General features: G+C 41.4%; 1 protein-coding gene, 1 long non-coding RNA gene and 2 pseudogenes across 3 annotated transcripts in view; 1 reads left to right on the forward strand and 3 right to left on the reverse strand.

Annotated features, from left to right (window-relative positions):
- Nucleotides 1–19514: 19514 nt before the first annotated feature.
- LOC114682465 lies at nt 19515–103172 on the reverse strand (annotated as a pseudogene).
- Nucleotides 103173–108136: 4964 nt separating this feature from the next.
- Nucleotides 108137–108251, reverse strand: LOC114682482 (annotated as a pseudogene).
- On the forward strand, nt 108240–109967 carry LOC119088118 (translation initiation factor IF-2-like). Its single transcript, XM_037206480.1, has 3 exons — nt 108240–108288; nt 108341–109036; nt 109125–109967. Exons 1-3 carry the CDS (start codon nt 108240–108242, stop codon nt 109451–109453), a joined length of 1074 nt encoding a protein of 357 aa, XP_037062375.1. The 3' UTR covers nt 109454–109967.
- Nucleotides 109968–141771: 31804 nt separating this feature from the next.
- The window catches only part of LOC119088094, a 4956-nt gene continuing 2548 nt past the window's right edge, over nt 141772–144179 (reverse strand). For both annotated transcript variants that reach the window (XR_005091681.1, XR_005091680.1), the window contains 3 exons: nt 144063–144179; nt 143241–143506; nt 141772–143144 (listed from right to left, as the gene is read on the reverse strand). The exon at nt 144063–144179 is cut by the window's right edge and continues 42 nt beyond it. This is a non-coding gene — a long non-coding RNA (uncharacterized LOC119088094). The remainder of the gene's footprint in view (nt 143145–143240; nt 143507–144062) is intronic.

Consider the following 144179-nt stretch of genomic DNA (forward strand, 5'->3'; position numbering starts at 1 on the left):
GGGATTGAACCTCTTCTCTTGCAAGAGATTCCAGATTTTTCATGGAATCATGCAACCTTTTATGTTCTTCTGAAACACATGATTCCATAGACCTTATTTTATCAGTTAATGATAATCTTTCTTCCTTATAAAGTGTCTGAGTATTGACAACTTCACCCCAAAGAGTTATTGTTCTACCCATTAAGTTTTCATATTTATTATTAATAGAATCAAATCTGGATATACATTTATTATTAATGGACTGAATTTCTTGTAATAAGTTAGCAGATACCAAACTAAGAAGAGGGTTATGTAAATCTTTATTACTACCTTGTATATCCTGGTTAGAAGATTCCAGAGAAAGAATCCTTTTATGTAAGCCTTCATTGTTACCTTGTAAAGCCTATATCAGTCCCAATAATGACTCATCTTTGTTATTACTAATAAAGCAGTATTTGAATGCTGTGTAAATTATTATGGTAAATGCCAAAATGGTGCATGCCAGATACACCCTTGGAAGATAGTATATTTCCAGTAAAATGTCATTTATCATACAGGCAAAAAAAGTCTTTAAATTCTTGTGAAGTAATATTTTCAGCCATATTATAAGAAATAGTCAAAAATTGTTAATCAGTTTCAAGGCGTAAAATTATCAAGTACTTTTACCTGAAATGAAACACTGGCTTGCTTGTCTTACCATCCTTCTGATGGTTTTCTGGGTATAGTAGTGCTTTTTGGCGAGCAGGTGTCGCTGGTGTAGTGCTAACGCAGGTCCCACTGAAAACTTTGGCTGGCAGCAGCTGCAGGTGGGAGCAAAGTGTCCTGCTGCACATGTGGAGGAGCAGCAGCAACAGTGAGGTGGTGGCAGAGTTTGGCTTTTGTGGCCTCCTTGGCCCCCCCAGCGCTCTTCCCTCATGCAAAAGGCTGGTGTGTGGTTTTGAGTGGCCAGAACTCAGAGTGGGGAGAGCTCCAGGTGGCAAGGATCACAGTTGGGAGCCACGGCCCAGAATTCTGCTCAGCATCCATGAGCAGCCATGGGGGCAGCACCGTCAGGGAGCCAGCTGGGGGGTGATGGTGGTGTCTGTTTTAACCAGGCAGCCTCTGAGTGGCTTCAGAGAGAGATGGTGAGATGGTGGAAGCCATGGGCTCGGGTGGTAGCCAGCACAGGGGGGCATTATTCATGGTGAATCTCACCCGTCTGGGGGCTAAGCTTGCTGGGGGACCCTGGAACAGACTCAGCTATTCCTTTGCATCAGGAATGGAACTAGACTCACTGCAGAGGTGCTTCCTGTGGCCTGCACAGTGAGTGGTCAGCTATACAGAACTTGGTGGGTGGGTACATGTGCCTGTGAGCCAGGGAGGAAGAAGGAAGAGGAGGAGCAGTACCAGGTGGTTTTGGGCTGAACGGGTAAGTGCTTGGTCCCCAGGAGGGGTGGGAATTTTAAAAGAGACAGGGAAGCATGGGAAGTGTGGAGAGTGTGCCACAGCAGCCACAGAGGAGGCCACCCAGGCGCTTGGAGTTTGCCCCACATTGAGTGCCAGATAATGTGGGCATTTAACAAGCCAACTCCAGTGGGGTTCTCTGGAGAAGTCTGACTCTGTCTGCCATCCAGCATCCAGGATGACCAGGAGCCAAGAGGCCTGGCACAAACAGATTGTGAGCCTTAAGGGTTCCCATCTTGGCCACGACCCAAGGGCAAGTCATAGGTAGGTATAGCAGTTACGAGCTGCCTCATTGAGGCAGTGCTTCAAGATCAAAGCTGGAAGAGCTACCCACTACATCTAGCAGTTGTCTTTTCTCATCAACATTCAAAAAATTCAAAATAAACACAATACTACATAGGACCCAGACTCTCTGTGTATTTCCCATTTTACATGGCTTTTTTCATTTGTATTACTTTTCCTCTCTCTTTACTTTATTATTTTTTTAAACTATTTGTTTCTTTCTATGACTATCTATCCACCCATTTTGTTTTCTTTCTTAAGCCCATGCACAGTGTAAAACACACTGGAACCTGTTTAGAGGTTGCTTCCATCTGAATATCTTTTACTGGGTAACAGTTAGGCTTTGTTTTCTTCATGATCAAAAAAACTGCTAAGCAGAGCAGCTTGGAACCTCTGCCTATGGCTTCGGACCCAGGCTCCACCTAACTCTCAGGTTGTGAAAGCCAAGCCTAAAGCTCACAGCACAGTCAGCGGTTCATGACCAAGGGCTGCTTTCAACCCCCAGCTCTGCAATGCCTGTGCTCTGGACTGTAGCAGGCATTTTATACTGAGTTTTTTTTGTTGTTGTTTTGTTTTGTTTTGTTCTATTTAACTTGAAAGGGGCTGTTTAAGTGCTCTGCTGTTAGCAGAGTTTCTTAAAGGAGTATATCTTTTTCTTTTCATTTTTTAAAGTTTTCTCAGGCCCTACATGGGAATATGAGCTCCAGGATGGTACACCAAAATGTTTTGTTGTTTTTTACTCTGTGCTCTTTTGGTGGCCTGCCACCCAGGTTCCAAACAAATCACACATGAGGCTTATTCTTTTTTAATATTTATTTATTTATTATGTTTACAGTGTTCTGCTTGCATGTATTCCTGCAAGCCAGGAGAGGGCACCAGATCTCATTACAGATGGTTGTGAGCCACCATGTGGTTGCTGGGAATTGAACTCAGAACCTCTGGAAGAACAGTCAGTGCCCTAACCTCTGAGCCATCTCTCCAGCCCAAGGCTTATTCTTAATTATTTAACGTCCAGCCTTAGCTTAGCTTTTTTCTAGCCAGATTTTTCTAATTTCAAATTATCCCTTCTATCTTTTGCCTCTGAGCTTTTTTCTTTTCTTACTTATGAAATCTTACTTTCATTCTTACTTTGTGGCTGACTGACTGACCCCTAGCATCCTCCTCCACTTATTCTCTTGCTCTTTCATCTTCTCCTCCCAGGTTTCTCCTTCTGTACATTCACTCTGCCTCCCAGCCCCACCTGCCTTGCTATTGGCTGTTCAGTTCTTTATTAGACCATCAGATGTTTTACACAGGCAAAGTAACACAGCTTCACAGAGTTAAACAAATGCAACATAAACAAAACTAACACACCTTAAAATAATATTCTATAAGATTTATTTATATAAATTCGATGAATACATTTATTTAGATAAACTTATATAAATTACATCAATATATTTATATAAAATATATAATTTATATTTGTTTACAAAATATTTGAAACAGTTTGTATCTATCTTAAACAAAGTATAATGTACGTAGATATATGGAAAATTTGAGAATGAATCAAAACTCAAAAACTGAATGTGAAAATCACTGAAATGGAGCATATCTTTGATGAGCCACCTCCTCAAAGTGACTATAGCTCAAAGAAGAATTTCTTACCTGGCCAGATACTGAGTCTAAAACAAATCTGAGGAAAAAAACATTTAATTGCAGAGTGCATGTAAAATGATCAAGGAACAACATTTTAAGTATAAAAAATGAAACAGTAGTGTTCACTATGCATTCTGCTTACACTAAATGTTTTGAAGTACTCTTTAAGAAGAAAGTGCAAGAGAAAATATCATTATGTGAAGAAAAAAATTTTCTGCTTTTCATAGAGAAGGTCTCATTTATCTCAAGGTGATAACATATCACTTGAAATAGTTATATCACTATGGGTGACCTGGAATCCTCAACCTTCTCACTCCACCTCCCAAGTCTTGAAACTTCAAGCACAAGTTATCATGACTGATTGTAGGGAAAAAAGCGACAACATTCAATACCTATAGATGATTAAAGCTGTCACTTTGCAGGAGATTTTCATTTAGAGAGAAAGTGAGTAAAACTATCAGGACAGTAATCAGGTCAGTGCAGATATGGTCTCTAAGAATTCAGAGGGAGAAATGAAGGTGAAACTGCCTTGTAATACAGCAGTGGTGTAGAGAGAGCATCCTGTACTGCCCAAACACAAGTCTGCAAGGCACTAAGACTAAACCCCCACTTATATAGTGGGATTGTGTTAATAATCTGTAAACACTGTCAATACAGGTTTATTGTTAGTTAAGACAGCATAACAGTAGATCAAAACATTACCTTGGGGACAAGTCTGTAAGAGGCAGGAGTATTTCAGTACTTTCAATACTGTGGGTTCAATTTCTCTGTAATTCAGGAACTGGTCTAGAAAACATTTTTTATTTAAAAATAACATTAACAGCCATTCAGTTGTCATTTGATATTGAAGTAATAAACTCATTTTTATAGAGGCTGGCATTGATCTACATACCACGAGTCATTGCTAAATTTATATTATCAACTATACAGATTAGAACTGCCCAAACTTTACATATTACATGTATTTATAGTCTCTTGCACCTTGTTTCCCTATCATTCATATATATATATTTATATATTTATATATATGTGTGTGTGTATCACAAACTTGTGAACAGATGACATAAATGTCAATTGTCTCTAAGTTATGAGTATATATATATATACATATATATGATAGACATATATAGATAGACAGACAGATAGACAGACAGACAGACAGACAGAGAGAGAGAGAGAGAGAGAGAGAGAGAGAGAGAGAGATAGATAGATAGATAGATAGATAGATAGATATTCTAAACAATATTGCTTGTGACTATTTTACATGACTTCTCTGGATGAAAGATCCTATTATTTGTGCTGCTTTTGATGCTAGCAAAAATATTCTAAGGGTCATTCTATGTTGAGTGTTCATTGGGAAACATAAACAAATATAAGTATTCACCTAAGATAGGGCACTGAAGACAGAACAGGGAAGCCTTCATCAGAACAAGCCCACCTAAGCCTCATTTAGTGAGCCACTGACTATATTGACATTACTTACAATAACTTAAGTGAGCAGTGACTCACAGGGTCCCCTACAGAAAGGTCCATAGACTCTTCATGATTACTCATGTAGCTGGTATCCTTGGAATTCCCTGCCCCATTTGGAGGCAGCTAGTCCAGGTAGCTTCATCTCCCAGCAATGTTACTACTTATTTAACCTTGTAGGGATGCCTGTGACTCTTGCAACTTTCAGAGACTAGTAAGATTTTTAAGCTTTCTGACAGAAAAACCTCCCTCTTCTCTCCAGGAGAGGATGCTTCATCTTAGAGGAAACATCTATATAGCAGGCCATCTGAATGGATGCTCAGTCACACAGCATAACTTTAAGGTTTAACTGGCTTGCTAAAAAGGTACTGCAAACAGCATAGGATCTTCATAATGTGTAAACATTACTATTTAGAAAAGCAAAATTATAAAATATTCTGAGAAGGCCCTCTTCCAAATAATCAGGCTTGTAATAAAATGATACAAAAACCAGTGTTCCTGTTCTTAACAAATATGCCCAGACTCTTGAATTAATTATAACTAATAAGGGCTGGGTATGCTGTTTAGGAAATACATGTATTCTAATAGAATTTAAGGTGAAGTTATATACTTAGGATTATATTTGCAAAAGTCTTTAATTGTTTTTTTTTTATTATTAAGAAACTTTCTATTCATTTTACATACCAACCACAGATCCTCCTCTATTCTCTCCTACCACTGCATAGCCTCCCCCAATCCACCCACAATTCCCACCTCCTTCAAGGCAAGGCCTCCCATGAGAAGTCAGCAGAGCCTGTTACATTCATTTGAGGCAGGTCCAAGCTCCTCTCCCTGCACCAAGACTGTGTAAGGTGTCCCTCCATAGGCACTGGGCTCCAAAAAGCCTGCTCATGCACCAGGGATAGATCCTGATCCCACTGCCAGGGGAACCCTTGAGCAGATCAAGCTACACAATGGCCTATGCAGATGGCCTAGTCCAGTCCCATGGAAGCTCCATAGCTGTTGGTCTAAAGTTCATGAGTTTCCATCAGCTTGGTTTGGTTGTCTCTGTACATTTTCCCATGATGATCTTTATCCCCTTTGATCATAGAAACCCTCTTCTCTTTGCCTGGACTCCTGGAACTCAGCCTGGTGCTTGGCTGTGGATTTCTGCATCTGCTTCCTTCAGTTACTGGATGAAGGCTCTATGGTGACAGGATTTACCGATTTGATAACTGGGATAGGCCAGTTCAGGCGCCCTCTCAACTATTGCTAGTATTCTAAGGTGGTGTCATCTTTGTGGATTCCTGGGAACTTCTCTAGCACCTGGTTTTTCAATATCCCCATAATGTCTCACTCTATCACAGTATCTCTTTCATTGCTCTCCCATTCTTTCGCTGTTCCAGCTTGAACATCCCTTTCCCTTATATTCTCATCCCCCATTCCCTACCCTCCATTACTCCCCCCACCCCAATTTACTCATGGAGATCTCATTTATTTCTGCTTCCCAGGGCAATCCATGCATCCCTCTTAGGGTTCTCTTGTCATCTAGCTTCTCTGGAGCTGTGGGTTGTAGTCTGGTTATCTACTTATGAGTGAGTACATACCATGTTTGCTTTCTGAGTGTGGGTTACCTCACTGAGGATAATATTTTCTAATCTCATCCATTTGCCTGCCAATTTCATGATGTCATTGTTTTCTACTGCTGAGTAGTACTCCATTGTGTATATGTACCACATTTTCATTATACATTCTTTGGTTGAGGGGCATTTCCAGGTTCTGGTTATTATGAATAATCCTGCTATGAAATAGTTGAACATGTGATCTTGGGGTATGATTGAGCATTCCTTGGGTATATGCCCAGGAGAGTTATAGCTGGGTGTTGAGGTAGATTGATTCCCAATTTTCTGAGAAACCACCATACTGATTTCCAAAGTGGCTGTACAAGTTTGCATTCCCACCAACAGTGGAGGAGTGTTCCACTTGCTCCTCCTCCTCTCCAACATAAGCTGTCATCAGTGTTTTAAATCATAGCCATTCTGACAGGTATAAGATGGTATCTCAGAGTCATTTTGATTTGCATTTCCTGATGACTAAGAATGTTGAGCAATTCCATAAATGTCTTTTGGCCATTTGAGATTTTTCTGATGAGAATTCTGTTTTGCTCTGTAGCCCATTTTTTAATGAGATTATTAGGGAGTTTGAATGTAGGCTGTCATTTGTGTCTTATTGACCGTGTCCTTTGCCTTACAAAAGCTTCTCAGTTTCAGGAGGTCCCATTTATTAATTGTTGCCCTCAATGTTTGTGCTACTGGTATTATATTTAGAAAGTGCTCTCCTGTGCCAATGTATTCAAGACTGCTTCCTACTTTCTCTTCTATTCAGTGTAACTGGATTTATGTTGAGGTCTTTGATCCACTTGGACTTGAGTTTTGGGCATGGCAATAGATGTGTATCTATTTGCAATCTTCTACATGTTGACATCCATTTATGCCAGCACCATTTGTTGACAATGCTTTCTTTTTTTCACTCTACAGTTTTGGCTTCTTTGTCAAAAATCAGGTGTGTGGATTAATGTCAGCATCTTCAATTTGATTCCACTGGTCGACATGTCAGTTTTTATGCCAATACCAAGCTGTTTTTATTACTACAGCTTTATAGTAGAGGTTGAGAACAGGGATGGTGATGCCTTCAGAGGTTGCTTTATTGTAAAGGATTGTTTTAGAGATCCTAGGTTTTCTATTTTTCCATATGAAGTTGAGCATTGTTCTATTGAGGTCTGTGAAGAATTGGTTGGGCTTTTAATGGGTATTGCACTGAATCTGTAGATTTTTTTGATAAGATTGCCATTTTTAGCTTGTTAATCCTACGTATCCATGAGCATGGGAGATCTTTGCATTTTCTGATATCTTCTTCAATATCTTTCTTCAAGGACTTAAAGTTCTTGTCATACAGATCTTTGACTTGTTTGGTTAGAATTATCCCAAGGTATTTTATATTATTTGTGGCTATTGTAAAGGGTGATGTTTCCCTGATTTCTTTCTCAGCCCTTTTATTATTTGTATATAGGAGGGCTACTGATTTTTTTGAGTTAATCTTGTATCTTGCCACATTACTAAAGTTGTTTATCAGCTGTAGGAGTTCCCCGGTAGAATTTTTGGGGTCACTTATGTAGACTATCATATTATCAACAAATAGTGACAGTTTGAGTGCTTCCTTTCCAATTTGTAATCCCTTGATCTCCTGTTGTTGTCTTATTGCTCTAAGTAGAACTTCAAGTACTGTATTGAATAAATATGGGGAGAATGGACAACCTTGTCTTGTTCCTGATTTAAGTGGAATCACTTTCTATTTCTATTAAATGGAGTTTCTCTCTATTTAATTTAATATTGGCTGTCAGCTTGCTGTAAATTGCCTTTATTAAGTTTAGGTATGTTCCTTATAATCTGGATTGCTCCAAGACCTTTATCATGAAGGTGTGGTGGGTTTTGTCAAGCACTTTTTCAACAGAGTGAGTTCCAGGACAAGCACAAAAACTAAACACAAAAACCCTGTGTTGAAAAAAAACCCCAGCAAACAAACAAACAAACAAATAAAGGCTTTTTCAACATCTAATGAGATGATCATGTGTTTTTTTTCTTTCAGTTTGTTTATATGGTATATTACATTTAGAGATTTTCATATGTTGAACCATTCTTGCATCTCTGGGATGAAGTCTACTTGGTCATGGTGGATAATTTTTTTGATGTGTTCTTAGATTCGGTTTGCCAGTATTTTATTGAGTATTTTTGCATCAATGTTCATGAGGGAGATTGGTCTGTAATTCTCTTTCCTTTTTGGATATTTGTGTGGTTTATGTATCAGGGTGACTGAAGCCTCATAAAAAGAGTTTGGTAATGCTTCTTCTGTTTCTATCATGTGGAACAATTTGAAGAGTATTGGTATTAACTCTTTTTGAAATTCTGGTAGAATTCTGTGCTGAAATTATCTGCTCTTGGGCTTTTGAGTCATAACATCTGTTATTTTTCTTATTTCTCTGTTAATTTTCTGTCTGGCGGACCTGTCCATTGGTAAGAGTGGGGTATTATAATCTCCAACTACTAGTATGTGAGGCTGGATGTGCAATTTAAGCTTCAGCAATATTTCTTTTAAAAATGTGGGTGCATTTTATTTGTGGCATAGTTGTTCAGAATTGAGACTTCATCTTGTTGGATTTTATTTGATGAATATGTAATGTCCTTCTCAATCTCTTTTAATTGATTTTAGTTTGAAGTCTATTTTGTTAGATATTAGGATTGCTACACCAGCTTGTCTCTTGAGTCCATTTGATTGAAAATCAATGGACCCAGCCTTTTACTCTGAGGTTGTGTCTGTCTTTGAAGTTGAGGTGTGTTTCTTGTGTGGAGCAAAAGGATGGATCCTATTTTCGTAACCATTCTGTTAGCCTGTGTCTTTTTATAGATGAATCAAGTCCATTGATATTAAGGGATATTAATGACCAGTCTTTGTTAATTCCTGTTATTTTTTGGTGGTAGTGTTGTGTGCTTCCTTTCTTTGTTATTTGTTAGTGTGGGATTATCTATTACGTGTGTTTTCATGGGTGCATCTAGCTTCCTTAGGTAAGATTTTTTTCTGCTAGTGGTTTCTGTAGGGCTGAATTTGTGGATAGGTATAGTTTAAATTTGGTTTTATCATGAAATATTTTGTTTATTCCATCTACGTTGATTGGGAGTTTTGCTGGGTATAATAGTCTGGGTTGGCATCCATGGTCTCTTAGTGTCTGCATAACATCTGTCCAAGGCTTTTAGAGTCTCCATTGTAAAGTCAGATGTTATTCTGGATGGGTCTGTCTTTATATGGTACTTGGCCTTTTCTTTTGTAGCTCTTAATATTTTTTCTTTATTCTGTATGTGTAGTGGTTTGATTATTATGTGGCAAGGGGAATTTTTTTTGGGGGGGCAGTCTATTTGGTATTCTGTAAGCTTCTTGTATATTCATAGGCATTTCCTTCTTTAGGTTGGGAAAGTTTTCTTCTATGATTTTGTTGAATATATTCTCTGTGCCTTTGAGCTGGTACTCTTCTCCTACTCCTACTCCTATCCCTATTATTCTTAGGTCTGGTCTTATCATGGTGTCCCAGATTTCCTGGAAATTTTGTGTTATGACTTTGCTGGCTTTAATGTTTTCTTTGACTATTGAATCTATTTCCTCTACTGTATCTTCAATGCCAGAGATTCTCTCTTCCATCTCTTGCATTCTGTTGGTTATACTTGCATCTGTTGCACCTGTTCATTTATTCAGATTCTCCATTTCCATCTTTACATCAGTTTGTATCTTCTTTATTGCCTCTATTTCAGTTTTCAAGTCTTGAACTATTTCCTCCACCTGTTTAATGACTTTTTCTTGGTTTTCTTGGCTTTTTAAAAAAGGGATTTATTGATTTATTCCAATTTTTTGTTTGTCTTTTCCTTGATTTCGTTAAGGGAAAATTTCATTTCCTCTTTAAAGTCATTTTTAAGGTTGATTTTTTTGTTTCTTCTGCATTGCAATTTTTAGGTCTTGCTGATGTGGAACCACTAGGCTCTGGTGGTATCATATTGCTCTTTATGTTGTTGGATGTTGTTGGTGTCTACCCATTTCTCCCTCCAATTGGTGCAAATGGTGTCCATGTCTGAGGGAGCCTCTTTTGATCCATTGGCACTCTTGGTCCAATGGGAGCTCTTGTTCCAATCAGAATTTTTGGTCGTATCAGAGCTGGCAGTCTGTATCTCAGGGAGCAGCTACAGTGTCAGAAGATGTGTGGGTCTGGGGGGTGGAGTGGGGCTTGTAGTTTACAAAGTATGGCAGTAGATGGTTGTTGTCAGACCTACCTGTAGGAGTCCTGCCTGCTGGCCTGCAACTGGGGCTGCAATGGGTAGGAGTATGAGGGCATGGTTTGTGCCCTGGGTCAAAATTCTAGAGGCTGGTGTGATAGTCTAGGAGAACAAAGACTCACATCTTGGTCCACTAGGAGCTGGTAAGCTGGCAGAGTATGAGTCTCAGGGAGTAGTTGTGGTCTCAGAGGATTGGTGGGTTTGGGGGGTAGGGTGGGGCTTGTAAGTTATAGGATTCAGTGGGGTGGTGGTAGTCAGGCCTGCCTTCAGGAGTCCTGCCTTCTGGCCTGCAATTGGGTCTGCAGGGTTGTACTCCTGGGCCTAAAGTCTAGAGGTCCGAGTGATTGGATAGGAGAACAAAGAATCACCTCTTGATCCAATCAGAGCTGGTGGAGTCTGTGTGCTTTAATCAATTTTAAGTTTTACAAAAGAAAATCTAGTTTAATATTTTAAAATAATTTCTTATCTACCAGATAAATCTGAGTTCATGTAAAAATAGCCAAAAGATACATAAGTAAATAAATATTTTAAATAAAAATTAAGCTTCCCAATGTTTCTACTCAGATAATATCATTATTAAATCTTTCTGTTGCATCCATGCTAATAATTATTTACACTTGGGAATTTTTGTTGGAATATTTTATTATAATACTATATATACAAGATAAATATTTTTGATGTTCTGGAACTTATTGTCTAGTACTCTTGTCATTTATGAGCTACATCTCACATACTGATAACCTATCTATAGATATTATACTGAGGCCACAATGCAGTCAAAAACATGTAAGGAGCAAAAGTCAATACATGAAAAGAATGCACTGAGTGATTTTCTTTCAAAATAGAACTTGCCCCTCACCCTCAACAGGTACAGTTAGCTGACAACATTCAACAGTGACCCGATCTACATCTGATTCACATAAGGAATGAGAGCATACTCTGCTCAGTCATCTGTTGTGTTAATGAGATTATTTGGAATGATGAAATCTTGTCAAAAGTGCATTACAGCTAGGTGTGGTGTCTTGTTCTTGTGCTCTCAGCACTGGGAGGCAAAAGCAGGAGGGTCAGCTATTTAAGACCATTCTGTGCTACATAGAGAGGTCAAAGCCAGACTGGATCACATGAAATCATGTGTCAAAAAAGAAAACAACAACAAACAAAACCTGCCTGGTGTATGTGTTGGAGCTGGGCTGCACGTGAGATTCCTTCATTAATTCCAGTCGTGATGTCTCTTATGGTTTCCATTTGCTGTAAAAGAGGCTTCTTTAAGGAGAGGGGGTATCTGTACTTACCTGTGGATATAAGGATAAGATTTAGAATGTAGTTAGGGATTATCCTGGTCAAGTGAAGAGGCCGTGTGGTTATGTATATGGTTAAGTACTAAGGTCCATGACACCACTACATCCAGGAAACTGGCTTGATTTCCAATATCAGGTATACGTTCCCACTTTTGGACTAGATTTTACATCTGCTTACACAGAACCTGCATCTATGGTTCAAGGAACATTGCAGAAGAGGGGAGCCAAATCGTGGTAAGAGCTAGAAAACCAGAAAGTCTAGTGGGAAACAGTCTCTCCAAGAATTGACTGCATACACAAGACCAGTCAATGGCAAGAATAATGGATGTGTTAACATGGAAAAAGAAAATTTCATGGGGTCCACCCCTAGACAAAGAACTGGAGGCAACAAATGATTGCTGGGAGAATTTACCTCTGCCAGGGAAGAGCCCCCTTACTGGTTGTCCAGTGCAGAGTGATCAGCATTGAAACTACACAAAAATTGACCCAGCAAGCTGAGTCATGTACATACATACAAACATGTATAAATATATGTGTGTATATGCATAAATATGTGTATATGTATATGTACATGCAGATGAGGCACCAAGAGTATCAGAAAAATATGTCTCTATTTTTAGAACATTTACTCATTGATTTGGAAGAATTTTTCAAAGGCTAGGCAGTTCTGTACTTTTCACTAAATAAGGCTTTCTCAAACAAGAACAGTGCACTCAAGGTGATTGAACTGGCTGGTTACTATCAAGCTGCATCAGTGCCCTCAGTGGAATAATGAAAACCTGAAGGAAATGAAAGAAACAATGGAAATTAAGTATGAAGCTCAGAAGAATGTTTTGATTGATAAAAGTGCTTGAACAAGATAATTGGATATTAAATTCAAGAATTAATGGAGTTATAAAGTTTCCAATAAAGCATCAGTTGGGAAGATCTGCTATGCCACTTGGATAAAAATATAAGTAGACATTATTACAAAGGTTTTGAGCACTTGAGCTCAATTGAGGCCAAGGGCCTGATCTAGAGGGAAAGGAGCCTGTTCTAGAGAGAAAGGATCTTGGCCTAGACTGTAGCAGTTCACAACCTGTGGGTCACAACCCCTTTGGGATCAAGTGACCCTATCACAGGATTCGTATATCAGATATTTACATTATGATTCATAACAGTATCAAAATTACAGATACAAAGGAGCAACAGAAATAATTTTACGGTTGGGGGTCACCACAACATGAACTGTACTAAAGAGTGACAACATTAGAAATGTTGAGAACCACTCACTGCTCTTGAGGGATAGATAGAGACTCCTAATTAAGAGGGACATCAAATTAAGCTTTTCTGTGTTCCATATGTAGTGTTTTCCCATAAGGGGACTTAGCAAATTTCATTTCAGCTTGTACTTAATTTATGTTTTCTCACATTCCTTGAAAATATTATTTGTGGCAGAAGTGAATTATTTAATCATTACCATTCAGCAGTGACTTCTCAAACAGACTCAAGTGGGTAGTGCTGGTGACAGCTGTCAACTCATCAGGAGCGAAGGAAAATTATGTGGAGTACTCCTTGTTCTTCAGTTGGCTTTATATGTTCATCCTCTTGTTTCCAAGGTCTACAACCACTGTTTTAACTGAAAGCTCATAGCTTTTAAAAATCATTTCTTTTTCTCCAGTTCTGCAAACATGATTGAATTCAGGAAACAGCCATCCTGACACGGCTAACCAATGTATCACTTGAAACCTGACTTTTATCACATCCTCAGTTCATTGAAAAAATGTGAAGAAATTGTACTGTAATCACATTTGGTTTTAAACCTTAGTTTTTAATTTTTTTGAATTTCAAATGTTGTGACTAGTATTTATCAACAAATCCATATTGTCTGGTTGTAAAATTACTAAAAGCTTTATCACATGTGGTTGTACTATAGTTACAACTACATCTCAGTATTTATAAACCCTCAGCAATGTGGAGCACAGAGATCTCAGAAACAAGTATTTAGTCAGTCTAACATATATAGTCAGTCAACAGCAAATGCAGAAAAATATGTGAGTAAATATGGATGGCAGGTTATCTTAGGCTCTAGAGACAATGAATCCATTGCTTCTGTAAGCAATAATCCTTTGGCACTGCAAACCTACCACAAAAGGAGTCTTTCTGCCCAAACTAGGCGACATCAAAGAGATGGTCAGCCATCTTCTCAAAGGAGGACAGCATCAACACACCTTCCATTTTGGTCAGCAAAACTTGATAATAACCAGGATTTTACCCTGCATCAGAGGAAATGGTCAGAAGGGTCTCAATCTCCTCCCAGAAATTCCAAACCAAAGCAGCAGGTATCTTTACACCAGAATCAACAAAACCAGCCGAGCAGCTATTCATGGTATCACTACAGACAGATGGTTATCAGTGTGGCCTCACAGTGAGCCCAAGAAAGACATGGAGCCTTTCAATTGTACCCATATGCTGTGCCACAATGAATTAGGAATCTCAGTTTTAAAAATAGGAAGAGCTTCTCCTTAACTATTCTCAAAGAGCTAAAACTAGAACCAGGAGGTACTTCTAGCCAAGAAAACCATGTGCTAAACATGCACAAGACCAGTTTTGTCAACACCTTAGTGTGAAGAAGCCCAATGCCTCCCTGAATATTTATAGCCAGTAGTGGTTGATGGGGGTGGGAACATACATTTTCTTCAATGGTGTAAGCACTGGTAAGGTGCCTATGTTCCTGTAAATAACTCTTCCTCGATCCTCATATGGTAAGCAGCCCCAATGACATTCATTGGTTGTAAAGAAAAAAAAATCAAGAAAAGGAAATAGAAAGAATAGTTGGGAAGAGGAGGAGTATGAGTAGAAGTGAAAGATGCTATGATGAAAAACCCTGCCCTGCTTGTGCTCAGGGCTCTCTGCTCTCACTGCTGTGTGGGACAGACAGACCAAGCTCTGGAGCTTAAAAAGAAAGGCTCTTTACTTTTACATGTGGGATAGGTCTCCAAGGTGGTCTTTTGGGGGTCCCCATAATCTGAGCATAACAGGCCACTGCCCAGAGCAACACATGGGTCAAGAGAACCCATCTGTCTCATGGTCCATTAAACTCCCAACAGATCCGACAGCTCAGGCAACCTGCATGGAAGGCAATACCCACTCACCATGCTGTGCTTTATAGTCTCCCTTATGACTCCCTATAGCTGCATTAGAGGAGAACTTTCGGGGAAAAACCCCCACAATCTACCCCCCACTGGTGCTCCTGATAGCTAGATTTGCCCACAATCCCTCAATAGCTAGTATTACCTGACTGGGTCTCAGGACAGTATCAGTTCCCCTGCCTGAAGAGCAGAGATCAAATGACTAAGGCAGCACAGGCCTTCCCAGCTCTGCCCTTCCATCCTAGGGGCAGATAAGGCTCTAGTCTGGGAAATTTGTATTTTATTAGAAACTCTTCCAATCTCTCAGAGTACTTCCTGTTCCTCTTCCAAGACACAGTGTCCTGTGTGTGTGTATTCCATTACAAAGTAACTTATCGGTACAGCCAACCCTTTCCTTCATAGCTGGGAAATCCTACAGCCAAACATAGGTCAGATGCAAACACTCACAGTTGTTAAAGCAAAAAGAGGCCATAAATTAGAAGACAACAAAGTGTCTATGGAAGGGCTTACAGGCAGGAAAAAGATAATGGAAATGATGAATATAATCTTCAAAATTATTTTTAAAAATTTGCAACAGGCTTTATGGCCATGTGCTCCAGAGACTGGGAATTTGTATTAGAGCACACCAAGAATTAGCCACACGTTTTCTCTCAGGCTATACATCTTAAACCTGTAAAATAACAGTTCTTTTAGGGGATGGTCAGAGCATTTTATCCAGTTCTATTTTGGTCAAACTAGTGTAACTACTGCAAATTTGGTTTCATGATAAGTTCAGTTCTTTATCCAGATTCTTGATTACCTAATCTGTGGATATAAGGAAAGGCCAGTCAGAACATTTATCAATCATCTAAAATTGATTACCTCAATATTTATTTCTAATGTTAGCCAACCACATTCTCACTAGATTCCACGGTCCTCTGACCATACCACATTGACGATTTTCATCTTGGATGACCTTTAAATCCTGAAATCCTCCCCGCCACTTTCTAAGTGCCATGATTAAAGGTCTATGCAACCATGTCAGGATTAGGTAGCTTCCACTTCATTTAGTGAGCCATTACAAAGATGGAATGAGTAAGATGAGCAGCTACACTTAAGTATATTCAAAGACCACTTATCTCTGTGTGCCTGGGTTTCACCATCTGTAGAATAAGGACAGTATTCTGCCCTTGGTGAATTATAGCTGACTCAAAGATAAAGAAAAAGAATACTGCTCATAGTTGGAAGATAGTGGATTTTAAGGGAGGAGGGCTGCATTTGATGTGAGCTGCCTTTCGTTACTGCAATTAGAACCAGAACCTGTGTCCTGGCTATTCTAATCAGCCAGGCTCAGGAACTCACCCTTATTAAGCCAATTAAAAGAACCAAATTATACTAGGGGGTGGTGGTACAGGACTTTAATCCTGACACTTGGGATGTAGACACAACTGGATCTTTGTAGATTTAAAGCCAGCCTGGTCCACCTATAAATCGGGTACACAGGAGAAAAGGTAGGTAAATCCCTCTGATGGTCTAGAAGAGCCTAGTCTATATAGTGAGTTGCAGGCCTGCCAGATATTCATACTGAGACTATTATTTAACATAAAAAAGAAACAATAGAAAATCATTAATAAAAATTATAAATGTGACACTTTTTCAGTGTGACTTATTTGGAACAGTAATGAAGATAAAGGTAATTAATCCATCCTTGGGGATCCTAACATGTTTAGATGATGGCAAGAGATGACAACTAAGTAATATAACTAAGCCATACAATGAAAATTTTCTCATCTACAAAACACTTCTGCAACCTCAAATCTAATCTCTCCCACAAGGTGGTCAGATAAGAAGTAAATCTTTTTTCAGTAGAGACATTATTATCAGAAGTCAGATGTTTCCCACAATGAAATTATCAGGGAAATTAGAATTTAATGGTTCCTACTGTTTCACTATTTTTTAGACAAAGTGAGAGATATAAATGTCTCCTCAACTATCCTTATTTCTGCCAGGCAGGCAGGTACCTGGGATTAATGGGGTGGACACTGAGGTGTGTTAAGGTCTCAGTGGGGACTGCAAAGTGGGGGTTTCAGGGCACTGTCACTAACAGCTAAATGAGTTGCCATAAATGCCACGAGTGGAAGGTGTAGATGGGGGCTGATTCATGACAGCTCAGTGGATAGAGTACATTCATGCCAGCTTGTCCTCAGCTACACCCCATGCACTGCTCAGGGACATCTGATTCTAGGGCTTTTACACCCAAGGCTCCCTCACTAACAGTTCTTTCAATTCTACAGATCATTGTAAATGCCTGATTGCCTTAGCCTTAGAGTGACTTCAGTTCAAGTCTCAGGATGTCCTGACAACCTGGATGTCATCTAGAGTCACCACTATTCAGAGCTCTTAACTGAAGGTTTTGCAGGCATCAGGAGAGTAGAATATGATCCCATTCAGACAAGTCAGACTTCATGTCTGAAAGTTCCTTTTCTCTCTTATAGGAGGTATTAACTCAGGAAGGCATACACCTGACATGTGAGCTTCTGGAATCCCATTGCTGCCAATTTACCAAATTGGAGATAAACCCACTCTTGTGGCTTTGGTTAAATGGTCAACCACCATTCAAAAACTTTTATTGTGAGTTTCTGTCCTGATCATATTTTGTACTTTTCCCTCATTTTGTGGAGATTTGGGCTTAGAAAATTCTTTAAGTACCAAGTCTAATTTACTTTCTGATGCTATCAATCTTATATTTCTTCTGGATCATCAGGGCTGAGGTAAAGATGAACTTAGATGAGCCATTCACAACTTAGTGTTATTAATGACATGTTCATGGAGCTGAATAGAAGCCTCAGCACTTAGAACACTGGCTGCTCATCCACAGGGCCTGACTTTGATTCCCAGTTCCCCAAGACAGCTCACACCTGTCTGTACCTCCAGCCACAGGGATCAGACACTGTCTTCTTGTCACCACAGGTACACTGGCAATACTTATACACCTAAATTATAGTTCATTCTTTAAGACTCACGAAGAAAACCCTTTTTACAATATGGAATCACATCCATATCTGTCTTTTCACTATTTGCATATCTGGTGCCCTAGGAGGCCAGAAGAATGCACCAGATATCCAGGACCTGCTAATACAGGGAGTTCTGACCAATCTGATGTGGGTACTAGGAACCAAACTTGGGTACCCAAGAAAAGCAGTACTAGTGAGTCAACTTTCCATGTCCCAAAAACGTCATGATAAAACCAAAGATGAAGATGTCCCACTGCTCCTATCAATTAAAGGTGATGAAAGTCCACTCTAGATAGTTGTCAAAGCATTCAATGGATTTCTATACCTCTGTGAATGGAGTCTTCAAATTCTATAATTTAAATGGTTAATAATTTTAGGTGTCTATGATCTACTTCCCCTATGTGAGTTCTAGTGATGAAACCTAGGGAGCCATTTGGCTTCAAGTGACCTCAATGGCACTTATATGGCTTTAAAAAGTATTTATGTATGTGCTGATGTAGGAATATGCACATGCTACTCCCCAAGTGTAGAAATAGGAAAAAAAAATTGTAGGAGCAATATGTGTCATCCAGAGATAGAACTCAGGTCATCAGGATTAGCAGCAAGAAACTTTACTAAATGAGGCAATTATTTGGCATTCAATTGTGGTTCTCAGAAAGTATTATGAACAAATGCATAGTCTTCAGAATAAACAAATTAAAAATGAATGGTAGTATATGTATTTTCATATGGAAAGTGGATTTATTATTCAAATTGTCCTGTGTTCTTCTATCCTTGTATGAAATTATGTTTATAATCTGAAAAGAAGGCAATAGTTTACTCATGTAATATTTCCACTAATCTTATTTGAGCATCAGTGAGACAGCTCAGTTGGAAAGGTCTGTGGTGTGCAAGGCTAGAAACCTGACCTTGATCACCATATAAAAAGGATGAAAAGTAGGCAGCACAAAGCTCTATTCTGGTCTCCACATATCTGCCATGGCCTACAATCCCACAATTACATTATACATGCACCATAAATGTTTGTTACAAAATAAATCTTAGTGCCATTATATTATCAGGCATCTCTGGAAAATTTCCTTAAAAGGCAGTACTTCAAGATAAAATGACAAATGGTTAACTACTGGGGATAGAGAGAAGCATGGAATGTCAAATTATATATATAAAGCTATGGTATGAACAACACAGTTGATTGCTGGTTATCCTACTTCATTTGTTATTTTTGGTTTTTGAAGACAGGGTTTCTCTATGCAGTTTTGGTGGTTGTCCTGGATCTCACTCTGTAGACCAGGCTGGCCTCGAACTCACAGAGATCCACCTGCCTCTTCCTCCCGAGTGCTGGGACTAAAGGCATGCACCACCACCACCCAGCTATCCTACTTCATTACATCACTATCAGAAAAATGAAATTACTGCTTTGAATACACACATGAGGTGTTTAATGTTTATTATATTCTCTTCTATTAAGCACTTTAACATTAACATTATTCAATAGTGTTGACAGAACAGCAATATTGGGAGTACATCATCTACTCTTGGACTTGTACTTAGGAGGTGGACACATGAGGATCATGAGTTCAAATTTATCCTTGAATCATTATTGATATCCAAGCCAGGCTAAATAAGAAACAACAAAATCTCAAGGGAATTTGTGAAAATATGAAAAGCAAAACAAGGAACAACAACCCACCATCCTTTCACAGATACTGTTACTTAAAAAATATGATCACACACTGTGTGATATTTAAATAAACAATGGAACATTTAGATGATGGGGATCCTACATACATCATAGCAGAAAAATACCCATCACTAAATAAAAGCACAATAGAGGATCAACAAAAGCCACAGAAGAAATATAAGGACCACAAAATAAACTTCACTAGATGGATTTGCCACACATATAGCACACTTTAGTATCTACCTCAAAATTTTCAAACTAAAAACTACAATGCAAGGATCATCCACCATTTGAGTGGACAAGGTAAGTAATTTACTACTTTTAAGGATACAATGAAAAAGAAATAAAACAAATTTTCCCTAATCTTAAGACAAATTTGATTTCTAAAGTTTTTACCAAATGGTTTACATAAATAGGGTTTTTCTATTGCATGAGTTTGTCCCTATTTCCTGATTTCAAAATTATATAAATAGGATTTAAAATATTTACAGGGCTAGAGACATGGCTGAACAGTTAAGAAAGTTCATTCACGGGACCAAGTACTAATTTTTGACAACTTCCTGTAATTCATCCTAAAAGAGATCCAAGGATCTAAACATTCTCAGGAACCAGTATGCACATTCACATACATACACAAACACACATCACATCACATAATTAAAATTAAAACAACTCTTTAAACAAATTTTCACTGATAATTTTTTCTCTTCTAAGCATTTATTCCTATAACACAGGTGTTGAGGTATCTAACAGTTTATTACAGAGTTTTTTCTTAATCATGAATTGGATCATGTAACAGAAAACAAACATGTAGACTTGAAGTCAGAGAAATCAACCCTTGTAAGTTGGTGGTATCATTTGGGAAGATTTAGGAAATGCTGCCCTGCTGGGGGAAATATGTTAGTAGGGGTAGACTTTGAGAATTTGCATCATACACCATTTCCAGTTTCCACTCTCTACTTCATGCTGCAGGTTAGGGATGTAAATTCTTAGCCTCCTGCTGTAGCTGCTATGTCTGGCATTTGTTGCCATGCCAATTGGTATCCCTCTGGAACCAAGAGTCAAATTTAACTCTTTTATAAGTTGACATAGATATTATATCACAATAACAGAAAAGGAACTTGCACCAATCCATAGTTTTAGTCCTGCATTAATTATTTCATGTAATTAAAGGAAATATAAAATCTAAAAGAGTTACATTAACATTTAAATTTATAGTACAAGAGTTCCAGCTCTGGAGAGAAAGGTACCATGGCTGTTGGAAGTCTGGCTGTACCTACAGCTGTGAAAGAAAAGTACCCTGGATATCTATAGCTGTGAGGAAAAATATCCTGACTGTTAAGAAGTCAGGCTATACCTACAGCTGTGAACAAAAGAAATCCTGGATATCTACAACTGTGTGGAGAAAGTATACTGGCTATTGGGAAGTCAGACTATACCTGAAGCTCTAGAGGGAAGATATCCTGGATACCTACAGCTCTGAAGACAAAGGTACCCTGAATGTCACAAATCAGGCTATACCTACAGCTGTGAAGGGAAGGTATTATGGATACCTACAGCTGTGAGGAGAAAGGAATACTGATTGGTGGGAAGTCAGGCTATACCAGAAGCTTTGTTCTGGTGGGGGAATGGTCTCCCTCCAGGACATGCTAATACTGCCTTCTCTGAGAGAGATCCATTACACTTGGGCTCTGCTTCACTCTGCTAAGAGAGATGCCGAGGGGAGATACCAATTGCTGCTCTGATCCACTCTCCTAAGGGAGTTTACCATCATAGTTTCTACTGCTTCACTAGGGACTTTCCTAGCAGTTTTCCATTTCTTCTCAGCCCTGGACCAATTGTTACTTCTCTGCCTCACTCAACTAATGGGGAACTCTTGCAGAAATGTGGCAGTGTGCTCTAGCTCTGGTGAAAAGTTGCCACATCTTCTCTGCTCCCCTAATCTAGTTTCCCAGAAGTGTCCCTTGTTTCACTGTTCCACTACACTAGGGAGTTTCTCATCAGAGATGTTCATTGCTTCTCCGCTCTGTTCCATTAGGGAGATTCCCAGCAGAGATACTGCTCTGCTCTGGTGAAAGGTCTTCACCCAAAACTATTTAGGAGGGAGGAATCCAGGAGAGTGGCTGCCTCTGGCAGAGTGGAAAAGGGCAGCTGCCAACTGAACAGGAACAGGGCATTTATGAGCCTTCTTAGGGGCTGAATTTTTACAGAGAGAAGATTCTAAGGGTGGGAATTGATCAGATTTCAATCCCAGAGATCAACCAAGCTCAGAGATTGGCTGAAATTACTGTTTAGTGATTGACTAGTTTTGTCATCAGGGATTGGTTGATTTTCCTGCTCAGGGATTTACTTGTTTTGTGCTCATTTGGTCAGGCATACAGTGTGTTTCTTTGGCTCTGGGTTCAGGCCAAAGTGTATGTTTTTCACTGGCTCTGCTTTCAGGCTCCCATGTGTTCCTTTGGCTGGCCCCTTTACCCAACACATAGGGCTTCATAAATTCCTAAATTGATTCCTTCAATGAGTTTTCAGGGGAAAACAATATAAAAAAGGACATCATAAAGCTCTATAGATGGCTAACATTGTCAAATTTTTTTCTATAGAATAAATACTCTTATGTAACTGAAAGCAAGTGTGTTAGATAAAGATCTTACCAAATACTTTATAATAATAATCCCTGTGTATTTTAAAAGGTACTCAAAGACTATTGTAATATGCAAAGCCTTTAGCATATTGATTGCACACAAAGTTTTACTACTGCATAAAGTGCAAAACATTACCACATTGTCTATATTTTTAGTTTCTCTGCAGCATGACTTTTTTTCATGATTTTGAAGATTACTGATGTATGCAAAGGGTTCACCACAATGATTACATTTTTTTAGGGTTTCTCTCCGGTATGTGTTCTTTTATGAGTCTGAAGATTACCCTGTTGTGTAAAGGCTTTACCACACTGATGGCATTCATAGGGTTTCTCTCCAGTATGTGTTCTTTTATGAATTTGAAGATTACCCTGTTGTGTAAAGGCTTTACCACACTGATTACATTTATAGGGTTTCTCTCCAGTATGTGTTCTTTTATGCTTTCGAAGAACACTATGACTTGCAAAGGCTTTACCACATTCAATACATTCATAGGGTTTCTCTCCCGTATGTGTTCTTGTATGACGTTGAAGATATCTTTGTTGTGCAAAGGCTTTACCACATTGAATACATTCATAAGGTTTCTCTCCAGTATGTGTTCTTGTATGGCTTTGAAGATTACTGTGATGTGCAAAGGCTTTACCACACTGATTACATTCATAGTGTTTCTCTCTAGTATGTGTTCTTTCATACCTTTGAATATGACTGTCATATACAAAGGCTTTAACACACTGAGTATATACAGAAGAATTCTCTTCATTATCACTTCTTTCATGCCTGCAAGGAGAATTGGCACATGTAAAAGCTTTACCAAATTCAGCACACTGTTGAATCTTTTCATATGTATGGATTCATATTTCACTTTGGTCCATTTGTAAAGAGGAATCAGATCTTAAGGTTTTATCACCATGTTTACACTCATGTTATTCCCCTTCATTAAGGGTTGTTTTGAATCTTTGAAGATGTCCCTGTCATGGTAATATCCTTTATTACGTGGTCCATATTCACAGAATTTTTTTATATGAAATTTCTCATAATTTGAAGAGAAATGGAAAAACTCAGAGCTTACTGCATTTATAAATTATCCTATACTTTGAGCCATACTATAGTCGTAGTACTCACAGGGCTTTTCTGCAGTGTGAGTTTGTTAATATGTTAACAATGAAGCTGCAAAATGAATTACTTGTATACTTGAATCAAATTCAACAAGTATACTCAACATGGGGACTGCTACATATTTTCTAATTATTCTGAGAGGTATATTACGTGTGTCCATATCCCTATGCTCATATGGCTTGTATCTGGAGTGACATATGATATACCTAGTAAAGGAAGAATAACAAATAAAAGATTTCCCCATCAAATGAACAGTTTGACTTTCTGTTTCTAATAGACTTGTGGTGTAGGGATTAAGATTTCTCCACAAAAAAATGCCCCTGTACACTTCACTCTAACTTCTACTCTCACTGAACTTAGCACAGTCACAACAAATATATGAGTAACACTAGCTTTACTATGGACTACTTGCTTATTAAAATTTTTTGGAAATATACTTATCACCTCTTCAATGTGTATACCTTTTGTAATATGAGTGGTATGAAATAAAAAGATTGAGAGTTCTACAGCATAGCTCTCATGGAGCAATGATTCAATAATGATATCTGTTAAGGCATTGCTTCCTTGTCTTCTTTCTTAAAAGAATGCCTTGCAAATGCAATTCACCTACCTGAAATAGAGGTATATTGTTTAGAGAGAATTTAATTAGCATCAATGCACATGAAGTTGTGTTTATTTACACTGCTGCTTTTGTTTAAAACTTCAAGGACACATTTAAATTTCTTCAGGAACACATTTGTAGCAGCTGGCACATGATAATTACCTTTCATGTCTTCTAGAACTCTGAAAATGTTCTTCAATATTATGGTCTTCCCAACTGTATCCTAAAATATAGTACCAGAAAATGTGGGTTATACTATTGAAAATTGTGCAAAACTGAAGTTCCTATCTTCAGTGAACCTTAGAACTATGCCTGATTTATTCATCTCATTCTTCTTTCTCAATCAAATTACAGAAGAGCATCAAAAACCAAGGAACAGTTGTCTCCTTATTTGAAAACTTGAAGAAAATTCCCTCTTACCTATGGTAATAAGGTTCCTGTAGGTTTCTAGCATCACATCTTTGTAGAGATTCTTCTGGGAAGGATCCAGCAAAGCCCACTCTTCCCAAGTGAAGTCGACATGTACATCATTATAGGTCACTGCATTCTAAAATATCCAATACATGTGTATAACAAAAAGAATGATTCTGACAACATTGTAAATGTATACCTCTTTGACAGTAAAGTCATATATTCTGGTGCTCCCCACAGTGATCCCATGACATAGACATTATAATGTAATCACCAAGTTACTTTAGAAGGAAACTGAATAGCAGGTTCACCTCTATCAATTTTGTACCCTGTGAATGGGATATCACCTTGTAATAGAAATACCTATTAAAAACCACAGATAGACAAGTAAACAGATCCACAGTACAGAGTACACATGAGAGAACGTGTATGAGCAGTTACTAACTACAACAAAGATAAATAAGTTGGACAAGCTGGGTGTATTGGTTCACACATTTAACCCCTACACTCAGAAGACAGACATAGATAAATCTGCCTTGGAGTAAAATGCCAGTCTAGTCCATGCAGTCAGTTTCAGGAGAGCCTGAAGTACATACTAAGACCTTGTCTCCTATGCAAAAATGAGTCACACAAACAAAAAAGGTAGGACTCAGAGGTTTTTACTGATGTTTCTACAAAGAGTTTTGTATTCATCTTGAAGAAACCCAATTTAAACTATAACATCAATAAGATTTCACTAAAAGGCACTGTATTTTTAAACAGTTACAAATAGACTGATGAACACATTAGCAACATAAATGTTGATCATAAATATTCAACACAGCGCAGAAGAAATAACTCAGTAGTAAGAGTTCTTGCTGGTCTTGATTATAAGTGGGATAATTACCAGTACTTACTTGGGGGATCCAACTCTCCATTATTCCAAGTTCAGTGTTTTGGAGACCACTTTTGATCACTGTAAGAACACAATATCCATGTGGTGCATATCCATGCATACAGGTAAAATATACATTTTCAATAACATTTTCAAAACATAATAGGCAGGAAGAAGGTGATGTACTTGCAATTCAATGACTGATAAGGCTCAGGCAATATTAATGTCATGAATACATGCCATCCTGGGAAAGAGAATGATACCTGCTGCCAATTTTAAATTTTTAAAATTACAGATATGACTGAAGCTCAGTACAACAGCATATGCTTGCCATGGACAAAAACCTACAGTCCAGAAACACCACACAATAATATAGCAAGACAGGAAAAAGGATAGGCAGGGATGGCAGGCAGAGAAAATAAATAGCATGAGAGTAAAGGAGCAAGATTAAAGAGCAAAAAAAGAGGGGCCAGTCACCTAACCACACAGGCAACCACAGAATAAGAGTAAAAAGTAAGATTATAGAAGTAAGAAAGGGAAAAATCTCAGAGGCAAAAGGTAGATGGGAAAATTTAAGTTAAGAAAAACTGGCTAGAAACAAGCAAAGCCTAGGCTGGGCTTTTATGTAAAAATAAGCCTCCATGTGTGATTTGGGAGCTGGGTGGTAAGTCTCCAAAAGAGCCAAAAGTGAAAAGAACAGAAACAGCCAACAGGCCCCATGCTCTAGAGTTCTCTTGGCAAATGGAGGTAATCTCCTGCTATGGCTCTGCAAGCTCTCATGTCCCCCTGTAGTTCAGGCAAACCCAGCCCCATGATGCTCAATCATAAAACAGTGTGGAAGAATAATTCAATGCCTATATACTGCCACATGGGTTATGGCACATGATGTGAAATCTGCCTTATATACCTGTCCAACAACATGCAAACCTGAAATATCTCTACAGCTCAGAAACTACTTTTCTCCCTTGAAATGGAACTTCCCTGAATCAGGTCAAGCCTGGTGTCAGAATTTAAAAATATTCTAATCATGTATTGCTGAAGGATGATCCCTATCATTTGTTTCTTTCAGATTCTAAATTATCTGAAACATTCATAAGACAAATCTGAAAGTTCTGAACTTCTAAAAACCAGACCTTCAGTTTTCTAATCTGTCTCTCCACATCACACTAAAAGCAATGCCTGTGTGTGCACATGGGACACATATATTAAAAGCATCACATCCTCGCATAGCCATGGCAACAGTCTCCAACTTTTCACGGAATCCACTTAGGGAGTTTCAGTGGAGATGGGCTGCAGCACAGGTCACAACATGGACCAACAAAACCACACTCTGGCACATGGTGCATCTCAGTCACAGCAGCTCTAATACCTCAGCAGAACTGCTTCTCTTCTTCTAGGGTCAGATGTCCTCACACTCACCACGGCATGGTTTGTCATCTACCTCACAGCTGCCTACAGCACAGCCAGAGGAGAATTTTGGAAAGAATCTGCAAGCTATCTCCCACTGGTACTCCTAATTGCTATGCCTTCCCAGGGTCCCACATTAGTTAAGGCCACCCAGCTGGGATTCAGGACTATAGCAGCACCCCTCCTGGGTGATCAGAAATCAAAGGACACAGACAGCAGTGGTCCTCCCAATGTTGCCCATCCATCCTAGGGACAGACAGGGCCCTAGTCTTTGAAATTTGTATTTTACTAGAAATGCTTCCAGTCTCCAAGAGCGCTTCCTGTCCCTTTCCCAAGGCACACGGTCGTTTGTGTACAAATTCCATTACACACTGATTTCCAGTGCAGCCGACCCTTTGCCTCATAGCTGGGAAGTCCTGCAACCAAACACAGGTCACATTCAAACAGTAACTGTTGTTACTGTGCAACTGTTGTGAAATAAAAATAGGCCATGAAATAGAAAACTGTAGGTGGCCAATAATAGGGCTTGGAGTGAGGAAAGAGATTATGGACATGATGTAGTTATAATCTTGAAGAATTATTTTGATATGTTGAAACATAATTTTTGGCCATATGTTCCAGAGACTAGGGATTTGTATGAGAGCAAACCAAGGATTACTCATGTCTTCTTTCTTGGAGGCCATACATCTTAAACCAGGGAAATAACAGATGTGTTAGGATGACTGTTAAGTCAGGACCACACCATTTTACCCAGATCTTCTATTTGGGTTGCATTAGTATAACTACAGTAATTGGATTTCATGATAAGTTCAGTCCTTTGTCCAGATTCTTGATTGTTCTGTTCCATGGGCACTAAGAAGTGGCCAGTCAGGACATTTGTGGATGATCTAAACTTGATGACCAGACTCCACATTGCTAATCTCCATTACTGTTGAAGCAGGAAAGCTCTCACCCTCCCCCCTGGCCTCCCTTTCTGTACTGTCAATACACCAGCTTCACAGTCGGTCAGTGAACTGAATTCTTGCACAGGCCTCTCTTCAGTTTTAAGTCCCCCCAAAAGGCCAGAGAGACTGGTCGACACTCATTAACTGGTCCACATTTCCTTCTCACTGACCATTCAAGGCACAGCCTAGAAGTTGCTGGACTGTCTTCTCAACACTAGGCTGCAGAAGCAGGATTAGGTCTTTAATGCAAATCTTGATTACTTAGCATGAATCAAGCCATAGCCCCATGTGGTAGGAAATATTGGGTTCTCAGGATTTGAAGCAACCACTACCCCATAAAGCCCTGGGCCCACACCCATTACCAGTTCTCCCAAACATATTCCTGGGTTTAGAGAAAGAGCTCTTTTTCACTCCTAAAACACCAGGCCCTTAGGGATAGCTCCCAAGGCCTAGGTCTCAGGCCGTTTTTGGCTCTGCCAAGCACGTTTCTTCCCACTGTGTGAGGACCTAAAGGGAAAGTCTGGATGATCAAGTAAACACTCAATATCACACCACTTTCTTTTTCACATAGTTGTCGCCTTTCCCATATGTCAGAACTATGTTATTCTTAAGAAGAAAACTGGACCTTAATGGCACACCTGGCCTGAATGTTGGTTGTGGCCCTGTCATCCTCCCTTGAGCAGGTTGTTCAAACCTGTTCTTTGATAGGGGGATGGGCCTAATGGTTGGTTGTGAATCAGGGTAGTCTCCTGTGTCACAGTTTGGAGGTAAATGTCCGGCCAGTCCTGGTGAACAAATGTATATCCTAGCATCCTAGTAATTAACAGGCCTGGATGGTATATACTTATACTTGGAATGTTATAGAGGCAACCCTCCCTTAGCTAAATTCTACATTCTGATTTACTATCTCCTAAGCATTGGTAAACCCTTGATATCAACAATTCTACTCTTCTAATCAGAGCTAAGTAGTGGAGTGCTACTCAACATAAGAGATGCCATTTACAACATCCACAGAATCAAATACAAATGCACCTCTCACCCAAATGTTAAATGTAAAGTGTAGAACTTCTAGAAGATACTAGAGAAACTAGACATCTCTGAATTTAGTGACTTGCTTCCATGGATATACCAAAGCTTGTTGACCTAGACTAAAAAGATGTTTCTACACACAGATCCTTGCTCCAAATGCTCTGCACAGAGACAGCTCAAGAAGTGAGGTTTTTCAGAGGAAGACATCTGGGGCCTGGGAGTTTCAAGGACCGCATGGGACTTCACAGGACACTGAATCTGGCAGCAGGTTCCCAACAAATGCCAGGGAGAACCACCACACTGGCTCCCTAGGCTCACATCCATTCCTCTCCATCTGGGGACAACTTCTTGCTCACCATGTCAAAGCTTTGCAGATTGTCTATGCTCCCCACTCAGCTCCCTGCAGCAGTAGTCAGAACAGTACACAAAACCACAGGAGCCCACTCTGATACATGGCCAAGCCTACATCCTGGCCCCAAGAAGAGCCCTGCAACACATTTGACTGGTAGGTCAGAACAGAGGTCCTAATTGGCTAGTGAGGACTGAGTAACAAAAGCACCTCCCTTAAGGTTACAGTGTGCTTAAAGACACAGCACAATGGTTCCTGTCCATGCTTTCCACCCCAGACCCAGGCTTTTCTACATCTACAGAGATAAGCATTTCAATAGCACTAGCCCCTGACTCCAGAAGCTGACCTGCTATCTTCCTCCTGTACACAATGTGGCTAGCTAGCACAGCCCATTACATGTAGCTGGAGTTTTCCTGGTCCTGCCCAGCTCCCGCAGCCACTTGGACCCACGTAAACACACAGAGGCTTACATTAATTAAAACTGCTCATCCATTAGCTCAGGCTAACTATTAACTAGCTCTTACACTTAACCCATAATTCTTATTTATGTTTAGCCATACAGCTTAGTACCTTTTCTCAGTTCTGCCTCCACATCTTGCTTCCTCTGTCTCTGGCTGGCAACTACTGACTCTTCCCAGAATTCTCTTCTCTGCTTTTCCCACCTATATTTCCTGCCTGGCTACTGGCCAATCAACATTTTATTTATTAACCAGTCAGAGCAACACATTCACAACGTACAGAGAAATATCCACAGCAATGACACAATATGGAGTAGAGTTCCACAGGTCAAAGGATGCCCAAAATTTGACAATTAAAGAGAAATTTAGGACAGGAAAGGAGATGTTTGTTCTGTGACTTCAAGCTAAGCTCAGGTGAACTGGAGGTATCTTTTATCTTGTTGTCACAGGGACTTCAGACAACCAGGAAAAAAAGGACAGGAACCAGATCACAAGATGAATGACTGGTCTTTCTGCCAACAGAAGACTGGATGATGGCTCCATTGCTTTAGGAGTTTTCTTCTGAAATTCATTTCAACCTCTTGCCCATTTAACAATGATAAAAAGTATAGTCTTCACAATTGGTCGAATACTGAGAGAGCAAGGAAATGGAGCAAGGAAGGATGCCTTTATTTATGAACATTAGTGGTAGGTAACACAACTTCCTCAGTGAGCAGGTGGAAAAAAACCACAGCAGTATTAGTCCAGGTTGTCCGTTTGAACGGAACTGGTAGAATAAATCTCTCCATGGTAGAAAGTGGGTTTATTAGAATGTCTCACAGGCTGGAGTCCCGCTAGTCCAACATTGGCTGTCTACCAATGGAAAGTTGAAGAATTCTATAGTGCTTCAATCAATGAGCCCAGATGTCTGAGATGGCCTTCAGTATATTCTAGAATTTCTAAGAACTGGGCCCTAGAGAATAAAGGAATGACCTTCCTAGCCACAGCAAGGTTAAGCTGTCAAAGAGAAAGAACTTCCTTCTTCAATATCCCTTATGTATGTAGGCTGCCATCAGAAGGTAGCATTTTATTACCTCAAAAGATCCAGATTTAATTAAGTAAAATCCCTCAAAGACATATCCAATTCTTTGTGTATTAGTTAATTCCACAGGTAGTCAGTTTGGGTATCAAGAATAGCCATTACAACAACCAAGACAGAAGAAATGAGAAAGATTTTTTTGCCTGCAGGAGTCAAGGAAAGCATGGTCGTTATTTCTACGCTATGTTGTTCTTAAACAAAGGAAGCATGGGGATTTTATTTAGGAAGTCTGGACATGATCATGGAGCGTTCTCCCTCTTCCTAAGCATGTTCAGTTAGGAAATCCATCAGAACATGATCTGAACATGATCACCACATAAAAGCAGAAAAATTGGAGGGCATTCTCACCTAAAAGTCATGCAGAAGCATATATAAATTATAAAATGATGTGAAGCAAGGCCTCTGGCATGTTCACAAGGTCTTAGCTGAAAATCAAGGAAATGGCATTGTAAAATTAAATTGCTTTGGAGCCTATGATACCTGTCATCCATGATGTTTCACCTAAAAGACAGATGTATCAGTGCCACAGTTCTCACAAAAACAAAACACAGGGGACACAAACAGAGAAAACATCAAGGAAAAGTCACCTATTAGCACTGTGGTCACTACTCTTAGTTGGATGGCTCTGATGAGCTATTTTGAGCTCAGAAGGAGGCTGCCTTTGGCTCTGTGCAGCCTGGCTCAGAAGAAGGCCACAGCTGCTTCCATTTGGGACAAGCAGGGGTTCATTTTAATTATCCCAGGCTGCTGTCTGTCTCAGGCCCGTGACATCACTATAGAGAATTCCATTCTTTCCTTTTCCTTTTTTTTTTTTTTTTTAACCTGTTTTGGGTTTTATTTATGTGGGTGTTTTGCCTGCATGTGATTGTGCACAGTACCTACAGAGGCCAGAAGGCATGAGATGTCTGGTACTGGAGTTATAGCAAAGCGTTACCTACCATATGCATTCTGGAAATGGAACCAGTGACATCTGGAAGAACATCCAGTGCTCTTAACTGCTGAGCCATCCCTCTAGCTCCTCCTTTTATTTAAAATGTATTTCTATACATTTTAACTAAAAGATATTGTTATTTTCTCCTTTTTTCTCTTCCTTCCAACCCTTCTCAAATACTTCCCTTCCAACAAATTCCTTTTTTAAGTATGTATGAATAAGTATGCCAAAATAAATGAAGATAACCTACTGAGTCTGTTTTCGTTGGATACACACACACACACACACACACACACACACACACACACACACATACATATATAAACTAGTGGCACAGAAGAGGACTCAAACATCTATGTCAAAGATCACTATGAAAAGTGTCTTCCAATAGGATGCCTTTCAGATATCCATGACTTGATATCCAGGTTCTTTTCATTTTGAGCAGCAAACAGGACAGTGGAGTAGTCTCATTTGTAACTGATAAAATAACCTGAGTCAAAGTAACTTTGGGGGGAAAACATTCATTTGACTCATTTCTTTATGGCACATCCCTATCAAACAAGACCTTTCCATTCATGTTCCCCAAAGTCTCATGTTAATCACAATATAAAAAACACTTTCAACTTCTTAAATCCCATAGTCTTTAAAATTTTCAACATTTCAAAAACTGTATACAATAAGTATAATAACTATATATAATATATAGGCAATAATTATATCAATAATGTCTAGTCTATTAACATTTGACAAACTCAGAGTGAATACTCCATTATTTATTATATATTGGTGAATCCAAGTGTACCTAATTCAGTTTCTATCCTAACTTGTATTACCAACCAAAAACTAGCTTTTGATGTCTCTTGAATTTAAACACTTTACACCTCCTTAGAGAGTTTCTTTTCTGAATTTTTAAACAAGGAAAGCTATAACTATCTAGTCTTCAACTCCATCAGTGATCAGAGAAGGAAGTAATATTAACTAAATAAGCAGGAAGCACAAGCAAGTGACCTCAAAAATGTGAGAAACGACAAAAACAGCTGACTGCCTGAACAGTCATCCAAGGTTCATCTGCAGCATTGGGGCATCCATCTTCAGCGTAAAGGCCTAGCATATCTGACAGACTTATCTGTGAAGCAGGATTGTCTGGAGGGCTGTCCTAATTTGTCTTGGCAAAGTTTAGCAGTCTTTTATTTTGTGTCCTGCTTGTCCTATTTGGACAGCATACTGTCAGCAGTTGAGTCAAGGGCATTTTCTTGCCCAGTGGCTAACATTTGCCACAAAGAAAGTAAACTCTATATAGAGTTTTCTTTGATGCCTATCATCTTCTCTTAAGTAGACTTGTGTTGCCAGGAGCAGACACGACTCATTGTCATAAAAGAACCTGTTATTAAAACATCTTAAATGCCATATTCTGTAGATCTCTGAAGTGTTTGAGGATGACCTGTCTATCTAAATATATCTCTGACTTTGATATGACTACAAGTTTGATTATAATGACTAACTACTAACTTGCATTTCTTTATATCCTAGTTAGTTGGTAATAACAACTTTCAAGGACTAGCAATTTGCATTACATTGTTAAGTGTGATGTATAGGCACATTAACTTTAACAAGATTAGAAATGTATGTACAGTATGTTCTAACAAAAATAATCTTAACTTTGTATCAGTATACAAAGATTCATATCAATGTGAAATATTTAAAACTAGTAGTTGCATTTTAAAAGTAGACTCAGTAATCTACCTTTTTATCCTATTATTTCTATATCTTTTTTCAGAGTAGATTCAATAACTTACCCTTTTATCCTATCATATCTATCTTTTTTGTCAGAGTAGATTCAATAATCTACTCTTTTATCCTATCATATCTGTGTCCCTTTTTTCTTTTTTTTTTTCCAACAAGAACCCCGAATCTAATCTCCTTTGTTCAGCTTTTTTTCCTGACATTACCAATACAACTTGTAACCAACAACTCTAAACAAGAACAAACATCCATAACCCATTGAATGGCCAAAAACCACCCACCCCACCTCTTGGGAATGTGGATGTCATGTTCTTAAATTTACTTCCTGCTGTCTGGGGGCAATGACATCTTTAGAGGATCGTGAAAAGAAAAGTTTGAGTTAATTGTCAAGTCCCGGAAGAGGTAGCTGTATCATTTGTTGTCCAGTCTCTGCCTAATGGGAAAGTGTAGGGCTTGTGTCAAGTCCTGGCTAGAGTAGTCTGTTAGGCTGGATCATCTCAGCTAGCCACCTCAAAACTGTCCTGAGCAGTTTGTAGTCTGAAGGCAATCTTTGGGTGGTGGTTGTCAGCTTAGTGGAATTATATTCTATGTGGAATTATCATTGTTGGGTCCCATCACCTTTTTGGAGACTTCAGAGATCACATTAGGTTTTTTAATTGTTCTGGGAAGGAGTTTCTTCCATGACAACAGGAAATAACTGAATTGAATTTGACATGGTGGCCTGTGAGAGGCATCCCAAGGCATTTCCCAATGGCAAAGGGCTACCTTGTCTGTTTCTTGTTGCTATGGGATGGTTTTTCTGTATGCTGTGAATATGTGTTGCTATAATTGGTTAATAAAGAAGCTGCTCTGGTCTATGGCAAGTCAGGTTATAGCTAGGCAGGAAATCCAAGAGAGAGACAGGAAGAAGAAAGGCAGAGGCAGGCGAGATACCAGCCTGCCACCCAAGGAGCAACATGCCAGCATTCTGGTAATACCGCTGTCATGAGGCAAAACATAGATTAATAGAAATGAATTAATTTAAGATGATAGAGCTAGCTAGCAAGAAACTTAAGCCATTGGCCAGTTTATAATTACAGTTTATAATTAATATAAGCCTCTGAGTGATTATTTTGTAAGCTGCTGTGGGTCCACAGGCCTGGGTGGGACTGGAGAAACTTCTGGCTACATTTGGCTGCCCAATGTGTTGGCTCAAGTTTCCACATAAAACATGAGAGTATGTAATAAGAGATTCTAAAACAGAGCCAAAAGCAGCTTCCTATTTCATGTCTCGGATGGACTGCAAGATGCCACAGCATTCGGGCTAGACTGCAGCATGGTGGATTCCCCATTCGGCACACAGGAGTGTCTCCAAATGCACAGTACGCTGCATGGTGGATTTAGCCGTTACTCATACAGACAAAAAGGGTTTATGGATCACCTGCATGCCACCTGAAGGCAGCATGGGCCCCAGAGTTGGTGGGGTAAGCATGACCCTCCTAGGTACCTCCACGATGTTGAAAAGTTGAAGTAGCCTGAATCAGAAGTCAGAGCTGCTACTTTAATCTTAGCCATGCTGTAATCTGCAATGGCCAGAAAAGGATTATAGATACACCAAAGACAGATTCAGATGGAATAAAACCTCTAAGTGGTTTATATTATGTGCAAAAATGTACATAGGCTTGGAAGAGAGAGGAAAAGGAAGGCAGTTATATAAAGAAATAGATAATTAAAAAAATAAAATCTTTAAAGAGACAGTAAAGCAATATAAAAAATAAGTGATATAAAGATGGAAATCACACACAGAGTCTGGATTATATTGTCTTTGGGATTTCTAATTACAGAAAGACATTTGTTTGTAAAGGCTACTCAGTTAAACCAATATGTATATTTTAAAGATTTCTTGACTTCAAAATTTGTGTCTAAGGATATGTTGCTTTGGGAAAGAAGTTCTGCTTTTGTTTCCACAGAAGATGAGAACCTGTGGCTTCCTTCCAGATTAATATGGTTCCATCAAGGAAGATCCCATGAGAGGTCTTCAGTGGATCCAATATCCAGGACAGTTTCAAGACAACTGGCTTAGAGAATACAGCCTCACAGACTACTCTAGTCAGGACTTGACCATAATCCTAAAATTTTCCTTATGTCTCTGTAAAACTACCAGCACCTACTGTCAGCAGGAAGTAGCCTAGAAAACTATGCCCACATTTTTAAAAATGGATTTTGGATGTTTGTCTTTTTTAGGCGTTAGTTACAAATTGTTATTGATCATGTCATTTTTTTTTCTAAAAGAGGGGATATGACATAGACATAATAGGATAAAAGGGTAAATTATTGAATCTACTTAAAAAGAGCAACAACTTGTTTAAAATGTTTACATTGCGTTGGATTCTGGGTTATTGATACAAATTTAAAGTTAATTTCATTATACTATATATATATTTCTACTCTTGTTTAATGTATGTTTATGCAACTCAGTTAAAATTGTAATGTATAATTAAGAAATATAGATTACTAATTAGTCATCTATGATAATCACACTTATAATCATGTTAGTTAAGTTTCTTAGATATACATAGATATATTTAAATTAGGTAGGTAATCTTCAAACACTTCAAAGACTTACAGAATATGGCATTTAAAATATTTTAAAAACTTAAGACTTTCTGGATAATGAGACATGTCTGCTCCTGGCAACACCAATTTGCTTAAAAGAACATGATGGGCATGAAAGTAACTCCATATGGAGTTTGCTTTCCTTATGGCATAAGTTAGCATTTTGAAAAGAAACTGTTCTTGCCTAGACTGCTTAACAAACTGTTGTATCAACTGCACATGCAGGACCCATGAAAAAATGACCAGTACATTTTGTCAAAACAAGGAAAGATGGCCTTCAGGTTCATGCTTCATGGAGGAGACTGACAGACATTCTGTAGGACACAAGAAGAAGTGACTGAGAGACTCTAGTCCTATAGGCTGAAGATGGATGCCCCAGAATTGCAGTGGAAATTTAGGTGACTATCTAGGCAGGCAACTGTCTCTCTCATTTCCAGAATTTTGGAAGATGCTTATAATGCACTTCTTATTTACATAGGTAATATTGTATCCTTCTGGGGTCTATAATGTAGTTGAAGACTAAATAGTTATAATTTTCCTTGGTTATCATAAAAGATAAATTAGATATAAAAATTTAGACTCACAAATAAGATAGATGGTAGAGTATTTTCTTTAATTTTGCCAAATACAAATATACTAGATATTGTAAATGTAATTCTTGTTTGATAACTGGTTAATAAAGAAGCTGCTCTGGTCTATGGCAAGTCAGGTTTTAGCTAGGCAGGAAATCCAAGAGACAGACAGGAGGAAGAAAGGTAGAGACAGGAAAGACACCAGCAACCAATTAAGGGCAACATGCCAGTAGACTGGTAACACCACACCCATGTGGCAAAACATAGACTAACAGAAATGGGTTAATTTAAGATGACAGAGCTAGCTAGCAAGAAACTTGAGCCAATGGCCATACAGTTTATAATTAATATTAGCCTCTGAGTGATTATTTTATAAGCAGCTTCAAGACCGTGGGGCTGAGTGGGACCGGAGAAACTTCTGGCTACAACTTGTTGATCTATTTTCATTAGTCCATTGCCTGCTTTTACCATACCTTCTGTATAATCCAGAAAGGAGGGGCATTCTTTTGAGATTATTCTCAGAATAAAAAATTGTTTCTAGTAATGTCCTGTTTACAAACCCCTTTTAGGTGATCTTGTTTACCAAAATCGAAACATTTGACATTTTGATTTTTCTTCAAGCCTCTGGAAATCACCTCTCCTATCCAAGCATGATTGTGAGATTCAATATTGATTGTATCTCGGATCCATTCCTTCAAGGATGCTGATCTTGCTTTTAATGTCATAATTGCCCTTTTTCATTGTGAATTAGCATTTTCAAAAGCCAGAAATTCAATTATCATTTGTCGAGTTTCTGAATTTGGTGTCATTCTATTTGCTGCTGAAGTCAATCTTTGTAAGAAATCAGTGAAGTTTTCTTTTGGGCCCTGTATGACTTTAGTATATGAATCAATTTTCTTTCCTACTTCTTCAATTCTGTCCCAAGCATTTGAGGCAGCTTTGAGGCATAAAGCCAGGGTGTGGTTATTATATATAGATTGCCTTTCTACATTAGTATAATCTTCCTCTCCAAGAAGTTGATCTTGGGAGATTTCCATACCTTTATCCCAACTTTATTGTTCAATGGTCTTAGCCTCATCTTTCCATCAGGTCCTCCATTATAATTGAGGACCAGCTTCCAAAACTGATGTAACCAAATGTCTCTAGTCTTGAGGGATAATTCAAGTTGACTATGCATTTAACATCTTCTGCACAAATGGTGAAGGCATGCCATATGAGACTATCACTTCCTTGAATCTCCCTAAATCTAACATTTGCACATGAGTTCATTCAGCTCTTACACAGTCAGGGGGATATGTATCATTTGGCAGTTCCTGTAAGGTTACTATATAAATTAAGGTTAGCTGTTTGAAAGCTTTAGATTGTTTCTCTCTAACTTTATAATGCAATGCAGAGATTGGTTCTCTTTAAATTACTCTGTCTGGGTATGAATAACTCTATGATCTGTTTGAACAAAGTTTTCTAAAACTTTTATCTTGGCACTAATATTAACCAAATTTTTTAATGATAAAACAGAAAGAATCAAACAAATAATATTAATAATTGACATTATATAAATCGCATTTAAGTTAATTATTCTCTCATTTAATTGCTCCACTTTCAAACCGTCCCATGTATTATCAAACAGAGTCCTAACTCCCTTCATTGTTACAATGTTCCCCATTTTTTAATGGGAAAAACTCTCTCTTAACTAATTTTTCCCTTTAAGGATTACCAATTGTCTCACCAAATCTGCTGAGGATGACTACTTTGATGATGGTGTGGTAGCAGCCCAAGGAGGGGGTCCAGGGAAAGCCCACCATCTACTGGGAGAGAAAATCCAAAGAGCCTGCTGTCTGCACAGGGGCGCATGTGAAAGCAGCTAACTCCTGCGATTTTTTGAGCCCCAACCCCTGTGGAGTCTGCTGCAGAAAAGCTAAAACAGGGAAAATTTCAGACTCCCCCAGAGGGCTTGGGAAAGAAAAAGAAAATCTAGCTAGCATGGTAGTGACTACAGCAGCCAGTAGTTCCAGCCTGAGCTGGTAGCTGCAAAGCCACAGGCAAGTTGCTTTTACACGAATTTGTGCCCCAAAAGTTGGATGCCAAATGTTACACAAATCCTAATTGGTCTTAATAAAAGCAAGAGCCACATACTGGGGTGAATTTTGAAAGATCACAGAGCCAAAGGAACAGGCCACAGCCACCTCTAACCTCTCCAACTCCTCAGCTGAAAGGACCACTCCTGCCTTACATTCCTTACTCCACCAAGCCATATCACTTCCTGTCACAACAACCTCCCTAGTGATGGTGTTAGAGGTGTGTGTGTCTCCCAAGTACTCAGAGCAAAGGCATGAGATCCCAAGTGCTAAGATTAAACCTGTGTGCCACCACTGCCTGGCCTCTGTGGCTAACTAGTGACTGGCTTTGCCCTCTGATCTTCAGGCAAGATTTATTTGTTAGAGCATACATAAAATAAAACCACACGAACCACACAGAGCTTTCCTACTATCCCAGCTCTACTCCACACCTGGAGTTGTCTTTATTGTCCTATGGCTCTAGAATCTACCACGTCTTCAGGTGCCCACTGAAAGCAGTGGCCTCTCACGGCCTCTCTGCAGGTGTTTCAAATCTGTTACATGGCCAACACCTCTCCATGAGCCCTTCAATCTTGGATAGGCAGTCCAGACAGCAAGGCAAAAGAATCCCAGCAAATTCCCAGTCTGGGTTCTAGCCAGATAGCAAGCACAGTTTCTATTCCTTCAGCCTACTGTATATTGATTCTAGTATTACCCTGACAAATTACTAAATTTGAGGAGATGCACAGGAGGAAAGAGGAGACCCAGCAGACAGGAGAAGATCTGAAGGAGATGGGAAAGACAGGAGGAGAAAGGAGAAGATGAGTGACCCCAGAGCACCGGAGCTGCTGGCAGGTCTCTGAACCCCAGTATCTGCTTTCTGGTGACTCTACTGTCTGGGCCACCTCGTCATGACCTGTTGGAAGGCAACCGGGACTCACATCTCCCACAGCTCAGACCTTGGGATTTACATGCCTCATGGAAGAAGACACCTTAAGCCTAGGGCCACAGGCTTGCTCTGCTCTGGGGAAGAAAGCAAGAGACAATTCCCCGAACCCACCATAGCCATGTCTGTTTCTGGGGGGCTGCTTCCATACCTCATTTTACATTCAATCCTTGGTGATGTTCCTCTCTCTGCTTCCTAAGTTTTGTGGTCACAGGTTGGGGAAATGTGTTTGGCTTTGGTGACTTCTTATTCAGCTTTACTGAGTGAGGGTCATTGCTTGAACATGTGGACACTCAAAAAGTCAAATTTTAAAAGTGAGTGAAAATAATATTTATAGAAAGTAGCCATGGTGGCTGGTTACACTTGTGGATCACATTGTATCCATAATCAGGAGACAGAGGTGATACATATTGGTCATTGTTACATAACCCTCTACCAAATCCATGGAATGGAATGTTGCTATCTCTTCTAGAAGTGAGAATAGTTTTCTCATCTCAATGAATTTAAGAAACTAGCTAATCTCTCATAAGCACACCCCAGAGAATAACATGTTCTAGATAAGCCCTCAAGGTATGCCTGAAGGAGTATCCCTTCTCTGATTCTACATCTTATCAAGTTGAGTATCAGTATTAACCATCATGAAAAATTAATAAAATTTGATGTGTAAACAGAGAAAACATTTCTTTCTTTCTTTTTTTTTTTTTTTTTTTTAGCGATATCTCAATTCCAGTGATCCATGTTTGAGGACAAAGTATATAAAATCTTTTGAGTATGGACGTATTCCTTTTCCAGATCTAAGCAGCAATTTTCTGGGGATTATGAACCTCATGTAGAGTAAGACACAGTGCCGAACTCTTCTGACACATGATTTTGCCGTATTATATATGAATCCTATCCAAGCCTCCTCAGTAACTAATCTATAATCTTATTACCAAAGAGGAGAAAGAGAAACAGAAAAATAGAGAGAAGGGGGAAGGAGAAGGAGAGGGAGAGGGAGAGAGGGGGAGAGAGAGAGAGACCCTAGAACTGTAATATGGCTTTGTATTAATTCTTAATCGTGGCTCTCCCTCATAAGACCACACATTCCCAAAGTCCTTTCTTTCTACTAATATCTGCACTAAGTCTATGATAAACATCTCTTTTTAGTCAGGTGTGACCAGTGAGCCAGAGACAGATGGATCTTGGCAAGTTCCAGGTCTAGCCTATCTACTACATAATGAGTTCAAGACCAAACAGAGTTAGAAAGAGAGACTGTCTCAAAACAAACTCACTCCAAAAATCTCTACTTAATAAACTTTAGGGCTTAGAAAATGGTTTAACAGATAATGTACTCATCTTGCAACTATCCCTTTACTTCTGCATTATAAAGCCAGTTGCGACAGTGAATGCCTATAATCCAACGCTTTTAAGGCAAGATAAAAGGCAGAGAGTAGAAATCCTGAAAGCCTATGCACATGTAATAGCAAACTGGAGACCCTGTCTCAAAAATGCTGAAGGGAAAGGACCAACACCTAAAGCTGCACTCTGAGTTCTACACCCACACCATGACACACATGCACACCTTTCCACACATAAATGAACATACATATACAAACAGCCTCAAATAAATAAGTATTAAAATTGCAAGTTGGATAATGTGGCACACACCTTTTATTCCAATAATTGGGAGGCAGAGGCAGGCAGAATTCTGGGTACTCAGGGCCAACCTAGTCTACATTCTGAGTCAAAGGACAGCCAGATATACACAGAGAGACCCTGTCTCAAAATAAAATTCTGACTTTGACTTATATTGACTCATCCTGAAATCCTTTTCCAAAGTGCATTGAAGAATCCCAGCTTAACAACACTATAAACAAGTTTCCTACAACACGGGATAAGGCTGTGTCTCTGACTCTTTCACCTTTCCACAGAACTGCTATCTTTGTCTAACCATTTAAAGCCTCACTAAATAGTCCAGAAGAGCCCACTGGACTCAGAAATGAGTGTGCAAGCCTGTAGCAGTAACATAATGGAGACAGAGGCAGGAAGTCCACTGTCAGTTTAAGGAAAGCTTGTGCTATATAGACACACACATACACAGACACAGACACACACACAATTGCTGTGGATATCACTCTGTGTAAATAAAACACTGATTGGCCAGAAGCCAGACAGGAAGTATAGGCGGGACTAACAGAGAGGAGAATTGAGGGAACAGGAAGGCAGGGAAATGTAAGGTACTGGTAAGCCACAAGCCATGTGGCAACTTACAGATTAACAGAAATGGGTTAATTTAAGATATAAGAACAGTTAACAAGAAGCCTGCTGTGGCCATACAGTTTGTAAGCAATATAAGTGTCTGTGTGTTTATTTTATAATGGGCTGTTGGACTGCCAGGGCTTGGCGGGACCCGGAGAGAAAACTCCAGCTACATACAATGTTGAAGAACAAAACAGAATAACAAAGAGCACAGGTTCAGAACAATATCTCTTAAATATCATTCCAGGTGTCAGCCACTGGTCCCTGTCACATCATTCTCAGAAATGGATGTAATAGCCAAGCATGGTAGTAGAGCCAGGCAAATCTCTTTGAATTCAGTCCAGCTTGGTCTACATAATGAATATGATAGTAAGACATGTCTTAGTAACTCTCTCTCTCTCTCATAAATATCATCGAATATAATTTTGCATTGCCATTTTAAGAAAGATCTCATTAGACATCTCCAGGTGATCTAGAACTCACAATGTATAGTTTAATGGATAATTATATATTGAATATTTTAAATCAAATTCCAGTAAACACTTCATTCTATACCATTGGCACATTATTCAAAGCATGGCAGTTTTCTACACAAGAGGGAGCTTCAGTTGGGTGGTGGTGGCACATACCTTTAATGCCAGCACTCGGGAGGCAGAGGCAGGTGGATCTCTGTGAGTTCGAGGCCAGCCTGGTGTACAAAGCAAGTTGCAGGAAAAGAACAAAGCTACATAGAGAAATCATGTCTCAAAACAAACAAATAAATAAACAGACAAAAAACAAGAGGGAGCTTCCAAGCAATTTTCTTTATATTTATTTATATTTCAAGAAAACTGGAAGTGGGAGAAATTTCATAATCTTTATGTTCCTAGGTTGTTTTTTCTCCATCCCATCATTCTATGAAATCAATATCAATTTTTTTTTGGACTTTTTCTAATTTAGAAACATTTTAACTTGTTTATTTATAAATTGAGATATTTGCACATTTTGTTTTAATGCTAATAAGACTCCAGCTATGGAAGCTGAAACAGTGCTTATTAAAGTAAATATTCCAGCTACCGATAACTCAATGAATTTTTTTAAATGTTTTCTAAAATAGTTAGAAATTTTCCAATTATTGTATTGGAATTTTTAGAAGGCTACTTTTTTTTTACTTTACTGAGATCAAAAAACAAAAGGAGGCTGTTGGTTCACAATTATAGTATTATTTATTGTGCTATCAACACATTGAGTTAAATAGCTGTTATTGTATGTTACATGAAATAAAGAATGACTATACTGGATTACTAAGTTTTCTATTAATACCACGTGGTGGGCAACTCCACAAGCCTAAGCATAATATGATTATCAAAAATAAAATTAGCAGTGTTTCTCATATTATTTTCTTTCTAATGGGTAAGAATCATCTACTGCCTTGGATTGGGTTTCTAATGCTGTGAAGAGACACCATGACCATAGGAACTCTTATAAAGGAAAAACATTTAATTGGAATGACTTACAATTTCAAAGGTTTAGTCCATTATCATCATGGTGCAACAAGGAGGCATGCAGACAAACATGGTGCTGGAGAAGGAGCTGGGCATTGTACATCTTGACCCACAGGCAACAGGAAGTAGTCTGGGACAATGGGTGTGGCTTGACCATATAGGAGACCTCAAAGCCTAACCCCACAATGACACACTTCTTCCAACAAGGTCATACCTACGTCAACAAAGCCATACCTCCTAACAGTGCCACCTCCTATGAGCTTATGTTGGCCAATTACATTCAGACTCCCACAGGTACTAAGTACTAATTGATTAAGTATTTTGAAATTCCTGGTTATGGGTTTCTTGATTGATGCAATAAGTCAAACCAAGCCAAATTAAAAGTCCAGGTTTAATGAGCAAAGCATCTCTGGGTGACCTCAGGGGAAGAAGATAAATCATATGGCACATCTATGGACCAGATCTTAAATACCCTGTAGGAGAGGTCTCGAGTAGCTCCAGGGGAGGAGCCGCTGCTTGGTGGGCTTTCTTTGGACATGGTCTGGAGAAAGCAGCTCCAGGGGAGGAGCTGCTGCTTGGCAGGTTTTCTGAGGGTGGTGTATGGATAGAGGGTAGGGCTAAAGAGGAGTTCCCAGCTAAACATTAATGTTCATAAGGAAGTATGATATGTCCTCCTGTATGAGCACACAATGGACTCATACTATTGAGAAAGAATAAAAGTATAAGTTTGTTTCCAAATCATAATTTATTAGACCATGAACTTTTCAGTGGGGCCCACCCAAGTCCCCATGATAAATGTCATGAAGTACTCAGCTTACATTTAACCCAATGTAGGCATAATTATAAGGTTGCTCCTTCTCTTCCAATAGGTCAGGGAGACTAGTAAGGCACTTCTTTTTTTTTTTTTTTTTTTTTTTTTTTGGTTTTTTGAGACAGGGTTTCTCTGTGTAGCTTTGCACCTTTCCTGGAACTCACTTGGTAGCCCAGGCTGGCCTCGAACTCACAGAGATCCGCCTGCCTCTGCCTCCCAAGTGCTGGGATTAAAGGCGTGCGCCACCACCGCCCGGCAAGGCACTTCTTTAATACCAGCTATGTTTATGGAGATGCCTGTTTTAATAACTTTGCTTCCTATGGTGGTATTTTATTTGTACTGAAATGTGATTTTAATTGTATGTTAATAAATAAAGTTGCCCGGGGGTCAGAGCTATTAGAGCCATAGCAAAAGCCGGGCAGTGGTGGCACACGCCTTTAATCCCACCACTGGTAGGCAGAGCTGGGCAGATCTCTGTGTGTTCAAGGATACAGCCAACAGACAGTGATGAGGCAGTCATGTGGTTGGTTTTACAACCAATGAGAAGGCAGAACAGAAAGTCTATATAAAGACAAACAGATAGGAAGTAGGTCTCTTTCGGAGAGGTCTCTTGGCTTAAGAGGCTAGCTGCAGCAGGCGGGTAAGGCTCTTAGCTCTGACCTCATGGCTTTCTTCTTTGCATTGGTTCTGTGTTTCTTTCTTTCTTTCTTTCTTTCTTTCTTTTTTTTTTTTTTTTTTTTTTTGAGACAGGGTTTCTCTGTGTAGCTTTGCGCCATTCCTGGAACTCTGCCTCCCAAGTGCTGGGATTAAAGGCGTGTGCCACCACCGCCCAGCCCTGTGTTTCTTATTTAATAAGATGGTTGGTTACATCTACAGCTTCCAATAAATTGTACAGGGTGAATTTTATGTTTTCCACTTGCCCAATGAAAACCTATTCCATTATTAATCCCAAAGCATCTTGATGTATTATTTGTTATTAATGGCTGAACATATATGTGAATCAGTAGTCTTCCTGTAATGAGCATAGTAAAAAAAATGTCTTTTAGACATGCAAAAATAGCTTAGTCATGAACCCAACTACACCCAAGGATGCACCTGATAACCAGAACCCAGTGACATCACTCACTAAAGATAACCAGACACAGTCCTAGAACTCCATGTTGCCTATTGGACAGTCTATAAGCAGAGGCCAAGAGAAATGCTCTGCTCTGCACTTCTGGAGAGATGCTACCTTGAACTGCCCTACAGGAGGAGAGTCCCTCCCACATCACAACTCTTGAATCAGAGACTTCTGTTAGAGACTGGACCTGACTTTCAGCCAAGATACTTCACACAGGTGAGCAGCCTTGAGGAGATAGGTTTAGCACGAGAGTTAGGAATTGAAAGTGGAGGGGGGGGCGTGGCGCACCCCTTTAATCCCAGCACTCGGGAGGGAGAGCCAGGCAGATCTCTGTGAGTTCAAGGCCAGCCTGGGCTACAGAGTGAGTTCCAGGAAAGGCGCAAAACTACACAGAGAAACCCTGTCTCAAAAAACCAAAAAAAAAAAAAAAAAAAAAAAAAAAAGGAACTGAAAGTGTAAACTTTGTGTGATGACCATCAGCAGAATACAGTATAGCCTTGTTATACTAACTACACTTATCTACCTTCTTGCTCACATTTCTCTTTTCCCCCATGACTTTATCTCCAGGATTTATTGTCAGCTGTTTACTGGATCTTTGCCATTCTGACTAACATTAACACAATTCATCTTTTATTAATTTTTAATTTTTCATACCAATCAGTTTCTCATCCCTCCTTCCCCCCCCCCCATGGCCCTTTTATACCTCCATCTACTCTTCAGAAAGGTGAAGGGCCCCCATGGGAGTCAACAAAGCCATGGCATATCAAGTTGAAATAGGATCAATCTCATCCCCACTGCATCAAGGCTAAGTGAGGTGTCCCATCATAGGGAAGAGGTTCCAAAAAGTCAGCCTCCCTTCCCACTCCATGTCCACATATCCTGTGGATCCCACAGACCATCCTCTCTAAATCTCTCTCCCCACACTCCTTGCTTCATCCCAGCCACCAACACCAGCAGGCATTCCCTGTGAACACACCAGCAGAGCAGGCCAATAAATCAGGTGACACACAGTCATCACACTATCCCAAGATCCAGAGATGAAACAGAAACCAAGGAACATACACATACCCACTAAGGACAAACCCAGACCTATAATCATCCCAAACCCAGATGCCTAGAGGCCAGCACAAGAACATGATCAATAATAGCCAAGGCTTTATGTGTCCACTAGAGTCCAGCTATATGAAGATGATAGAGGTGCTTAAAGAGGAGTTAATAAATCCCCTAAAGAAAGCCAGGAAAACACAAACCAACCATTGGGAAAATGAATAAATCCTTCAAATAAACTCAAGAAAAAGGAAACAAACACTTGAAGGAAATGAATAAAATAGTTCAAGACCTGAAAATGGAAAGAGAAGCATGAAAGAAAACACAAACTGAGGGACTCTGGCAATTAAAGGTTTAGGACTGCAAACAGGAACTACAGAGGCAAACTTCACCACCAGAATACAAGAGATGGAAGAGAGGATGTCAGGTTCTGAAGACAAGACAGAAGAAATGGGAACATCGGTCAAAAAAAAAAAGGGTTAAATCTGAAGAAATTCCTGACACAAAACACCCAGGAAATCTAGAATATTACAAAAGAACAAATATAACAATAAGATAGAGCCGGGAGGTGGTGGTGCACGCCTTTAATCCCAGCACTCGGGAGGCAGAGCCAGGCGGATCTCTGTGAGTTTGAGGCCAGCCTGGGCTACCAAGTGAGTTCCAGGAAAGGTGCAAAGCTACACAGAGAAACCCTGTCCTGGAAAAACAAAAACAAACAAACAAACAAAAAAGAATAAGAAAGAACACAGGAAAAAGAAACTCAGGTCAAAGGCACAGAGAATATTCTCAAAAAAATTATAGAAGAAAATTCCTCTAACATAAAGAAGGAGAGGCCTATCAAAGTAAAAGAGGCATACAGAATATCAAAGAGATTAAACCAGACAAAAAGTCCACTCACCACATGATAAACTAAATACTAAACATATAGAACAAAGAAAGAAAATAAAAGCTTCTAGAGAAAAACACCAAGAAACACATAAAGGCAGATGTATTAGAATTATACTTGAATTAGAAACAATGGAGATTCTAAAAGCCAGAAGGGCCTGGACACATGTGCTGCAGACTCTAAGAGACCACAGATGCCAGCCAAGACATAGCAGATGGAGAAACTAAGACATTCCATAATAAATTAAATTTAAACAATATCGAGCTACAAATTCAGCCCTACAGAAAGTACTTCTCAGAAGGAAAACTCCAACCCACAGAGGGTAACTACACCCAGGGAAACACAGGAAAGAAAGAATCTCACACCAGCAAAGTCAAAAGAGGGAAACATTCTCTCTCTCTCTCTCTCTCTCTCTCTCTCTCTCTCTCTCTCTCTCTCTCTCTCACACACACACACACACACACACAAGAACAACAATAAAATAGAATCAACAATCATTTATTATTGGTATCTTTCAATATAAATGGCCTCAATTACCCAATAAGAAGACACAGAATAAGTAGGGATGTGAAAACAGGGTTGATGCTACGGCCACATACAAGAAACATACCTCAACAAAAAGGGCAGACTTTACCTCATGGAAAAGGGTTGGGAAAAGATATTGCAAGCAAATGGACCTATGAAGCATGCTGGTGTAGACATTTTATTATCTATCAAAATATTCTACCACCATTCCAAGTCCTCTAAATAGCTTCAAAGGCAAACTGAAATCCAGAATTGTATTTTATTCTTAGTTATGATAGTCCATTTTCACCCTGATGATCTAGGTATATACTTTGCTAAAATATATAAATATAAGTATAAAGGTATATAGTTTGATATTAATATCACCATATTATCACTATGTATTATAATTTGCTTACAATTTACCAAGAAAGTTGAAAATAGCAACAAAATGTATATCTAAAAATAGTAGCTCAAGAGTCTTATAAGGTAAAAACAGAAATTGCTATTTACATATTTTATGTACCTGTACTGCAATTGTCTAAGTATTTAATGGCCAAACATTAAAATGCACATTATCCAAGAAGAGATCTTAGATTTGATGAGCAAAGTGAGAAGCAAATATTACTTAATGTTGCTCCACAACCAGAAACAAACATTGCTGCTTTAATTAACAAGTAGAAATTGAAATCATTCTCTTGAAAAATGTTTAAGTATCTACACAATAACCTACAGAACAATGTGATCAGAGAGGACAAAAACAGAAAAATTATGGCATCAGTAATGATTTTAAAACAGCTTGATTTTGAAAACATTTAGGTATCTGTATGTACACATTATCACCTGTATATGAGTACACAAATAATAAAACCCAGAGGCAATCTACATGGTTATACACTGTGGAACTGAATAAAAGTTATGCTGGTCTGCATTAAGTCCTAGGATGGCAGTACAAACCTATGTATGCTTAATGCATTAAAAATAGACAGGCAAGACCATCTGAGTCAGATCCTTAGCACATATGCAAATCATCCTCACAAATAAATAAAGTAATACAAACATAGGAGAGCTAAGGAGCGGCCTCAGACAATAAAGGCAATTGCAACCAAGGCTAAAGACTAGTCTGATCCACAAGACTCAAATGTCAGAAGGAAACAAATTCTCTCTACTTGTTCTCTGGCCTCCACAAAAGCATTGTGGAGTCTGTGTGTATGTGAACAGTAGAACATTCAACATATGTGTTTACATCAATGGCACAAGTGGTGTGATTTTGTTCTTTCATTCCCCTAATGATAGGACACTTTGGGGTACCCTATAGACATTGCTGCTAACTGACTTCTGCTCCACTAATTTACACTTAATCATTCCTACTAATGCTCTTAACTTAAATGGCTCTTCTGAATCTTATTCTGCTCTAATACTTCAATCAGTTCCCACTTAAGTTCCAAAATTCAATTTGCCTTATAGCAACAAAGTTCCTCATATTAAAGGAACTCCTAGACATTTTCACTTCTCACTGTTCCTAATCTTTAATTTTTATTTTTATTTTGCGTGTGTATTCATACAAAGGTGCACATGTGTGTATGGGGTACTATGTTCATGAGGGGACCAGAGGACAACTTTGGGTGTCATTCCTCAAGTGTCATCCTGAGATTTGCTGGAGAATAAAGATCATAGCGTTTGATACCTGGAGCAGGTCACACCTGTTGTGTGATATTTGTTTGTGTCCTGTCAAATAAAGCTTGCCGGAAGATCAGAGGATGGAGCTAGCCACGAGTTAACCATAGAGGCCAGGCAGTGGTGCCTCAGACCTTTAATCCCAGCACTTGGGAGGCTCCCAACCTTAATACCTTTAATAGCAATAGGAGTCTAATGGTTTTGATCCCAGCACTTGGGAAGCTTGTCCCTAGAGCAGGTCCTACCCACACCCAAAATTTCCCTGTTTTATATATTTGAGCAAAATTATCAAATTGCTTAAAAGCCAAACTTAAGAAAAGACAAAAATACTAGGTGCTCTCATAACCAAATCTTCCAAAGTCTTGGGAAGAGGATCAAATTATTTGAAAAGAGTAATGCTAAAAGATAAAGTAATTATGATGGCTCACATATTTATTTGTTTGTTTTTTGTGTGTATTTTATTATATTATTTGATTTTATTTTCAGGCAAGGTCTCACTACACAGGCCACGTTGGCTCTAAACTCATGATCCTTGTCCTGGTTGGATTTTCCTCAACATGACATAAGCTAGGGATACTAGGGTAGAGGATCTTCAACTCTAGGGAGGTTTCTTATTAATGATTTATATAGGGAGGGACCAGCACACTGTGGAGCTGTACTATTCCTGGGCAGGTGGTACTGAAATACTTAAGAGAGCAAACAGAATATTAGGATGCCTGTTTGTTTTCTAATGAGAGGGAGAAAGAAGGGGTGTGGATTTGGATGAGAGAGGAAGATCAGGCAGGGGTTGGGGAAGGGTAATCATAATCAAAATAGATTGCATGGAACCCTATTTTCAATTATAAAAGGAAAGGAAAGAAAAAAAAAAGAAGAAGAAGAAGAAGCCAGGAAGAACAAGCCAGCAAGCAGCATTCTTCCAGGTCTCTATTTCAGGTCCCGCCTCTCGGCCTCTACCTTCAGCTCCTGCCTGACTTGCCTGTATGATGGATGTGAACTGGACCTGGATGCCAAATAAACCCTCTCCTCCCCAAGCACTGAGTGAACTCAGTGAGTCTAAAATGAGCCCAGGAAGTAGAGAAGAGGAAACAAAAGAAGGCAGGGGGACAGAAGGGGAGGAAAGAAGGAATGGATTTCCTCAAGGTACATTCTATTCATTACCAAATCCTAAATAATGAAGGGTGGCCAATGTAGGGATAACAAACCCAAACACAAATATTCTGTGTCAATAACACTGAATTTCTCAACATGATTGTGGTCAGTGATGAGCCTAGGTAGAAGAAAAGCAACTGCAATATGATATACTACCCTAGCACCCATAAAGTAAGTGAATGCTTCTTAAACAGCTTTCCTTACAAGGAGCACAACCTGTCCTCAGGGGCCTAAAAGAACACAGATTGGGACTGCAGGAAACTTTATTCCTTTTTTGTATTTGTCTGGATCTTCCTGGTACATTGTTACTGCTACAGAAAAGTAATAATAGCTTCCCTTAACATAAACCCACGTTTCCATACTTCCACAGGACTGAAGATATATCCTGCATTTAAGTAATCCATACTCAAAAATGCGAACTTTCAACTGAAGAACAGGAAATGTCCATCCCAATGATTGTCTACTTGCAAACAAGAGCTATATTTGTTAGCAGATTTCACATTAGCTGCAATATACAATCATTAATTTAGACATATATTAGGAGAGAAAATAACTGCAAGATAAATGATACTTCAGTGGGCACACACCTGTAATCCCAACTCTTGGAACACAGCAGGATTATCCCAAATGTAAACCAGCCTGGTTTACATAGATGAATTCCAGAAAAACTGTCCAGCAAATAAGCTCAAATATATCAATTAATTCAATAATTAAAATTTTATAAACAGGGTAAATGTAGTTTAGCAACAATATTTTTTAGACTGTGTGACAAAAAAAAAAAAAGACACTTCCTTACACTCAGTCTCAATACTGTCCAGAAGAAAAGCCTGAGTCTTCATTCAAAGATAGGATACATGAAACAAAAAAGCCTTAATATTGAAGAAATGAAGTCATCTAACAGCACAATTATCCTACTGCAAGAAAACCCACAGAAATAAAAATTAATACAAAAAAAAAGTTAAGCAATAGGATTGATCTATTTACTGAAATCACACCAAAGAAAAATATTTTCAAACCTCAGACAACTATTTCTAAGGAAGGAAGCAGCTCAGTGGTAGAACTCCTGCCTGGCATGATGCCTGCCTGGGTTTCACACAAAACATTAAAATTATCTAGAATAATGGGGAATCAAAGATATGTAAAAACAAAAAAACATAACTGTAAAAGCAAATGAACTTTTCAGAAGGAAAGCTGAGTGATAATCATGATTTAGAACTAATTTGTATAGACTTGTATGGTGATATTTTATTTGTAGTGAAATGTGATTTTAATTGTATGTTAATAAATAAAGTTGCCTGGGGGTCAGAGCTATTAGAGACATAGCAAGAGCATGGCAATGGTGGCGTACATTTATGCCAGCACTTGGTAGGCAGAGCTAGGTAAGTCTCTGTGTGTTCAGAGATACAGCCAGCATTGGAGACACATGCCTTTAAGACCTGGAGGGCTGTACTTACAGGCAGTGATGAGGCAATCACGTGTTTGGGTTTACAACCAATGAGAAGGCAGAACAGAAAGACTATATAAAGACAAACACACAGGAAGTAGGTCTCTTTCCGAGAGGTAGGACTACCGCAGGAGGAAGGGTAAGGTTTTTGCTCTGAGCTCTGACCTCTTGGCTTTCTTCTTTACATTGGTTCTGTGTTACTTATTTAATAAGATGGTTGGTTACATCTACAGACTTGGGCCAAAACGGGCAAAAAGTAAACAGAAAGCACACAGGTCTGCATGACAAACAAGATTATTCCTCCACTCTGAATCAAACCCTGCAGGATGAACAAAGGAGCAACATTTTCACATTTTACTTGTTTAGTCATAGGCTGGACAGTGGCTTGTGTGGGGGTAAGAGCATCAAGACAAGGCCATCCTCAGGTGAATATAGAATTCAAGGCCACCCTGGACTACTAAAGACCACTTTGCAAAAACAGTTAAGTCTGGCTTGAAATTTTTGGCCACATATGTTATTCTACTTATGCAAAGTAAAACCAACACTGGCATTTAGTGGTCATTTAAGAAAGATCTTAGCCATATGTGGTGGCACACACTTTATTCCCAGGGCTCCAGAGTCAAAGGCAAGCAGATCTCTGAGCTTGTAGCCAGCCTGCTCTGCTCAGCAACTCCAGGCCCACCAAGGATACATATTGAGACTGTTTCAAAGAACCCAAAGCCAAGGTCAGGCATGCTGGTGTAAGCCTTCATTCCCAGCACTTGGGAATCAGAGACTGGAGGATCTGCCTGTGAGGTCAAGGACAGCCTGGTCTACATAGCAAGTTCCAGCACAGCCAGGGCTACATAGAAAGAATGTGTCAAAGTCAGAGCAATGTCTTATGTCATTACATCTAAATAGCAAAGTTGTTGAGCAGTCAACCCACAAGAGTCTTTATAAATTGAGTGTCTCCAACAGGCACAGCCTTTTATGTTATTGATGAAACAACAAAATGATTTTTCTAAACCACCAATATTAAATGCAAAAGTATTTTATGCATCCTCTCCTCATAGTAGCCAAAGTATTCCAAATAACATACTTTGCAGATATAAATATTATGACAACCAGAGCAGACTAGTTCTATGACATCAGAGCTTTTCAGAACATGTTGCTACGTCATACAAATGACGAATAACAAACTGAACAAAAAATTCAATCCTGTATAAATTTATTCACCACACATCCCAAATGTTTATTAACTACTAGTACTGTTTTTAAAAGTTTCTTTGCAGGTGTATGTGGGTGTATATTTGTGTGTAAATTTGTGTGTGTGGTCTGTGTGTCTGGGTATGTGTGAAATATGTATATTTATGTTTGTGTGTGTGTCTTTATATTTGTTTGTATTTGTGTTTGTGTATGTTTGTGTTTGAGTGTGTGTGTGTGTACATATTTGTGTGTGTGGTATATGTGTTAATGTATGTGATGTGTGCATTCATTTGTATGTATATTATGTGTCTATTTGTGAATGTGTGTGTTGGTTGTGAGAGAGAGGTGAGTGTATCTGTTTGATGTGTGAGTGCAGGTACATACTATACCTCATGTGTACTGACCAATGGAAACCTTTCAGGACTTGGTTCTTCCTACCATGGGTTCCCAGGAACAAGCTTATTGTGCTTGTACAGCAACATGCTTTGATCTGATGAGTCATCTCAAGATCTCACAACTACATATAAATAAACTTTATAAAATAATTTCCTACCAAACAACAGAAGCTATGCTCTTCAGGAGGAGTCTAATCAAATAATACTGCACAAGGGGACACAGTGTTTAAGGACATTGCTGACTCAGCCTACAGTGGCCCTGGAACTGACAACCACAGCTCCATGTGGTGGGAAGAGTTGGGTTCTCAGGATCTGAAGCAACCCCTCCACAAAGGCCCTGGCACCAGACCACTGCCAGCTCCATAGTCCTGGTTTTAGAGATGGAGCTCTGTTTCATTCTCAATATATCAAGGCCTTAGGCCAAGCTCTCATTGACTGGGCCCCAGGTTGGAATTCCCTCTCCCAAGAATGTTCTTCCTCCCTGCCTGAGGGCCTAAATGAAAGCCTTGCTTGACCAGGCCAGTCCTTAACACAACAGTGGTTTACATTTCCAATAGTTGTCACCTGGTGTCATACTGCTCATCTCTCAGAACTAAGCTTTTCTCAAGAAAACTGGAACTTGAAGGCACACCAGGCCTTAAGGGAGGTTGTGACCCTGTGATGCCTCCTTGAACAGCTTGTTAGAGGCCTGTTCTTTGATACAGGAATGGGCCTAGTGCCTGGTAGTCAGTCAGGGGTGTCTCTTTTGTGATGGTTTGGAGCCAAATGTCTGGACAATCCTGGTGAAAAAAATATGTATTATGGCATCCTTATCTCTACCAGGCCTGGTTAGCACAGACTTATGTTTGGGGTGCTTTAGAGGCAGTCCTCCCTTAGCTACATTCTACTTTTTCAGACTTACTACCTACTAAGCATTGGTCAATCCTTTCCATCACCAGTTCAACTCTACTCTTCATCACAGGGAAGTAGAGGAGTGCTACCCCACACAAGAGATGCCCTTTTCAACCTCCACAAAATTAACGGTAAATGATCTTACGGGTAAAGGTTAAATGCAAACAGCTGAATGTCAAGAAGATACTGGAAATTAGGCCTCTCTGAGTTTGGAAACCTGCCTGCCATGGATGCGCCAAAAGCATGGTGTTGTTGACTACTAACATGTTTCTACACACAGCTCCCTGTTCCCAATGTTCTGCAAAGAGGCAGCCCATAGTGCAAAGTTATTCCAAGGCCTGTGCCACGGTTCAGGGAGTGCAAGGACCGCGTGGGAACTCACAGAGCAGGGGATTTGACTGCAGATTCACACCCAGTCCTTAGGAGGACCCAACACACTTGCTCCAGCACGTTCCCATCTGCTCTTCCCGATCTGGGGACAGGAGCCCATCGCTCACCAAGGCATGGCTTCCCAGCTCGTCCATGGCCCCTCAGGGTTCCCAGCAGCGGCACTCACAGCACAGCACACCACATGTAAACACTGGCGCCAGCTGCTCTGCTAAGCCAAGCCCTCAGACTCCCGGAAGGGCCCTGCACCACTTAGACTGGCAGTTCAGCCCCGAGGGACCTGATTGGCTAGTGAGGCCTGAGTGACAGGAGCACCTCCCTTAGGGTTACAGTGTGCTTAAAGACGCAGCACAATGGTTGCTGTCTCTGCCTCCCTCCCCAGACCCAGACCTTTTCCAGGCTGCAGAGGTATGCATTTCAATAGCACTTGCTCTGGCTCCTCCTAGAGGAGCCTTAGGCACTTCCCCTTCTTCCTCCCGGACACAACGTGACTAATTTGCACAGCCATTTCCTCAATGTGGAGTGGCGTGATTTCCTGTCCCACAGGTGAAGGGTGCCCAAAATATTCACAGTTTTAAAGAGAGATTTAAGGACACAAAAGGAGATGTTTGTTCGGTGGCTTCACGCTGAGGTGAGGTGAACTGAAGGTCCTTTACCTGTTAGTCACAGGCACTTCAGAGAACAAGGGGAGAAATGCAGGCACCAGATAAAAACACAGAATGATAGATTTGTCTCCCACCAGAAGGCTGGATGATGGCTCCATTGCTGTCGAAGTTTTCTTCCGGAATTCAGGGCAAAGTCTTGACAAATGAATAATAGTAAAAAGAGTAGTCTTCAAAATAAGTGGAATAGTTAGAGAATAATGGAGCTAGGAAGAATGTCTATATGAGAACTATTGTTAGCCAGCACATCTTTTTCAGTGGGCAAGTGAAAAAAAAAAAAAAACCCACAACTGCATTATTTAAGGTTGTCTTCATGAGCAGGACTAGTAAAAATTAATCTCTCCATGTGTGTAAAAAGTGAATTTATTCGAATGTCTCCGAAGCCGTGGTCCAGCCAGTCCAACAACGGCTGTCTACCAATGGAACATTAAAGACTCCAGTAGATGTTCAGCCCATGAGGCATGTCTCAGCTGGTCTTCAGTATACACCAAAATTAACAAGATGTAGGCTGAAATGCTAGTAAAGAATGAACTTGGTAGCCAGACCTGGGGCAAGCAGACAAATAGAGAGAGAGTTTCCTTCTTCAATATCGTTTCATATGTAGTCTGCAACAAGAAGGTGTGATCCAGATTAAGGTGGATCTTATTATTTGTTTGAAGAGGTGGGTTTATTTTATATTATTGTTTTGTTTTGTTTTGTTTTTTTGGTGTTTTTGAGACAGGGTTTATCTATGTAGCCCTGAAACTCATTCTGTACAACAGGGTGGCTTCAAACTTAGAGAAGTTGACTTCCTCTGCCTCTTGAATCCTGGTGTGAAAGCTGTGTGCTGCAACCAAGATGCCAAAGGTGGATCTCATCACCTCAAATGATCCAGATTTACGATGGGTCTTTAAGTTCAAAACCTTTAAGAAAATTCCCTGACAGGTGTACCCAACAAATTGGGTTTTCGTTCATTCCATAGATAGTCCATTTAGGTACCAAAAATAGCCATCACAACAGCCAAGACAGAGAACTGAGAAAGATTTCTTACCTGCAGGAGGGAAGGAGAGCATGGGAGTCATTTCCAAAGCAGTGTTTTTCCTAAACAAAGGAAGCATGGGGACTTACTGAGGGAGTCTGCACACATTCATGGAGAGTTCTGCCTATTCCTAAGCATGCTCAGTTAGCAAATCCACTTCTAAACACAATCACAATGGAAAAGCAGGGACATTTGGGACATTCTTAGCTCAAAGTCATGCCAGAACATATATAAATTATCAAAATAATGGAAGGAAATGACTTCTGGTATGTCCATCTTGTACCACAAGGTCTAAGCTGAAAATCAAGGAAATGACACTATGAAAGTAGATTGCTTTGGAGCCTATGCTACATGTCAACCTTGATGTTTGATCTAAAAGATAGCTGCACCAATCTGCAGTTCTCACAGATACAAAAGACAGAGAACACAAATACAGAAAACATCAAGGAAAAGTCACCTAGCAGCACTGTATACTCTGCTCTTAGATGAGTGGTTACGATGAGCTCTGTTAACCTCAGAACAAAGCTGCTTTTGCCTCTGAGCAGGCTGGCTCAGAGGAAGGCCACAGCTGCTTCTCTGTAAGCCCAAAGGAGTTCATTTTACCTAGCCCTGGCTGCTGTCTGTCTCAGAGTTGTGACATCACTATAGAAAATTCCATTCTTTCCTTTTTCTAATTTAAAAAAAATTTCTAGTTATATGCTGTTTTTCCTGAATGTGTCTGTGCACAGTACCTAAGACACCAGAAGACAGGAGATGCCCGAGCCTGGAGCTACAGCAAATGGTTAACTACCATGTGGGTTCTGGGAATGGAACCTGGATCTTCTGTAACAACACCAACTGCTCTTAACTGCTGAGCCACCTCTCTAGGCCCTCCTTTTTTTTTTTTAATTAAATTTTTTCTATTAGAACATATTACATCAATTTTCCCTCTTTCCCCTCCCTCCATGTATTTCCACATACTTCCCTTCCAATTTCCTCCTTGTTAAGTATATATGAATAAGTACACTGAAATATATGAATACATACTGCCCAGTCCATTTTTGTTATTTGTATGTATATGGATTAAGTCTGACCATGTTGTACTTAGGGAGCTCTTCCCTGCCTGAGAATAATTCACTCACCTGAAGTAGAGTCCTACTTTGTAATCAGCATCAGTTGTCTGACCTGGACTAGGCTGCCTTGTATAGGAATCATAATCAAGAACAGACAATTTGGATTGGAAAATGCTTGAGTAGTTAAGAGTACTGAAGAATCTTCCAGAGCACTCAGCTTCCATTCCCAGTACATATGGAAGCTCACTACTGTCTGTAACTCCAGTTCCAGGGGTTCTGACAGCATCTCCTGGCCTCCCTAGTCACCTGGCATGAGTGGAATACAAAGACACAGAAACAAAAAAGCCATACACATAAAATCATGACTGAAATTAGATTTTTTTTAAAGCCACAACAACAAAAACCATAAGAAGAGATGACTTGCAACATGAAACTTATTTTTCAAACTGTGTGTGGTGGTGAACTCTTTTATTACAGAACTCCAGACACAGAGGCAGGAAGATAACTGGAGTTTTAAAGCATGTGCTACATAGAAAACTTAAACACACATCCACCATCCACAGAATGTTAAAAAAATGAATAATAAAGAGTACAGGACTTTTGGGACAACATCTCCAAAGTCATTTCAGCTGCCAGCTTTTGTTCCCTGTGAAATCATTCTCAGAAATGAATATATCCGAGCACATCAGCAGAGCCAGGTGATCTCCATGAATTCACACCTGCTTAGCCTACAGAGTGAGTATGAGAGTAAGACATGTCTAAATAACACACAGTAACATACACACACACACACACACACACACACACACACACACACACACGAACACACACATATTTAATATAATTTTGCTTTGTTGTTTTAGACAGGATCTCATTAGAAAGCTCCAGCTGACCTGGAATTCCTTATATATAGTTTAATGAACAGTACATACATTGAATCTCATAAAACAAATTCTGATAAATATTTCATTCTATAGCATTGGCTCATTATTCAAAGCATGACAGTTTTCTATACAAGAGGGAGCTTCCAAACAATATTTACTTCATATTTACTTATATTTGAAGAGAACTGGAAGTGGGGAAATTTTACACTGTTTACATGCCTATAGGTTATTTTTCTTCATCCAATCATTCTATGTAATCGATAACAATCTTTTCTTAAACTCTTTCTATTTTAGAAACATTTTAACAAGTGTGTAAATTGAGCTGATTGCACATTTTGTTTTAATGCTAAGATTCCAACTTTTGAAGCTTAAACAATGCTTATTAAAGTAAATATTCCAGCTACCAGTAAACCAATGAATCTTTAAAATCTATTATGTATACAGTGTTCTGCTTCCATGATACCTACAAGCCAGAAGAGGGCACAGAATCTCATTATAGATGGTTGTGAGCCACCATGTAGTTTCTGGGATTTGAACTTAGGACCTCTGGAAGAGCAGCCAGTGCTCTTAACCTCTGAGCCAATTCTGCAGCCCAAACCAATGAATCATTAAGGAGAAACCCACAAAGACAGCTGACCACTGCTCCTAGGAGCTCACAGACTGTTGATCCACAGCTAGGGAGCCTGCATGGGACCGACCTAGGCCCTCTGCATGTGGGTGACAGCTGTGTAGCTTGATGAGTTTGTGGGACTCCTATCTCTGGCATCAGGACCTCTCCTTGGTGCTTGAGCTGGCTTTTGGGAACCTATTCCCCATGCTGGATTGCCTCTCCCAGTTTTGATGCAGGGGGAGGATCTTGGTCCTATGATGACTTGATGTGACATGCTTTGTTGACACCCATGGGAGGCCTGCTCCTCTTTGAATGGAGAGGGAGGAGTGAATGGGGACTTAGTAGAGGTGGTGGGAGGGAACAGGAAGAGACTAGGGAGGTGAAACTGCAGTTGGGATATTAACTAAATGAAAAACTTTAAGTAATAAATAAAAAAATAATGTTTTTCTAAAATTGTTAAAAAATTTTCCAAGTATTGATTGAAGTTTTTGGAAGATCACACTTTTTCTTATTTTACTGGGACCCAAAACAGAAAATGAAGTCATTGAAACACAATTATAGTATTATTTGTTGTGCTATCAACAAATTGAGTTAAATAGTAGTAATTGTTATGTTACATGATATACTGAATGAATGAATATACTGGATTCCTAGGTTTTCTATTCACAACACAGAAGGACCAACTACACAAGTCTGTGCATAGTAGGAGCCATTGTTCATTGTATCAAAAGTAAAATCTGAAGAGTGTTTCTTGTAGATTTCCTCTCTGAAGGGTAACTAATCTGGTACTAAGTATTAATGTTCACAAGGAAGTATGATATGTTCTCCTATTTTTTAAGCTACGTGAGGAAATAGTGAAGCCATACTCTTGAGAAAGGCTAAAAGTATAACTTTGTTTCTACACCATAATTTATCAGACCATGAAATTTTTGGTAGGGCCCACCCAAGGCTCCATGATAAAGTACGTGAAGTATTTAGTTTACATTTAACCCAAGGTGGGAATAATGACAAGGTAGCTCCTTGTGCTCCAATTGCACAGAAAGGCAACTGAATCAAAACTCTTCCTGTAATTGACATAGTAAAATGACTTTTAGACATGTAAAAACAGCTTAGTCAGGAACCAACCCCACTACACCCAAGGCTGCACCTGATGACCAGAACCCAGTGACATCACTCACTCAAAACAAGCAGACTCCATGACACCCACTGGACAGTCTATAAGCAAAGACCAAGAGAAATGCTCTGCACATCTGGAAAGATGCCACCTTGATTTACCCTGTGTCTAGAGCATCTCTCCCAGGATGCTAACCCTCAAACCAGAGACTTCTGAGAGACTGCACCTTCACCAGCAGTAGAAGCTTTAAGAAAAGCTGTCATACCCAGCTCAGAAATCATGTGCTCATAGGAACGATGAGATAATTTCGGAACTTCAGTGAACCTGTTGAACTTACTCATGAGGCCACAGCTGAGAACCCCTGGTCTTATTATCTTCCCATCCCCCTTTTGCCCAGGAAAAACCAGATGAGCAAAGGTAATTGGTTCTCTTCTACCTTGGACATCATTCTAACACACAGGCCAACTTAAGGGCACAGTCTGGTACTTTTGTCCTGGTCACTCTACAGAGTTTGTTTCCATGAAAAAAACATGGATTTTCTCAAAGAATCGGGATATTTAAGATGCCTTTGCTTTGAGAGACAGTGCCATAGAAAGAGTTCTTGGACAGTCTTAGCAATGAGTCAGTGGTTGCAGGGCAGATGTTTACAGTGTTCTCAGAGATGTGATCCACAGCAGAAGTGTGGGGGGTTCTGGGTGCAACTACTTTGGATTCTGTCACAGGCAAGTAGTTGTGCACAGAGGACTGTCAGGGAGGGGAGATGTTCTTGGTCTTGAAGCCTGATTCAATAAATGCCTCTGAAGTCATTAAGGGAAGCAGGGTAACTGTGCAGTTTAGTACAACTGGCAGTGACTTCTCGGGTGAGAGCACTGTTCTTTCCAAAAAGCTCCAAGAGCCACAGCTAAAACTCTTTATGCACAGCCCCACCCCTGCAAATGTCCACCTGCCTTTGACTCTGGGGCTCAGATACAGGTAAGCAGGATGCTATTATTATCTGTTCAGCAGGTTGGGGGATTTTGCTGCAAGATTTTCTTTGTGAGAAATTCTTGGAATTCAGACTGATGCTGGAGATGTTTCTAAATTGGAGATGTCTAAGTTTGGGGGTTGTGGTTTTTATTGTGTCCAGGGTTTATTTTGTAATTCTCAGGACACACTAGACTGGGGCAGTAGGAGAATGGGTCATAGGAACTATGGGAGTCCAGTCCCTTGATAGTCCTCTCCCAGGGTGTGGGAAGAATCTACAACCAGCTGATAATCTAATCTATGATGATATAAAATGAATCTATGTACACAAAAGTCTTTAGTCTGTAGGGAGCCGCTATTCAAAGATGGCGCTGGCTTCCTGGTAGCCTAGCTGTAAACAACTCCATATTTGGCTATGATGCACGAGTATGGTAATTGGCTCTATGTCCTCAGCCTATCCCGTGGCTCCCCGTGCTTGCATTCTGGCGGGACCCAATCACAGTACGGCACGTTTGCCTGATTCCCTATATAAGCAGCTGCAGTTTAGTCCTCGGGGCCCCTCACCTCCCGCTCTCCCTTAACCAAGAGGCGCTCCAATAAAGTGTGATCTGAGAAGAATACTCGCGTGGTGGTCGTTCTTCCTCGCTGATCGAGGAGCGCGCCACAACTGGTGCCGAAACCTGGGACGGGAAGAAAACTTCGGACACCAGGTGAGGGGTCGAAGAGGATTCAGAACTCAACACGGAGGGGTGACGTCGGTAAGTTCTTCAGGAACAGTGACGTCGGTAGTAAGTTCGCCAGGAACGGCTACGACGTCGGTAAGTTCTCCAGGTATGCTGATTACTGGGATTAATCCGCAGCCCTTCGCTCAGACATGGTAAACGGGTATCGGTAATGGGGGCGTTACCTCGACATTAGTCCATACACTTTATTCTTCTCAGTCACTTCTCTCTCTACACAGCAATGACTGTTCTCATGCCTAGCTCCTTTCTTGCCTCATTTCTCTCTACATTAATCTGCTATCCCCTCTAAGTTATATCTTAATTCCTTCATCTTACTGCTGCCTCATCTAGGTTCTCATCCATCTAGATCTTTCCCATCTTAGTTCCTCTCCCCTTTCCTTCTTCCTCATCTTGTTCTTCCTCCTCAGTTCTTCCCCAACTGGCTCTTCATCATCTTCCATCTTGTTCCTCTAGGACTCTCTTCTAGCCCTTCAATCTACTTCTTCCCCATCTCAGTTCATTCCTCCCCAGGTCTTACCCATCTAGTTCTTCCATTCTCTTTTCTCTTCTCTGTCTAGCCCTTCTCTGAAATTAAAACTGCCCATTTATCTCTTTGATCCTTCACTCTCCAAGCTATCTCTGCTCCTGCCGTTTCTGGCAAGTGTGCTCAGTCACTAGGCAACTTGGCTGGGCAACTTCCATCACAGCTAGATGGACCTGTAAGTTGGAACCCTTAGGTTCTGAGTTAATTGATAAGGGTGGATCTAAAACTAGACATAAGACTTTGGAAAGGAGAAGGTTAAGCTTAATTAGCACATCCACCAGGCCTCAAACTGGTAGTCTGGATGCTTAAGTCTGTTCTTAGAGAGTACAGAAGTATCTCTGATAAAATACTTTGGTCCATTCAGGGATAGTCCTGGCCAGAATACTGCTAATGATGATAATGACAGAAAGGCCTGAAATTAGGGATCCTGGCTGCATTGATGCACAGGAAGTTGTCTAAATATTCTTTTAGTAGCGAGGAAATGCTACCCAAATGATGGAAAAGCCACAATAGCAAACAAGAAATTCATAGTAGGGAATGGTTAATAATCAAAAGTTAATATCACCAAGACTCCTTGAGCCTCAGCTTGACCTCTGCAAGACCCTTGGCTTCTTCTAGGTGTTAACTTGTCATAATCAGCTGAAATCCCACTTCATATATTTTTATGGCTTGCAGCAAATTGGGGTGTTTCTTCAAATAGTTTGAGGATTAGCCTAATTTCTCCTCACCTGCTCCCTCATCCAGGCAACACAATGGCCTCTAGGATGGGGATGGGGTAGGGACAGGTCAATGTCAGGTTTAGGGATGGACCTTTCCCCTGATCAGTGTCTGATCCCAAGAAATTCCTTTTAGACAAAAGCCAACATTTCCTCAGGGGTTTGAGAAAATATTTTCTACTTGCTAAAAAGAGCCATTCTCCTTATTTCTGCCAAAAAGGACCTTTGGCTCTTCAGTACATACACCTGTGGTACCTATTAGCACATCAAGGTCAATACTGGCCTCTAGGCTCCTTCAGTTCCTACTCACAAGTACTTGTTAAACCAGTGGTTTCCCCTTTAACACACTGTGCAGAGCTGCTATTTTAGTTTCTTTACTGGACTCTGTTCATTCAGTCACTAGGCTTATCCTCTAGCCAGAAGGCTGGCCAGGGAGAAGAGAGGCAGTGGGCACAGACTGCAGTTGCACAGATTGACGTGATAAGAGTTTGCAGAGCCATTGGGTGATCAGAGACTTTCTTTCCACAGTGAATGCAGGGCAGAGCAGGGCAGGGCAGGACAGGGCCTGGAGCTGCTCTTCTAGTGCCTGTTCAAGGGAACTGGGAAAAACGAAAACAACAATCAAAATGCCCACAGCAACTTGTGGACCATAAGTTGAAGAGACTTGTTACCATGGATGTTAAAAGCCACATTTCTGTAGGGAGTAATTTTTAACGCTGTCTTTTCTGACAACTCCCTTTGCCATGGCCCATCTCAACCCTGCTTTCTCTAGCTGGAAGAAACGCACATACAGACAGGCTAAACAACCAGCCACAGAGCAGAGCCTTTCGGGGTTCTCCTTTTGTTTCCCCCTCTGACTTGTGGCTTTTGCACTCTGTTGTTCAGACCTACATCTTATCCTTCTAAATGTGATTATTGACATTCCTGGGCAAAGCTGGTAGTCTCCTTGCATAGCCCTTTGAAGTTGTTCAGAAGGGGCTATCAAGAGAAAAACAATGAAAGCATGAAATTTGTAGGCAAATGGATGGAACTAGAAAAAATCCTCCTGAGTGGGGTAACCCAAACCCAGAAAGACAGTTATGGTATGTACTCACTCATAAGGGGATTCTAGATATAAAATAAAGAACAATCAGACCACAGCCCATAGAACCAAGGAGGCTATATAAATAGCATGGAGGTCCCTAGGACGACTGTGGCTTATAATAAATTCGGTTTTACTCAATTATTGAAAAAAAATAGTCAAATGAATGGAAACACATGAACTATGAACCAAAGGCTGAGGGGCCCCCAGCTGGATCAGGTCTTCTGAATAGGTGAGACAGTTGATTGGCTTGATCAGTTTGGGAGACAACTAGGCAGTGGGACCGAGTCCTGTGCTCATTGCATGAGTTGTGTGTTTGAAACCTGGAGCTTATCCAGGGACACTTGGCTCAGTCTGGGAGGAAGGGTCTGGACCTGCCTGGACTGAGTCTACAAGGTTGATCGCAGTCCTCTGGAGAGGATTTGCCCTGGAGGAGATGGGAATGGGGGTTGGGCTGGGGGTAAGGGGAGGAGGTGGGAGGGGGGAGAATAGGGGAACCTGTGGCTGATATGTAGAACTGAATGGTATTGTAAAATAAAATAAATAAAATTTAAAAAAGAAGGGGCTGTCACATGTCCTAGAAGGATAAGGAACTTATCAGAGTGACTTTTCCCTTCTAGTTACTTCTATGCACATTTGAAGGAGGGAGGTTGTCAAAGATATGTTTGCAATAGTCTCTCTGCAAACACAGAAGTTAGAAGTCCTCACAAGAATGTATGCACATAGCTCTAGGATTAACCTCTGCACGAAAGGAACTAATGGGCAGGTTGCCACTTAGTATCCACACCCACCATACCTGACAGGTAAAGTCCTTCTCTGGTTTGAACTTTAAGGAGCCTCTCCTGACCTTCAAGGAAGGGTCACCATGAGGTTAACATTCATCTTTAGGGCTATGATTTCAGATCCACTTCTCCATATTTCAAGATTCAAAGGGCAGAAAAGTCACAGAAAAATACTTTCCAATGAAGTTAAGTTTTTATTTAATAGATAGGAAGAATTAGGATAGCACTTGATATGGCAAGACACTATCTGATCAATGTGTGGACAGAATTCTATAGTGTGTTAGTCCATGGGTGTCAATTTGTCTTGTACGACTGTATGGAAAAGCACAGGGTGGGGTCAGGGAGAAACAGGAGCTCTTGTGGTACTGATATGCTGTGGTTAGGCATGTTATTAATTACTTTCACATCTTCCTGACTTATGGCAATCTCAGTGTTCCAAAGTGGTGTCTTAGCATCTTTATTACATAGAGTTTCCAAGCCCAGCAACATAGTAGGGGAAATATGGATTTTTAGCTCACAGGGCCAGGTTACAGTGCATTTTGCAGAAATCAAGGCAGGAACACAGCTAGTCACATCACATCCACAGTCACCAGCGAAGAGAAACTCATGCACCCTGTGGCCCACTTGCCTTTGCTGATGCTCTAGGTTTTATCACTGTTACACAGTTCAGGTCTCAGCCAATGAAACGATTCTGCCCATTTTCAGGGCCGCTCTTCCTATCTCAATGAATAATCTATAAAACACACAGATATGCACAGAGTCAACCAGATTAAAATAATTCCTCCACAACTAGGCAGTGGGACCAAGTCCTGTGCGCATTGCATGAGTTGGCTGTTTGAAACCTGGAGCTTATGCAGAGACACTTGGCTCAGTCTGGGAGGAAGAGACTGGACCTGCCTGGACTGAGTCTACCAGGTTGATCCCAGTCCTCCGGGGAGGATTTGCCCTGGAGGAGGTGGGAATGGGGGGTAGGCTGGGAGTAAGGGGAGGGATTGGGACGGGGGAGAAAAGGGGAACCCATGGCTGATATGTAGAAGTGAATAGTATTGTAAAATTTTATATATATATACATATATATATATAAAGAAAAAGAAAAAGGGAAAAAAATAATTCCTCCCTGAGAGTCCTTCTTCCCAGTTGGCTCTTGTTTGTGTCAGTCTGATAACAAAATCTAACATGTACAATGCCTCAGCATCATTTCCTGGCTTAGACCAGATTTATTACCTGAGTCTAGAGTCTCCAATGAAACTGTAGGCCTGATCCTCTTATATAGGAAAGGACTTGCAAAGGAATTTCCTAAATGTGTCTTTCCCATAAGGAAACCCAAGTTACATATGCCAGATTCCAGGTTTTTGATGACCTTCAGTACACAATAAGAGCAGGCCACTTTGAACTGCTCCACACAGTGGACATCACCCCAGGATACCCATGCTGACCACACAGAATTTAGTCACACTGTAAGCCCCTCACTCTCCTTTAGGTACTTGTTCTAAGCTGTGCCAGCTTCTTTCTGTGGCACAACCAATGCCTGACCCTTTGCTGTTTCCATCCTAAACCCAAAAGAACACATCTATTTTTTTAAAGTGGTGATAACCAGGAGTCTGTCCCCAGCATATTTGATGGACTTTTCTCAGGTGCATCATATCCTCTTCTGCACCCTTTCTTCTAGAACAGATGGAGCCAGGAACTGGTGTGGGCACCCTTAATGCATAGTGCTGAGGAGAGCCAGGCACTGAGATGGACCTGAACTTTCCACTTTCTGAGAAAGGCCTCCATGAACATCACCGTGGATACACCTCTGACCAAAGATATCATCCACACTTCCAAGGCCAGCAGGAAGCTGCTCTCTGACTTGTTTGTAGAGGTCCAGTGGTCCTTGTGCTCATGAATGCCTATGATTTGTTTTCTGATCAGTGTGTTGTGTTCAGAGGGCAGGTTTGCTGTATTGATAATTATTTGGTTTTTAGGAAGTTACAGTAGCCAAAATTGGATATAGTAAAAATAAAATATGTATTATGGCTATCAGTAACATGAAAGAAGAGATAGAGGAGCTAGACAGACACACAGGCATGCAGACAGCCAGACACACACACACCCAGCCACCCACACACTCACACATCCCTGAGCCAACCACCACACACAAAAACATGAAAGGAGAAGGGAGCAAGGTACCAAGATTCAGGTGGAAAATGTTCCTGGCCAAACGGGGCCAAAGGAAATTGAAACATAGAATTTGGAGCTTGGGTCTTGGTGCTCTACTGGTACATGGTGGTGGTGGTGGTGGTGGGTTCTAGGACAGAATTATCATGGGCTATCCTTAGTTCCATCCAGCCACAACTCCCACAATCAAGGAAGAGCCAAGAGTCCACTTTTTTCCCTGCCTACCTCTGGCTCTGACAGGAACATTCTTCTTGAGCAGACACCAAGACATCCACACATCCCCCCCCACACACCTACTTTGCAAGCACTCACAAACCCCTCCTCCTCTCCTTCCTCCTACACCTTCTCCTCCTCTTCCTCCTCTGCTCAGGACATCCTTCTCCTCCTGCTGATCCTCCTGGAGAATACAAGAAGACTGGACAGTGGCAATCTGGTTAGAGAGAGTTCCGGGGATGTGGGTGGCCACGATGGATTTTGCTTCTCTCTTTGGAACTTGGAATGGCAGCTCTTCAGTTCCTAGTTGTACTCCCAACCCACCTCTGCCCTCCATGTGAAGTGCAGACCCACCCCTTCCCCAGGAGGAGGGAGAAAGGCACACTGGCCAGTGTGGAAGATGCTCCTCAGCCTCCTGAACCTACAGAAATTGGAACTTGGAACTAGGATCTTGGTGCTCTGCTCCTGCATGTTGACAGGGGGAGCAGTTTCCAAAGAGAAGGGCTGGGGATGTAGCTCTGGGAGAGTGCCTACCTAACATGCATGGGGCCCATGTTTGAGATCCATCAATGCAAACACAGACACAGACACACAGACAGACACACACACACACACAGACACACACACACACAGACACAGAGGACGGACACACACACACACATAGATTGATATTTTATTTGTATGTTAATAAATAAAGCATGCCTGGATATCAAGGGGGAAAGGTCAGCCATTTTTAAGTAAACATAGAAGTCAGGCAGTGGTAGCACATGCCCTCAATCTGATCAGGTGGCAGGCAGGGTCTATGTGTGTTCAAGGACACACTAGGGAATAGCCAAGCATGGTGACACACGCCTTTAATCCCAGTACCAACCATAGAGACCTGGAGGTCTGTACAGACAGGCAGTAACAAGGAAGTGAGGTAGATGGGCTAAAAGAAAATGAGAGAGCAGAACAGCAAGGCAATAAAGGTGTGTGTAGACAGGAAGTAACACACTTTTGGTAGCTGCCGAGCTGTAGAGTTAATGTTGGTGGCTATCACTAGTTCCCTGATCTCTAAGGCTTTCTCCCCTCTATTTGGCTGCATCTTTTATTTAATAAGACCACATAAAAATTCAGCTACATTTGATAGCCCATAGTGGGGCAGGAATTCATAAAAAAAAAAAAAAGTCACTCTGCTGTGGCCTTGCTGGCCCCAGCTAAGCCAGAGCAAAAGGCCAGAGCTTCACTCAGCTGAAGATGCTAAGGGGTAGAGCTGCAAGTGGCCAGACTGCTTGTGGGGATCCAGAGCCCCTGGCTCAGGAGCCTGGCTCAAGCCGGAGAACATGGCCGGACTTTCTTTAGGTGATTTTTTTCTCCTGGTGGCTAGTAGGCTCTCTCAGGCGCTCTCAATCTCTCTCTCTCTCTCTCTCTCTCTCTCTCTCTCTCTCTCTCTCTCTCTCTCTCTCACCCTGGATTACCACCATGCTAGGTAGCTGCTTTGAATCTCCCTCAGACTTCTACTATTCTATGCAGACTTTGTAAGTCAATTAAGATATCAGATATCTTAAAGGGAGAAACTAGTTAAAAGAGAAATTTTCTTCCACATAAAAAATGGGAAATCCACATCAGTCATCAATCAATACAATCTCTCACAGTTATTGCAACCAACCAGTATGATCTGGTCAAGTCATCAATTGATGCTCCCTCAAATGACTCTAGCCTATGGCATGTTGATAGCTGAAGCAAACTAGGACATACAGACAATATATGAGAGTATTTTAAAAATTCAAAACTAATGGATTAACCATATAAACCACTGAAGTACCAAAATCCTAAAGAAGGATGATAGCAAAAACTGGACAGCACAGATATGCCAAGAAATAAGCAAAGGAAAGATTCTATGATCAAGTGGAGAAAAATAAAACAGTTTCTCCACAGATAGTCCCCAAACCAACAAAAACTTTAGGAACTCATAACAAACAGTAAATTTTCAGAATACAAAAACAGGTGAATGTCTGTCATTTTCAGAGAAACTAAAATATAATTAGGTTATAATTAATAAAATTAATTAGGTAACCATTAATAAAATAACCAAACAATGATGGCACTACTGATAAAGGGAGACACCAGGCAGACCTATACATACAACACTGACTTTTAAACAAGAACTACAAGATTATAATCAAATCAGAGAAATCACTGGCCAGCATTCGCCCTCTGTTCTCCAGTTCTCTCCATTGCCAAAGGAGAGAATGGGTTGGGAGTGCAGTGCTGGGTCCCCAAGATGGGAGGGCGTGGCTTAATGCATTCTGATGTGTCAACACTGTAGAAACTAGTTCTGACTGTGAATACATGTCATTCCCTCCGGAGAAAGAAAACGATGCCTGATAGGATCACTTAGACACCATTTTGTTTTTTATGATTGATGATTGAAAGTAAGTCTGCATTACAGTAAGGAAATGAAAACTTTTAAAAACAGAAGCAAGATGACATATTTTAAAGAATCATTGTATGATTTGTATTATACAGCATGCAAAGCAACTAGTTTTGCTCTAATTGCTTTATAAGCCACAAGAACTTTTGAAAACATTTATCCCCAGCTTTATGTGTCTATTTGGGTGTGTGAGAGAATGTCTTCCATGAGTTATAGGTGACACACCAGCAAAGAGGGTGTCAGACACCCTGGATCTGGAGTAGCAGGTGGTTATGAGCCTCCCAATTTGGGTGTTGGTATCTGAATACAGTCATCCCCAAGAAGAATACTTGCTAAGTGACCTGCCCAGCCCTCATTGTATTTTTTATCCAATAAGCTAAGAGATTTTTACAGGCTAACCATGATAACAGCAAGCAAAAATAACCCAAATAAAGAAGAGTAAATAAACAACTGCTGAGAAATTGATGCATTAGTATTAAGATATTGCATATGCAAGCAAGACACTGCCCACTATCCACTGAACCCCTTTAAGCCTGTTCAAATATCTCAGACTGCACATAGCACACTTCCCAGCCCTGACTCCATATGCTGGGCTACAATTTTGGAAAAAGACTTCTGCTTTACCAAGTAACAGGTAGGGCCCTGCCCACAGCCAGCTAACACTCCTTAAAGCCCACTCAGCACATCAGACAACAGAGCCTCCCTTGGACTCCAAACTAGGGCACACAGCCCCAGCAGCCTTACAGGAAGTGAGGCTGCTCCTATGAACACTAGGTAAGACACTGTCCACTATACACTAAACCCATTTAAGACTGCTCAAGCCGGGCGGTGGTGGCGCACGCCTTTAATCCCAGCACTCGGGAGGCAGAGCCAGGCGGATCTCTGTGAGTTCGAGGCCAGCCTGGGCTACCAAGTGAGCTCCAGGAAAGGCGCAAAGCTACGCAGAGAAACCCTGTCTCGAAAAACCAAAAAAAAAAAAAAAAAAAAAAAAAAAAAAAGACTGCTCAAAAATCTTAGACTGCACACAATGCCCCACCCCCACCCATGGTGCGATATCCTGCTTTACAACTTTGGAAGACTTCTACTCTACCAGAGGCCAGGCAGGATCTAGGACTCCCAGGTCAAAAACTTCAGAAGAAATCAGCCTTCCTGGAGCACAGGTCAGATCTAGGTTCCCCAGCAATGGCAGCTATACAGGAAGAGAGGCTGGTCCTAGGGACCCCAAATGCCAGACAAGATCTAGGGGCTCCAGTATGTACTCTCTCTCTCCGGGACTCCATATCCTGGTCTACAACTTCGGAATAGGACTTTGGTCTTAGCAACGATCAGGCCAGATCTAGGGATCCCTATCCCCAAGAAACCTAGGGTGACACCCTGATGAAATCAAAGTTGGGCTTATCAGTAAAACTCTTGGCCACTTAGGCCAGAAGACCAGAGGGGAAAGAGAAACAAAGGAACAAAACACACATCTAACAAAGACAATTACATGAATTGACAACTATACCTAATATCACCCCAAATCCAGATGCCTAAATGCCAGTGTAAAGAACACAATCAGTATTAGAAAGTGCAGTATGGCATCACCAGAGCCTACCTACTCTACAGCAGCCAGACATGAACAATTCAACACAGCTGAAGCACAAGAAAATAACCTTATGAAGATGATAGAGGTCCTTAGGAAGGATATGAACAAATCCCTTAAAGAAACAAAAACTTGGAAGAAAACAATACATCCCTAAAACAAAACCGAGAAAAAGCAAACATTCCAAGACTTGAAATGAAAATAGAAGCCATAATGAAAACAAATGGAAGGAATCCTGGAAATGGAAAATCTGAGTAAGTGAACAGTAACTATAGATACAAGCATCACCAACAGAATACAGGAGATGGAAGAGAGAATCTCAGGCATTGAAGACTCAGTAGAGAAAGTAGATTCTTCAGTCAAAGAAAATAGTAAATCTAAAAAATTCCTACCACAAATTATCCACGAAATCTGGGACACTATGAAAAGACCAAACAAAAGAACAACAGAAATAAAAGAAGGAGAACAAACCCAGCTCAAAAACTTAGAGAATATATTTAAATTAAATCATAAAGGAAAATTTTCCCAACTTAAATAAGCACATGCTTATAAAGGTACAAGAAGCTTACAGAGTATCAAATAGGTTGGACCAGAAAAGAAAATCCCCTTACCACATAATAATCAAACACTAAACATTCAGAACAAAGAAAGAATATTAAAAGCAGCAAGAGAAAAGGCCTCATAACATGTAAAGGCAGACCTATTAGAATCATACCCAACCATCAACAGAGACCCTAATATCCAGAAGGGCCTGGACTGAGGACTTGCACACTACAAGAGACCATGGATGTCAGCCAGCAAAACCATCAGTCACCATAGATGGAAAGAAAAACAAGATATTTCATAACAAGATCAAATTGAAACAATATCTGTCCACAAACCAAGTCCTATAGATGGTACTAGAAAGAAATCTCCAACTCCAAGAAGTTAACTACAACCCATAAAAACACAAGCAATAAATAATCTCACACCACCAAAACCCAAAGAAGGGAAACACACACACACACACACACACACACACACACACACACAGACACACACTACAACCACCAACAACAAAATAACGGGAATTACCAATCATAGGACATTAATATCCTTTGATATCCATGGACTCAATTCACCAATAAAATGATATAGGCTAATGAATTGGATACAAAAACAGGATCCAACATTTTGCTGAATACAAGAAACACACCTCAGTCAGGTGGTAGTGGTGCATGCCTTTAATCCCAACACTTGGGAGGCAGAGGGAGGTGGATCTCTGTTCAAGACCAGCCTGGTCTACAAAGCAAGATCCAGGACAGGCACTAAAACTACACAGAGAAACCCTGTCTCAGAATACAAAAAAAAAAAAAAAAGAAAGAAAGAAAGAAAGAAACACACCTCAACATCTAAATTAGACATTACCTCAGAGTAAAGGGTTGAAAAGGATTTTCCAATCAAATGGATCTAAGAAGCAATATGGCACAGCTATCCTAATATCTAACAAAATAGACTTTCAAACAAAATTAATCAAAAGAGATGGAGAAGGGCATTTCATATTCATCAAAGGAAAAATGCACCAAGATGATGTCTCAATTCTGAACATCTATGCCTCAAATCGAAGGGCACCTACATTTGTAAAAGAAATATTACTAAAGCTTAAATCACTCAGAGCCCCACAGAATAATAGTGGGAGACTTCAACACCCCACTCTCAACAGTGGACAGATCATCCAGACAGATCATCCAACTAAACAGACAAATAAGGAACTAGCAGACATTACACTCAAATGTTCCTGACAGATAGTTACAGAACATTTTATCCAAACACTGAACAATGTTCTACTGAGTTACCACTGGATCAAGGAAGAAATAAAGAAGTTAAAGACTTCCTAGAATTCAATGAAAATAATGCAAAACATATCCAAACTTATGGCATATAATAAAAGCTGTCCTAAAAGGAAAGTTCATAGCACTAAGTGCCTTTATAAAAAATGTGGAGAGATCCCATACTAATGACTTAACAGCACATCTGAAAGCTCTAGAACAGAAAGAAGCAGACACACCTAAGAGGAGTAGATGGCAGGAAATAACTAAACTGAGGGCTGAAATGAATAAAATAGAAACAAAGAGAACAATACAAACAAGCAATAAAACAAAGAGTTGGTTCTTTGAGAAAATCAACAAGAGATAAATCCTTACTCAACTAACTAAAAGGCAGAGAAATGATACCCAAATCAACAAAACCAGAAACAAAAAGACTCCAAGGAAATACAGAGAATAATAGCACCTTTGTATCTCATCTCTATAACAACTCTTGCTACAAAAGCTTTGGTAAAAATCATTCTTCTTCACATACCAACTAAATGGACATTAGAAAAATTCTCAGAGGTGATTTCTTTCAGTAGATTTTGTGTTCTGTCTGCCTTTCATAGTCCAGTGATACCCCTAGTGTAGACAAGATGCTGGAGCTCTCACATCCATTTGATAAATGAGAGTGCAGCAAGGGTTAAATCAGAAAATCTGATGAGAGAAAGAAGTGGGTCGATAGGGCCTAAGCTGGAATTATATGCTGTTTCAGACCCATACAACACTGACTGTGAGACTCCTTTATAAGTGTATAATCCTTTAACCACTGCTTTCATCTTATTCATTCAGCCCTAAATACTCTGAGGCTCCAAGCTTCTATTTAATGAGTAAAAGTGTATTTTCATATTAGGCCACCATGAATATAACTGGCATGAGCCTGAGAATTGTGACACTTCTTAATATTAACTCCATGGAAAACATACTGAGAAAACTGCTGGGATCCATGGCAATTCTGTCATTTTATGAGAAGTCTGTATACTGTAGACTCATATGAACACATTAATAAAAAGAAAATGTCTATATAACATGATTTACTCTTTTGTTTTGTTGTAATGAGGTGGTTAGGGTGTAGGTAATATGCCCAAATGCATCAGAATACATGCACTAAATAAGTGTGATTTTATATCATATCAACTATTACAATGCAACACCCTTTTTTTTTCAGATAAAGCCCAGGTTTATTGTGTAAAGCACTCCTGGATAATGTTTCCCCTCCCCATAAGTTCAAATATGTCCTTGAATCATTACTGACATCCAAGCCAGGCTGAATAAGAAACAAGAAAATCTCAAGGGAATTTGTGAAAATATGAAAAACAAAATGAGGAGCAACAATCCACCATCCTTCCACAGACACTCTTACTTAAAAAGTATGATCACACACCGCATGATATTTAAATAAACAATGGACCATTTAGATGAGGATCCCATTCTATACATTACAGCATAAAAATACATATCACTAAGCAAAAGCTCAATAGAAGATGAACAAAAGCCACTGAAGAATTTAGGAAACCCAAAATAAACTTCACTAAATGGATTTGCCACACATGGCACACTTTAGTTTCTACCTCAAATGTTTCAAAATAGAAACCATAATGAAGTGGTCTGTACCAATAGTCTTGAGTGAACATAGGAAGTAATTTACTTCCTTCAAGGCTATGATGAACTATAAATGAAACAAGATTTTTTTTCTTGAAGCCATGGAAAACTGTGATGTCTAAAGGCTTTACCAAATCATTTACATGAATAGGGGTTTTCTCTTGTATGAGTTGGTTCCAATTTCCTGACTTCAAAATGATATAAATAGGCTTTAAAATATTTACAGGGCTAGAGACATGGACAGACAGTAAGGAAAAGTTCATTCCCAGGTCCAAAGTCTGGTTTTTGACAACTTCCTGTGATTCTTGCTAAAATAAGATCCAAGGCAATAACATTATTGGGTACGAGCATGCACATTCACATATGCACACAGATATATACTGACACCACAAAATTAAAATTAAAACAACTCTTTAAACAAACAATTATTAACTGATGAAAGTTTTTCTATTCTAAGCATTTATTCCTATAACACAGGTGTTGAGGTATCTAACGGTTTACTTTCAGAGCTTTTCGTCAGCATGAATTGGTTCATGTAACAGAAAAGAAACATGTAGACTTGAAGCCAGAGAAATCAACCCTTCTAAGTTGGTGGTATCATTTGGGAAGATTTAGAAAATGCTGCCCTGCTGTCAGTAGGGGTAGGCTTTGAGAATTTACATCCACACACCATTTCCAGTTCCAACTCTCTACTTGGTGGTGCAGGTTAAGGAAGTGAGTTCTTAGCCTCCTGCTTTAGCTGCCATGTCTGGCATTTGTTGCCACGCCAATTTCATGGTCATCTTGTATTCCTCTGGAACCAAGAGCCAAATTTAACTCTTATAAATTGACATAGACATTATATTATAATAACAGAAAAGTAACTGATACAAATCCATCAAGTTTTACACCTTATTTATTTAATGTAATTAAAGAGAAATATAAAATCTAAAAGAGTTACATTAACATCTAAATTTATAGTATGAGAGTTCCAGCTCTGGAGAGAAAGATACCCTGACTGTCAGAAGTCAGGCTATACCTACAGCTGTGAAAGGAAGGTATCCTGGATATCTACAAGTGTGAGGGGAAAGGTATTCTGATTATTGGGAAGTCAGGCTATACCAGAAGCTGTGGAGGAAGGGTACTCTGGATACCTACAGATCTGAAAAGAAAGGTACCCTAGATAACCAAAGCAGTGAGGAGTAAGAAATACTGACTGTCCCGGAAGTCAGGCTACACCCAAAGCTATGTCCCAGTGGGGAAAGATTTCCCCTCAGTATGTGGTAATCCTGCTCCTCTCTGAGAGGGAGCCATTACAGCAGGGTTCCTCACCACTCTGCTAAGATATATCCAGTGGAGATATCCATTGCTGCTCTGCTCCACTTCCCTAAGGGAGTTTCACAGGAGATTTGTCCATCACTTCTCTGTTGCACTCCACAAAGAGTTTCCCAGCAGAGTTGTCCATTTCTTCTGAATTCTGGACCAGATTGTTACTTCTCTGCTTCACTGATGGGGAAACCCAGAAGGAATGTAGCAGTCCGTTCTGGCTCTGGTGAATAGATGCCAACTCTGCTCTCCTCCCTTAGTGGAGTTTCCCAGCAGAGGTATCTGTTGCTTCTCTGCTCTACTCCCAGAGACGTTCCAGGCAGAGCTGCCATGTGTTTCTCTGCTCCACTCCACTAGGAAGGTTCCCAGTAGAGGTGTCCATTGATTCTCTGCTCTGCTCCAACTAGGGAATTCCTGAGCAGAGATTCTACTCAGCTCTGGCAAAAGAAGTTCTTCATCCAAAACTTATTCAAGAGATTCATTTGGGAGGGGGAATCCAGGAGGATGGCTCCCTCTCCCGGGGTGGAAAAAGGCAGCTCAAAACTGAACAGGCACAAAACTTACATGGGGCTTCTTAGGTCCGAGTTTTTTCAGGGAGATTTCTCAGCATGAGAAGTGGTCAGATTTCAATCCCTGAAATTGAAGAAACTCAGAGATAGGCTGGATTTTGTTCTCAGTGACATTTGATTTTGTGCTTAGGGATTGGTTGGTTTCATGCTCACTTGGACAGGGGTAGAGTGTGTTTCTTTGGCTCTGGATTCAGGGCCAAAGTGTGTGTCTTTCACTGATTCAGGTTTCAGAATCAGAGTGTCTTTCTTTAGGCGGCCATTTTACCCTACAAATAGGGTTTCATAAATCATATTTTTCCATGCTCTGCGGGGGTAAACAATATAAAAATGGACATCATAAAGTTTGAAAAGATTGCTGTCACTGTCAAATTATTTTCTACAGCATAAATACTCTTGAGTAGTTGAATGCAAGTGTCTTGGATAAAGATCTTATCAAATATTTTATAAGTACTTCCAACAAGTACTCAAAGTCTCTATAATATGCAAAGGCTCTAACAGATAGATAACACTCAAAAAGATCTACTCCTCTACAAAGTGCATAACTTTACTACACTGACTATATTTTTAGGGCTTGTCTGCAGTATGAATTTTTCTCATGATTTCAAAGACTACTCATACATGCAAAGGCTTTACCACACTGATTACATTCATAGGGTTTCTCTCCACTATGTGTTCTTTTAGGCATTTCAAGAGCATTGTTACAAGAAAAGGCTTTACCTCATTGATTACATTTACAGGGTTTCAATCCAGTATGTGTTCTTTTATGCCCTTGAAGATGGTTGTGTCAAACAAAGGCTTTACCACATTGATTACATTCATAGGGTCTCTCTCCAGTATGTATTCTTTTATGTATTTGGATGTAACTGTGATGAGAAAAGGCTTTACCACAAAGACTACATTCATAGGGTTTCTCTCCAGCGTGCAAACTTTTATGTCTTTGAAGATTACGGTGTTCTGCAAAGGTTTTACCACACTGATTACATTCATAGGGTTTCTCTCCAGTATGTGTCCTTTTATGCATTTGAAGAGCATTTTTATGAGTGAAGGCTTTACCACATTGATTGCATTCATAGGGTTTCTCTCCAGTATGTGTTCTTTTATGTATTTGGATATAATTGTGATGAGAAAAGGCTTTACCACAAAGATTACATTCATAGGCTTTCCTCTCTAGTATGTAAACTTTTATGTCTTTGAAGATGATGGTGTTGTGCAAAGGTTTTACGACATTGATTACATTCATAGGGTCTCTCTCCAGTATGTGTTCTTTTATGTATTTGGAGATCATTGTGAACTAGAAAGCCTTTACCACATTGATTACATTCATAGGGTTTTTCTCCAGTATGTATTCTTCTTTTATGTATTTGGAAATTCTTGTGACGTGCAAAGGTTTTACCACATTCATTGCATTCATAGGGTTTCTCTCCAGTATGGGTTTTATTGTGCATATCAAGAGTATTTTTACGAGTGAAGGCTTTACCACATTCATTGCATTCATAGGGTTTCCCTCCAGTATGTGTTCTTTTATGCTGTATAAGAATACTGCGCCATGCAAAGGCTTTGCCACAAAGATTACATTCATAGGGTTTCTCTCCAGTATGTGTTCTTTTATGGATTTTGAAACCCTTGTGATGTGCAAAGGCTTTACCACATTGATTGCATTCATAGGGTTTCTCTCCAGTATGTGTTCTTTTATGGATTTCAAGAGTACTTTTATGAGTGAAGGCTTTACCACATTCATTGCATTCATAGGGTTTCTCTCCAGTATGTGTTCTTTTATGCGATTGAAGAGCATCCTGACGTGCAAAGGCTTTTCCACATTGATTACATTCATAGGGTTTCTCTCCAGTATGTGTTGTTTTATGGTGTTTTAGAGTACTGTCTCTTGCAAAGGTTTTACCACAAAGATTACATTCATAGGGTTTCTCTCCAGTATGTGTTCTTTTATGGAGTTTAAGAGAAATGTGCCATGCAAAGGCTTTGCCACAAAGATTACATTCATAGGGTTTCTCTCCAGTATGTGTTCTTTGAAGATGACTGTCATTTGCCAAAGCTTTATCACATTTAGTATACACAAGTTTCTCTCCAGTATGACCTCTTTCATGCCTACAAAGATAATTGGCAAGTGTAAGGGCTTTACAATATTCAATACAGGGTTGAATCTTCATATCTGTATGAATTAATTTTACAATTAGGTCCAGTGGTAAAAAGGAATATGATCTTAAGGATTTATCACTGTGTTTACACTCATGTTGTTCCCCTCCATGAAGGGTTGTTTTGCATCTTTGAAAATATCTGTAATGGTAAGATCATTTATTACATGGTTCACATTTACTGAGTCTCTTTTCTATATTAGATTTTTCATATATTTGAAGAGAACTGGAAAAACTCAGAGTTTTATCACCCTTATTGCGTTTATAAATTTTCCTATACTTTGAGTCATACTACATTTACTAGTTGAACTAGAACAAACAGAAATATTTACACAGTCCTAGTATTCACAGGGCTTTTCTGCAGTGTGAGTTTGTGGATGTATTAACAATGAAGCTGGAAAACCAATTACTTGTATACTTGAATCAAATTCAACAGTTATACTCAACATGGGGAATGCTACATATCTTCTAATTTTTTCTGAGAGGCATATTACATCTGTCCATATACCTGTGCTCATATGGCTCATATCCAAAGTAACATATGATGGACCTAGTAAAGGAAGAATAACAAAAGGTTTCCGCATTGAATTCACAGTTTGATTTTTTATTCCACATAGAAATGTGGTATAGGGATCAAGGTTTCTCCACAACAAATGTCCCTCGACTCTTCATTTTAAGTGTCCTACTCATTAAACTTAGCACAGTCACAACAAGCACATGACTAACACTAGCGTTACTATGGACTATTTGGCCATTAGAAAGTTTTGGAGACATACTTATTACCTCTTCAGCATACCATTTGTAATATGAGTAGTATGAAACTAAATAGATTGGCAGTTCTACACCATAGCTCTCATGGAGCTATGGTTCAAATGGTAATATCTGTTAAAGCATTGTTTCCTTGTCTTCTTTCTTTAAAAAATGCCTTGCAAATGCAATTTGCCTACCTGAAATTGAGGTATATGGTTCTGTGAGAATTTAGTAATCATCATTGCACATGAAACTGTGCTTATTTACACTGTTGCTTTTGTTTAAAGCTTACAGGACACATTACAATTTCTTTGGAGGCACATTTGTATCAGCTTGCACATCATAATTACCTTCCATGTCTTCTAGAACTTTGACAAGCTTCTTCAATATTATGGTCTTCCCAACTGTACCCTAAAATATAGTACCAAAAAAATGTATGGTATATTATTGAAAATTATGGGAAATTTAAGTAACTATCTTCAGTGAACCTTAGAGCCATGCCTGATTTATTCTCCTCACTCCTCTTTCTAATGAAACTATAGAAGAGCATCAAAAAACAAGGAACACCTGTCTTCTTATTTTAGAATATGAAGAAAAATTCACTCTTACCTATGGTAGTGAGGTTCCTGTAAGTCTCCAGCATAACATCTTTGTAGAGCTTCTTCTGAGAAGAATCCAGCAAAGCCCACTCTCCCGAAGTAAAGTCGATATGTACATCATCATAGGTCACTGCATTCTAAAACATCCCATACATGTGTACAACAGAAAGTATGATACTGGTAACATTATAAATATATAGTTCTTTGACAGTATAATCATATAATTCTTGTACTCCCCAAACTTATTCCATGATATAGACATTATAATGTAATCACCAAGTCCCTTTGGAAGGAAACTGAATAGGAGGTTCACCTCTGTCATTTCTGTACCCTGTGAATGGGATATCATCTTGCAAGAGAAATGCCTATTAAAAAACATAGAGAGATAAGTAAACAGATCCACAGTACACAGTATACATGAGAGAAATTGTATGAACAATTACTAACTACAAAAAATAAAAATAAGATGAACAAGTTGGGTATATTGGCTCATACCTTTAACCAGTCCACTCAAATCCAAGGCAGGTATATCTGCCTCAGAGCTGAGTGCCAGCCTAGTCTATGCAGCCAGTTCCAGGACAGTCAGAAGTATATGTAAAGACTCCCATTCAAAAATCAGTGAAACACAAAAAAAAATATATAAAGAACTCAGAGTTTTTGCTAATGTTTCTACAAAGAGTTCTGTATTTATCTTCTAGAAGCTTAAAGTGCCCCTATTGAAACTTACAAAAACATCAATAGATTTGACTAAAATGCACTGCATATTTAAACATATGGACAGATGAAAACATTAGCAATATAATGTTAATCATAATTGATCAAGACAGGGCAGTAGAGATGGCTAAGTAGTAAAGAGCTCTTGCTGATCTTGCATATAAGTGAACTCAATTGCCAGCACTCACTTGCAGGATCACAACTATCCATTATCCCAAGTTCAGGACTTTTGAGACTGTCTCTTGATCACTATGAGGACAGGTACCCATGTGGTACATATCCATACAAACAAGAAAATACGCAATATCATTTAAATTTTTAAGACAAACACACCAGGCAGGAAGGTGATGTATCTGCAATCCAATGACTCAAAAGGCTCAGACAGTATTAATGTCATGAATACATGCCATCCTGAGAAAGAGAATGATACCCTCTGCCAAATTCTACAATTCAAGATATGAATGAAGCTCTGCCTCTGCTTCCCAAATGATGGGATTAAAGGCATGCGCCACCACCGACCGACTGATAACTGTTTTTGTTGTGTATACTTTTACTGTGTTAAAGTTAAAACTATTCATTTTTATTTACCAAAAAAGAAGAAATGTTGTGGAATACTTTTTTTTTTCTTTTCGGAGACAGGGTTTCTCTGTGTAGATTGCGCCTTTCCTGGGACTCACATGGTAGCCCAGGCTGGCCTCGAACTCACAGAGATCCACCTGTCTCTGCCTCCCGAGTGCTGGGATTAAAGGCGTGCACCACCACTGCCCGGAGTGGAATACTATTTTAAAATGGGTTAATTTGTATTCATTTTTATTTAACAAAAAGGAAGAAATGTTGTGGAATACTATTTTAATATGGGTTAATTTGTATATGCTGTGGAACATTTCTTTTAATAATGCAAAGATGTGATACATTCTTTTATGCTGCAGTTGTTTAAATCTATAAAGCTGTGATGCTTTGCCTGTCTAAAATACCTAAATGGTCTAATAAAGATCTGAATTGTCAATAGATCTGCAGGAACGGATTGGTGAGGCTAGCAGGCAGAGAGAAAAAATGGGAGGGGAAATTTGGGATGAAAAATGGAAGGAGCAAGAAAAGGAGAGGATAGCAGGGCCCAACAACCCAGCTACACAGTAAGCCTGAAATGCCCTTCCAGACATTCCTTTTACCTGACTCCTGAGGACTGGGAATCCTGTGGTGACCTAAACCCTTACGAATGAGACAGAATGGGGAGTGTATGGCAGCTAAACTGGAGAGCTGCTCTAATATCAAAGTCAGTGGAGACAGTAGAGAGGCAATCCATGGAAACCACAAGGTCCTGGAAGTGAAGACCTACTCCTGCAGAGAAGGTATTCTACAGCTGTTGGGAAGCCAAAGCCAGAGCTGGCAGGGTAGACAGACCCTAGCCCTGCAAGATTTCAGGTGAAGGAGGAAACATAGACAGTAGACATGTTAACATAAGGTTGGGGGGGGGGAGGACGTCTAATGAGCCCCTATCCCTAGACAAAGTTCTACAGGAATCTAATAACTATAGAGATAGAGTACTATTCTTTTCCAGGCTTGAGCCTTCTAGTTGGTTGTCCAAAACAAAGTGGTCTGCCCTGACATCATATACATACATGAAATACCAAATAGACTTAGCAGCTTATATTTAAATATTTATGTGCCTAGAAATATAAATCTATATGCAATAATAATAACAAAAGAAAAAGAGATAACCAATTTAAAACATAGTAAGTATGGGGAATGAAGTGACTAGAAAGAGGAAGGAGAAAGAAGTTCTTAGGTGTTTATATTTTAAATATTAATCTTAGGCCACAGAAATACATAGGGAAAATAAAATACAAATGGCTGACAAATGATTAAAAGTGTTTTATATACTTAGCTATTGGACAAATGCAAATGACAACCTCTGTCCCTGTGGAGGTTGGTGTTAAATCTTCAGCTATGTTTTTCAATTGTAATACCAATAATGTTCATGAAATTAGTAAAATTCCATGGGAAGGAATATGAATAGAGAATAGATAGAATGCAGAGATTAAAAGGGTGCAATGGCATGGGGGGGGGGTAAAGTGGGATGGGGGACTGTGCTGCAGGTCGCAGGAATATATCCTAAGAACTCAGCTGGTTAGGGCAGAGCCACTACCTAAAGGGATCAAGGAATTCCTTCAGAGGAAGCCCAATTCCAAGGAGCATTTGGTGTTATTTGGCTGTCTTCTGTTATGAAAATCACGTGTGCCATCATAGCTTTCGCTATTGATGTTTTTCCTAAGAAGTGCTAACAGTGTGGACTGATCACTATTTGGACATATACATTCAAAGTATTTGGAGAACAGCCTCAGGAAAGGTTTCCTCCCCCGCCCCAGCCCATCCATTTCTCCCCTTTCAGCACTGGAATCAGATATCTCCCTTAGCCACTTTCAAGGACTAAAAGAAAAACAATCCAGACCACCACATGCTAGTCTCCTGATTACAGGTAAATTCCACAAGGAGATACCACCTAGGTCAGGTGGACCTTAAGCAATGGCTTTACACAATTTAGTTTGGACCCTCCTTTCTTACAGCCTTACTAATGCTACTGAGTCCTAATCTCTTCTCTCTCTCTCTTGGTTTTTTGAGACAGGGTTTCTCTGTGTAGCTTTGGTGCCTGTCCTGGAACTCACTCTGTAGCCCAGGCTGGCCTGGAGCTCACAGAGATCCATCCACCTGCCTCTGACTCCTGAGTGCTGGGATTAAAGGAGTGTGCCACCACCGCCTGGCGACCCAAAACTTCATACCTAACCACTTCTCGGAATGTTGACTGAGCACATGGATCCCCTTTTTCATATACTAACCGGTCATTAGCACTCAGTTGACCTCTTCTTTTACCACTCCCATTTTGGGTTGTAAAAGAAGGCCCGACAGTCTCTACCTGAGGAAAATTCTTACCTACCTTTATAACCCCATAGAATTCAAGCCTGGTGGCCTTCTCTGCCAGAGGATTGCTATTGTTTGGGTTTATAATTGGATTCCTGGGAGACTTGGGGGGAATGTAGAGAACTTACAGGAGGAGAACTGAGGGGGGCAAAGAGGATTTTGACCAGAGAAAATGTGTGGAAAAGGACCTAGATGAGGCAGAATTAAGACAAGAGAATTAAGATAGAAATTAGAAGGAGGGGTAGATAAATATAGAGAGAAATCAGTCAAGAAAGAGCTAGGTATGAGAACAGAACTGAAGCTATGTAAATAGAATGTTATAACAGAGGAATTAAAGCAAGTGGGCTATAGAGCTCGGTGTGCTGAGATTTTATTTCCCAAAAATAGTCTTCGCCGTTTGCAGTTTACTCTCCTGAGCCACTGGGATGTATAGTATTAAGGATCACCCTTCTAATATTATACAAGAGGACTTGAAGTAAGTCATCGGGGGAGAAGGGAAAGAAATAAATGAAACAAAAGACCTTTTGAAAAACATATGGAAAGGTGGAGAGATGGCTCAGAGGTCAAGAACACTGGGTGCTCTTCCAGACATCGTGGGTTCAATTTCCAGCAAATACATGGTGGTTCACAACCATCTATAACAGGATCTGATGTCTTCCTCTGGCATGCAGGTATACACACAGAGAAATCATACATAAAATACAAATAAATAACATTTTAAAAAAACATGGAAATTACGATACATTAATATCACTAACATATACTCACATGCAGAGAAACACAAACAAACACATGGAAAAGGTAAAATAAGGAGAGAGGAGAGAGAGACAGAATTAAAATGGAGTTACTCTGAAAAAGAGCATTAGCCCTACAAAACACCAGAGGGTAACAAATAAAAACTCTGTGCCATGTATGAGTTACTTCTTTGGGAGTTCTTGGCAATTAGATCCCAAAGACTCCTCCAACATTACACCAAATTGCTCTTGGTTATCCTACAGAACTTGATGGTAAGACTTTATTGCCAAAGACACCATATGTTTGAGCCATAGAGCATGGCAAAATCAAAGGGGTAAAGCAGCAGAAGCTTTATCCTTACTGACTTGCTTTCACAGTGCTGGAAGGTGTTATGCAAGTTACTGGAAGAGACAAGTAATCATCACCCGTGCCAAACTACAAACACTTCAAGCTACAGTAATGACTGACCTGGCAAGAGCTGCCCACTGCTGCGACAGTAACACAAATATCATGGGAGTAAGCAATGACTTCCTGACTGTATCTGAGTCCCTCTCCACAGCATGAAATACATACCTGGCACCATTGTCAGACTAAGAACCTAAAAATAGATAAGGCACAAGCCTTAGGGAAGAATGTATTATTATTATGCTACTAAGTGGACATAGAATTAAACTGACTTAAAACAACTTACCAGTATATTCACAACTGAATGGACCTCCCATCCCTCAACTAGACTATGATTGACATGGTGACACGTATCTGGCCAAGGTGCAGAGAATAAACAACTGGGGAATGCTCAGTCTTAAAGCCACAGATATAGCTCAATCCCCTCCTAAGTCTCAGGGGTCATTGTGGAAGATGTGGGAGGAAGAACATAAAAGACAGAGGTGTGCTCTCTTCTCCCAGACCCAATCCCCAGAGACTTGTCTCTAGTGCTGGAACAGATCACCAGCTGAAGCCTCCCTTCCCACTCCCTGTCCACATATCCTGTGGATCCCACAGACCATCCTCTCTAAATCTCTCTCCCCACACTCCTTGCTTCATCCCAGCCACCAACACCAGCAGGCATTCCCTGTGAACACACCAGCAGAGCAGGCCAATAAATCAGGTGACACACAGTCATCACACTATCTCAAGATCCAGAGATGAAACAGAAACCAAGGAACATACACATACCCACTAAGGACAAACCCAGACCTAGAATCATCCCAAACCCAGATGCCTAGAGGCCAGCACAGGAACATAATCAATAACAGCCAAGGCTTTATGTGTCCACTAGAGCCCAGCTATATGAAGATGATAGAGGTGCTTAAAGAGGAGTTAATAAATCCCCTAAAGAAAGCCAGGAAAACACAAACCAACCATTGGGAAAATGAATAAATCCTTTAAATAAACCCAAGAAAAAGGAAACAAACACTTGAAGGAAATGAATAAAATAGTTCAAGACCTGAAAATGGAAAGAGAAGCATGAAAGAAAACACAAACTGAGGGACTCTGGCAATTAAAAGTTTAGGACTGCAAACAGAAACTACAGAGGCAAACTTCACCACCAGAATACAAGAAATGGAAGAGAGGATCTCAGGTTCTGAAGACAAGACAGAAGAAATGGGAACATCGGTCAAAGAAAAGGTTAAATCTGAAGAAATTCCTGACACAAAACACCCAAGAAGTCTAGAATATTACAAAAGAACAAATATAAAAATAAGAAAGAACAGAGGAAAAAGAAGAAACTCACGTCAAAGGCACAGAGATTACTTTCAAAAAATTATAGAAGAAAATTCCTCTAACATAAAGAAGGAGAGGCCTATCAAAGTAAAAGAGGCATACAGAATACCAAAGAGATTAAACCAGACAAAAAGTCCACTCACCACATGATAAACTAAATACTAAACATATAGAACAAAGAAAGAAAATAAAAGCTTCTAGAGAAAAACACCAAGAAACACATAAAGGCAGATGTATTAGAATTATACTTGAATTAGAATCAATGGAGATTCTAAAAGCCAGAAGGGCCTGGACACATGTGCTGCAGACTCTAAGAGACCACAGATGCCAGCCAAGACATAGCAGATGGAGAAACTAAGACATTCCATAATAAATTAAATTTAAACAATATCGAGCTACAAATTCAGCCCTACAGAAAGTACTTCTCAGAAGGAAAACTCCAACCCACAGAGGGTAACTACACCCAGGGAAACACAGGAAAGAAAGAATCTCACACCAGCAAAGTCAAAAGAGGGAAACATTCTCTCTCTCTCTCTCTCTCTCTCTCTCTCTCTCTCTCTCTCTCTCTCTCTCTCTCACACACACACACACACACACACACAAGAACAACAATATAATAGAATCAACAATCATTTATTATTGGTATCTTTCAATATAAATGGTCTCAATTACCCAATAAGAAGACACAGAATAAGTAGGGATGTGAAAACAGGGTTGATGCTACGGCCACATACAAGAAACATACCTCAACAAAAAGGGCAGACTTTACCTCATGGAAAAGGGTTGGGAAAAGATATTGCAAGCAAATGGACCTGTGAAGCATGCTGGTGTAGACATTTTATTATCTATCAAAATATTCTACCACCATTCCAAGTCCTCCAAATAGCTTCAAAGGCAGACTAAAATCCAGAATTGCATTTTATTCTTAGTTATGATAGTCCATTTTCACCCTGATGATCTAGGTATATACTTTGCTAAAATATATAAATATAAGTATAAAGGTATATAGTTTGATATTAATATCACCACATTATCACTATGTATTATAATTTGCTTACAATTTATCAAGAAAGTTGAAAATAGCAACAAAATGTATATCTAAAAATAGTAGCTCAAGAGTCTTATAAGGTAAAAACAGAAATTGCTATTTACATATTTTATGTACCTGTACTGCAATTGTCTAAGTATTTAATGGCCAAACATTAAAATGCACATTATCCAAGAAGAGATCTTAGATTTGATGAGCAAAGTGAGAAGCAAATATTACTTAATGTTACTCCACACCAGAAACAAACATTGCTGCTTTAATTAACAAGTAGAAATTGAAATCATTCTCTTGAAAAATGTTTAAGTATCTACACAATAACCTACAGAACAATGTGATCAGAGAGGACAAAAACAGAAAAATTATGGCATCAGTAATGATTTTAAAACAGCTTGATTTTGAAAACATTTAGGTATCTGTATGTACACATTATCACCTGTATATGAGTACACAAATAATAAAACCCAGAGGCAATCTACATGGTTATACACTGTGGAACTGAATAAAAGTTATGCTGGTCTGCATTAAGTCCTAGGATGGCAGTACAAACCTATGTATGCTTAATGCATTAAAAATAGACAGGCAAGACCATCTGAGTCAGATCCTTAGCACATATGCAAATCATCCTCACAAATAAATAAAGTAATACAAACATAGGAGAGCTAAGGAGCGGCCTCAGACAATAAAGGCAATTGCAACCAAGGCTAAAGACTAGTCTGATCCACAAGACTCAAATGTCAGAAGGAAACAAATTCTCTCTACTTGTTCTCTGGCCTCCACAAAAGCACTGTGGAGTCTGTGTGTATGTGAACAGTAGAACATTCAACATATGTGTTTACATCAATGGCACAAGTGGTGTGATTTTGTTCTTTCATTCCCCTAATGATAGGACACTTTGGGGTACCCTATAGACATTGCTGCTAACTGACTTCTGCTCCACTAATTTACACTTAATCATTTCTACTAATGCTCTTAACTTAATGGCTCTTCTGAATCTTATTCCGCTCTAATACTTCAATCAGTTCCCACTTAAGTTCCAAAATTCAATTTGCCTTATAGCAACAAAGTTCTCTCATATTAAACGAACTGTAGACATTTTCACCTCTCACTGTTCCTAATCTTTAATTTTTATTTTTATTTTGCGTGTGTATTCATACAAAGGTGCACATGTGTGTATGGGGTACTATGTTCATGAGGGGACCAGAGGACAACTTTGGGTGTCATTCCTCAAGGGTCATCCTGAGATTTGCTGGAGAATAAAGATCATAGCGTTTGATACCTGGAGCAGGTCACACCTGTTGTGTGATATTTGTTTGTGTCCTGTCAAATAAAGCTTGCCGGAAGATCAGAGGATGGAGCTAGCCACGAGTTAACCATAGAGGCCAGGCAGTGGTGCCTCAGACCTTTAATCCCAGCACTTGGGAGGCTCCCAAACTTAATACCTTTAATAGCAATAGGAGTCTAATGGTTTTGATCCCAGCACTTGGGAAGCTTGTCCATAGAGCAGGTCCTACCCACACCCAAAATTTCCCTGTTTTATATATTTGAGCAAAATTATCAAATTGCTTAAAAGCCAAACTTAAGAAAAGACAAAAATACTAGGTGCTCTCATAACCAAATCTTCCAAAGTCTTGGGAAGAGGATCAAATTATTTGAAAAGAGTAATGCTAAAAGATAAAGTAATTATGATGGCTCACATATTTATTTGTTTGTTTTTTTGTGTGTATTTTATTATATTATTTGATTTTATTTTCGGGCAAGGTCTCACTACACAGGCCACGCTGGCTCTAAACTCATGGTCCTTGTCCTGGTTGGATTTTCCTCAACATGACATAAGCTAGGGATACTAGGGTAGAGGATCTTCAACTCTAGGGAGGTTTCTTATTAATGATTTATAGGGAGGGACCAGCACACCGTGGAGCTGTACTATTCCTGGGCAGGTGGTACTGAAATACTTAAGAGAGCAAACAGAATATTAGGATGCCTGTTTGTTTTCTAATGAGAGGGAGAAAGAAGGGGTGTGGATTTGGATGAGAGAGGAAGATCAGGCAGGGGTTGGGGAAGGGTAATCATAATCAAAATATATTGCATGGAACCCTATTTTCAATTATAAAAGGAAAGGAAAGAAAAAAAAGAAGAAGAAGAAGAAGCCAGGAAGAACAAGCCAGCAAGCTGCATTCTTCCAGGTCTCTATTTCAGGTCCCGCCTCTCGGCCTCTACCTTCAGCTCCTGCCTGACTTGCCTGCATGATGGATGTGAACTGGACCTGGATGCCAAATAAACCCTCTCCTCCCCAAGCACTGAGTGAACTCAGTGAGTCTAAAATGAGCCCAGGAAGTAGAGAAGAGGAAACAAAAGAAGGCAGGGGGACAGAAGGGGAGGAAAGAAGGAATGGATTTCCTCAAGGTACATTCTATTCATGTACCAAATCCTAAATAATGAAGGGTGGCCAATGTAGGGATAACAAACCCAAACACAAATATTCTGTGTCAATAACACTGAATTTCTCAACATGATTGTGGTCAGTGATGAGCCTAGGTAGAAGAAAAGCAACTGCAATATGATATACTACCCTAGCACCCATAAAGTAAGTGAATGCTTCTTAAACAGCTTTCCTTACAAGGAGCACAACCTGTCCTCAGGGGCCTAAAAGAACACAGATTGGGACTGCAGGAAACTTTATTCCTTTTTTGTATTTGTCTGGATCTTCCTGGTACATTGTTACTGCTACAGAAAAGTAATAATAGCTTCCCTTAACATAAACCCACGTTTCCATACTTCCACAGGACTGAAGATATATCCTGCATTTAAGTAATCCATACTCAAAAATGTGAACTTTCAACTGAAGAACAGGAAATGTCCATCCCAATGATTGTCTACTTGCAAACAAGAGCTATATTTGTTAGCAGATTTCACATTAGCTGCAATATACAATCATTAATTTAGACATATATTAGGAGAGAAAATAACTGCAAGATAAATGATACTTCAGTGGGCACACACCTGTAATCCCAACTCTTGGAACACAGCAGGATTATCCCAAATGTGAAACCAGCCTGGTTTACATAGATGAATTCCAGAAAAACTGTCCAGCAAATAAGCTCAAATATATCAATTAATTCAATAATTAAAATTTTATAAACAGGGTAAATGTAGTTTAGCAACAATATTTTTTAGACTGTGTGACAAAAAAAAAAAAAAAGACACTTCCTTACACTCAGTCTCAATACTGTCCAGAAGAAAAGCCTGAGTCTTCATTCAAAGATAGGATACATGAAACAAAAAAGCCTTAATATTGAAGAAATGAAGTCATCTAACAGCACAATTATCCTACTGCAAGAAAACCCACAGAAATAAAAATTAATACAAAAAAAAGTTAAGCAATAGGATTGATCTATTTACTGAAATCACACCAAAGAAAAATATTTTCAAACCTCAGACAACTATTTCTAAGGAAGGAAGCAGCTCAGTGGTAGAACTCCTGCCTGGCATGATGCCTGCCTGGGTTTCACACAAAACATTAAAATTATCTAGAATAATGGGGAATCAAAGATATGCAAAAACAAAAAAACATAACTGTAAAAGCAAATGAACTTTTCAGAAGGAAAGCTGAGTGATAATCATGATTTAGAACTAATTTGTATAGACTTGTATGGTGATATTTTATTTGTAGTGAAATGTGATTTTAATTGTATGTTAATAAATAAAGTTGCCTGGGGGTCAGAGCTATTAGAGACATAGCAAGAGCATGGCAATGGTGGCGTACACTTATGCCAGCACTTGGTAGGCAGAGCTAGGTAAGTCTCTGTGTGTTCAGAGATACAGCCAGCATTGGAGACACATGCCTTTAAGACCTGGAGGGCTGTACTTACAGGCAGTGATGAGGCAATCACGTGTTTGGGTTTACAACCAATGAGAAGGCAGAACAGAAAGACTATATAAAGACAAACACACAGGAAGTAGGTCTCTTTCTGAGAGGTAGGACTACCGCAGGAGGAAGGGTAAGGTTTTTGCTCTGAGCTCTGACCTCTTGGCTTTCTTCTTTACATTGGTTCTGTGTTACTTATTTAATAAGATGGTTGGTTACATCTACAGACTTGGGCCAAACGGGCAAAAAGTAAACAGAAAGCACACAGGTCTGCATGACAAACAAGATTATTCCTCCACTCTGAATCAAACCCTGCAGGATGAACAAAGGAGCAACATTTTCACATTTTACTTGTTTAGTCATAGGCTGGACAGTGGCTTGTGTGGGGTAAGAGCATCAAGACAAGGCCATCCTCAGGTGAATATAGAATTCAAGGCACCTGGACTACTAAAGACCACTTTGCAAAAACAGTTAAGTCTGGCTTGAAATTTTTGGCCACATATGTTATTCTACTTATGCAAAGTAAAACAACACTGGCATTTAGTGGTCATTTAAGAAAGATCTTAGCCATATGTGGTGGCACACACTTTATTCCAGGGCTCCAGAGTCAAAGGCAAGCAGATCTCTGAGCTTGTAGCCAGCCTGCTCTGCTCAGCAACTCCAGGCCCACCAAGGATACATATTGAGACTGTTTCAAAGAACCCAAAGCCAAGGTCAGGCATGCTGGTGTAAGCCTTCATTCCCAGCACTTGGGAATCAGAGACTGGAGGATCTGCCTGTGAGGTCAAGGACAGCCTGGTCTACATAGCAAGTTCCAGCACAGCCAGGGCTACATAGAAAGAATGTGTCAAAGTCAGAGCAATGTCTTATGTCATTACATCTAAATAGCAAAGTTGTTGAGCAGTCAACCCACAAGAGTCTTTATAAATTGAGTGTCTCCAACAGGCACAGCCTTTTATGTTATTGATGAAACAACAAAATGATTTTTCTAAACCACCAATATTAAATGCAAAAGTATTTTATGCATCCTCTCCTCATAGTAGCCAAAGTATTCCAAATAACATACTTTGCAGATATAAATATTATGACAACCAGAGCAGACTAGTTCTATGACATCAGAGCTTTTCAGAACATGTTGCTACGTCATACAAATGACGAATAACAAACTGAACAAAAAATTCAATCCTGTATAAATTTATTCACCACACATCCCAAATGTTTATTAACTACTAGTACTGTTTTTAAAAGTTTCTTTGCAGGTGTATGTGGGTGTATATTTGTGTGTAAATTTGTGTGTGTGGTCTGTGTGTCTGGGTATGTGTGAAATATGTATATTTATGTTTGTGTGTGTGTCTTTATATTTGTTTGTATTTGTGTTTGTGTATGTTTGTGTTTGAGTGTGTGTGTGTACATATTTGTGTGTGTGGTATATGTGTTAATGTATGTGATGTGTGCATTCATTTGTATGTATATTATGTGTCTATTTGTGAATGTGTGTGTTGGTTGTGAGAGAGAGGTGAGTGTATCTGTTTGATGTGTAAGTGCAGGTACATACTATACCTCATGTGTACTGACCAATGGAAACCGTTCAGGACTTGGTTCTTCCTACCATGGGTTCCCAGGAACAAGCTTATTGTGCTTGTACAGCAACATGCTTTGATCTGATGAGTCATCTCAAGATCTCACAACTACATATAAATAAACTTTATAAAATAATTGCTGACACCTAAAATCAGTGAAAATAAACTGTTTTCAGTAATTGTTTTTCAAACATACAAGAATAAAATCAAGTTTACTACTGAACCATCCTAGGTTAACTTCATGAGTTGGGAGATTTTAGTGCTTAAAATAATTTTATCAAAAGCAACAGTGGCTTTTATCAAAAGCAACAAGTTTCAAAATTCACTATATCGCTTGACTATGTAGTTACTAACACCAATTTGAAACTTCTTTTTTTAATTTTCTTTTCATTTTTTAAGACAGGGTTTATCTGTGTAGCTTTGGAGTCTGTCCTGGAACTCACTTTATAAACCTGGCTGGCCTCTGTACTCAAAGAGATCCACCTGCCTCGGCCACCTGCCCAAGTGCTGGGATTAAAGGCGTGCACCACCACGGTCTAGCAAGTTTGAAACTTAATTGCAAAAAATTAGGTAGATGTCTTTGTCACACACAGGACAAAGTTGTCCATTTAAGATGCATACAAATTATAACACCATCCATTGGTATAGGCTGGTGACAGAGAAGTCCTTAAACTTTAAAAAATACAGAATATCTGTAGGAGCAAATAATCCCTCTAGTGTGAATATTCCACATATCAAGTTGAGAGTTGCTCCTTCAGTGAAACTCTCTAGAGCTGCATTTAACTAGTTTTATTTAAAATCCCATTTTCTCAGCTCCATCTCCTAACTGCTATGCCTCAGAGTAACTCAGATGATGTTGAGTAGCTGTAGTGAGTGAGCTCTTCTTACTACAATGCTGATAAGCAGCCAAATTTGGATACCATGACTCCACATTTACTGAGATGTTTTTAAATCCTCCATATCAACACCCACAAATATGTGTTGGCACAATGGATGTGAACAAATGCTCACAGTCTCTGCAGCCTTGGTTATGAAGCTCTCATTGGCTGAAACACTTTGCTTTTTAATTCTACAAGAAGAGGTGAACATAGTCCTTCAGATAGGTCACTAACATTCAACTATCCAGAGGATTATATGGCATATATCCACAGCACTCAGAAGTTGGGAGGAAAACTGCCATGAATTGGTAGCCAGCCTGGGCTAGATAACAAAACAACAAAATTAAAATTCCATTCAGGATAGTAAGAGAAAGCCTAAGAATTTCAAGTCACTGAAAAACTATTCAACCTCAGAATGGCATGAGTTGAACAACATTTTCACTACAGCACTCTGGTTCCTGTATGGGAAATAACATTTACAAACCTGTACTGTAACTGTGGAAATCAAAATGGCAGTTCCTCATAAAGTTGGGAGCAGATCTATCCCAAGATGCCGCTATACCACTCTTGGGCATATAGCCAAAGGATGCTCCATCCTACCACAGGGACACAAGCTCAACTATGTTCACTGCAGCTTTATTCCTAATAGCCAGAAACTAGAAACAGCATAGATGTCCCTCAACCAAAGAGTGGAGAAAGAAAATGTGGAATATTGATACCATGGAGTGTTACTCAGTTATTAAAACGAGGACATCATAAAACTTGGAGACAAATGAATGGAACTAGAAAAAAAATTCATTCTCAGTGAGTTAACTGAGACTCAAAAAGACAAACATACTATTAACTCCCTTCTAAGTGGATATTAGCTGTAAAGTAAAGGATATTCATGCTACAATTCCACAGACTCAGAAAGGCTAATTAACAGGGAGGGCTCCATGAGGAGACACATGGATCTTCCTGGAAAGAAGAAACAGAATAGATTTTCTGGGTAGACTAGGGGTGGGTGGGGAGGGGGCAGGAGAGAGCTGCAAGGAGAAATGGAGGTAGGGAGAATGGGGAGACCACTGGATGGGAGACAAACTGTGCCAGGAAAAGTGTGGTCTTGACCAATGTTACCCAGCTACCTATGATTCTATGTGTATAGAAATGAAATAAACAGGGATGGAGAGATGGCTCAGAGGTTAAGAGCACCGCTTGTTCTTCCAAAAGTCCTGAGTTCAATTCCCAGCAACAACATGGTGGCTCACAACCATCTGTAATGAGATCTGGTGCCCTCTTCTGGCTTGCAGGGATATGTGCAGACAGAACACTGTATACATAATAAATAAATAAAAAAGAAAAGAAAAGAAAAAGAAAAAAAAGAAATGAAATAAACACAGATTTCACAACTTCCAAAAAATTAACTCAAAGTGACCCTTATCACACTTATAACACTGTTATGTTTCTGACCCTCAAGCTACTGGTATTTCTTCCAAAGACAGAAGCCCCATGCTCTAATGCTTTCTGTAGATGGATGTGATCTCTCATCCCCTTATGGCTCCTTTTGGTTTCAGGTAAACACAGCCTCACTGATGCCCAATTCCAAAACAACACAGAAAAATAATTTAAAGTCTGCTTCTTGACACATGGATCATGGCACAAGATGTGGAATCTGCCCTATCCACCTGCCCAGCACCATGGACACCTAAGAAATCTCTGCAGATCAGAAACTCCCTTTGTCCCCTGGAAGTGAACTTCACTGAATCATACCATGGTGACGGGTGGTAGCAGAAATTTAGAAGTATTCTAATCATGTATTGCTCAAGGATGATCCACATCACCTCTTTCAACCACTTCCAAAACTATTTGTAACATTTAGAAGATAAACGTGAAAGTGGAATGCAATATTCAGAACTTCTAGCAATCAGACCTTTACTTTTTCCAATTTCTTTTCCTACCAAACAACAGAAGCTATGCTCTTCAGGAGGAGTCTAATCAAATAATACTGCACAAGGGGACACAGTGTCTTAAGGACATTGCTGACTCAGCCTACAGTGGCCCTGGAATTGACAACCACAGCTCCATGTGGTGGGAAGAGTTGGGTTCTCAGGATCTGAAGCAACCCCTCCACAAAGGCCCTGGCCCCAGACCACTACCAGCTCCATAGTCCTGGTTTTAGAGATGGAGCTCTGTTTCATTCTCAATATATCAAGGCCTTAGGCCAAGCTCCCATTGACTGGGCCCCAGGCTGGTATTCCCTCTCCCAAGAATGTTCTTCCTCCCTGCCTGAGGGCCTAAATGAAAGCCTTGCTTGACCAGGCCAGTCCTTAACACAACAGTGGTTTACTTTTCAAATAATTGTCACCTGGTGTCATACTGCTCATCTCTCAGAACTATGCTTTTCTCAAGAAAACTGGAACTTGAAGGCACACCAGGCCTTAAGGGAGGTTGTGACCCTGTAATGCCTCCTTGAGTAGCTTGTTAGAGGCCTGTTCTTTGATACAGGAATGGGCCTAGTGCCTGGTATTCAGGCAGGGGTGTCTCCTTTGTGATGGTTTGGAGCCAAATGTCTGGACAATCCTGGTGAAAAAAATATGTATTATGGCATCCTTATCTCTACCAGGCCTGGTTAGCACAGACTTATGTTTGGGGTGCTTTAGAGGCAGTCCTCCCTTAGCTACATTCTACTTTTTCAGACTTACTACCTACTAAGCATTGGTCAATCCTTTCCATCACCAGTTCAACTCTACTCTTCATCACAGGGAAGTAGAGGAGTGCTACCCCACACAAGAGATGCCCTTTTCAACCTCCACAAAATTAACGGTAAATGATCTTACCGGTAAAGGTTAAATGCAAAGAGCTGAATGTCAAGAAGATACTCGAAATTAGGCCTCTCTGAGTTTGGAAACCTGCCTGCCATGGATGCGCCAAAAGCATGGTGTTGTTGACTACTAACATGTTTCTACACACAGTTCCCTGTTCCCAATGTTCTGCAAAGAGGCAGCCCATAGAGCAAAGTTATTCCAAGGCCTGTGCCACGGTTCAGGGAGTGCAAGGACCGCGTGGGAACTCACAGAGCAGGGTATTTGGCTGCAGATTCACACCCAGTCCTTAGGAGGACCCAACACACTTGCTCCAGCACGTTCCCATCTGCTCTTCCCGATCTGGGGACAGGAGCCCATCGCTCACCAAGGCATGGCTTCCCAGCTCGTCCATGGCCCCTCAGGGTTCCCAGCAGCGGCACTCACAGCACAGCACACCACATGTAAACACTGGCGCCAGCTGCTCTGCTAAGCCAAGCCCTCAGACTCCCGGAAGGGCCCTGCACCACTTAGACTGGCAGTTCAGCCCCGAGGGACCTGATTGGCTAGTCAGGCCTGAGTGACAGGAGCACCTCCCTTAGGGTTACAGTGTGCTTAAAGACGCAGCACAATGGTTGCTGTCTCTGCCTCCCTCCCCAGACCCAGACCTTTTCCAGGCTGCAGAGGTATGCATTTCAATAGCACTTGCTCTGGCTCCTCCTAGAGGAGCCTTAGGCACTTCCGCTTCTTCCTCCCGGACACAACGTGACTAATTTGCACAGCCATTTCCACAATGTGGAGTGGAGTGATTTCCTGTCCCACAGGTGGAAGGGTGCCCAAAATATTCACAGTTTTAAAGAGAGATTTAAGGACACAAAAGGAGATGTTTGTTCGGTGGCTTCACGCTGAGGTGAGGTGAACTGAAGGTCCTTTTACCTGTTAGTCACAGCACTTCAGAGAACCAGGGGAGAAATGCAGGCACCAGATAAAAACACAGAATGATAGATTTGTCTCCCACCAGAAGGCTGAATGATGGCTCCATTGCTGTCCAAGTTTTCTTCCGGAATTCAGGCCAAAGTCTTGACAAATGAATAATAGTAAAAAGAGTAGTCTTCAAAGTAAGTTGAATAGTTAGAGAATAATGGAGCTAGGAAGAATGTCTATATGAGAACTATTGTTAGCCAGCACATCTTTTTCAGTGGGCAAGTGAAAAAAAAAAAACCCCACAACTGCATTTTTTAAGGTTGTCTTCATGAGCAGGACTAGTAAAAATTAATCTCTCCATGTGTGTAAAAAGTGAATTTATTCGAATGTCTCCCGAGCCGTGGTCCAGCCAGTCCAACAACGGCTGTCTACCAATGGAACATTAAAGACTCCAGTAGATGTTCAGCCCATGAGGCATGTCTCAGCTGGTCTTCAGTATACACCAAAATTAACAAGATGTAGGCTGCAATGCTAGTAAAGAATGAACTTGGTAGCCAGACCTGGGGCAAGCAGACAAAGAGAGAGTTTCCTTCTTCAATATCGTTTCATATGTAGTCTGCAACAAGAAGGTGTGATCCAGATTAAGGTGGATCTTATTATTTGTTTGAAGAGGTGGGTTTATTTTATATTATTGTTTTGTTTTGTTTTGTTTTTTTGGTGTTTTTGAGACAGGGTTTATCTATGTAGCCCTGAAACTCATTCTGTACAACAGGGTGGCTTCAAACTTAGAGAAGTTGACTTCCTCTGCCTCTTGAATCCTGGTATGAAAGCTGTGTGCTGCCACCAAGATGCCAAAGGTGGATCTCATCACCTCAAATGATCCAGATTTACGATGGGTCTTTAAGTTCAAAACCTTTAAGAAAATTCCCTGACAGGTGTACCCAACAAATTGGGTTTTCGTTCATTCCATAGATAGTCCATTTAGGTACCAAAAATAGCCATCACAACAGCCAAGACAGAGAACTGAGAAAGATTTCTTACCTGCAGGAGGGAAGGAGAGCATGGGAGTCATTTCCAAAGCAGTGTTTTTCCTAAACAAAGGAAGCATGGGGACTTACTGAGGGAGTCTGCACACATTCATGGAGAGTTCTGCCTATTCCTAAGCATGCTCAGTTAGCAAATCCACTTCTAAACACAATCACAATGGAAAAGCAGGGACATTTGGGACATTCTTAGCTCAAAGTCATGCCAGAACATATATAAATTATCAAAATAATGGAAGGAAATGACCTTGTACCACAAGGTCTAAGCTGAAAATCAAGGAAATGACACTATGAAAGTAGATTGCTTTGGAGCCTATGCTACATGTCAACCTTGATGTTTGATCTAAAAGATAGCTGTACCAATCCACAGTTCTCACAGATACAAAAGACAGAGAACACAAATACAGAAAACATCAAGGAAAAGTCACCTAGCAGCACTGTATACTCTGCTCTTAGATCAGTGGTTATGATGAGCTCTGTTAACCTCAGAACAAAGCTGCTTTTGCCTCTGAGCAGGCTGGCTCAGGGGAAGTCCACAGCTGCTTCTCTCTAAGCCCAGAGGAGTTCGTTTTACCTAGCCCTGGCTGCTGTCTGTCTCAGAGTTGTGACATCACTATAGAAAATTCCATTCTTTCCTTTTTCTAATTTAAAAAAAATTTCTAGTTATATGCTGTTTTTCCTGAATGTGTCTGTGCACAGTACCTAAGACACCAGAAGACAGGAGATGCCCGAGCCTGGAGCTACAGCAAATGGTTAACTACCATGTGGGTTCTGGGAATGGAACCTGGATCTTCTGTAACAACACCAAGTGCTCTTAACTGCTGAGCCACCTCTCTAGGCCCTCCTTTTTTTTTTTTTAATTAAATTTTTTCTATTAGAACATATTACATCAATTTCCCCTCTTTCTCCTCCCTCCATTCATTTCCACATACTTCCCTTCCAATTTCCTCCTTGTTAAGTATATATGAATAAGTACACTGAAATATATGAATACATACTGCCCAGTCCATTTTTGTTATTTGTATGTATATGGATTAAGTCTGACCATGTTGTACTTAGGGAGCTCTTCCCTGCCTCAGAATAATTCACTCACCTGAAGTAGAGTCCTACTTTGTAATCAGCATCAGGTGTCTGACCTGGACTAGGCTGCCTTGTATAGGAATCATAATCAAGAACAGACAATTTGGATTGGAAAATGCTTGAGTAGTTAAGAGTACTGAAGAATCTTCCAGAGCACTCAGCTTCCATTCCCAGTACATATGGAAGCTCACTACTGTCTGTAACTCCAGTTCCAGGGGTTCTGACAGCATCTCCTGGCCTCCATCGTCACCTGGCATGAGTGGAATACAAAGACACAGAAACAAAAAAGCCATACACATAAAATCATGACTGAAATTAGATTTTTTTAAAGCCACAACAACAAAAACCATAAGAAGAGATGACTTGCAACATGAAACTTATTTTTCAAACCGTGTGTGGTGGTGAACTCTTTTATTACAGAACTCCAGACACAGAGGCAGGAAGATAACTGGAGTTTTAAAGCATGTGCTACATAGAGAACTTAAACACACATCCACCATCCACAGAATGTTAAAAAAATGAATAATAAAGAGTACAGGACTTTTGGGACAACATCTCTAAAGTCATTTCAGCTGCCAGCTTTTGTTCCCTGTGAAATCATTCTCAGAAATGAATATATCCGAGCACATCAGCAGAGCCAGGTGATCTCCATGAATTCACACCTGCTTAGCCTACAGAGTGAGTATGAGAGTAAGACACGTCTAAATAACACACAGTAACATACACACACACACACACACACACACACACACACACACGAACACACACATATTTAATATAATTTTGCTTTGTTGTTTTAGACAGGATCTCATTAGAAAGCTCCAGCTGACCTGGAATTCCTTATATATAGTTTAATGAACAGTACATACATTGAATCTCATAAAACAAATTCTGATAAATATTTCATTCTATAGCATTGGCTCATTATTCAAAGCATGACAGTTTTCTATACAAGAGGGAGCTTCCAAACAATATTTACTTCATATTTACTTATATTTGAAGAGAACTGGAAGTGGGGAAATTTTACACTGTTTACATGCCTATAGGTTATTTTTCTTCATCCAATCATTCTATGTAATCGATAACAATCTTTTCTTAAACTCTTTCTATTTTAGAAACATTTTAACAAGTGTGTAAATTGAGCTGATTGCACATTTTGTTTTAATGCTAAGATTCCAACTTTTGAAGCTTAAACAATGCTTATTAAAGTAAATATTCCAGCTACCAGTAAACCAATGAATTTTTAAAATCTACTATGTATACAGTGTTCTGCTTCCATGATACCTACAAGCCAGAAGAGGGCACAGAATCTCATTATAGATGGTTGTGAGCCACCATGTAGTTTCTGGGATTTGAACTTAGGACCTCTGGAAGAGCAGCCAGTGCTCTTAACCTCTGAGCCAATTCTGCAGCCCAAACCAATGAATCATTAAGGAGAAACCCACAAAGACAGCTGACCACTGCTCCTAGGAGCTCACAGACTGTTGATCCACAGCTAGGGACCGACCTAGGCCCTCTGCATGTGGGTGACAGCTGTGTAGCTTCATGAGTTTGTGGGACTCCTATCTCTGGGATCAGGACCTCTCCCTGGTGCTTGAGCTGGCTTTTGGGAACCTATTCCCCATGCTGGATTGCTTCTCCCAGTTTTGATGCAGGGGGAGGATCTTGGTCCTATGATGACTTGATGTGACATGCTTTGTTGACACCCATGGGAGGCCTGCTCCTCTTTGAATGGAGAGGGAGGAGTGAATGGGGACTTAGTAGAGGTGGTGGGAGGGAACAGGAAGAGACTAGGGAGGTGAACCTGCAGTTGGGATATTAACTAAATGAAAAACTTTAAGTAATAAATAAAAAATAATGTTTTTCTAAAATTGTTAAAAAATTTTCCAAGTATTGATTGAAGTTTTTGGAAGATCACACTTTTTCTTATTTTACTGGGAACCAAAAAAGAAAAGGAAGTCATCAAAACACAATTATAGTATTATTTGTTGTGCTATCAACAAATTGAGTTAAATAGTAGTAATTGTTATGTTACATGATATACTGAATGAATGAATATACTGGATTCCTAGGTTTTCTATTCACAACACAGAAGGACCAACTACACAAGTCTGTGCATAGTAGGAGCCATTGTTCATTGTATCAAAAGTAAAATCTGAAGAGTGTTTCTTGTAGATTTCCTCTCTGAAGGGTAACTAATCTGGTACTAAGTATGAATGTTCACAAGGAAGTATGATATGTTCTCCTATTTTTTAAGCTACGTGAGGAAATAGTGAAGCCATACTCTTGAGAAAGGCTAAAAGTATAACTTTGTTTCTACACCATAATTTATCAGACCATGAAATTTTTGGTGGGGCCCACCCAAGGCTCCATGATAAAGTACGTGAAGTATTTAGTTTACATTTAACCCAAGGTGGGAATAATGACAAGGTAGCTCCTTGTGCTCCAATTGCACAGAAAGGCAACTGAATCAAAACTCTTCCTGTAATTGACATAGTAAAATGACTTTTAGACATGTAAAAACAGCTTAGTCAGGAACCCCCTACACCCAAGGCTGCACCTGATGACCAGAACCCAGTGACATCACTCACTCAAAACAAGCAGACTCCATGACACCCACTGGACAGTCTATAAGCAAAGACCAAGAGAAATGCTCTGCACATCTGGAAAGATGCCACCTTGATCTGCCCTGTGTCTAGAGCATCTCTCCCAGGATGCTAACCCTCAAACCAGAGACTTCTGAGAGACTGCACCTTCACCAGCAGTAGAAGCTTTAAGAAAAGCTGTCATGCCCAGCTCAGAAATCATGTGCTCATAGGAATGATGAGATAATTTCGGCACTTCAGTGACCCTGTTGAACTTACTCATGAGGCCACAGCTGAGAACCCCTGGTCTTATTATCTTCCCATCCCCCTTTTGCCCAGGAAAAACCAGATGAGCAAAGGTAATTGGTTCTCTTCTACCTTGAATATCATTCTAACACACAGGCCAACTTAAGGGCACAGTCTGGTACTTTTGTCCTGGTCACTCTACAGAGTTTGTTTCCATGAAAAAAACACGGATTTTCTCAAAGAATCGGGATATTTAAGATGCCTTTGCTTTGAGAGACAGTGCCATAGAAAGAGTTCTTGGACAGTCTTAGCAATGAGTCAGTGGTTGAAGTGCAGATGTTTACAGTGTTCTCAGAGATGTGATCCACAGCAGGAGTGGGGGGGTTTCTGAGTGCAACTACTTTGGATTCTGTCACAGGCAAGTAGTTGTGCACAGAGGACTGTCAGGGAGGGGAGATGTTCTTGGTCTTGAAGCCTGATTCAATAAATGCCTCTGAAGTCATTAAGGGAAGCAGGGTAACTGTGCAGTTTAGTACAACTGGCAGTGACTTCTAGGGTGAGAGCACTGTTCTTGCCAAAAAGCTCCAAGAGCCACAGCTAAAACTCTTTATGCACAGCCCCACCCCTGCAAATGTCCAACTGCCTTTGACTCTGGGGCTCAGATACAGGTGAGCAGGATGCTATTATTATCTGTTCAGCAGGTTGGGGGATTTTGCTGCAAGATTTTCTTTGTGAGAAATTCTTGGAATTCAGACTGATGCTGGAGATGTTTCTAAATTGGAGATGTCTAAGGTTGGGGGTTGTGATTTTTATTGTGTCCATGGTTTATTTTGTAATTCTCAGGACACACTAGATCAGTAGATTAGGGGCAATAGCAGAATGGATGGGGAGTGTTTCTTCAAATAGTTTCATTACGGATTTATAGTATCATTCTTAAATTATTTAAAAAAACAAACACCAGAAACAGAAGAAGCTTTTTCAAACTGCTTCTGCAAATCCAATATTACTGAAATACTAAAATCCAGAAAAAGATAAACAAAAAAATAAAACTACAGAAATAATACAAATGCAATAAATAATAATCTGAGAAAAGGAGTAGCATTTTCATATACCAATAACAAGCATTTTGAGAAAGATATCATGGGAATATTCTTATTCAAAGTAGCTTCAAAAAATATATTTAGGAATAAACCTAATCAAGGATATCAAAGAGGCCTTTGTAATGAAAATGGTAACAAATCAAAGAAAAAAAATTGAGGACACTAGAAGTTCCAAATATCTCTCAAGTTCGTGTATTTGAAGAATTCAATATTGTGAGAAATGGCTTTTTTTTTTTTTTTTACCAGAAGCAATCTAGAGAGTCAATGTAATTTCAGTTGAAATTCCAGTGACATTCTTCATATAAATAGGGAGAAGAATTTTAATATTCATATAGTGTTGTGTCCATGTCTTGAGACCACCATAGAGCTGATCCCGATGCAAACACACAGGGTTTTATTGATAACAAGCAAGCCCAGGTTTGTTCCGTGTCCAACACTCCAACACAGCAGATAGAGGAGGATGGCCCTGAGCTCTCAGAATGATGGGGTTTTAAAGGAAAAAAACCACAGAGTAGTACCAGCCTTTGCATCATATGATTGGGTGAGGGTATGTAACCTTTGAATTTACTGGTTGGGGGTTATAGTTACCATTTTTGGGGCAGGCCTGGACAAGTCCCAGACTTTGTCCTTGAGCTGCCATGGAGGCTGGCTGGCCTCACATGTTCACATTGACCCATGCATGTAGCTCTAAGTTGGTGAGGGGTCCCAGATAGTAAACAATTGGCTGAAACTTGAACAGTGATATTCCAGAAACCAGGAAGTGTAAAAGTACAGAGTCACAAGGTAGTCACGAGGTAATGCCTGCCTATGGAATGTCCTCTTTCTGGTTTCCAGGGTAACTGACCACAGAAATGCCCCCACCTGAGGGCAGCCAATGAGAGAAATGGTGGCGGGCAACCACTCCCTTAAAAGTAAGATTAAGCCATGATTTCTAGAAAGCCCCTAGAAGCGAGCCAATCAGAATTGTATCCATACTAGCACCCCTAAATGATGTAACCTTGTGACTTTTCCCTTTAAAAACTGAGCTTGCAGACAGGTGGGCGCTTCCTCCAGCCTCCACTGAGTTGGATGTATTGGACGAAGTCCCTGCCTAGGCTTGTATTGCTTTTGGATATCCAGAATTAAACCTTGCTTTTGCATTCCGGCATGCTCGTCTTTGGTGGTCTCTCTGGGGGTCACGATCTCTGCACAACAATATTAGCATGGAGAAGGGCAAGACACAAACCAACAAACATAACAGTGGAATTAGAATAAATATATGTTCAGTTTGCAAGACAAAATGAATTAGATGATTTTTAACATGGAAAAGCAATTCTTGCATTAAAAGATTTTACCCCACTCTATCTGAAATGTTGAAATCTGACTTAAAACACTTAAGACAATTAGAATTGCAAGGCAGACGTACAGTAGTTTATTTTTATCAAATGTTTCTATGCAGGGTTTTTTTCTTTACCTAAAATTAAAAACATCTTTTAACTCTTTATTGGAAATTTGAGATAAATGTCAAATTTGGTTTTAAAGATGAAAATAAAACAAAAAATATCTTAAATATTCACTGGCATTTTTAAGATTGATTTTTAAAAATGATGTATGTGTAAATGAGTACATGTGCCTATGGAGGCCTGAGGTGTTGCATTCTCTGAACCTGGAATTCCAGGCAGGTATGAGTCTCCTGCCATGAGTGCTGGAAACAGAACTTGGGTCCTCTTCTACAAGAGCAGTATGAGCTCTGACCCTCTGAGTCATCATTCCAGCTCCTCATTAGAGGCCTTAAACAATCTGCATACATTCCAATGTTTCCTTCTTCAGTCATCAGGAATTGAGGACAACATGCCTGCCAACAGATAGATCATTCACTCTGTCTTACCTAAGATATCATTGGTTCAGATGGTGTTTCTGATTTCTTTTCTTAGTACTTGAGATCTCCCTGTGTGTAGAGAGCTGCATGCCGCACCCTAAGATGGCGCTGGCTTCCTCCCTCCACCCTCCCGACAGTTGAGTGCTCTCTGTTGTAAACAACTCCATATTTGGCTTGGCTCTTGGATCTGGCTTGCTTCCCCATACCTGGACCTATCCGTGATGCCCACATGGTGAGCTAGGATTGGCTACCCAAAGGCTATTTAGGCTGAGGGAGGGTTCTCCCCGGGGTCAGAAGATTGTTAAAGGTTCCTGAATAAACTTCGGAAAGAAGAGCTCAGTGTTGTGTCTTCCTTGCCGGACGAGGTGGTTGCGACACCTGTGTTATGCCCAGATCATGGGGACCCCCAAAAGACTACCACAGAGACCAAATCCCGCATGTAAAAGCAAAGAGCCTTTATTTTCAAGCTCCAGAGCTTGGTCCCTCTGTCTGTCTGACACAGCAGTGAGAGCCGAGAGCCCTGAGCTCAGGTGGGGCAGAGTTTATCATAGTAGAGGTTGGGGTGAGGGGATTTCCAGGGTCCAGGACCCTGATTGGCTGGCAATTGTCTAGGGGTATCTGTAAAACAAAAATAGGCGTTGCTAGACTCAAGGACATCTGGCCACCTTATCTAATGGTTGGAATGTTTGGGATGTCAGGTACTTCCCCATCCCTGGGTAGATCTCTGGGTGGTATCAGTTTAAGGCTTTTCCTGGATCTGGGTGTTGCCTGCCACACCTGTCACAGAAGCTGTGTCTAGGCCCCTAATCCTGTCATGGCTGCTGTGTGGTCAAGCTATTTTGGGGCCCCTTCACACCTGCTAAGTCCTCCCTTGACCAAAAGTTACTGAATTTGATTACATATGGTTAGGGATTTATTGCTGTGATGAGGCATCATAGTCATGGCAATTTTATGAAGGAAAACATTTAATTGGAGCTAGCTGAGAGGATCAGAGGTTTGGTCCATTAATGTCATGGCAGGAAGCATGGCAGCACTCAGGCAGACATGGTGCTGGAGAGGTAGCTGAGATTTCTACATCTGGGGCAGCAGGCAACAGGAAGAGACAGACACTGGGCCTAGTTTGAGCTTCTTAAACCTCAAAGCCCACCCCCAGTGACACACTTCCTCCAAGCCACTCCTCCTATGAGCCTCTGGGGTCCATTTTCATTCAAACAACCACACATACAATAGCTAATGTTAATTTGAAATCCAAATTGAATTAGGCTTAAAAGAAAGAGCACTTGGGTTTGATTTCTAACCATATTGCTGTCACAGTGGGTAATGGTTTCATTAGGTGTAATTATAACTAATCTGCCCCTTTTCTTGCTGCAGGCCACAGGAATATGTAATGGAATTCAGCTACTTTCACAAAAGCTACTACTTGGAAAAGTCAAGGACTTCTCCAAAGGTCCAACCGTGACTTAAGAAGTCTTGGTGATATTTTAGCTTTTGTGTATATATTAGCTGATTCCTGCAGCGATTTTCTTGCAATGCTATGCATGCTTCCAAGTACTCTTAACAGTGTATTTATCTAAAATACTTATCAAGCATCCAAGGCCGAACAATCTCCTGAACTATGAAAACAACGCCTATCTCCTAGGTCAGGCGGATAGCTTTATTTCTTGTGTAATTTAAGGTAAGACCCTCCTTTCTTTCTTTCTTTTTTTTTTTTTTTTTTTTTTTTTTTTGGTTTTTCGAGACAGGGTTTCTCTGTGTAGCTTTGCGCCTTTCCTGGCACTCACTCTGTAGCCCAGGCTGGCCTCGAACTCACAGAGATTCGCCTGGCTCTGCCTCCCAAGTGCTGGGATTAAAGGCGTGCGCCACCACTGCCCGACCTCTTTTTTTTTTAAGATAAAAACACAAACTTTTTAAAAAAGATTTATTTATTTATTATGTATACAGCATATATGACAGCAGTCCAGAAGAGGGCACCAGATCTCATTACAGACGGTCGTGAGCCACCATGTGGTTGCTGAGAATTGAACTCAGGACCTCTGGAAGAGCAGTCAGTGCTTTTAACCTCTGAGCCATCTCTCCAGCCCAAGACCCTCCTTTCTTATGCAGTCTTACTAATATTATAGACTCCTAACTTCTTACCTAACCACTTCTAGGAATGTAGATTGAGCACATAAATTCCCTTTTTGATATACTAGCGATATTAGCTCTCAGTTGACCTCATCCTTTAACCACTCCCTTTTTGGGTTGTAAAAGAAATCCTGCCTGGAGAGATGGCTCAGCAGTTAAGAGCACTGGCTGCTCTTCAAGAGGTCCTGAGTTCAATTCCCAGCAACCACATGGTGGCTCACAAGTACCCATAATGAGATCTGATGCCCTCTTCAGGTATGCAGGCAGAACACTGTATACACAATAAATAAATCAATCTTAAAAAAGAAAGAGAGAGAGAAAGAAAGAAATTCTAACAGTCACTGCCTGAGGAAAACTCTTACCTGCCTTTATGACCCTGTAGGAATTCAAGCCTGTTGACCTTGCTCTGCTGATCTTGCTCTGCCAGAGGATTGCTATTGCTTGGGGTTATAACTGAACACCTCAGAGACTTGGACAGAACTGAGAGGTATAAGGAGACTGAGAGGATTTTGACTAGAGAACTTGAGAACGAGATGGAAGATGAGAAAGAGCCAGAAAGGAAGGAGATGGATGGGTAAGAACGACATAAGAAGGACCTAGATGAGGTGGAATTAAGATGAGAGAATTAAGATAGAACTTAGAGGGGACAGTATATAAATATAGTGAGAAATCAGGCAAGAAAGGAGCTAGGCATGAGATCAGAACTGAAGCTGTGTAGACAGAATTTTATCCCAGAGGAATAAGTAGACAGACTAAGAGCTTGGTGTACTTCGATTCTTTTCCTGAAAATAATTCTCACTGTTCCACCTTGCGAGAAGGGGTGGGATGGGGTGGGGCAGCTAGCCTGGGCTTGTCTGGCCCCAAGGGCCAAAAGCCATTTTCCCAGGCCGAATCCCATCCAAGTACTAACCAGGCCCGACCCTGCTTAGCTTCCGAGATCAGACGAGATCGGGCGCGTTCAGGGTGGTATGGCCGTAGACGACGGCGCCCGGCCCGCGGAGCCTCAAGAGCCTCACCGCCGCTGCCCTCAGCAGCTCACCCACGCACCCACCCACCCACCGCCCCTGAGCCCGGCTCGAGCCCCTCCCTGAACGCGCCCGCCCGCCAGCCAGGCCCTCCTCAGCCCTCTGCCCGCGTCCGTGGCCCGTGGTCCGTGGCCCGCAGCGGGGGCCCAGGGCCGGCAGTGGCCAGCGTTTCCCCGGGACCTTCTCCTCTCCCGGTCCTGCTTCATCGGCGGGACGCACTCTGCCACCGGGCACACCGGGCGGGCCCCTGGCACCTTGGCTGGCCCGCAAGCCTGCTCCTCCCTCTCCCTGGGCCTCGGGCGGGTCCGGTGAGGGTGTGCACGCGTCCGCACCTCCCGCTCCCCCCGCTCGGCTCTCCACGGCTGCGGGCGCTGAAGCCTCGGGACCTTCTTCCTTCCGGGGCAGGCTCTGCCTTGGCTCCGCGACTCGCCCCACCCGTTGCCAGGTCGCCAGCCCCTGGTCTTTGGGGCAGGCAGCTTGGAGCCCTCCTCTGACCCGCAGGCCATTTCTGTGCCTTTGGGGGGTCCTGGTGGGGAGGTGGAGCTGGGGGGTGGGGTGTGGGGGTGAGGGTGGGAGGAGGGGTTCGTGGCCCTGCCCGGGCTGCGCTCTGCCGCTTTCTTTCCTGGCTTCCCGGGGAGGGGAGGTGCCCAGGCAGGCGCAGGCAAGGCGGCCGGATCCTTCGGGTGGGTCATCCACCGGTCCAGACAGGGTGGACACCCTCCTGACGCTGCTCCCAGGAGGTAGGTATGGTGCCTGGACAGATGGGGTGGTCGCCCCGACTCTCATCTCTCACCTTGGGGAACTGTCGGCTCCTTCTCCTCTCCCTAGGACATCCACTCCTCCCAGAGAGTCCAGGAAGACAGGAAGGCTGGGATCGGGTTAGCGAGAGCTTGTGGGCGGGCGGCCAGGATGGACCTTGGTTCCCTCTCTGGAACTTGGAACGCCAGCTCGTGGGCTCCAGGTTCTGCCCCCACCCCCACCCCCATCCCCACCGCCATCCATCCATCCATTCATTGCAGACACCGCCACGGTGTGAAGCGGTGGGGGCGGTGACAGGCCCAGGGCCAGAACTCTCTTGGGCTATCTTAGTGCCACCCGGCCACCCGGCCACGGGCCCACCCAACGCTGCCTCCATCACGGAAGAGCCAAGGGTCTGAGCGCGACCTTCTCGAGGCTGGACCGGACTGTGTGCCGTGGGTCAGATGGCTTCTCAAACCACAGCAAGGACCCCTCGGCTCTGGGGACCTGCTTCCGCGACAGAGAATTCCGCCGCCGCAGGCTTAGTGGGACAGCGCCTGACCCGTGACTTCCTCTTGCCCTAGGACCACGAGGTTCCAGGTCGGGCCCATCTTGGACCTGGGTGCTAGGCCACCACCTCACTTGACTCCATCCCTGTGCCTAGGCCTTCTGCCTTCAGGTTGAGCTCAGGAAGCAACCAGTTGTTGATACCTGGCAAACGCTGGTGTGGTCAAGGGAACATCTCAGACCAAACCTGAAGCATAGTAGACTTGAACTGTCTGCCCAGATGTCATTTTATGAATTTGTTGTGATGCCTATGCTGTATTTGTATTCATAGTCCTCTACTTTGCCTCTATTTTTTGTGTAGTTACAGGTTTGTGCCCTCTGAGAATTAAACATCTCATAGATGATTATGGTAATATAGTAGTGTAATAGTAGTTTGTTATTTTGGTTTTTAAATCTGGTGTATTTTTTTACATGATTTAAAAGGCTAATGCATACAAATCAATAGTTATGTTTTGCTGCTCTACACGTAAAAATATGTTTTCATTAGAATTATGGAGACATGATAGAGATCAAAAATCACAGAATATCATTTTCTTGATTTTGAAGCTAAATTCACAGTAATTTAATTTCAAGTGTTAGACAATTTAATGTTTAAATGCAATCCCCACTAGGCATGGTAACTTTCTCATACCTCTAATCTCAGTAGGTATACCTGAGAGGGATGGAATGCTGTAGTGGCAGAGTTGATAGGAGTTTTTGACCATCCTGGGCTATAGAGTAAGTATCTCAAACAAACAGGAAGCATTCCCATGTAAACACAAAGGAAAAAGATACAATATATACACAGTTAAACAATAGAAAAACCACAATACCGGATGTGAGGGGGAAGCTGTCAGTTATATCGTAAGAAAGCAAATGGGATCCAGTGATTTATGTCTCCGTGCCGGTAAGGGAACTGGCTGCGATCCCCAGCAACTATGTGGCAGCTCACATCCATCTCGCTAACGATCTAGTTCCAGGTGATCCAGTAACCTTTTCTGACTTCCACAGGCATCAGGCACATAAGTGGTACAGAGACATACATTCAGGCAAATATTCATACACACAAAATAAATTAAGATAAGAAATGCAAAATGCAGAAGCCAGTTCTTCCTTCTCAGTTATTACCTCAGTTATAAGCAGATGACCGGCAGAATGGGTGGCGTCTCACAAGCAGACTGTCCACTGCCCACAAGAGAACCGCTTCAGGGGTTGTAGAGATGGCTCCGTGAGCAGAGAGGGACTTGCCCTCATACCTGATAGCCTGCACTGGATACCAAGGACCCACATAGAAGAAGAGAACTGACTCCCCAAAAACTGTCCTCCGACTTCCTCATGCACACTATTGCACTTGTATACCTGCTCTAACCACAAGACAATACAAACTCAAATTTTAAAAAATCACTCTAGATTCAGAGACATTAATAATTTAAGGTGAAAAAAATAAAAAAGATACCCACAAAAACAGTGCCCAAAAGAGAGCCGAATAGATATCCTGGCATTATAAAAACATATTCTTTATAGCAAAGATGATCACTTGAGACAAAGAAGGACATCAAACATAAATGAAGTACTTGATCTGAAAGGATTAGCAGTCAGTCAGCATTTGTTGCTGGAGACTTCCGTGTCTTCCTTTTCTTGTTCCTGTCTTTATTTTTATCTCTTGTATGTATATCTATGCACCACATACATGCAATGTCCAAGGCAACCAGAACAGGGCATCGGACCCCCTAGGACTGGATTTACAGACAGCTGTGCACTGGTATGTGGGTGCTGACTAGGTCCCCTGGAAGAGCAGTCAGTGCTCTTAAAAAAATTATTTATTTTATTTTATGTGTGTGGGTGCTTTGCCTGCATGTATGAGCAGCATGTACATTTAGTGCCTATAGAATCCAGAAGAAGGCATCAGATTTCTTGAAAAAAAAAAGGAAAGAAAGAAAGAAAGAAAGAAAGAAAGAAAGAAAGAAAGAAGGAAAGAAAGAAACTTTCCTTTTCTGATGGAGTAAGCAAGGCATATTGGAATTACTGCCTTTTGAATGAATTGGCTGTTTCTTGCTGTAGATTTCTTGTGTGACTCCATAAGCTCCTTCCCGCCTATTACAACTTTGGGGTTTGTTTCCATAGCCTTAGCAGTGTATTAATCATTTATTGGGCACACACATATCCATGGATGGTCAGGAAAGATGACTTCTCATTAGCTGTACAATTTTGATATATAGAAAATATACTAGGATGTAGCAGGAATCTTAAAGAATCTTATTTTTTTTAAAGATTTATTTATTTATTATGTACACAGAAGAAGGCACCAGATCTCATTACAGACGGTTGTGAGCCACCATATGGTTGCTGGGAATTGAACTCAGGACCTCTGGAAGAGCAGTCAGTGCTCTTAACCTCTGAGCTATCTCTCCAGCCCCTTAAAGAATCTTATTAATAAAAACAAACCTGAAGCCAGGTATTGGGGTGAACGCTGGAAGATCAGAGAAGCAGAATGAGCCACAGCTAACCTCACCTGGCCAACTTCTCAGTTGATCTTGTTTCCTCAGACTGGAAGCCTCTGTGTCCTCATATCTGAATGGCTCTCACTGAACTGTGCTGCTCAAAACCTAAAAGCTTAACCAGCCAAATGCTTCTAGTTTCTGGTCTTCACACCATATATATCTTTCTGCTTTCTGCCTCACTCCCTGGGATTAAAGGCTCACTTTCTGGGATTAAAGGCATGAAGTCACCATGCTTGGCTGTATCCTTGTGGCCTTTAACTCACAGAGATCCAGACAAGTTTCTGCCTCTGGAATGCTAGGATTAAAGGCATGTGCTACCACTGCCTAACCTCTATGTTTAATATTGTGGCTGTTCTGTCTCTGACCCCAGATAAGTTTATTAAAGTGCACAATATTTTTGGGAACACAATACCACCACACTAGGATATGCTTCATGGCTAGATCTATTGTCCCACAGACTGTAGACACTTAAAGCCTGCTTTGTTCCTTGTACTCAGACTAACAAAAATAACAATCCCTCCTCAGTCTAACACAAACTGCACACATTTGGCTCATTTTCACCCGTCTGGCCAGGCTTATTCCTGGAACCTTGGAACCTTGTGTTGCCATGGTAAATGTCTCTCTCCTTATCGCTTATGCTAGGAATGTGATTTTGACCAATGAGAGGTAACTTGTAATTTTTTAATTATTGCTTCAAGCCTCCTAAGAAGAAATGTATTTAGGTGAGATGAAGAAGCTAGGAAGAGTTAGGAACTAGAATAGGAACAGAGAATTAGAGCTAAGAAATTAGAGACCATTAGGATGAGAGAATTAGAACTAAGACAACAATAAGCAGACATGTGTGAGCGGATTCTTTCCTTTGCCCTCAGATTTTTAGGTTTCCTGTGCTTGCTGTCATGTCTTTTCTGGACCCTGATACCCTGCTTTCAGTAATGATTGAGAAGTGACAGAGATGGTGAACCACAGAAGAAACCAGCTAAATTTAGTATATATATATATATATATATATATATATATATATATATATATATATATGCCTACCAAGTAACCAAAACTGTTCTACCATAAGTTTCAAAAACACTTTTCAAAACAACAACAAAAAAAGTGTGGTGGGTTTTTTTTTTTTGGGGGGGGGGAGGGGAGTAGTCCTAGCTGTCCTGGAACTTGCTCTATAGACCAGGTTGGTCTCAAATTCAGCCATCTGCCTGCCTCTGCCTCCTGCGTGCTAGAATTAAAGGTGTACACCACCATGCCTGGCTTTGGGTTGCTGGGTTTTTTGTTTGTTTGTTTGTTTGCTTTTAGATTTAATCTTTGTGTGTGTGTTAGTGTTTTCTGTGCATGTATGTATATACACCACTTATATGCCTGGTGCTCATGGGGGTCAGAACACAGCATCAGATCCCCTGGAACTGGAGTTATATAGGGGTGCTGGGAATCAAAGTCAAGTCCTCCTGAAGAACAAAAAATGTGCTTAACCACTGAGCCATCTGTTTGGTCTTCAAGAACCCTTGCTGAACAAATACGTTTTTCTTAAGTGTATATGGGTCATTCTCTGGGAGAGAGTGTATGTTAAATCACAACTTAAATCTTTTATTTATATTTATTTGCTTTTGATTCTAGGGACTAAATCCAGGGTCTTGTGATGCTAGGGACATGCTTTTCTTTCTTTCCTCCGAATTTTTATTAGTCTGCTCCAGGCACATGCTTTTCCACTGAGCTACATCCCCATTTGTAAGTAAGAATTTTGTGTATTTATTTATTTATTTAGTGGATGGTCTAGAACTAGCCATGTAGACCATTATACCGTCTCTACCGCAATGTGGTAGTATTAATAGGTGGGGACTTTAGGCGGTGATTAAGGCCCTAGAAGGCATAATCATCTCCTCCCACCACTCAGGGACACAGTACTCCTTCCAGCTGGAGAAGGCAGCAAGGCCATCTTAGAAACTACAAAGAAACTTAGAGACCTTCACCAGACACCAAAATTTCAGCCCCTTGAACCATGATAAATAAATTTGTGTTGCGTATAATTTGCTTAGTCTCATGTTTTGTTTCAGCTGGGTGAATGAACCAAGACACTCTTGGTGGCTGTTTCTGGGTTTGTTGTTGTTGTTTTATTGGTTATATTTATTTATTTGTTTGTTCGCTTGCTTGCTTACTTATTTATTTTGGGAGACAGTGTTTTCGTATATAGCCAAGATTGATCTTAAACTTGAAATCGTCCCAACTCAGCCTTGTGAGTACTGGGACTACAGGTATGTGCCACTATCCCTGGCAAGACACGCTTAAGTAACAAATAGATTCATACCATCAATCATGAGGCAGATGATGGAAGACCATGAGTTCAAGGCCAACTTGGGATACCTAGGAAGACCCTGCCTCGGAAAACCCAACTAATTACATACCTTCCCATCTCCTGCAAAGAATTTAAATATCAGCCAGGCGGTGGTGGCACACGCCTTTAATCCCAGCACTCGGGAGGCAGAGGCAGGCAGATCTTTGTGAGTTCGAGGTCAGCCTGGGCTACCAAGTGAGTTCCAGGAAAAGCTTTCCAGGAAAGCTACACAGAGAAACCCTGTCTCGAAAAACCAAAAAAAAAAAAAGAATTTAAATATCAAAGAATCACAAGTACACAATAAAATGCTTAGAGATGTGCCAAATGTACTACTACAACCCAACATTTATGGGACACAGTAAAAGCAGAAATTTGTGTCCCAAAGTGTTTCTATAAAAAAAAACAAAACAAAACAAAAAAAAAACAGGAAAGATTTGAAATTCACAAGTTAACTTTACAACCTAAGGAACTGGAAAAAAGCATAAATTGAACTGAAAGCTAGCAGGAAGGAGGGGTAAGAAATATTAGGGCAGGAATAACTAAAATAGAGAACCTCCAAGGAACTGGAGTCTTATTAATGAAAAGAAATAGCTTACCCTTTAGCCGGTTTCGTTAAGATGAGACAGAAGCCTCCGAGTGCCACCATCAGAGAGCTGTTCCTGGCGACTCCGCAGGGGTGGGGGGTGGGACAACGGAGAGTGCCTGTACATCCACACACCGATGAGGGAGGGAATTGCACACCCAACCTCTGCCAAGCACAATGAAACAGAAACTATATAGACTCATAATTGGCCAAGTCGTCAAAGCAGTAATCAAAGGCTTCCCCACACAGAGTCAATTTCTTCGTAAAAAATGTTTCCAAATAGCTCCACAGGTATTGAGCGGCTAGCTAGGAGAAAACAAACCTATTGAAGGGTATCAGTCTGAGGGACAAAAAAATTGTCAGTTATGAGTCAGACAGTCCAGGAGGGGGCAGCATTACCCCATGTGTCATTTATCCATCCAGCAACGTAAGCAAGAGCTTGAGCGTGTGATGGGGTCTGGTGAATGATCACTGCTGCTCTGTAGGAGCTTGTTTAACCTCTAGGAAACTTCCGAACCCCTTGCTCCAAACTCTTATGATTTGCAGCCTCACTGGACAAATGAGAAAGCCAATCTCTCTGAACTGAGCTCAGAATGGTCAACAGCTCCAGCCTCCTGACTGTTCAGACTAAGAGTATAAAGTCTTTGCCATAAGTCTGAATACTCTGTATATTTAAACAGGCTCTCACTTACTCCAGGCTGACTTCAGACTCATTATGTGGCTGAAGATGACCTTGAACTTCTGATTCTCCTGTCTCCACCTCCCAATGTGCCATGATTACAGAGTGCACCACCATGGCTACCTAATGTTGTGCTGGGGATCAAACCCAAACCTAGGGCTTGTTAGATCAGCACTGTGCCAGCTGAGATACATTTCCAGCCCTGATCTGCTGTGGAATAATCTTTTTGTGCACTATGAAGATGTGTCATTCTGATTTGTTTAATAAAAAGCCAAATGACCAATAGCTAGGCAGGATTTTCAGACACACAGGATACTGGGAAGAATTGGGGGGGGGGGCTCACTAGCCAGACAAAGAGGAAGTAGCAAGAGCAGTACAGTGTAAAGGTAATAAAGCCATGAGACAAAAAGTAGATTGATAAAAATGGGTTAATCTAAGTTGCAAAAGCTGGTTAGTAATAAGCCTAAGCTATCGACCAAGCTTTCATAATTAGTAAGAAGTCTCCATGTGGTTATTCGGGAGCTGGCTGGTGGGACAGAAAAAGACTAACTACACTGATCTTCTTTACACTATATGTTGCTGTCACTGTCCCCATTGTACAGGTTAGAAAATCAAGGTTTGGAGAGATGAAGATGTGCTTAGCAAGTGGCAGGACTAGGTGAATCCCTACCTCCAGGTCCAATTTTCACTGGCCCTGACCTCTGCTTATGGGGTCAATCATGGTGGTAGACCAAAACATGTGGGTCATTGTTCCCTAGGAAATTTCTAGAATTGTAGATTTGGGACATCTGCCCTGGACCTCGGGCACCATTAATTCTGTGGATAGTGCCAGCTATCTGGGTTGGTAAAGTCGTCAGGTGATTCCAGGTGTGGAAACACTGGGAAGTCAGTGTGAGTGTTCTCAAGAGCCTCATTCTCCCCTGCAGCCCCCAGTCCACACTGGTAAACATGAAGCTCATTGATGGAAGGATGCTCACAAGTACACACACTAATCTGCTATTTGAGATGCCTGTGTCTATAGGGAATAGAAGAAGTCCTGAGAATGTGTATTTTGACATGGCTATAATTTCAGGACTTAAAGGTGTGAGGAAGGAAGGTCAGGAATTCAAAGTCACCCTTGACACCATAGAATGTTTGAGGCCAGTCTGGGCAACAGGAGATCCTGTCTCAAAAATCAAAAATCAAATGAAAGAAATGGCTAGGTCAATGTGGTAGTTTGAGTGAGAATGTTCCCTGTAGGCTTATATATTTGAATGCTTGGTCCCCAGTTGGTGGAACTGTTTGGGAAGGATTAGGAGGTGTGGCCTTGTTGGAGGAGGTGGTATCACTGGAGGCAAATTTTGAGGTTTCAAAAGTCCACACTTTTCCCAGTTAGCTCTCTCTTCATCCTACTTGTGGATCAGGATGTAAGCTCTCAGCTACTGTTCCAGTACCATGCCTCCCAGCCTGCTATCATTTCCTGCAACGTGATGGTCAAGGACTCTCACCCTCTGAAACTGTAAACAATCCCTCAATAAACTCTTTCTTCTCTAGGTTGCCTTGGTTGTGGTGTCTTATCACTGGAATAGAAAAGTGACTAAGACAGCCAGTAATGGCATGTGTTGTATACCTGTGAGGAAGTTTCCACTCACCCTGAATGTGAGTGGCATCATCCCACAGGCTGGAGTCTCAGACTAAATAAAGGTGAGGGGAAGGCAGCAAGTTCAATGCATAAAAGCTTGCTTGGCCAGACAACCTGAGTTCAGTCCTTGGGGCCTGAAATAGAAGAGAAATAACTACAAGTCATTTGAACTAAAAAAATGCACCATGGGACCTACATGAATGTACACACATGTGTAGGTAAATAAATGTAATTAAAAGTTTTTAAATATAAATTAAAAGGTGGGGAATGAACTGAGAGTCTGTGCCCACCCCCTTTCTTTTTCTCCTGATATACCCAGTGTAAGCAAAGAGTCACCCACCACCATGCCTTTCCTATTACAGCAGCCTGCATTATCAAGCCATGAGCCCAAATAAGTCCTCCTTCTAATAACCCTTCTTGTCAGGTATTCAGTCTCAGCAGTGAGGAAAGTAACTAACACAGCCCACTATGAGCGAACTCTTATCCAATGACATTTCTTCCTGTTGTCTGGTATCTCTGGGACACTTGACTTTTTTTAAAGTAATTTTTCCTTCATTGTGTTGCATCATCAAACACAAAAATGGTTTCCAAATTGCCAAAGCCCCTGTGTTCTTCTGGGGGGACCCTGAAACTTTCTTGAGTTATGATTTATATTATTAAGAGATTTTCTTTTCTTCTTTCTTTCTTTGTTTCTTTCTTTCTTTCTTTCTTAAAATAATTAGTCAAGCTGTAATCCCAGTGCCAAACCTTCAGGCTTTACCTGCTCCCCACCCCACTCCCACCCCCACCCCCTCACCCCCCCACCCCCCGCCGCCCCTTGGAGGCTTTCAAAGAGCCAGGGATATGCCAAGGATACACAATACTATCTGTCACAATTTGACAGGCAATACAGAAATGTGACTTTACAAAAGAAAGCCACAGTTGACCAGACAGTTTACAGAAGCAGCTTAGGAAGCTGCTACAGTTAGAGCGTCCACCAAATGTCCACGTGTTAGATCTTAATTCCTCAGCAATAACATTGAGAAGAGGGTCCTAGTGGGTGGGCATGTCCAGATCGTGACTCCGTCGATGGCTTTTTTTTCTTTTCTTTTTTTTTTCTTCACTTTTTAAAATTTATTTTTCTATTCATTTACATACCAACCATAGATTCCCCTGTCCTCCCTCCTGCTGCCCCCCAACCTTCACCCCCCAACCCATCCCCCATTCCCACCTCCTCCAAGGCAAGGTCTCCCATGGGGAGTCAGCAAAGCCTGGTACATTCAGTTGAGACAGGTCCAGGCCCCACCTCCCTGCACCAAGGCTGTGCAAAGGGTCTTACCACAGGCACTAGGCTCCAAAAAGCCAGCTCATGCACCAGGGACAGGTCCTGATTCTACTGCCTGGGGGCCCCCTAAACAGTTCAAGCTAAACAACTGTCTCGCTTATCCAGAGGGCCTAGTCCAGTACCATGGGGGCTCCTCAGCTATTGGTCCACAGTTTATGCATTTCCACTAGTTTGGCTAGTTGTCTCTGTACTTTTTCCAGTCATGGTCTCAATATCCCTTGCTCATGGAATCCCTCCTCTTTCTCATCGACTGAACTCCTGGAGCTCTGCCTGGGACGTGGCTATGGATCTCTGCATCTGCTTCCATCAGTCACTGGATGAGGGTTCTATGATGACAGTTAGGGTATTCAGCCATCTGATCACCAGAGTAGACCAGTTTAGGCCAGTAGTCTGTGGTGGAGTCATCCTTGTGACTCCTGGGAACCTCCCTAGCACTCTGCTTCTCCCTATTCCCATGGTGTCTTCATTTATCATGATGCCTCTTTGCTTGCTCCCCCACTCTGTTCCTGTTCTAGCTCGAACCTCCCGCTCCTCTAAGCTCTCATCCCCAGTCCCTTGCCCTCCATTACCCCACATCACCCCCAGTTTGCTCATATAGATCTCATCCATTTCTTCATCGCTGGGTGATCCATGCGCCCTTCCTAGGGTTTGAGCTGGGATTTTTAAAACACTCTTAACAGACTTCTATCCAGCTTAGGAAAGGCCTTGGCTGCTCTGCGGGAGCCTTTGGGGCTCCTCCATCTGCCCTAGTCTGAGTCTGGTCACATCAGAGAGAAAGCCATGGGTTAGCTTCAGGGAAGCCCTCCTGTCCCGAGTTTCTGCATTTCTCTGTGGAGGGTGAGGGGATGAGAGGTAGGGGCCGCTGTATCCAGAGCTCAGGGGAACGGGAGATATGACTGTGTGCTTGTGTTTTTCCTCAGAAAAAGAGGCATATGTGGATATGTGTGTGTGGCAAGAGAGAGTGAGAAGGAAATCTCAATTGAGAATTGGCACATGTGATCCTGGAGCCTGAGGGAAGATGCTTTCACCATCTGCAAGCCAGAGAACTGTAAACCATGTTGGATGAGTCTGTCTAAATCCTGAGGCCTGAGAGAAGGTGAGCAGGTACTATCTCACTCTCTGTCCATGTAGGGGTTTTGTTAATTTGGTTTTGTTTTTTCAAGCAAGTGTTTCTCTGTATCTCCCTGGATGTCCTGAAACTCATTCTGTAGACCAAGGGTTGATATTTTTTCCCCTGCCAGTTAAGAATTAAAAAGCAAGAAAAAAGTCTCTCAGACACAGTGGCCAGCAGCTGACAGAATCAGCAATCAGGAAAGGCTTTCATTAGGGGTGAGGAAACACACAGTGCAAGGCTTGAAGAGAGGGCATTCAGGAAGCCTTGATGGCTAGGAGTGTTAAGGGTCTTTAAGAGGGAGGGAAGAGGGAGGATCTTCCTTCCCCAATGTAGGGTTGGTTGATCTGAACAATGACATGGAGACTGTGAAGTCCACAGATCAGTGAGGGGTAAAGGTGTCTTAGTCTGGCCTTGAACTTGTCAGGCCCTCAGGCAGGGAGGCCTAGCCTATTGCATGGAGGGGAAAAGCCTTCCAGGCCTGTTTTAAGCTGCCAGGCTTTTTTTTTTTTTTTTTTTTTTGCGTGTGTGTGGGGGGAGAGTTTGAAACAGGGTTTCTCTATGTAGTTTTGCACCTTTCCTGGAACTCATTCTATAGACCAGGCTGACCTCGAACTCACAGAGAACCACCTGCCTCTCCCTCCTGAGTGCTAGGATTAAATGCCGCCGCTGCCACCACCACCACCACCGGCTGAAAGTTCACTATCTTTATTATCTAGTTGTGGCCCTCTCTGTAGAAGTAACCGTCTTATTAAATAAGAAACACAGAGCCAATACAGAGATGAAAGCCAAGAGGTCAGAGCAATTGCTAAGAGCTAAAAATCTTACCCTTCACTGTCGATGTTGTCCTACTTCTCTGAAAGAGACCTACTTCCTGTGTGTCTGTCTTTTTATAGTGTTTCTGTTCTGCCTTCTCATTGGTTGTAAACCCAACCATATGACCTCCACTGCCTGTCTGTACAGACCTCCAGGTCTTCTATGGTTGGTATTGAGATTAAAGGCGTGTGTCTCCAATGCTGGCTATATCCTCGAACATACAGAGATCCACCTAACTCTGCCTCCCAAGAGCTGGGATTAAAGGCGTGCACCACCACCGCCCAGTTTCTGCTATGGTTTGCTAATAGCTCTGACCCCCCAGGCAACTTTATTTATTAACATACAAATCACATTTCAGTACACCTCTCCCTATCTGCCTTTCAGGGAGTCTGTCTAACTCCTAGTCTGTCACAAGGACCAGAAAACTGGAAGGCTAGGCGGAGTACAGGGCACTGGCACCATCTAGTCAGAAGGCCTGAGGCCTTGACTTCTTGCCTTGCAGGCAGAAAAGGAGTCATCTCCGGCAGCCAGCTTTCACCTTTCTTCTCTTTGTGTTCATCTGGGTCCTGGAGACTGGATATGGCACGTGCTGACTAGGGCAGGCTTCCCCACTCAGTCCACCAATTCAGGAGCCTCTCCGGACAGACAGACCTGGGAGTCACATCTCACCAGCTGTTTGGATTCCCTCTGGCCCATGAAAGTGAAGGAAATTAACGGGCACACTTCCCACCTCACTGTCCTCGCTCCCTTCCTTTACTGCGCTCTTGACGTCTTATCGCCTCTAGTTTGTTCTTCGGTTTGCATTTCCCTTTCTTTCTCTAGCTCTCTTTTTTAAATACTGTCCTGAGGATTGAACCTCCAGTCTCTGGGTGCCAGGCAAGTACTCTACCACTGAGCTGCATCACCAGCCACCTTCTGACTTCTTATTTTGTGAGACGGTCATGATAAGCTTCCTAAGCCAGCTTTAAACTTGATAAAAATGCAGCAAGGCAGACACTTTCAATTCTCCTGTCTCTATCTTCTAAATCCCAGGATTACAGGCTGGGCTTATTGGTTTTTGTCAGATTGACACAAACCTAGACACACACACGGAGTCTTAGGGTTTCTATTGTCTGTCGTGAAGAGACACTATGACCAAAGCAACTCTTGTAAGGAAAATAATTAATTGGGGCTGGATTACAGTTCAGAGAGTTAGTCCATTATCACCATGGTGGGAACATGGTGGCGAGCAGGCAGACATGGTGCTGGAGAGGGAGCCCAGAGTTCTCTACGTTTCGATCTACAGGCAGCAGGAAGAGAGAGTGAGACACTGGGCCTGGCATGAGCATTTGAAACCTCAAAGCCCACCCCCAAAGATACGCTTCCTTCAAAAAGGCCACACCTACTCCAACAAGGCCACACCTCCTAGTAGTGCCACTCCCTATGAGCCTGGGGGGTGGCATTTTCATTCAAACCACTGTAATGGTTAACATTACATTTAACGTTTAGACTTGCTATGCTTGAGAGACCAAAAAGCAAAAAAATCCCTCTAACATGTAAGCCCTGGCAGCCCACTTCCTTTCCCCGCCCCCCAGACACTGAAGACTGTTCTTAAATTGACTGATCTTATAAAATGTGCTGTTGTAGCAAGATAATAGGTCATAAGACTAACCTGCTATTTCTGCTTTTGTTAGTGTGCTCAATTCCTCTGCTCAATGACTAGGACAACTACAAGACATCTATGTTGCTTTTGTTGTTGTTGCTGTTTTGTTTTTCAAGACTGGGTTTCTCTGTGTAGCCCTGACTGTCCTAGAACTCACTCTGCAGACCAGGCTGGCCTCTAACTCACAAAGACTCGCCTGCATCTGCCTCTTTTTCTGCTAGGATTAAAGGCATACACCACTACCACCAGGCTAGGATATATTTATTAAATTTAGACCCTGCCTACACATAAACTACACGTAATCTTGTGTGGTTTTTTGTTTGTTTCTTTGTTTAGTTTAGTTTTAGTTTTTCAAGAGAGGGTTTCTCTGTGTAGTTTTGGTGCTTGTCCTGGATCTTGCTCTGTAGACCAGGCTGGCCTCAAATTCACAGAGATCTGCCTGGCTCTGCCTATAGAGTACTGGGATTAAGGGGCATGCGCCACCACTGCCTGGCAATCTTGTGGTTTTTGATTTTATAAGCCTTGGACTGATATGACTAGATGCTGCATCTTGGGGGTGCTTTAGATTGCAGTTCTGGTGCCATAAGGACCAGCGCCAGTATTTAATGAAGCATCTTCTTATTAAAACTTATTCATGGTCACGGTGAATCTCTGAGAGACCACAGACCCACAGCAGCACCACATCGAAGAAAGAATCTTAATGAGAAAATGGCCCTATAAAATCATCCTCACTGGGTCCTAGCACTCAGGAGGCAGAGGCAGAAGGATCTCTGTGAGTTCAAGGCCAGTCTGGCCTACAAAGTGAATTCCAATTCCAGGACAGCTAGAGTTGTTACACAAAGGAAACCCGGTCTTAAAAAACAAAACAAGCCGGGCAGTGGTGGCGCACGCCTTTAATCCCAGCACATGGGAGGCAGAGCCAGGTGGATCTTTGTGAGTTCGAGGCCAGCCTGGTCTACAGAGCGAGATCCAGGAAAGGCGCATAGCTACACAGAGAAACCCTGTCTCGGAAAACAAAAAAACAACAAACAAACAAACAAACAAAAAAACAAAAAAACCGAAAAAATCAGCCTCTAGGTAAGTCTGTGGGGCTTTGTCTTGATTGATTGGTGTGGGAGGGCCGTGCTGACTGTGGGCAGTGCCAACGCCTGGGCAGGTGGTCTGGGTAGTATAACAAAGCAGGCTGAGGGCAGAAAGATGACTAAGCTGTTAAGAGTGCTAACTGGGTAAGAGGACCTGGGTTCAATTCCCAGCACCCATATGCAGGCTTATAACTGTTTGCAACTCCAGTTCCAGGAGATTTGATGTCCTCTTCTGGATTCCAAAGGCATTGCATACATAGGATGTATAGACATAGATGTAGGCAGAATACTGATACACATAAATAGTAAAAAATAAAATAAAAAAATAAAGGAAGAAGCATATCAAACAAGCCATGAAGAGCAAGCTAGTACGCAGTGTCCCCATGGCTTCTGACTCAGTTCCCATCTTGATTTTTGGCCCTGACTTCCCTTCATGATGGACTGTGACCTGGAAGCAAAAGCTAAAATAAACCTTTTTTCCCCCAAGTTGCTTTTGGTCAGGGCATTTTATCATAGGAATAGAAACTCTAAGACACAGGTGAAACCCCCATGCTGGCTCAGAGCCCCAAGTCTTAAACATGCACAGATCCAGGACAGACTCTGAGGGAGGCAGGATACCAGAATGTTTTGCTCACCTGTGACATTCTTCTCTAGATGAGTTCTTCTCCTTGTTCTGATCCCAGATCTCTGATTTGACCTGATTCTGAAAACCTGCCTTCTCTTCCCCATACCTTTTTTGAGGCAGGATCTCATGTAGTCCTTGCTAACCTTGAACTTACTATGGAGCCAAGGACAGCCTTGAACTTCCAACCCTCCTGCCTTTACCTCCCAAAGGCAAGATTTATAAGTGTGTGTAACATACATGGCTTTTGCTCATTCTTTATTTTCAGATGGAGTCTTTCTATGTAGCCCTGGCTAGCCTGGAAATTGCTATGTAGACCAGGTGGGCCTTGAACTCATGGAGATTTACCTGCCTCTGTTTCTGCTTCTTGAGTAGGATTAGTGTGTGACAATGAGCCCAGTTTTGTTTAAACATTTATTGTGTGGCATGGTTCTCTCATTCTACCCACTTTGTGTCCTGGATATTAAACCCAGGCTGGGAGGAAGGTGTCTTTACCTGCTGAGCCATCTTACTGGCCCATGTCTCATGGTTTTTGTTTTGTTTTGCCTTTTTTAGAAACAAACAAACAAAAAACAGGGTCTCACTGGGTGGTGGTGGCACATGCCTTTAATCCCAGCACTCAGAAGGCAGAGACAGGTGAATCTCTGAGTTCAAGGCCAGCCTGGTCTACAGAGCTAGTTTCAGGACAGCCAGGGCTACACAGAGAAACTCTATCTTAAAACAATCAAACACCAAACCAAACCAAACAACAAAACCAAACCAAAAACCTCTAGAGTCTCCATGTATTGTATATTGTATATCTCTGACACTGTATTTTGAAAGTGGCAAAGGAGTCAAACTATACAACAGGGCCCATGTGGGAGATTTATTGAGGGGAGGGGAGTGAGGGGGCAGAGAAGGGGCCAGAGACTGATCCCTGGGGACGAGAGCAGGAGAAATGGGTGGGAGATGGGTGCTCTTAGTGACTGCAGCTGAGGATATATTCTGTCAGGACCCTAAGGACAGGCCAGTATAGATGCCTAAATGCTAACATCTGATTGGCTTAGAACTTACTATGTAGAGGAGGCTGGACTTGGACTCACAGAGATCCTCTTGTCTCTGCATCCCAAGTGCTAGACTTAAAGGTGTGTACTACACTAGACTTAGCTCATGTTTCACTTCCCATATTTGGTATTACTCTTTTGTAGCTAGAGTTTTCCTGCCTTGCCCACAGTCAGGACAAATCTTTGTCACCCGCCAGTCCCACAGCCACTCAGACCCAACCAAGTAAACACAGAGACTTATATTGCTTACAAACTGTATGGCCGTGGCAGGCTTTTTGCTAACTGTTCTTATATCTTAAATTAATCCATTTCCATAAATCTATACCGTGGCTCGTGGCTTACCAGCATCTTTTCATGCTGCTTGTCAGGGTGGCAGCTGGCAGTGACTCCTTCTGCCTTCCTGTTCTTTTATTTCTCCTCTCTGTTAGTCCCGACTATACTTCCTGCCTAGCCACAGCCAATCAGGTTTTATTTATTGACCAATCAGAGCAACACATTTGCCATACAGACCATCCCACAGCACAGCCAAGTGCAGACCATCTCAGACACCTGCACTCAGGCTGTGATCCTAATCATCCTCTATGCGGACCTGCTGGGTAAAGCCACGAGGAACCCGAGAACAGGCTCCTACAGGACATATAGAACATCCCACAGCACTGTTTTACTTTTTTGTTTGTTTGTTCGTTTTTGTTTTTCGAGACAGGGTTTCTCTGTGTAGCTTTGGAGCCTCTCCTGGAACTCGCTCTGTAGCCCAGGCTGGACTTGAACTCACAGAGATCTGCCTGCCTCTGCCTCCCGAGTGCTGGGATTAAAGGTGTGCGCCACCACCACCCAGCAACTTTCCTTGTTTTAAAATTTTAAACTGCAGTTATTTCTTAGTGCCAGGGATCAGGCCTAGGACCTTGTGCATGCTTTAGGCAAGTACTCTACTGACTGAGCCATAGATGTTAATCATTTATTTGGTTTTTTGAGACAGTTTCTCTGTGTAACAGAGCTCTAGCTGTCCTGGAACTTGCTTTGTAGACCAGGCTGGCCTCAAACACACAGATATTCACCTATCTCTTCCTCCTTAGTGCTGGAATTAAAGGCATGCGCCTCCACACTCTGCTTATACTATTTTTAATAAAGAAATAAAGTTACAATGAGTTTTACTTTACTCACCTTCACTTTATTAGACCACTCAAAATAGTGGCAATTAAACTGTTACTATGTTATTGTTAGATAATAAAAAGTAAATATTTGCCGCCACTGTCCCCCCCCCCCCCCATTTCCTGGCTCAGAACTTCCTATACCTTTGGAAGTTCCTGAGTCAATAGTCTTTATGGGTTGTAATAAGCCTCTTTCAACTGTACTGGGACCTGTGAGCCAGTGATTCATGGAGACTCTGACGTAGATTCAGATGGGACCTGATAGCCAGAGGAGCCAACTTGTAATTAGAGGGTTACTGGCCAATAGTCAATAATATAATCACTCATGCCTGTGCAGTGGTGCTTCAGAAATCTCTAAACAGTGAATTTGGAGAGCCTTCATGTTGGTGAGAATACTAATAAGCCAGAGAGTGATCCACCTCCACAGGAGTGTTAGTCCTACCCCCGCCTCCCATGAACCTCATCTTGTGGGCATCTTGATTTAGCTGTTTGTATCTCAATTTCTTTTCAGTTGTTCAGGAAGGAATAAAGACAGCGGGCATTGCAACAGGCTCTGGCATGAGGTAGCCTGGTGGGCATAAAAATAGCCAGTGTTAAACTGTGCGGGTGCCCAGAGGCCGGGCCTGCGAAGCAGGTGCTTTGTGGAAAATGGGCAGCCATTGGCCTGTGAGCATTGCGCCCTCTACCGTCAGTATGTACCATTGCAGCTACATCCCTAGAAACCGCAAGTTCCTAAAGTGTTCATAACCACAGTCACAAACAAAGGACATTTTAATAAGAAATTCAAAGGAGCTGACTAACTGACAGGGCACTCAGTTGTTTTCTATTTGAACGAAGCACTGTTTACTATAAACACACACACACACACACACACACACACACACACACACACACACACAGGAGGGCAATGGAACTGCCAGCTCCCCGGGGGGGTGAATTGCTCCTCCATCCTGCCCCTTCCTTCTCTTCCTTTGATTTCTATGAAAACGCGTTTCCATCACATCCTTCTCCCCTCCCTGCCCCCCTGCCTCCCTCCCCTTCCTTAGGACTCTTCCATCCTGATAATTAAGTGTTGTCTTCCTCTACCTCACATGCCAGATGATACACAAGAGCAGGGGTTTTGTTCACTGTCCATCAGCAGATCCCAAGGGTTCAGACAGTGTGTCTGGACACTGAGACTGTAGCGCAGCCTCTCTCACATTCTGCTCTCCACGCCCAGGCCTCCTGCGGCTTCTGTGGAAGGCGCCATCGCTAGGGTGCTGTCTAAAAGCACAGACAGTTTTTCTCTCTAGTGTAACAGATTCTCTTGACTCCTTCTATTGCTCTTTCCTAAAAGGGACAGATCATTGTGAGCTGGCTGTTTGTGGGCCAAGAAATTCAGATTCTAGAGGCGGAGCAGCTTGCTAGGCCTTTCGGGCTGCCAAGCCCCACTTGGAGGTAGCTCCCTTAGCTTTGGGTTCTATTTTTTACTTTCCTTCTTCCTTTGCCCTGGCTGCCTGCTGTGGTGGAAGCAGGGGAAGACATGTAGAACTGCAGAACCCTGGATCCCATCTTCCCTCCAAGTCTTCCGGCTGACCAGCAGTAGCCTGGGCTATTTCATGAACTAGCCTCACTGAGCTTGGCTGTGTGCGCTGATATCCAATGCTATTTACAAAACACTTGGTGGTACTGAGGTTGACATTTCCCTTGGCAACTGTCCAAATAGCTCACTGCATCTGCTGCCCCGGTCGTTTGCACAGGTTGATTCTCTTCCCTGGTCTTACACACCAGCGGTATTGTCGGCTTCACAGAGACACGTATCCGAAGACTTCAGCCACTCTCTTGACTTTCATAAGAAAAGCTACCTAAGGGTGTAAGAAGGGGGCTAGCAGCAGCAAAGACAGCACTTTGAGTAGAAAGTGTCCTTTCCCCAAACAACACACTTAAAATAGTTGTTAAGTATCTAAAAGTTACACTTCTTGTTTCTGTACTCTTTGCTGGAGTTTTCAGTGGGTTTCCAGGATATTAAGTTAATTAATTTTTTTAAAAGACAGTCTTACCCGAAGTGGTGGCACACACCTTTAGTCCCAGCACTTGAAAGCCAGAGGCAGGCAGATCTCTGTGAGTTCAAGGTCAGCCTAGTCTACAGAGCGACTTCCAGGACAGTCAGAGCTACACAGAGAAACCCTGACTTGAAAAACAAAACAAAACAAAAGACATGACCTCACTATGTATTTATTATAGGAATGCTTGGAGCATTCAGAAAGAAAAATATTTTTTAATGTTGTTGTTTTTTTGAGACAAGCTGTTGCTCTGTAGCATAGGCTGGTCTACAATTCCTAGTCCTCCTGCTTCAACTGCCCAAGTGCAAGGATCACAGGCATGTGCTATCATGTCCAGCTTTTTTTTTTTAGATTTATTTATTTATTATGTATACAGCATGTATGACTGCAGGCCAGAAGAGGGCACCAGATATCATTACAGATGGTTGTGAGCCACCATGTGGTTGCTGGGAATTGAACTCAGGACCTCTGGAAGAGCAGTCAGTGGTCTTAACCTCTGAGCCATCTCCTCAGCCCCCTCATGTTCAGCTTTTAAAGATTATTTTTTAAAAGAGCATATTATGTAGTATTTAAATAAAAATATTTTACAATTTTATCTGATAATTTCATAATGTTCTCAAAATTATAGAGGACTTAAGTTAGTTACATGAAAAGTTAAATTGTGAAAAGACACTTAACCATGAGGATCTAAGTTTTCCTTTTGTTTTGTTTTGTTTTGTTTTGTTTTGTTTTGTTTTGTTTTGTTTTGTTTTGTTTTGTTTTGTTTTGTTTGAGACAGGTTTCTTTGTGTAGCCCTGGCTGTCTTGGAATTCACTATATAGACCAGGCTGGCCTCAAACTTCTGCCTGCCTCTGCTTCCCACGTAAGCTGTACATTTAAAAAACAGACTTTATGAGAGCCTTTTTAGGTTCCTTAACAGAAGTTCAGGGATATGTCCCAATCCCCCACTTTCCTGCTCCCACCCTGTCTACACCTGCCCACAGTCAGTCATTTTTGGATAGCCACCAACCTTCACTGCCTCCTTGTCAGGTCTCAGAGCTCACAGTTCCCAGAGAGGAGGGGAGAGGAGGGGAGAGGAGGGGAGGATCCTTGGTGCTGAACATCCTGTAGGTTTTTATAGATTTATAGTGATATGGTTTGTTATTACCACCATGATGTGTCTTGGCATGGAGTAGGTTGACTGCCCCAAGAGTCCACTGTGATTCACCTGTCCCTGCTCAACTCTCCCCACCCTCCTCACCCTGCTCCTGGAACCTGCTCTTCTAGAATATCACACAGTGGGAATTGTGGTGTCTGTCCTTTTCAGGTTGACTTCTTTCATTTAGTAGCATCCACTTGAGGACCTCGTGGCTCAATAGCTCCTTTTATTTTAGCACTGAGTACTATTCCACCATCTGGAAAGACCACCGTCTATTTTTCATTTACCTACTGAAGGCCATTTTGTTTACTTCAAGTTTTGACCATCATGAATGGAGCTGCTATTAACATCCATGCTAGAGCTCAGGGTGTACATTTTTCAAATTACAGTTGTTTTTTTTTTTGTTTGTTTGTTTGTTAATTAATCTCATGTCACCAACCACAGTAACTGGTGAAGTTCATCCCACGCAGCAGAGCTGTCAATCCAGTGTCTGCTGTGCTTCCTTCTGAGGCAGCTGCCCTAATACAGCAAGGTCAACATGAGGGAGGAAGGACTGCAGCGGAAGTCTCTACTCACTTTATCCAGAGTACTTGGCATAGTTAGAGTGAGCACCCAGTGAGTGCAAGCTCGACGTGGTCATATTCTGGAGTTGCTAAACTGTAACTAGTTTAGGTGTGATTATGACATAAGCTATGGATCTGTTCCAGAGGGGCTGATGACTGAAGCACATGGGGCCCAGGATACTTTCAGTTCAGATCCTGGAAGCAAGCAGGCACTGAGTCTGGCAGACAAAAAGAATGTAGCCTCCTGAGTTTGAAGCCAGCCTGGTCCACTGCCCTCTCTGAGACAGTCTCACCCTGTAACCAGGTTGGCCTGGAACTTACTTTGTAGCATATGCCGTTTCATGGTGATCCTCCTGCCTCAGTCTCCCTTATGCCTGGCTTCTTTTTGTGTTTTGGGGTGCCGTGGGGTGCACTGGGTTATCTTCCTGGTGAGATAGTGATTTATTCTTTTCATCCTTTTCTACTCCTAATTCTGACGTCTTACTATGGTTTAGCTATCTGGTTCTCTCCTTCTCTCTCTCTGTCTCTGTCTGTCTGTCTGTCTGTCTGTCTGTCTCTCTCTCTCTCCTCTCTCTCTCCTCTCTCTCTCCTCTCTCTCCTCTGTCTCTCTCTCTGTCTCTCTGTCTCTATCTATCTATCATCTATCTATCTATCTATCTATCTATCTATCTATCTATCTATCTATCTATCATCTATCTGAGACAGGGTTTCTCTGTGTAGCCCTGGCTGTACTGGAACTCACTCTGTAGACCAGGCTGGCTTCAAACTCAGAGATTTGCCTGCTTCTGTCTCCCAAGTGCTGGAATCAAAGGCATGCACCACCACTTCCCAGCCTGGTTTTCTTTTGATTGGCATTGGTTTGTTGTTCACAGGGTAAGTCTTGCCCACTCTTCTGGGTCTCTCAGTGCAGCTCCCAGTTTGCATGTCTGTATGTTGCATGTCCTTTTATACGTTGTGTGAATTGTCCCTCGTGCCATTAGCCTATTTTTTCTGTCTGGGAAGTCATCATGGAATCTCACTAATTTTCATAGGTTAGCCTCCAATTCCCCATTTTTCTGCCTCAGGAGTTCCAGGTCCGTTCTACTCAGCCTGGCTACTCTTTCAACTTTTAAACTTTCCTATATTGTGTGTGTGTGGAGGGGGCAGTGCATATCGAAAAAATGTGAGTTTGTACACTTAGGTGTGCACACAGAGGCCAGAGGAGGACGTCGGGAATCCTGTTCTGCGCTCTCTACCCTGTTCTCTTGAGACTAGGCCCCACTTGCTGCCGCTAACTGCTGAGCCACCTTCCCAGCCTTGCACTGTGACATTTGAAAATGGTGCTTTGGGTATTTTAGTTCCGCATGTAAGTTTTAACTTTATACTATGCATTTTATTTAAAATTCTATTAGATTTTAATTTTTTGTATGTGTGAGTGTTTTGACATACATATGTGTGCCATGAGTGTGCTTGATGTCTTCCGTGGTCAGAAGGAGGCATCTGAGCCCCTGGAGCTGGGCTTTAGGTCAGCTGTAAAGCATGAGAGGTTAGGAACTGAATTGGGGTCCTCATGAACAGCAGCAAGTGCTTTAGTTACAAAACTGTCTCTCCACTCTTGTTTTCTTCCTTCCTTCCTTCCTTCCTTCCTTCCTTCCTTCCTTCCTTCCTTCCTTCCTTCCTTCCTTCCTTTCACTACATCTCATTTAAAGTTAAAAAACTTCATATATTTACAAAAAGTATGTGTATGTGTGGGGGACATGTGTACCTGAGACCAGAAGAGGGCATCAACTTCTCTGAGCTAGAGTTAGCAGCAGTTGTGAGCTCCGACACAGGTGATCTGCCAGAGGGCCCGGGTTTGATTTTCAGTACCAACATGGTGGACTCTAGTTCCAGGGAATCAGTGCCCTCTTCTGTCTACCAGGGAAGCACGTGTGCAGACACACCTTCAGACCAACCACCCGTACACATGAAATAAGTTACTTTTTTAAATTCTGAGACAGGATCCGACTGTGTAGCCCTTGGACTCACAGCGGCCCTTGTGCTTTAGCTTTCTCAGCCCTGGGCTGGCACATGTGCCACCGCTCTGGGTTTAGAAAGTCCTTTTTTATTTATTTTACATATATGAGTGCTCTGTCTTCATGCAGGCCAGAAGAGAGAATCAGAGTCCATTACAGATGGTTGTGAGCCACCATGTGGTTGCTGGGAATTGAACTCAGGACCTCTGGAAGAACAGCCAGTGCTCTTAACCACGGAGCCATCTCTCCTGTCCCTAGAAAGTCATTCTTACATTAATCTAGGACACATATTCCAAATAGTGTGTTCCAAGGTTACTTAGTAGTTTCTCCTATACTAAGAGAGATTAAGCCATTAAAGATTAAAGATTAAGCCATTAAAGAGAGATTCAGCCATTTCTTTTCTTGGGTCTGAGTCCCCAAGTTCATTGGGAAGTTATTCTTGTATACAGTATAACATCAAGACGGAACTATATCTCTTCCCAAATGACTAGTGGGTTGTCTCAGCACTGTTTTTTCTCCACAGACAGGGCGCCAGTGAGTGTCCACTGTTTTTTCTCCATGGACAGGACACCAGTGAGTGTCCACTTTTTTTTCCCACGGACAGAGCACCAGTGAGTGTCCACTGTTTTTCCTCCACAGACAGGGCGCCAGTGAGTGTCCACTGTTTTTCCTCCACGGACAGGGCACCAGTGAGTGTCCACTGTTTTTCCTCCACGGACAGGGCGCCAGTGAATGTCCACTGTTTATTTTCCACAGACAGGGCGCCAGTGAGTGTCCACTGTTTTTTCTCCACAGACAGGGCGCCAGTGAGTGTCCACAGGGCTCGCTCTCTAGCTGTGCTGTTTCCCGTGGTCTGTCTAGGAGTGTGTCAGAGATGGAGTGTCCTAAGTCAAGGGACTGTGGACTATGTTTTAATATTTGGCACAGCCGGTTTCCCATGCAGCTTTTTCGGTGCCCCATCTGTTCTCGCATGTTTATTTTTCTGCATGGTTTAGTATAAACTTGTCTAGCTCCAAAAACAATAAGCTTTGTTGGCATTTCCATTTGGATTGTCTTACCAAAACCAAAAAAAAAAAAAAAAAAAAAAAAAAAAATCAAAACAACCCCCTCCCAACAAAACCCAAACCCAAACCAAACCAACCAAACAAAAAACCTCATTAATAAAGTAACTTGGGCAGAGCTGCGTCTTCGTGCTGCCAGCCCTCTTATGTAAGGACAGATGACATCATCCTCCATACCCCACTTTCACTCTTTTGGGGAGTCTTAAAAATGTTTTCCGCATAGTGGTTTTGCATGTTTCTGTATTTCATTTGCCCTGGGACGGTTTATCTTCTCTGTTGCTGTTGTAAATGGATTTTCGCTCTGCTTTTACTGGCTAGCTGGCTGTTGTTTGTGTGTGTGGAACCTGTTTGTGTGTTTATTGTGGCACATAATCTGTTAATTTGCTGAATTATTTTATTGCTTGAGTCAGTTGGATCATTTGTTGTCTAGAATTTTACAGATCTGTGATCTTGTCTAATGGTTTAGTGTCTCTGCGTTTCTTAGCTGCACTCTGTCTCCTCCTCCTCCTCCTCCTCCTCCTCCTCTTCTTCTGGTTTAACTACCTTGCTTATGCTTTCAGAACTTTCAGGTGACAGTTTCTAATCTTAAAAGAAATACTCTTGGGCTGGGTGATGGTAGTGCACATCTTTAATCCCAGCACTCAGGAGGCAGAGGCAGGTCAATCTCTGTGAGCTTGAAGCTGGCCTGGTTTACAGAGTGAGTTCTAGAACAGCCAGGGCTATACAGAGAAACCCTGTCTAGAAAAAAAAAATTCATTCTTAGGTAGCTTACACCTTTAATCCTAGCACTTGGGTCTACCTAGCAGGGAGGACCCTAGGATGACTGTGGCTTACCCTTAACCTCCATCCATCTCTCCAGCCTTTGGTTATTTGTTTTAGTTGTTAATGATTTCCAGGTTTATTACACTGTGAGCAAAGACTCTTGGTTTTAATAGTTCTGTTGAGATTTTCTTTGTAACTTGATTTGTGATTTCCTGAACAATCCCTGTCATTTTTGTCATATTAACTTTTGCTTTTATTTTCTTGAGAAGTATTTTCAGCCTGGTGGGGTCTCTAGACGCTGCTGTTTAGTTCTCTATTTGTTTTCAGCTCACTGGCTCTGTCATGTTCTGTGTGGTGTGTTAAAGCCTCCAATAGTTACTGAGCTCCTAGCAACGTCTCTTTGCATATTATCTAGTCACCGCTTTGGAAGAGTGGTCTCTCCCATTATTTGGTGTGATTCAGGGCAGCAGGAACTTCTTTGAGATTTATCATTTTTAGCTTGGAGAAGTGCGTTTTCTCCCTCCTGGAGTTTTTTCCCACACCTCATCCAATGTGCACTGGATAATACTTTTTTCCTTATCTATCTGACTTCTCATTTCTCATTATAATATATAAGTCCATGCCGGGCGGTGGTGGCGCACACCTTTAATCCCAGCACTCGGGAGGCAGAGGCAGGTGGATCTCTGTGAGTTCGAGGCCAGCCTGGTCTCCAAAGTGAGTTCCAGGAAAGGCGCAAAGCTCCACAGAGAAACCCTGTCTCGAAAAACCAAAAAGAAAAAGAAAAAAAAAATAAGTCCATTAAGCCATTCTACATATGTTAAGTTCCTACTACATCAGACAAGACTCTGGATAGCCACGTGCTAGCAGCCAGGCAGACATTTGGAGGGACTGTCCTCAGGTGGCTCGCTCACCTAAGACTTTCCTTCCTCACCAGCTCCTGAGTTTGGATTTCACAAGGTATACCTTCTTTGTAAGATCGGTGGGCTCTGTCAACTACCAGAATTTCATGTAGTGGCATCATATGGTTGATAAGCAGTAAGTAAATATCAGGTGACTCATATTTTACATGTGTATTTATAGTCTAGACTGGTAGAGATCAGCTCAAATTATTTACTTTAAAATTTTACTTTCCCCAATTTAATTATTGAGAATCTTTTGTGCTTTTTATTGTTTTGTCTTTTTCTTCCTTCAAGCGCAGCCTGAAATCTATCAGGAGAAGATGTTAAGAAGAAAACAACAGTTTCGTCTTCTGCTCAGGTGAACATCCCAGCTCTCCTTTGACCAAATGACCTCATTTTCACAATTCCCACCAAGCGTGAGAAGGCCCAGGCTGCCCGTCTCCAGAGTTGGGCCAGGACAGGCCATCAGACTGCGCTCAGAGCTGGAGGGACAGGAGTCAAGAGCCAGCTCTGTAGGCCCCTAACACAGAGCATGGTTTCCCACAGAGAATTTCAGAACAAAGATTTCAGATCTCTACACCGTCAGAAATATACGTTTGATGCACCTTGTTTGAAAAGGTGCTGTGGTTTGCCCTGTGGCTGCTGTAATGACCCTCCTGCCAGCCTGTGAGGACAGAGTCAGAAAGTCGTGGCAGGGATCTCTCATCTGTTACTATCCCCAGAACCAAAATGACTAACCCTGTCATCTGAGGCTGTGTGAACTGTTGGTGTCACTGTAGTGCAGATTCCTAGATGTATCTCAACTCCACTTGGAGAGGCTCGAAAGAAACCTCATCAACTACTTACTGCAAACCTCACTTTTATGAAAGTCCCCACAAGGGGGCACTGTATCAGAGCCATTCTTGCTGGCATCAGCACAGGGAAAAGTTGACCATCAACTTTCCTGAAAGACTCTTTTTAAAAATTTAATTAATTTATTTCCTCTATATGCATGAGAGTTTTGTTTGCATCCATGTTTGTGAACCACGTGTGTGTCTGGTGTGGGTAAAGCCAGAAGATAGGATTGTCTTCTGGAACTGGAGTTACACATGGTTGTTAGCCATCATACGGGTGCTAAGAATTGCACCCGAGTCCTCTGGAAGAGCAGCCAGTGTTCTTAATCACTGAGCCATCTCTCCAGCTCCTTTTAAAAGAGTCTTATCAGAAGCAGGGACTTTATTGGGACGACAGCCTGGACTCTTCTCAGTTTAATCCAGCTCTTGTGCTTGGACCAAGCAGCACCCATGAATCCAGACAATCATCTGAAAACTTTATTCAGGGGCTGAGAGGGACTGGACACAAGAGAAAGGCCAGCATGGTTCTGGGCCACTCACCAGCACACTTGACCAGCAGGGCCATGTCAAGTGCTAACGTCAAGCTCAGGTCAGACACATGAGTCCTTTTGTTTGGGTTATCTTCCCATCATGTCTGTTCTTAAGCTATATAATCATGAAGGCTGAGTACTGAGATAGGATCCCACACAATCATTTCCCCGGGGCCCTTTCTCAGACTAAGTCAGGTTGCATGAGGATCCAAGGGGGTGAGTAGAAATGGCACCCTGAGCACCCGACAGTGCGCATAGGACTGTTATCACCTCTTTTTCCCTTTTTGCTTTTTGTTTGTTTATTTTTTAGAGACAAGGTTTCTAAGGTTTCTCTGTGTATCTCTGGCTGTCTTGGAACTTGCTCCGTAGACCAGGCTGGCCTCAAACTTGGAGATCCACCTGCCTCTGTCTCCCAAGTGTTGGGATTAAAGGTGTTCACCACCATTGCTGGGCTTTTTTTTTTTTTTTTTTTTTTTTTTTTCAGGCTAAGTGCAAGAGGCAAGTCTAAGAGCTTCATCTGTAATTCCAGGAAGGCATTTTCCTTCTTAAGGCAGGAACAAGATATCTGGATGGAGTTTCATTATCAGTCAAAGCTGAGGACTGGCTGACACTTCTCTGCATCCTATTGGCTGAGCTTCCAGTCTAGCGAGCTCAGAGAGCGAGGGCTGTGTCAGGCAGAGCCAGCTCCAGCAGGTTTGCTGACTGGCTCAGTCAGGGCAATGTCCAAGTCCAGCAGGCACGTGGACACAGGAAGAACCCAGGTGCTTGGCTTGGGCTGGATGCTGAGGACTCACCCCCAGCCGCCCACACCTTGTGTTCCCATGGGCATTGTTCCGTTCCTTGCCAAGCCCAGACTGTGAAGCAATCAGTGGCAAGATAGGCGGTGCTGTTCTCTTAGAGCAGGGACACGCCAGTGCTGTAGCACGTTCATTGCTGGCCACATGACGAGCAGAGGAGACAGGGGTTGCTTCAGCTGTCTGCAGATGGGTGCTGGGTGTTGGTGCTGGGAGCCCCTGTACAGCGGAGGCCTTGACTGGTATTTTCTTCGTGTCTGCCTACTCAGTGTCTGACATCTGGCCATGCTCAATGAATCTTAGCTTTTAAAACGCCGATCCTCTTATTTAACGTGGAATGATACAGTTCTCGGTCTCTCTTCTCTGGGTGTGCATTCCCCTTCTCCATGTGTGTTGATGAGCTGATGAAACTCTTAATTTACACCTGTCACCAAGACTTCTCTGGACTCCAGACTCCTGTGTATGACTGTCTGGCCAACATATTCAACCAAGCATCTCACGGACTACCGGACTTGGAATGTACAAGGCAAGTTTTGAGTTGCCCTGGCAAACTATTGTTTGCTGACGATGTCTTCCATGTCTCAGATGCCAATTGCTTCAGTCTATCAGGCCACTGTCTTTGGGACTGTCCTTACCACTCCTATGTGTATGCGAATCCAAGACCCAAAGAACCAAGAGGATCCTGCTTGCTCTACCTTCAAGGCAGGTCCCAACCCTGGCTTCTTCTTACCTTTGTCCCCCACAGTCTCCCTATCAACAACCTGAGTTACTTCATGCTACTCCTCAGGTCTGTCCCAGAGGCTTCCAGGCCTGTGTTGAATTGACCCCATCATAACCATGACCTGTCTCTACTTACCCTTTCATTCCCCGTTCCCCGGGGGGCTTCTCTCCCTCTAATTTCACAGGACCAGGTGGACAGTCCCTGCGGGCAGGTTCCGGTTCTTACTCTTCCCTAGCTGGCTGCTCCTTCCCAGGCATACAGAGCTGCCTCCACACCACTGCCTTTGGGTGGCTGATGTGCGTGGTGCCTTTCCCAGCACTATCCATTTATTTGTGTCAAATGTCATCTCTAAGTGCCAGCTCCATGGTGAAGAGACTGTGCACTTGCTGCCACATCCCAGGGGATGAAGTGCCAAGAAGATGCTGCTGAATGGGGGAGCCGGGGACATTCCTCCCGCTGCCTGAGAAGAAAGGAAAACCCACGGTAAATTTAAAAGAATTCCCTTTTCCTCACCCACCACTAGCTTTATTAAGGTGTAATTGACAAAATGTTGTAGTGATTAATGTCTCGATATATACACATGTGAAATGGTTACCACAATAAAACCCAGGCTGGCCTTGAACTTATTAGATAATTCAGGCTGCCCTCAAACTCACAAGAATCTACTGTCTCAACCTCCTGAGTTCTGGGATTACAGGTGTGAATCACCATGTTTGACTTTGTGTGTGTGTGTGTGTGTGTGTGTGTGTGTGTGTGTGTTAATTTGTGAACATTTAGAATCAAATGTTGTGATGGTCTGAATGAAAATGGCCCCCATAGACTCATAGGGAACGGCATTATTGGAGGGGTGACCTTGTTGGAGGAAGTGTGTCACAGGGGGTGGGCTTTGGGGTTTCAGAAGCTCAAGCCAGGCCCAGTGTCTCACTCCCTCTTCCTGCTGCCGGTGGATCTGAATATAAAACTCCCAGCTACCTCTCCAACACCACATCTGCCTGTGTGCTGCTATGCTTCCTGCCATGACGATAATGGACTAAACCTCAATGAAATGTTTTCCTTTATAAGAGTAAGCATGGCCATGATGTCTCTTCATAGCAAATAGAAACCCTAAGACAGTGGTTTTCAAATACCCAACACATCAACCACAGTTAATCATTATCATTAACCACAGTCACAATACTATAGGCAAATTACTATAACTCAGTCCTGCTGGTCAAGACTATATCCTAGAAACTGTATGCAGGGCTGGGGACATTGTTTAGTGGATAAAGGGTATTTAAGAATATTTGTTTACACTGTGAAGATGTGTCTTTACCAAGGTGCCTTCTGATTGGTTTAATAAAGAATTGAATGGCTAATAGCTAGGCAGGAAGAGGTTAGGTAAAATTTCCAGGGACAGAGAGGACTCTGGGAAGAAGAAAGGTGGAGAAGCCAGAAGATGCAGAACAAGCAGGATATGCAGGAGGAGAGGTAACAGCCACAAGCCACTTGGCAGAATGTAAATTAATATAAATAAGTTAGTTTAAGTTATAAGAGCTAGTTAGCCTTCATCCAGTAACTGATGGAAGCAGATGCAGAGATTCACAGCCAAGTACCATTTCCAGCTCCAGGAGTCCAGTTGATTTGAAAGAAGCGAGATTCTATGAGCAAAGAACATCAAGATCATGATGGGAAAATGTACAGACAACCAAACCAAACTAGTGGAACTCACGAACTGTGGACCAATAGCTGTGGAGCCCCCATGGGACTGGACTAGGCCCTCATAGATGAGACAATTGCTTAGCTTGAACTGTTTAAGGGACAGCCCCTGGCAGTGGGATCAATATCCATCCCTGGTGAATGATTGGGCTTTTTGGAGCCCAGTGCCTATGGTGGGACACCTTACACAGCCTTGGTGCAAACGGAGGGGCTTGGACCTGCCTCAACCGAATGTACCAGGCTCTGCTGACTCCCCATGGGAGGCCTTGCCTTAGAGGAGGTGGGAATGGGGAGTGGGTTTTGGGGGAAGGCTGGGGGACATGAGGAAGGAGGAGAGGGGGATCTGTGGTTGGTATGTAAAATGAATAGAAAATTTCTTAATAATAAAAAAAGGGGGGAAAAAAGAGCTAGTTAGGAACAAGCCTAAGCTAAGTCCAAGCTTTCATAATTAATAAGTCTCCAAGTTGTTATTTGTGAGCTGATGGCTGACAGAAAAAAAAAAAAAAAAAGCTTGATTCAAAAGGAACCCTTCACACAAGCCTGACAACTGGAGTTTGAGCCCTGGGACCTGTGTAAACGTAAAAGAGAAATGACCCCACAAAGTTGTCCTCTGACCTCTATACTTGTGCCCTGGCACCTATATGCCCCCACCCACATACACATTACATGCACACAATAATAACATTTTTAAAAGTTTAAAAATTGGGCTGAATAGATGATTCAGATGTTAAGAGGGGATACTCTTGCAGAGGACCTGAGGTTTTTATATTTGTTTGTTTGTTTGTTTGTTTGTTTGTTTGAGACAGGGTTTCCTGTGTAGCCTTGGCTACCTGGAACTCACTCTGTAGACCAAGCTGTCCTCAGACTCACAGAGATCCACCTGCCTTTGCCTCCTGAGTGCTAGGATTAAAGGCGTGCGCCACTACACCCAGTTTAAGGACCTGAGTTTTATTCCCAGCATCCATGTCAGGTATCACATCTGTAACTCTAGATCCTACCCTTCTGGCCTTCAGGAGCACCATCATTCACATGAGTATATCCACACATATATACATAATTAAAAAAATAAAATAAATATTTTTTATCTAAAAATTTTTTCAAAAGAAACTCTATGACGGGTGAGTGTTGTTTACGAAGCTCTCCTACAGTGAGGCAAAGTTTCTCCTTACTTTAGATGTGCAGGCATACTTCCATTTTCTACAACATTAAGCACAGCATTAGCTCACAGAGGCATTCACTGCTATGGGCTGGGTGAGACAAATAATCTCGCCCAGGTCTGCTGTCCTGTGCAGTATATTTCACACTGTACTCATGAGTCTGTGTGCTACACACTCAGGTCGCAACTATATAAAGACTTTGAAAAGTACTGTTACTAGGAGAATTGCATTGCTGAACCTCTAGTTAATGTCTGATGTTTGATTGTGGGGTTGCAGGGCATCCTACACAATCCTGACCTGCCACTTTCTGGGAAACCCTGGAAAACAGTCTTCCTGAGATGCAACTAACAGTGTTGTCCCCATTCAGCTAAAATCAGATTCCTAGTACAAAGTCTATGTGAAGTAGACTTGCCTTGGAGGGCATTCTCTTAGGATGAGCACAACAGAGAGTGGAGGCCCTTGGCACAGTGGACCCCACTTCCTTCTCAAAGGCAGATGTGGACAGAGCCATATAGCATTTGGATATCCATACATCCACTCTGTTACCAAGGACCCAGCAGTGAGGGTTGACAACTGCTGTGGTGTCATAGAGAGGTCCTTTGGTGGCCCTCCATTTCCATCATCTATAGGTGTGTTTTGCTGGGGACAGCCAGGCTGCAGTCCGGGAGTGGTGGAACAGTCTGAGTCTCAGAACTTCTGGCCCACAGTCCTGGTTGCTGGGAATCGCTGACTGGTCTGCTCTTATCTCCATGGTGGCTGCAAAGTGAAGGGAGGTCAAGGTTTTGCAATAACTAGGAGGAGTTTCTAAAGAGTTCTTATCATCCTTGAGGACTTGGCAGTTGGAAACGTTTGCCTGGGAGTTTCTATGGAGTGTTTAGGAGTTGGAAGCCTATCAATTGCTATGAAGGTCTGGGAGAAGGGGCTATTTTGTGCAGGGGGTCAGACAGCTGGGTGTCCTCCCCCACCCCCCCAATCCAGGGACACTGTGGATGGACACAGGAGATGGAACTAGCCTTTCTCTCTTGTGTAGGATGCATAGCTCAGCTGCAACAGCTGGAAGGACCCAGAGCAGGGATTTTAAAGAGCAAAACAAACCAAAGCCGAGGAAGGAAAGGTGTTGCTTGGGAAGCTGGATACCTTGCTTGCTAAGCATGCTTTGCAGCTACAGGAGCTCAGCATGTTTCCTCTGGCCATGTACCTGATGTCCTTCCAACCCCCCCCCCACCCAGTGCTTTCATTTTTCTGCCGGAAGTTATGTGTATGAATTGCCATTTACTTTTTTTTTATAATAATCTTGCAGAACCAGTTCAGTTGGTTAAAAATATCAAACACCTAAAATAACACTTGTGGAAGACAATGCCCATATTAAAATAAATATTAGACATGTAAATAATGTACAGTAGAACTTTCCGATAGGTGTTCCTGAAAGTTTTGAACCAGTAGGATTTTGATTACTCAAATCACATTAAACTTTTATGATAAGAGTGTTGTTTAATCCATGGAATGTACAATGTGTGAGTCATTTTGCACCAGTCTAAAGCCAACAGCTATCCACAAAGTCCTATTTAGTATAAGTTACATGTTTGAACATTTCTAACCATTACAATTTTGAAATATAATGTGGCTTACAGAAGTAAATAAAACAAACGCATGAGCGACTATGAAGACTAGTGGTGAAGTCATCATTCAGATTAGAACCTCCTGACCACCTCCAGCCTGGATGTGACAATGTTTCTCAACCATGCTAACATCCAGCATTGCTAGGTTTCTCTCATTTCTGAACTTCACATACCCCAGTCAGATAGCTCATACTTTTCTCTGCCTGGCTTTTTTCACTTCTGAACATGTTGGTAAGATTCACTCTTCTTTGCTCACTCATTTTCTCTCTCTGTGTGTGTGTGTGTGTGTGAATTTGTTAGTGTGGGTACAGGCATTTGTATGCTCCTGTAGCAAAAAAATGATACAGATATTTTCTTTTCAGAAATGCTTCCAGCCAATCAACATTAACCACTGATTTTTACACTTTGAATTTTATGGTTCTAGTGAGAGTTCTTAATTTATTAATTCTAATTATCAACAAAGGGATGGTGAGTGAAAATAGGATGTTGGAGGTAAGGAGCCGGTGCTCACAAATCAGGCCCTGTGTTGGAATCCTTCCCCAGGACACTGGCGGTTGTGACTGCACGCGACCCTACTGGATACCCTGATGGCAGCGTGGGGTCATTTTTATGATTTTTCCATCTTCTCTTGCAAAAAGTGTTGACTGTTTCTTCTCATTTTTTCCCTCAGCATCTCAATGGAAAAGGAGACTAAGGTCTGGTAATGGTTAAGTCCTAGGATCTGAGGAAACACTGATACTGTCTCTTCACTGATAACAACCACCAGCCTAGGTACTAGCAGGTCCGAGAACCCTAATTAGCCATGAGGCGTGGCTGTACATGTGCAGTTCAGTTTTATAAAGATGTCCCAAAGGGGCCTTTGCAGCCAGGAGGGATGTTCAGAGTTGGGCAAGAGGGTCCTGTTGAGATCAGAACTTAAGAACTAAAATTCTGGGCTGGACATGGTGATGCACGCCTTTAGTATCAGCACTCAGGAGGCAGAGGCAGGTGGATCTCTGTGAGTTCAAGGCCAACCAGGGCTATTAAGAACAATAAATCAGACACAACATTAAGTATTTAGAGTAAGAAACACATCAAAGTAAGTTACATATTTTAGATGCTAACAAGTACCGTAAGCGTCAACGAAATTGTACGAAAGCGTAGTATTCTCGTTGGAGTTACTGGCTTGACACAGCTCTGTAGCACTGACTCCTTTCCCCAACTTTTTAGCTACTAACTCTTTGACTCCTTCAAGTTTAAGATGTGTTTCCTAGAGGAGGAGTAGAGATACACATGGCGTTTGTGCTTTGTGGGGTAACTATGGACTTGTTGCTTTACAAACACCGGGATTCAGATCGACACTTACCAATTGTATCCACTACCTTCTGATCCATTCCTGACTCTTGGACCAGACAGAGCTGCAATTACCAAGCCCCACCACACGTGGGTTCGTTCGTGGCTTTGTTTTTTTGTAAAGCACTGCACTCGTCAGGCTCCTAGTCTTCTCCATCTCAAGGTCAGCAGCTCTTTGCTCCTGGAGCCTCCAGTGATGAGGAAAGGTAAAGCCGGGACTCCCACAGAGGGTGGCAGTTTCCGCCTGGGCTACTGTTCCCACACCGGTGTGGCAAGCGTCTGCAGTCACAAATGAGACATGAAGTATACCACATACCAGCAGGAGAGGCTCGGATTCATGCCAGCAGTGGGGGTTTGGGCTTCCGATGACCCCAGTAGCAAGTGTTCCCATGCCACCTCTTTATCTCCCTCCTCCTGGCTCTGTGTCCCATTCAGCACAAACAAAATGTCTCTCCAGCCTTATTTTACTTGGCTTGCTTCCCAAAATGTTCACAGCTACTTCAAGGCCACTCCATAAGACGGGAAGTTAGAGTTAAAACGGATAATGGTCTTAACCCACAATAGTTAAAGTATAAACATTTTTGCAACATTTACAGAAACATAGTATCATGTGCCCACATTTTCAGGCCTCGCTGTTATACCAAGCAAAAGCTTACAGCCAGACACACCTAGAAGCCAGTATTACAGAAATGGTTTTGCAAAAAGAAAGCGTTAATGTAGTGTCAGCCATGAAGGAGACAGAAGGCACATTCAAATCTGTCTACCTGAATTGCCAGAGCAGAGGAATTTGGGTGCCCCAAGGGTACAGGGTAAAAGAGAGCTGATTGGTCTTCACCTGGGAGTTTCCGTTCTTTTTGCTGCCCTGGTCCATACTGCTGCAGGAGACAGTGTTCCAGGCTCCTAATCTATTTCCAAGACACCCTGTTCTTGTTCTTCAGATTCTGTGTAGGAG

This window comes from Peromyscus leucopus, chromosome 5 (assembly GCF_004664715.2).
Source record: "Peromyscus leucopus breed LL Stock chromosome 5, UCI_PerLeu_2.1, whole genome shotgun sequence".
Classification (NCBI taxonomy): domain Eukaryota; kingdom Metazoa; phylum Chordata; class Mammalia; order Rodentia; family Cricetidae; genus Peromyscus; species Peromyscus leucopus.

What these genes read in the sequence shown, in the direction of transcription:
- LOC119088118 (XM_037206480.1), top strand. Translation starts at nt 108,240, where the DNA reads ATGGCCGTAGACGACGGCGCCCGGCCCGCGGAGCCTCAAGAGCCTCAC. An exon ending in GGAGCCTCAAGAGCCTCACC is followed by an intron (nt 108,289 to 108,340) that starts GCCGCTGCCCTC and finishes ACCGCCCCTGAG; the next exon opens with CCCGGCTCGAGCCCCTCCCT. An exon ending in CCTGACGCTGCTCCCAGGAG is followed by an intron (nt 109,037 to 109,124) that starts GTAGGTATGGTG and finishes TCCTCTCCCTAG; the next exon opens with GACATCCACTCCTCCCAGAG.